Source organism: Lutjanus erythropterus, chromosome 18 (assembly GCF_056507025.1).
Source record: "Lutjanus erythropterus isolate fLutEry1 chromosome 18, fLutEry1.hap2, whole genome shotgun sequence".
Taxonomy (NCBI): Eukaryota; Metazoa; Chordata; class Actinopteri; order Lutjaniformes; family Lutjanidae; genus Lutjanus; species Lutjanus erythropterus.
This window is the reverse complement of record NC_139334.1, coordinates 19,644,517-19,781,402: the sequence shown is the minus strand read 5'-3', so window position 1 is coordinate 19,781,402 and position 136,886 is coordinate 19,644,517. Positions and strand designations below refer to the sequence as shown.

At 39.8% G+C, this 136,886-nt stretch overlaps 7 protein-coding genes and 1 long non-coding RNA gene across 9 annotated transcripts in view; 5 read left to right on the top strand and 3 right to left on the bottom strand.

The window, feature by feature from the left end:
• The window catches only part of LOC146310950 (SLIT and NTRK-like protein 3), a 24,445-nt gene extending 21,245 nt beyond the window's left edge, over window positions 1-3,200 (bottom strand). The window contains exon 1 of the mRNA XM_084742261.1: window positions 3,082-3,200. The gene's annotated coding sequence lies outside the window, so the exon portion shown is untranslated. The remainder of the gene's footprint in view (window positions 1-3,081) is intronic.
• A 13,002-nt stretch (window positions 3,201-16,202) lies between these two features.
• LOC146310949 (nardilysin-like) lies at window positions 16,203-54,676 on the top strand. Its single transcript, XM_084741959.1, has 31 exons — window positions 16,203-16,600; window positions 19,299-19,542; window positions 21,343-21,424; window positions 22,396-22,549; window positions 24,641-24,714; window positions 24,839-24,934; window positions 25,131-25,253; window positions 27,622-27,679; window positions 28,424-28,497; window positions 28,876-28,945; window positions 29,808-29,885; window positions 32,727-32,847; window positions 35,980-36,038; window positions 37,739-37,793; window positions 37,881-37,985; window positions 38,415-38,538; window positions 38,881-38,967; window positions 43,317-43,436; window positions 43,586-43,637; window positions 44,028-44,178; window positions 46,035-46,162; window positions 46,353-46,515; window positions 46,726-46,757; window positions 47,737-47,875; window positions 49,023-49,070; window positions 49,163-49,215; window positions 50,739-50,822; window positions 51,054-51,144; window positions 51,412-51,528; window positions 53,636-53,725; window positions 53,809-54,676. Exons 1-31 carry the CDS (start codon window positions 16,398-16,400, stop codon window positions 54,025-54,027), a joined length of 3,294 nt encoding a protein of 1,097 aa, XP_084598085.1. The 5' UTR covers window positions 16,203-16,397; the 3' UTR covers window positions 54,028-54,676.
• A 10,988-nt stretch (window positions 54,677-65,664) lies between these two features.
• LOC146310948 (uncharacterized) lies at window positions 65,665-77,334 on the top strand. The gene is made up of 3 exons (XR_014772262.1): window positions 65,665-66,417; window positions 68,045-68,097; window positions 77,259-77,334. It is a non-coding gene; the product is annotated as an uncharacterized LOC146310948 (long non-coding RNA).
• A 2,263-nt stretch (window positions 77,335-79,597) lies between these two features.
• On the top strand, window positions 79,598-81,704 carry LOC146310947 (protein FAM163A-like). The gene is made up of 2 exons (XM_084742770.1): window positions 79,598-79,696; window positions 80,073-81,704. The coding sequence occupies exons 1-2, from the start codon at window positions 79,604-79,606 to the stop codon at window positions 80,448-80,450; spliced, it is 471 nt and encodes a 156-aa protein (XP_084598896.1). The 5' UTR covers window positions 79,598-79,603; the 3' UTR covers window positions 80,451-81,704.
• Window positions 81,705-88,501: 6,797 nt separating this feature from the next.
• LOC146310946 (uncharacterized) lies at window positions 88,502-95,515 on the top strand. Its single transcript, XM_084742725.1, has 8 exons — window positions 88,502-89,047; window positions 90,538-90,618; window positions 91,190-91,300; window positions 92,293-92,397; window positions 92,503-92,586; window positions 92,685-92,756; window positions 93,793-94,056; window positions 95,197-95,515. Exons 1-8 carry the CDS (start codon window positions 88,937-88,939, stop codon window positions 95,431-95,433), a joined length of 1,065 nt encoding a protein of 354 aa, XP_084598851.1. The 5' UTR covers window positions 88,502-88,936; the 3' UTR covers window positions 95,434-95,515.
• Window positions 95,516-95,521: 6 nt separating this feature from the next.
• On the top strand, window positions 95,522-100,202 carry ebi3 (Epstein-Barr virus induced 3). Its single transcript, XM_084742727.1, has 6 exons — window positions 95,522-96,100; window positions 97,502-97,616; window positions 97,773-97,872; window positions 98,307-98,424; window positions 98,556-98,719; window positions 99,663-100,202. Exons 1-6 carry the CDS (start codon window positions 95,998-96,000, stop codon window positions 99,819-99,821), a joined length of 759 nt encoding a protein of 252 aa, XP_084598853.1. The 5' UTR covers window positions 95,522-95,997; the 3' UTR covers window positions 99,822-100,202.
• On the bottom strand, window positions 99,812-102,234 carry odf3l2a (outer dense fiber of sperm tails 3-like 2a). Its single transcript, XM_084742726.1, has 5 exons — window positions 102,102-102,234; window positions 101,653-101,763; window positions 101,151-101,273; window positions 100,844-100,985; window positions 99,812-100,559 (listed from the first exon to the last, which is right to left on the bottom strand). The coding sequence occupies exons 1-5, from the start codon at window positions 102,148-102,150 to the stop codon at window positions 100,214-100,216; spliced, it is 771 nt and encodes a 256-aa protein (XP_084598852.1). The 5' UTR covers window positions 102,151-102,234; the 3' UTR covers window positions 99,812-100,213.
• Window positions 102,235-108,783: 6,549 nt separating this feature from the next.
• On the bottom strand, window positions 108,784-134,657 carry crlf1a (cytokine receptor-like factor 1a). 2 transcript variants are annotated; one of them, XM_084742928.1, is made up of 9 exons: window positions 134,187-134,657; window positions 126,354-126,632; window positions 124,184-124,313; window positions 121,958-122,127; window positions 113,480-113,637; window positions 112,318-112,392; window positions 111,423-111,516; window positions 109,793-109,981; window positions 108,784-109,669 (listed from the first exon to the last, which is right to left on the bottom strand). In XM_084742928.1, exons 1-9 carry the CDS (start codon window positions 134,257-134,259, stop codon window positions 109,653-109,655), a joined length of 1,185 nt encoding a protein of 394 aa, XP_084599054.1. In that variant the 5' UTR covers window positions 134,260-134,657; the 3' UTR covers window positions 108,784-109,652. The 2 variants fall into 2 exon arrangements, with proteins under 2 accessions (XP_084599054.1, XP_084599053.1); XM_084742927.1 differs by having other exon boundaries at window positions 109,797-109,981; window positions 134,187-134,655.
• Between the last annotated feature and the right edge of the window lie 2,229 nt (window positions 134,658-136,886).

The following is a 136,886-nucleotide window of genomic DNA, read 5'->3' as shown; positions in this document are numbered from 1 at the left end:
GGCTTTTTGGACAAGTGAGGAGGGGAAAGAAAAAAAGCTCGTGATGAATATATTCATCTGTACTCTCAAATGCCCGGTGAAGCTGAAATGTCACGCATGTGTTGTTTTTAATGTATGCAATATGAATATGGGCAAATGCAAATCAGATTCATAATGCTTCTGTCTAATGAACTGCTCCATTTAATAAGATGAATGGCAATCAGACAACAGAAGGGATGAGGCACAAAATACCTCATATTATCAATCAGAGAGTATGTTAGGTTATCAACAGCCATCCAGTCCTGTCATAATCATTATTGTGATAATGACAGTGGAGTGAAAGGCATCGCTGCGAATCCAAACTCTTCAAAAATGTTCAAAAGGGGGCTGATGTGAAAGGCAGCGCGATGACGGGCAGCAACATGAACTGATGGTGATAGTGATGGTGGCGATGATGATGATGAGAATGGCACTGCAATAACAACAGAATGGAGTTGCAGTCGTCCTGGAAACACACAAAAAAAACAACAAAAACAGCTGAGATGTGAGTCTTGCATGGGGATATTTCCTCTCAAGTCTTAATGAGATCTAAATTGGATAAAGCATCTCGATCTGCTCATCCAGTGTTGAACACTGCCATGCGAAATGCAATAATGATCATCATGGTATGGTAGCTGTAATCATACAGCAATAATCTAGCATCAGCGAGTTAGACAAGGAGGCAGCAGTGAAAACATCACCGCCCAGGAGAGGAAGAGCAATCACAGAGATGATTATGATGGGGGGGGGGTGAAGGGAGAGGTGGAAATGAGAAGAGCCGGAGAAAGAGAAGGAGGAGGCAAAAATGGGAACAAGGTGAAGGAATGAAGTAAAAGGAGAGATAAAGGAAGAGTAATGGGCAGAGAGTAGGTACAAAAGGGAAAGGAAAACGGGTGAGGTGGGAGAGGAGAGAGGAGTGGGATTGCATAAGCAGTAAGAAGAAGTCAGTCAAGGCTGCCACTCAGGATGAGAGCTCACAGTGAAACAGCTGAAATCTGATATTGATTACATCAAAGCCCTCCTCTCGCCCTGCACACAATGTACGCCTGCCTCACAGAGAAGCAGCGCTGGAGCCAAGTTACCAGCCTGAGAGAGAGTGCGTATGTGTGTGTGTTGAAAACAATGTGAGAAAGGTCAAACCATATCCAAAAAGTATGCTTTTATAGCCTGCCAAGTACAGAAACAGGTAGCTGGACACGTGTAGATGAGTGTGTGCTTTCGTAACCAAAACTTGTTGGACAAATCCTACAATAAAAAGCACCATGAGAAGAAGAAAAACAAGGAAGATGCAGACAAATCCGCCCATTTCTCAAAGTGTTTTGGAGCATATACAAGGATACAAGGCAATTTATTTACAACAACGCTGTATAATGAGATTTCAACGTCGTTCACTCTGTAATTGATTGACTGGAATTCGTTGAAGAAATAAATAAAACTGTAGAACAAAATAATTTATATGGTGGTGGGCTGAGGATGAATTAAGCAGTCTGATAACCTGAAGGAAGAAGCAGCTCTTCAGTCTTGTCGTATGGCAGTCGATACTTCTGTATCTCTTGCCAGACAGTAGCAGGATGAATAGGCTGTGGCTGGGGTGCGTATTGTCTTTTAGTATCCTTCGGGGTTCAAATTAAGCAGCCTGACAACCTGAAGGAAGAAGCTGCTTGTCAGTCTGGTGGTATGACAGCAGATACTTCTGTATCTCTTGCCAGATGACAGCAGGGGGAACAGGCTGTGGCTGGGGTGGGTATTGTCCTTTAGTATCCTTCGAGCTTCACATAAACACAGTTAAGCAGTCTCACAGCCTGAAGCTGCTCATCAGTCTGGTGGTACAGCAGTGGATACTTCTCTATCTCTTGCTAGATGGCAGCAGGGTGAACAAACTGTGGCTGGGGTGGGTGTTGCCTTTTAGTATCCTTTAGGTTTCATATAAGCACAATTAAGCAGGCTCACAGCCTGAGGGAGGAAGCTGCTCATCATTCTGGTGGTACGGCAGCAGATACTTCTGTATCTCTTGACAGACAGCACCAGGGTGAACAGGCCGTGGCTGGGGTGGGTATTTTCTTTTATCCCGTTTCCTTTAGGCTTCACATAAGCACAGTCTAGGCCAACGTGCTCAAGTGGGTTTGACAAATTGGAATACAATACAGAATACAAGCCATTCACGGTCCCAGTGGGTCTTCGTTTTCGTCAAAGAAAGATGCATTCTTTATTGCCAGGGCCCCGAAGCCCCCCTGTATGGAGGAGATCAATACCGAGTCCAGATAGACCACTGGGATCCCTCCTGTTAGATTGTGCTTTGGTGGACGGCCATGTCTCCTTAATAAGAAGAAACACAGTCAACACTCGAGCCTCTTTCTCCAGTCAGCAGTCGGCATAGCTCCGCATCATTATGGTAACAAGAAAGGAAAGGGCTTAAGTGTTGACTGGTGACAGCACAGCAGAATTTAAAAGTCTGTCTGTCTCTCTGACTGTCTCCATGTCCAGGCCTGACACAGGTGTGGCTTCTTGAGTCTCTCTGACTTTTCTTTTTTTTTTTTTTTCTTTTCCTGCACACACTGACGCAAGCCAACCAGAGATGACGGTCACTGCTTATTCTTCACCATATTATTCATGTCACATAATTCCAGTGTCTACCTCTCCGTCCTCTCTGTGTCCGTCAGAGCCTCAGCAAAGCTTCACACTGGCTTTTACATGGGCCCCCTTGCTCCCACAGCACAGCACAGCACAGACCTGCACTATCAAGGCAAAGAAGCAGCAGCAGCATCACTGATGATCAAATGTATGTATCAGCCCTGGATAGCCCACAGCCCAAGCTCCAAGAAAATCAATTAACATTACAGCAGCAGCAAATTGTAATAGTTAGTAGAATTAAAGCATGACCAATTAAACAGCCTAGTCATTAACAGACCCCATTAAGACATTTACCAGGCTATGTATGAAAATCCTTGGCAGAGTAACGCAATCCAATTGCACTCCCCATTGTCTGTCTCTTTCTCCACACACACCAGCCTCTCTGATGCACACAGCGACGCTTAGCAGAGCAGGGATGCGGGTAATACTCACTCAGTCCACCGCCAAAGAATTAGGGAACGACCGAGAAAACACTTTAGAGGCTGACTGTCGACATGTCGTTCACATTCAGCCGCACTCTTCTCTCCCTCTCCTCTCCTGTAGCGGCTGAGGCGGATGGGGAGGGAGGGAGTGGGAGAGGAGGAGGAGGAGGAGGAGAGGAGGGGAGGGGGGGACGTGATAAGACTGCAATGAGGTGGAGGATAAAAACCGAGAGAGAGAGAGAGAAAGAGAAAAAAAAACCGATTGGCTTTAGGATGCAGGTCCGCTTCTTCTCCACAGTGCAGCCCGTGGGAGCTGCGGCACTGGACCGCTGCTGGACAGGAGGCAAGGCGCGGAGTTGTACCCTGCGTAGAGATGGAGAATCCTCCTCTCTTCATCTCAACACACACACACACACACACACACACACACACACACACACACACACACACACACACACACACACAACTGGGTAATTCATAGAGGAGGAGAAAAGAAGAGGGGGGACAGAGGAGGCAGAGAATTAATCATGCAATAAGGTGGCGTAAAAGCGCGCACATTGCAGGGTGGGTTCCTTCTCACCTCTTCAGCTCCTCTTCTTCCTAAACAGATTACAGGAGACACAACAGAGTCACACACAATGGGCCCCATAAACTTTCCCCTCACGTTGCCTAAAAACACCCCGACTGTTCAGCTATACCGACAATAATTTATAATCTCATTAGTTTATTCATCTCTCCTCTTGCCCTTAAGCGCCGACGGATTTCGTGAAACCGGTGTGTGTTACCATGGCGACTCGTGCCAGCTGGCTTCGTCGCGCACATACACTCACACACGCACGCAGCATCAGTCGGGAAAACTGTGGCGACTGTTGTGTTATGAGGGGAACGGCGGAGATTACAGCGAGGCCTGGACGTCAAAACACCTGTCCTGCCAAATGGAGGTGGTGGGGAGCAACAGATGCCCTGCCCTCCCACCAGCACTGAACTCAGCCTCCTACAGCGACTAATCACCGCCTATAGGTGGCCGCTGCTCCGTCAATAGGGGAGAGCAGGGGCGAAAGTAACTTTCTGGTTCTGCAGTTCTTTGCACAGTGATGCATTTATTCAGAGTAACCATATTTTATTGTGAACAAAATACAAGTCATCTACCAATACGACCATTCTGGATAAATGAGTCGGGCGCAATCAGACTGGAAACTGATGTTGCACAGTTCATTTTTGCCCTCTCTGTGGAGATGAACAGGCGCAGGATGAATATTAAGACTGAAAAACATGTTTTTACCACTAAAATCTAATCAGTTCATCATTGAGTCCAAGTGGTCATTTGTGCCAAGTTTGAAGAAAATCCCCCGAGGCGTTCTTTAGATATCGTGTTTATGAGAGTGGGACTGATGTTAGGTCACAATCACCTTGACCTTTAATCTTTGACCACCAAAATCCAAACAGTTCAACCTTGAGTCCAGTGGGACAGATCGATAGATAGATATATTTATTTGTCATTTTGGAAATTCATTGTGTGCCCTACAGCAATCGTCAGACAACAGACATCACTAATGTGACAAACAACAGCTTATGCGACAAACAACAACTTCAACAAAACCAACATCAACCCCACCAGACTAACATGACATTACTATACACCACCTGTCCTCAAAGTGCTCTACATATTGGTGCAGCATCCTCACATACAGAGGTTCAGTTTTCTTTTTGTTTCACAGTTTGTTCAGCTGCACAATACTAGATGGTACAAATGATTTCAAGGTGTTCTTGAAATATTGAATAATAAAAAAAGGGATGACCCAAAAACATACTGACTGTGGCATGAAGGCATTAGAAGATTTTTCAAGGTTTTTCCAAAACTGTGAATTACAGAGGTCATTCAGCGTACATCTGTGAAATCGAGTTCTTCAGTAGTATTCAAGATTAGAAGTGGTGCCGTTTTCAGAGCATTGTGAGCCAAAAGGTTTCTGAAAGCTTTGAGTCTGCAACAAATGACCAAAATACTTTCAAATCAATTTACCATGTTAAATGTTGCAGTTGTACGAAATTGGTCCAATGTGTGGAATCTACCTCGGCGAATAATCACCTCTTATGGACTGTCCCTCAGATAAAACAGCCTGAAATACTCATGACGAGACCTCTGTTGGTCCTCCTTGCCCTAACTGTGAGTATTTCCTGGTCCTCCTTGCCCTAACTGTTAGCATTTCTTGCAAATGTAAAGAGCAAATAAACCCATCTTTAAGCAAGGCAAAAATAAAACCATGTGTCTTTCTCAATCAACTTAACCCTTGCTAACACCAAAGATAGCCTAACATGATGAAATTAAACCTTCACTGATACTTAACTTACAGATAGATCTAACAGATGGCAAACATTGACAGTCTTCAACAAATAAACATTACCTTAAAAACACTTTTGTATATTTTTACTTTCCAGGGCAAATTGATTGATTCAGGTGGATTTTTAGCTGGTGACAAGGTGCACTTCCTGTGAACTTCAGATCACGTTTGTAACTTTCCTATTAAAAGAGAAAAGGTTAATATTGCAGCTGTCCCCCTACACTTTTGTCCCTGCTCTCCCCTACACGCACATGCGCAGCATCGGTCTGGAAAATTGTGGTGTCTGTTCTGTTATGAAGGGAACAGTGGAGATTAGAGAGAGGCCTGTGGACGTCTGCACGGCCTACATCTAAACACCTGTCTTGCCAAATGGAGGTGGTGGGCGCAACAGATGCCGCAGAGATTGAGAGAAATGACGCCCTCCCACCAGCACTGAATTCAGCCTCCTACACCGGCTAATCACCGTCTATAGGTGGCCGCTGCAACATCAATACTGCCTCTAAGTGGCGGGTATAGGCCCCTTGTGAAGCCTGCAGGGTCCCCAGTGGACGGCTGGCACGGTCTCCATCAAGGACACCACAGTGGTGGTGCCACAGTGTTGAAAACAAGCATTCAAATATCAGTCAGCCGGTTTCATGGCTATAGGAAAAGATTTAATAACAACATGTCTTCCATATTACTGAGCTGAAAGTTCAATTTTCAGTTCAATTTCACATTGATTTCAGCGTGCATTAAGGTGAATCACCTTGAGGAAATGGAGAGGTGCATCTCTCCCTCACACACACACCACACACACACACACACACACACACACACACACACACACCCATACACACTCTCCTTCCTCTCCCTCTCGCTCTCTTGCCATACCTCTCCCTACAGCAGTGGAGGGGAAAGCTCTCCCTAGAGATTCCTATCAGAAACAGTAACAGAGACGGTTCCAGTAATATCAGGAAGATGTAGATGATGGTTATAGATTTCAGGGCTCTCAGGTGCATTAGGCTGTATTACAGCTTCCCCACAAGGCTACTTAACGCTCGCTCGCAATGGAAACAGGCTGGCAGATGCAGGGCATGTATGAACAGCCACATGCATTTGTGGAGATTGCTTACACACTCACACACGTTTAAGTCACCCCGTACATGCAGGGCTGCAGTCGATGGTATGCATAACATAAATATAAATGCAATATTTTGTTTCTGTTGAAGTAAAAGATATCAGGCTTTTTTGCACACACAGAGGGTTTATTTCTCTCAAATTTTGTTTGTCAAATTCCATGATAGTAAGCACTTTTCTGATCAGGTGTGGCATATAGAGATGCTGTTTAAATAGCATGATTGTGACCAGTAGGGGATCTGAGGAGGAATGAGGAGGAAGGCCACCCCTCTTGTTAGCAAAATCACCAAAATGTATCCCTCTGGTTAACTTGATATCTCCCTTCTCATTCCCTAGTACCAGAGAGAGTACAGAGGCAGAGTGGCTGTTAAGTTGAATATGTTAGTCTAGTCTCCCTGACTCATTGTTCCTTTATCTGCCTGAGGATTTTGCAAGTTAGAATTTATGGCCCTGAACAAGGCCCTGAAATATCAGTAGCCTAGAGCAATGGTACTGTGCACTGATAAATCCATGGCACTGTCCATGGGGCTGAAGTAGAAGACAGATTTGTAACTGCGATTTTTTCTTGTGCCCTTCTGTCAGTTTTGTCTTGGATCTATAATATTCCTTAAACTATATAGCTATTGCTATACTTGCCCCGCAACTAGTGAACTGATTGGCTAAATAGTCGGCTTGCTTGGTGTGGGTGAATGAAAGAAACCATGTCCATCCCTGCAGGTAGAAAAATTATCAAATCACCTTCTGAATTAGACACAGGGGTGCCAATAAAAGACCACTCTAAAATGTGCTGTTTCACCTTGAGAAAAGACATTTATTAGGGCCTGAATATGGCTATAGCTCTTTCACTTAGGGATATGGACAGACCAAGAGGGCAAAGTCATGACCCACTCTGTCTCTGACTGACATTCTTACCCTATTCCTAACCAATCACTCCTAATGCATAAACCTAACCAACTCAACCAACAAAACCAACAAGTACTAGCCATCAGAGGCAGAATAGAGCAGGTGAAGAATGGCAAATTCACATAAGTCTATGGATGCCAATTTCTTTTCCTGGGAGGGCATAGTCATCACTAGTGCTCATTGTTGGCTTCAGTGATGGGGTTGGTTAGGTTTAAGCATGTGGAGTGATTGGTCAGGGTTAAGGTCAGAATATCAGGGTAAGACAATCAGAGGAAAAGTAGTGTGGGTTATGTCTTTGCCCTCCTGGGAAACAGTGGTATCTGTAGTCCCATGTGAAAAAGCCATAGTTCAGTGCCTAATAAATGTCTTTTTCCAAGATAAAAATGCACATTTTATGTGTCATGGCTATTTCACATAGGGCTACAGACAATTTTTTCCCCCAGGAAGGCAAAGTCATGACCTGCTTCACACTGCTTCTGATTGGCTTAACCTGATATTCTTACCCTGACCCTTACCAGTCACTTCTCAAACTTAAATCTAACCAACACAACTGATGAGTACTAGCCAATCAGAGGCAGAGTATGGTATCTGTGCCTGTGGCAAGTACTCGTGGCTTTGCAGTTGGGCTATTTAGGTTTCGACATGAGGAGTGATCGGTTAGAGTTGGGGTAAGAATATCAAGTGAAGTCAATCAGAAGCAGAGTAGTGCTGGTCTTTTTTCAAGATAAAGGCACACATTTGAGAGTGGTCTTTTATCGTGACCAGTCTGAGGTGTCATGAGTCAGGTGGAGAGCTTATCTTGGCAAAGAAGAAGCACCCAGATTCTAACAACTTTTGAACCAAATTTGAGAGAATGTTTCGTGTGCACACAAGAAGTCTGAGATCTTTTAAGTCATGAAAAAATATGGGAACAAAAACAAAAGTGTTGCATTTGTATTTTTGTTGAGTATATATAAATAAGGTTTTGGCACTGAGATATTATTTCCGGCCCTGTGATTGGTGATGCCAGATCTGTGGCAGAGGTAATGTGATCCCAGACCTGAGGCTATATCGTCTACCTCAGAGCGTAACAATGCCCCGTGACGGAGAATCTGGGAGAAAAACACCCGCTTTTCCTCACCGTAGTGTTGTCGCTGAACCGTGGAAGCTCCCTAAATTAAGAAAACAAACGGAGAGGAACTGAGAGAAGATGGTTATCAGGCACCATCAGATACCTGCGTGTCTGTTCTCTAGGGGCAGGAGCCGCTCTGAGCACATAAAGCACTTTTTTGGAGCGTTGATGGGGCCTCTAAAGTAGGAGATCTATTTATACTGGCCTAGTGCTGTCTGTGGAGCTGTCCAGTGCTGAAATGGATGGGGATTCATGCTGTTTCACTTCAGCCACTTTCTTCCTCCTCCGCTTTCTCCTTCTCCAAAGGCTTTTTCCTTCTCTCCCATCTGAATTATTTCTGTCAGATCATGCTAAGATTTCCTCTGTTTCACTCCACTTTCTTCCTTCCTTCCTTTCCTCCTCTTCTCCTTTCTTCCTTCCTCTTCTTTCTCGCTTTGATTCTCCTGTGGGCTCTTGTCAATTCAGACTACTATGCACGTCATTCCTTCTTTGTTTTCTTCTCCCTGCTCACTCCATCTTCTCCTCCAGCGTGCATGGACATGCTGCAGGAAGTGGTCATCCCAATTTATGTGGCTCTCTCAAATTAAGCTTTTGTTCACAAGATATCCACCGGGACTGGCTTGCTTGCATGCACGAAGGCACACACACTCAAGACTCGAGGACAAGCAAGACACACTGACAACAGTAAGAGTGTGGTTTGTTTCCCTCCCCTGCCAATCCACGGGGTCAGAAAATCTCCTTAAAGCTACACGTTGTTCACATACTGTTACCCCGTCCCTTAACACGTGTCGTGGTTTCTTTGGGGCCTGCGTTGCCCCCGGTCTCTAGTTACAGAGCGGGGATGAGGCAATCAGAGAGGCGGGCAAGGGCACCGTGCACTCTGTGGGAAAGAGTAGAAAGCAAGTGGAGCAGGGAAGGAGGAACAGGAAAATAACAGGGCGGTTGTGGGAGAGAGTGAAAGGGAGGCAATGAGCAGTGGGAATTTGGGGCTTTGTGAGGGCTGGCAGAGATGTGTGGTGAAGGGAGAAGAGGGAAGGAAAAGGGAGAGCAGCCAGCAGATAAAGGGGATAGTGGTCGCGGTGTCACGAGTCTCCAAATCCACAATTCGTTTTGACTTTTGAATTTAAGGTCACAATTTCAGTTTTGATTTTTCAATTTTTGCTGATGTTAAACTACAGAGACTTGATTTTTAAAGATCAAAAGATCACTGGTTTACTGCCCAATCATTTACATTTTTAAATACTTCTTCAAAAAGATAGCTATGGTGTGTCATCTTTGAAGTGTTGTTGTTTTTTTGGACATGGGCTGGATGCTGTGAATAGGCAAGATTTTGCCTTTGATTTTTAAACTTATTGATTTATGATCTAACATTGAAATTCTGACGCTCTTGGATAATATGACTTTGTATTACGGCTTGAATCTTGATATTTTTAGGACATATATGTCAGTATACACATTTCCCCTAAAATGACATCATCTAAATTCTCTAGTGTAAAGTAGGACCAGATGATGTGGAGAAAATCAAATAACACAATATTTTTTGAGGAAATACCTCAATATTGATATTGTGGGATGACTACTAGTGTTTTTAAGGAATATTTAACATTTCTACACTGAAATGTCCAAAAACACTATATATTTTGTGTTGTGTACAGACATTATCCCAAATGTTTCCAACAATGTTAAAACCCAGAGAAATATGTAATTTATTTGAGTTTATCATGCATTTATTTGAGTTTATCATGCAACTTCTGGTTGCAGATCTGTCAAAACAGTGAGGAAAACGAAACATGACTAAAACATAATACATGATCTTGTCCGTGGACATAATTTCTGCCTGAGTCACTGCAGATAAATTTCTTAAATAATGACAGGTGTTTAAGAACAACTCCTGTGATTGTGCTACTTCAGATTCGGGCCGTGTATTGGAAAGATTCTGGTGATACGATATGGATCATAATACAGTGGCTTTGATTATTTCTGCAGCTTTTGTGAAAGCTTACAGATACAGACAAGACAAGCTGTACCTCCGGTGGTCGTGGGGGAAGTTTAGCAGAGTAGCCAACAGTTTAAGCAAGACATGACCACATGACATGAGGAAGAGGTTTTACAAACCCGAAAGTACTGAATTAGTCAATTAGTTAGTGAAAATAATTCTCTGTCCACATGTCACAACGTATTTAATGGCTGCACAGGCCACTACTTTCTACAATACTTTGGCTCTTTCTCAAGATGCAATGGAAGTATGTCAGCAATGATGGTTATATAGTTTGAAACAGACGTATCTATTTTTTGTACTGTAATGTAGCCCTTAAAACCTGGAAAAAACAACATTTATGCCATATACAAATACTGAAAATGCAAGATGATATCTAGGTTCATATTACAATATCAAAATATCAATATATTGACCAGCCCTTGGGGGTAGATATAGGGGAGGAAGGAGAGAGAAGGAATGGCCGTGAGGGCAGGTGGCTCTGTCATTAGCTCCAGATTAAAGCAGAGGGCAACTCAAGAGGACTCACCTCTGATTCACACAGTAGTACTGCAGGCAAGGACAAGCCTCCCGGGAGACATGAAACATACACACACACACACACACGAGCACACATGCTAGAGAAGACACGACGGTGATTCACAGGATTACCCACAGGCTCTTGAACACACACTCAAACACATACACACACACATAGGCATATAACACCCCCTCCTCATTTAGCATAACTACACACAAGATACACCGTGACTCACGAGAACATGCCCACTCCCACACACATGCCACATACAGAGAGCCATGCAACACACACACACACACACGCTCATACACATCGTCGAGCTAATTAATCACATCTCCTGCTTTAATTAGGATTCAAATCAGTTGCTCTGGGAACCTTGCCCCCTTGAAATCTTAAGGTAAAGACTCTCACAGCCTCCAATGGTTCTACAGGAGGCTGGCGGAGGGGGACAAATTCATAATACCCACAATGATTCAGCTGGCTGCATTCTACATTGCGTTTTCACACAGACACATTTTTCTGGGCAGGCCTGAGGTGCCCGATCTGAACTTCAATTTGGGCTCAGTCATAGAGAGGGGCACAAAAGTGGAAAAAATGTGGAATTACAACGGCTCACGTTCGCAGCCACACTAATACAATACGCCGCACCCTTACCATGAAAAGGCCATGTGTGTTGCCATTAAACGGGAGGTCCGTGGTTTGCTGAGGCCTGTCCAATCGATCACTAACTCAGGCCCTGCCATTTTTGCTCTGAAAGTTTTCATGTGGCGGGGCATGTAAAGGCACTTTCACACAGTTCTAATAGGCTGCTTATGCTCACTATTACCACCAGCCTTGCAATTTCTGGCTCTGTGCTCGTATCTGCGCTGCTACGGTGCAGAACTTTGCTCTGAAAACCTCATTCATAGTGTTTTCACAAGAGCTCCATTAGAGATCAATAGGATATGTTTGTGAGGAATCAGCTTCACTTTCTGTCTGACTGCTTTGGAGCACGTCAGAGGAATCAATATGCTAACATTTCTGTTAATCAGACTGAGGAAATATTTATTCAGTGACTAATAGAGCTCTATTTTTAAGCAATGTGGAGGTTTTGGCGCTTATACTGTTGATAGACCGCCTACTCTTAGAAATAAAGGTGTGATAGGTTCCACCTGTAGCCCATTCAGGGGCTTCTGTGTAGAACCTAGCAGGGTTACACCTAGAACCATCAGTGAAAGGTTCCGCCCAGAATTAGATCTTGTTCTTGAACCAGTTCCGTAACCTTGGTGCTGTCTAGTGAACCAGCCCGTGTTTCCACCACTTTTGAGTGGAACCATTGTGATCAAGGGTGTCATCAACACAGTACAATGCACACAACCTGCAAAATATGACACACTCAATTTGGTTCTCTATTTTTTGGCACCGGCTTGTTTGGTTCTGAACCAATTTATTTTTGGTGAAAATGCTCAGAACGCTTCAAATCTAGGTGCAGGAACCAGAATGGGGACTATTTCATGTTGGTGGAAAAGGTCTATGAGAGGTTCTACACTGACACCTTTTATGGTGTAATGGTTCCACTCAGTACTGTGTCTGGGTTCTGAGGGGCCTAGTGAGAATCCTTTTATATTCCAAGGGATTCATGTAGAACCCATGCAGGGGGTTCTACCAAGAACCAAATGATATTCCAAGGGTTTCATCTAAAACCTATCAACGAAATTCTACCGAGAACCCTTTTATATTTGAAGAGTTTCATCTGTAACCCACCCAGGGGGTTCAGCCGAGAACCCTTTTATCTAGAATGCATCCAAGGTTCTACCAAGAACTCGTTTATATTCCAAGTGCTTCATCTAGAACTCATCAAGGGGGATCTACCAAGAAGTTTTTAAATTCCAATGGTGTTATCTCGAACCAACGCAAGAGGGATCTACCAAGAACCGTTTTATATTTGAAGAGTTTCATCTATAGCCCATCCAGGAGGTTCTACCAAGAACCCTTTCATATTTGAACGGTTTCCTCTATAACCCACCCAGGGCAGTTCATGTGGAACCCACCAAAGAAGATCTTTTCAAGGACTCTTTCTTCTAAAATAGTTATTTGGATGACAGGGATTCATAGTCTTACAAAGAACCCTTGATGAAAACTCTCTTCAGAAATAGTTCTTTGAAAAGCAGCTTGTTCTGGGTAGAACCCCCAGCCCCTCTAGAAGAACCATTTTGGAACTCTTAATTCTACAAGTGTACGGTGAGTTTATCTTAAAAGACGAGGATGAGACAGCTCAAAGTGTTGTGGAACCTCGGCGCCTTCATCTGTCCCCGAGTGTCTTAATATCAGCCCAGGTGAAGGCTGGACTTGATGAATTAAAGGAGGAGAGGATGCCAAGTAAAGCCATTAGGATACAGGAACTCAGGCGTGTGTCTGGCTCGCCGGTTGTCATGGTTGCGGTGTTTATCACCTCTTTCTGCCGACAGAGGCCCAGGGGCAAATCAGATTGGCTTCAGACAGAGAGACAGAGAGAGAGTTGGTGAGTGAGGGGGAGGACATATTGGCACAGCGGAGGGGTGAAATGCCAACACGCTGCAGAGGGGAGGCTGAGGAAGGGCATTGGACAAATGTCAATGTGGCTTATTCATGATAAGATTCTGGTTTTTAACCGCTTGACTGTGATTGGACGTTTGAGATACAGTACATTATTGATATTAATCTTCAGATCTATCTCTTTTGTTTAGTCTTTTGAGCTTTATTCATATTTTTTTCTCTGTTTTTATTTATTTTTTGTCTTTTTTGAAATAAGCTGTTTTTAAATCTTAAACTGGGGTATCTGCAGACTCCAGGGGTTTACTTTTTGTCATATCTCACAGGTGCTTTATTCTGTCATTCCAATTTTTCATCAATCAGTTTGTTCCTAATGGCTTCATATCATTGTTTCTGTTTTAATTAGCATTTTAAAAATACCAGTGTGTTTTGGTCCTACAGGATTCCAGTCCAAAGCACCCAAATCTGCCTGTGATGTTTTAACAGATGGAACTATTTATTGATCAAGTTCATGAAGGAGACAGATGCAGCAGACACAGATTCCCTCATGTGCTCTGTCTATTTTTGTGTTCCACAATATTAAAATTAACTAACTTTCCTAAAATAATAATAATAATTTAAATAATAATAAGACTTTTTCCTCTCAGATGACTTAATTACATAACTAATAACATTATAATAAAGTAGTAAGTTATGATGATCGTGTATTAAAGTTGTTTATTCTTGAGGTCTCCATGTATGGAGTCATCAGAGTGCCATAAAAAGGAATAAATCTGTAAAAGAATAAGAACATAAATGGAATAAAAATGAATAAATAAAAGAGTAAATTAATGTGGAAATATAAAGACAAATGACAAAACAGAATAATTATTAGCATTTTCATTTATTTACCCATTATTTGTTCATTTATCTCTGTATATATTTATTTATATTCTTCAGAGATATTTATTGATTTATTGCATGTAAAGTACTGTGTTTTTTTTATTTATATATTTAAAAACTTTAATTATTTACTTATTTGTATGTATTGTCATTTATTTTATTTTATCCTGCCCGGTAAAGCCAGTTGATTCATAGTTAAAAGATTAATATTTCAAGGATGATATAATTACTAGCAAAAACTATGGGGAAAAAAATAAGAAGAAATCATGAAAATAAAGAAATATTTTCACAATACCAAAGACTACAATAATGCCACACTCATTTATATATAATAAATGAGTAAATAAACATATTTTTTAATCTATAAATATGTACAGCAATTAACAATTTACATATTAACTTTTATTCCTTTATTTATTTTTATTTATATTTCCATATTCATTTTCTTTCTTTCTTTCTTTTTTAAAGACTTATCCTCTTTTTTATGGCACTCCAAAGACTCCATATCCACAGAGCGGTAGATAGTCCTTTTATTGTGAATATGTATGCAGGATGAGGGTTAAACCATTTTTACACCTGACTTACTTGGATATCCCAGTGGACTACGTATACATATGTAAAGAGCATTCATAAGTTCCCACATAATTGAAAGCCCTTGAAATTCTGTGGGAAAAAATGCAAATTGGTAACCCTTTAATAGGAGCTCAGCAAGCACCTAAATCTTGGACCATCTTCACGAATCAGGTGTAAAAAATTTGCCCAACCTCCCCCGTGGCCTATGCCTGCCACCTAGCGGCCCCCTAAACCAATCATCCCTGTCAGGAGCCTCGTACAGGTGCATCTGGAGACGTGAGGGGCACAATTTCCATGCAGAACAGTGGCTGTCATGTGGCTGGCTGACAGTCCAAGTTCACATCCAATTCAATTCTGACCGCTTATATTGGCTGAGGAGATTAGATAAAACGACCAATTATGACATTTACCGGCTATGACAAGTGGCCGGTTGAACACTCTCAATCTAGCAGTCATAATCATAAACAGATGGCTAGCAGCTGCTGGGTACATCCAGGTGGCTTCTTGTCGCCGCCGCTGTCCCTGTCCCTGCAGTTGTTACAATGTAACCACTCTTGACTGCACGGCGCGCACACGTGCTCCGATCGCCCCGCCTCTTCAACTCTGGCACCAATCAGCGCGCGGTATGAGAACGCACGGAACTCTCTCAGCGAATCAGAGCGCAGCTTGTTGGGGAGACACTCGGATTCACATATGCAGAGGCCCTTGTGCTGTCAGCAGGAAGAAGGTATGGATACATTCTTACTACACCGGCTTCATGAAGTACTTTAAAGTTTTGCTTCGGCTCTGCCTCGAAACAGAACATCAATAGAGCCCGCTAAAGCTCATTTTAAAGAACATTTGTCGCTGTTTGTTGACATTAAATTCTTCTTTTAGCAGATAAGAAGTCATTTAAATGCTTATCTTTCTCTGTATGTAAAGGATACTGTTTTGTTGTGGTTCCAGATGGTGTGTGTTGCAATGTTGAGTCATGAGAGGTTCAGGTTTGGGTTGGGGTCGTCTGGTTGGGTCGTATTTTAGCTGACATCTAGCTGAATAGGGCGAAACCACCAGACAGCCTGTGTGAATAGCTGTATTGTGGGCGCTGGCTGGTATGTGTGTGTGTGTGTGTGTGTGACAGTTCAGGTTCAAACCTATCATATAGGCCTCACCACAGAGAGGGTCTTGGTTAAACTGTGTTGTTTCGGTCCCCTTTGGTTTCTGCCCTCTTCGTTGTCTGTCAGGCAGGGTCTTCATCATAGCTGTGTTCAGGCTGACACAGTGCGTTGCCGTGCTGAGGAGTAAATTACCGGTGACAGCGAGCTGTCCTGTTGTTTATGGTCGCGCCTTGCTGTCAGCCCGCAGTGCCAAAGTCTCATCATCTCGGCTGCCGAGGATGCCGCAGACAAACAAATTCAGAAACGCCCCGGCGTGTGACTCCTCAGGCTCGGTCCAGGCAGAGGACGCAGCAGCTGAGCCGGTGAACAGGGAGGAGAGCCGGGCTGCAGGGGATGCAGCAGGTGGAGGAGGAGGCGGAGGGGAGGACAATGTGGGAGACAGCGAGATAATCAAGTCCCCCAGTGACCCCAAAGAGTACAGGTAAATAACACCTATGCTGCACATGCTGAATCCATATTCAAGCTTTTCAAACATTCTGCAGAGTATTTTAATTATTGCAATGTAACCCTGTTGCATGCAGTGATGAAAGAGTACTGAAAATATGTACTCAAGTACAGCGTTGGATTCTAATTTGTGTAAGAGATTACAATGTCCAAAAAATAATTATATTATAGTTACTAATCCAAGTAACTCTGAGTTATTTTTTGAACTAGATAGACTCTCCTAGGATGACGTGGACGTGCGGCAGGTCAGGTCAGGGCAGGTCACGTCAGCTGTCAGCCAAAGAGCTAAATGAAGGATGGAGGATGAGGCTGATGGAGAGAGGCATGCTTTCCACAGGTGGAACTATTGTCATTATTTTGAGTTTGTTTGGCTCCTCCAGAGAGAGCGTATGTGGTGAGAATCTAATTTTAAGGCCACACTTTGTTTCCACCACAGCCAACATCTGGACAGCTGTCAACCAGGATGAGAGGGTTACTTTAAAAATGTTTTCTAATACAATTACTCATTTAATTAAAAAAAAGCAGTAACCTAATCCAAGTATTGCAATATTTAAGTAGTGTAATTTGATTACTTTTTGTTACCTGTGGATAACCTCAATACAGTTGGTGAAATTGTTTAGTCTAACTTAACGTTTTATGATTGTTGTGAGATGTATTAATTGTTTGTCCAGATATTTCTTTCTGTGTTATGTGCAAATGCACTTTTAGATTAATAGCAATAATTATCTGCATTTAAATGTGTTTTGTCATACTTCACACTCAACTAACCTCTTCCGGTCTGAAACTTCTGTTTTTACATCACCTTACAGTCCAAAAGTATTTTTCAGTAGAAGTAGTCTTGACTGGTTGGCTAGCTGACTTGATTTCTGTCATTAGCAGTCGGTCTGACCTGCAAATGTTTCTTTAAATTAAATGTCGAGTTCTTGGATGATGGCAGCGTTTTCACAGCTGAAGGCAGAACTGCCACTGTACTCTGATGTTGTTCCTCTTTTTTTAATTTAAAGACAAAATAATGTTGAAATTTCCACCCAGTGAAGCATTTTTTCACAAAAGGTCATCATAATGAACTCTGTGTAATATTAGCTGGTTTCACTGAAACCAGAGTGGTGTGACTCAAAGACGTGTGAAGTGTTATAATGTGTGGGCACAGCACAAAGTAGTGTATCGTTCTTTGTTTTAAAATGTATTGTATTGTAATCTTGCTAATTAATCCCCATTTTTACTAAATGTAACTGTAATCACTGTCTTTTTCCTCTGTAACTGTAATGTAATACGGTTACCTTTTTTGTATCCTGATTACATATTCCCATTACATCCATTACTCCCCAAGCCTGCTAACAACAAAATCTTTCAGGGTGTAAACAGTTCACTGGATCAGCTGTTTAACCTTGGAGTGCAACAAGGTTGCCAACAATAATATAGTAATATAGCAAGTAATGTAACAAATTTATTTTTATGCCAAGTAATACGTAAAGTAATATTACTACTTTTGAAAGGAGTAATAAGTACTAAGCAACCTATTACATTTTCTTGAGTAACTTATCCAAAACTGCTCAAGTACAAGTAGCAGAAGACTAGGGTCAGTTGTAACGTTTTTTTATATTTTCCTTCATAACTTACAGACTACTGTGAGATATACTAATCATCTTTCGATGTACAAACATATATGCACTAATCAATAGTACAGTTTATATATTTCCACTAACAAAAACAATGCTATAATATTTAATTTAATGCAAAAAATCAAAGTGTTACAATTACAGTTGTGGCCATAATAAACTCTTTTATGCTAGCCAGCAGTATCTATGTTAGCATAGTTTGTATATGTTAATTTTTCCCCAGGATGCCGAAGTCAAGCTCTGTGGTGTTCATTTTCTGTATATGTCACGTATTTGTTCATGTTTTACACAGAGTTTAACCTGAGCCAGTACATAAAACAATGATAGCAATTATATAACAGTCATACAGAGTTAGTAGTATACTCCACAGTTTTTATAAATAATAATAGATTTTTTTAATGCATTGGTGGGAAAGAAAATCAGAATATTTCTTGTTAGTGCAATTAATTTTCAAGAAGTCAAAAATTACAGATGTATCAATTTCCTGCTTCCTTCAACATTTGAAGCTGCACAAAGGACAGTAAATAGAGGCTGTTAAAATGGCATTATATTTGGTAAAGAGTGCATTATGAGTTGTTTATTACTTGAAACTCAAAGTTTAGGACTTGGAACTTGAGAGCAAAGAATTGCCACTAACTTGTGACTTGCAAAACAATGACTCGGTCCAACCTCTGCTATTTTCTTCCGTGTTCAAGAGCGTGAAAGTGCTGAGAAAAATGACCCAGATCCACTAACCCAGATCCAAAAATGATATCGAGCCTCTCTCCTCCAGCTGGATCAGTACAGTATTATTGTAGTTTGATGGGACGATTTCATGCTATAAGCACACACGAGTGCCTCGGGCCTCCGTGGGGCACGCACAGAGAAATGTACTGTGAAAAAGCATAGAACAACAGAGTCTCAAAGGGTATGAGATGCAGTCTGCAAAGAGACATTTGATTTAACAGCCTGTTCAAAATAAGAAAAAACAACAACGAAAGCTGTGAAACTCAAAGAAGCAACACTCTTTCTCAAAGCTCTCTGCACCGTGTCACCTTTCGACTTTACTCCCTCCAGGTACATTGTGCTGGACAACGGGCTGCGCGCTCTGCTCATCTCGGACTACAGCGGCCCAGCGGCGTCCGAAGACGAGGACTCGGACGGGGAAGATGAAGACGAGGAGGAAGAGGAGGACGATGAATCTGAAGACGGAACGGAGGATGAGTCTGAGGACGAGGATGACGATGAGAAGAGCAGCGACGGTGACGATGAAGATGATGATAATGAGGGGAAAAAGAAGAAAGGAAATGCAGAGAAACAGGTACCACTGGGAAGTTTTTATTATAGAACTTGGTTCATTTTTTAGCAGACTAGACATGTGTTAAATGTCTCAGAAGAGGAAAAAAACTTGAGACATTTGTGCTGAAATCAGATATTCAGATATAATTTATGCAAAAGGGTTGTCAGCACAAACTGTAAACTATTTATAGTTCTATTAAATACAAACACTTTTTAACAACACCTGTACTTAGAACTTCTTTGCATTCAGCAAGCCAGTTAAGTTTATTTATACAGCACCTTTCACACATGCCAGTCATAGCCTTTCACAGTCAAAGAAATAAAATCAAATAGAATCAAATAAATAAAAGATAACTAGACAGAGAGATAGAGATAAAATATACAGAGGGAACAGACATAAGGCACAAGTTTACTTGAGCTACTTATAGTAATGAGGCAGGCAATATTCTATATTTCTCTAACCCAGTTTCCTCTGTGGGATCAATAAAGTATTTTTGATTATGATACATTCTCATTATCATTGAAAAACCTCATGAAAAGAGCAAAACAGTTATTTTCGTAGTTTAGATACTTTTATTCCCCTTCCCTGTCTGCAACCCCCCGATCCAGTCGCTCCTACAGAAGATCTAAATCTTTCAAAACCAGTCACAAATACATAATTTCATTGTTAAATAGGGTAAACAATTCTCTAAAAAGGCAGGGCGCTGTGAATGGTACTTAAGCTGAATCAAATTGTGTATTTGCGAGGGACTTTTTTCAGCAGTAGAGCTGGTTATTTAGAAAGTATTTACCACGGCAGGTTGGTGTGTATACGGGATTAACTCAAGGAATGTGTCACCAGTGCAGCATTGAAGGTCTATGACAACAGTCTTTTTATGGGATTTGTTGACAGTTTAAAAAACAGAATATCACATTATCCTTTTAAAGGGACACTTCACCCCCAGTCAAACATCTCTTCCTCTTGCTATCTATCCATCTACTGTAGATTGTCTTGGAGATATCAGCTGTTAATGTTGGGCATCAAGAACCGATTACAAATAAGAATCAATTTCAAAATGTGAATCTAAAGGAATCAATAAAAAAAATTCAGTTTTGATTCTGCCATAAATTGACCTCGCTATCTGTAACTATAGACTATAGAGCATTAGCTGTTGCTTTGCTAGGAGGTGAATAGCAAGTTGTTTGAGGCGTATAACAATCACCTCAATTCAGCGAATGCTATGCTACAAAACACTTTACAAGGACAGGATACGCTCTGTCGTTACAGTAAAATAGCCTAAGTAAGCCCCCAAATATTCAAGAAACGTTAAGGTTATCTAGCTAACGTTAGCTTAACTCAGTGTTTCCACTGGTGGCATTTATCTGTTGTGATTAGCGTTGCACACAACTCTGATGTGAAGAATGAAGGAGAATGTCTGCCTTCTCTCCAGTACAGTAAAACTAGATGGCACTCAGCTTGTTGTGCTCAAAGCAACAAAACAAAACAAACAAAAACCGGTTATTCAAGATAATCCTGAGTAACCGAGTCACGAGTTCTGGAAAGAGACATTTTTTTTGGTGATTTGAGCTCCACAAGATGAGCACCATCTGGTTCTGTTATATTGGTGAGACATTTCTACAGCTGTTATCTCCAAAACTCTGCAACTCACACCAGAACAATCTAGATAGATAAACAGCACTTCAGATAATTATTGGTATTTTTGATTTCAGGTCAAACCGTCTCTTTAAGTGCGTTCCCAGACTCAAACATGGCTTGATGTCCTCTGTGTGTGTGTGTGTGTGTGTGTGTGTGTGTGTGTGTGTGTGTGTGTGTGTGTGTCAGTCTGCAGCAGCACTGTGCGTTGGAGTGGGCAGCTTCAGCGACCCTGGCGACCTCCCCGGCCTCGCTCACTTTCTGGAACACAGTGAGTATTCAGTCAGAGGGGAGCAAGTCTTTTACTTGAAAAGGAAATTTTAGGTTTTTACTTGGTCAGGGGTTAATTCTCCCACAGACACTCAATTTATTCGTTTGTTCTCAGGGACAATGCACACTGATCACCATCACTGTAAACGTGCCTGTCTTAGCCAAAAGGGTAATTTTCAGCTGTTGTGGCAGCCTGACATTAACTATCAAGTCAAGTTGTGTCTGTTTTTTTTATGTAGCCCAAAATCACAAATCAAAAGTTTGCCTCAGAGTCTGTGCAACATGAAACACCCTTTAACCATCAGCTCTTTGTCTTTGTCTGGATTTGGGCAAGGAAAAACTCAACAACCATGTTTAATGCACTCAAGGAGTTATTTTGCTATTTTAAATTATTTAGCGTACCCTCTTTTCCTTAACATGTTTTGTCTACTTCAACTTCAGTTAATAATTTCTGACATTTCCTAAAATACCCTCCACCAAGCAACAGAGGACGGACAGGAACTTGTTGCATTAAGGGAGAGTTGTTCTCCTCTCTTCAAATGCAACATATCTTCTGAATTGCATTCCGGTCTGCTGATGATACTGTCAGCGGAGAAACGGTGGTATCTGTCTCCTCTACTGATATTATTCTTGAACATTGTTCTTAAATGGTCCGTTTGAAAAGAAAACCATGCTCATTTTTACAGACTCTGATCTAACCTGTCACCCACTGTTAGCAGCAACATTTAGAGATATCTATTGCAGCGTTATCTGAGAAAAAAAAATATGATCAAATTCTATTGTGGCTCAGCAAGAAATATAATACCACACTGTCTGTGTACAGCCAGCTGTCCACATCAAAAGAAAACCACAAAATGTAAGGCACATCACGAAGTAGCTCTTGTGGTTTTTCCTTTATATTCCTTTATTTTTCTTGATTTACAACTGGTTTTCTTCTCTTCTCCTCCCGACTGTTGTTCCATTGTGTCCCAGTGGTGTTCATGGGCAGCGAGAAGTACCCCTCAGAAAATGGCTTTGATGCTTTCCTCAAGAAGCATGGTGGGAGCGACAACGCCTCCACCGACTGCGAGAGGACCATCTTTCAGTTTGACGTCCAGAGGAAAAGCTTCAAAGAGGCTCTTGACAGGTAAGGAAGGATCAGAGGTTTCTTTCGCTTGTTTTTTTTTTTTTTTTTTTGGAGAAGTCGATCTTAAGAAGTGGACTTCTTGACAACCAGATGATTCAGATTCAGATAAACACAAAACACAGAAGACTAAAATCGAAAAGCACTTAAGACATGTTAAAGTATGTTATTTCATATCAACTCGAAGATGATAGCTCTTTGGAGACTTTGTTTTAAGATTTTGTGCTGGAAATGTTGTCCAGAGAAAACTCACTGTCCAGCCTCTGTGTTGAACATCGACCGACTGGGTCACGGCACCTTTTGTAAATCGATCAGTAAATTTGTGTGTAAACTCCTTCCAAAGTTCTTAGTAACTACTACCCACTGACAAGATGATAACTTTTGATTGGACGGTGCTCCAGATATTTCCTAGCAACGTATTGGTCCTGTCTAGAAGGGAACCCCAGAGCCGTGGTCCCAGACCTGTTGAGATCACCCAAACCATAACCAAGTCTTTTTTATTCCTGAACTTAAGCAGATCTTAACCACAGCACTGCCACATTATAAAACATAATTAGTTTGTACAACATGCACTATTAGGAAGTAACCGATACAAATCCCGCGTTTGCTGAGTTTTGCAAATCTATGGTTACTGCTTGGTGCAATTCGATCCTAGGAAATATCTGTACAATAAAAAGCTATCAGCTTCACTGTAGCATTGACAGCTAGCAGAACTTCCCGAAATTTAGGGGAGCAAATATATTAACTTAGGCAAACACAGCTTATACAGTTATATCGCTAGGCTAATGTTATTGATATTGATCTGTAACTTGAGGCAGCCTGTATTGTGTTGTTCTTCCATAACAGAATTTTGATCAACTGTCAGGTCATATCAGCTCATCAATCCAGCTAAACAGGTGCTAACTCAAGCTTCGTCAGTTGGTTCAGTCAGTTAGCTGCAGCCTGCAACAGTCTTGGTGGGAAATTAACTTTAATAATGTGAACATCTATCAGACACTGATAGATAAATGTTCAACTTCACCAGTCACTCAATACTAAATTGTCATTTTGTGTCTGAAAAATCTAGCAGCCATTTTCAAACAAATACCAGCATTTGGCTGGTGGCTGGCGCTAACGTCCCACCACCCTGGCAACAACTATGCTACACTTGGCAGTTATTGGGTGTAAATATTTAGTTAATTTTTATGGAATTATTAGTTTGTGTTGTGCACCCTCCAATAATGTAGTGATGTCTAAATCTCCACTTAATAAACACATTATAACCGAGCTAACGTTGAGTCTGAACTGAACTTACTGTACATCCACTTCAAATATTTTTTATCGTGCTTTATTCAAGTTTGATTTGGATAACTCTCAACAAACATTTGCCCCATTTGATAGCTGTGGTTTCTGTGTACTGCAGTGTGGGACCCTGTCTAAATACTATCAGCTAATATAATCAAAAATTAGGGCTGCAAGTAACTATTATTTTTAATATACATTTATGTACTGTCCATTATTTTCTCATTTAACAGGTTAGTGGTCTGGTCTGTAAAATGTAAAAAAAAATGGGTGAAATGTTGATGCTGTGTGTTGATCAGTGTTTTTCAAATCCCAAGGTGACATCCTCAAATGTGTTGTTTTGTCCACAACACAAAAATATTCAGTTAAGTGTCAAAGAGGAGTAAAGAAACCAGAAAATTATCACATTTGAGATGCTGAAATCAGAGAATTTGGATATTTTTTAAATGAAAAAATGACTCAAAATGATTAATTGGCTACCAAAATAGTTGGCAATTAATTTAATAGTTGATATAATAAAAGAGTAATTGTTGCAGCTCTAATCAAAATAAGGTATTTAAGGATGATAAAGTGAAGTGATGAAGTTCTTCTTCATGTCTCAGAATGTGGTGGGTCACAGGAGTCAGTTCAACGCCAACTCCTGATGTGTACTAACTGACTCAGACAAACAGGCTCAATCAGCCGCCCGCCATTCTGCTGTTGTCTGCAGTGTGTTTCAGTCTACATCTGATTGTCTCTGTCTGACCCGTGTCCTTTGTCTCTGGCTGCCATGTGGCCCCTGATTATAGTCTCTTTGTCCCGTCTCCCTCTCAGGTGGGCTCAGTTCTTCATCTGCCCCCTGATGATCCGAGACGCCATTGACAGGGAGGTGGAGGCCGTCGACAGCGGTAAGTCTTCTTTTCAACAGCCGCGTTGCTGAGTTCTCCTCGTGCGGCTCTTTTGCACACCATTGATCACCGTCTTTTTTTCCCTGTCGTCTCGAGTTTTTCTGACTCTCCTTCTGTCTCTCAGAGTACCAGCTGGCTAAGCCGTCGGACTCCCACAGGAAGGAGATGCTGTTTGGCAGTTTGGCCAAACCTGGACACCCTATGGGCAAGTTCTGCTGGGGTGAGTTGGTAAACACAACCGCTGGGACACATAATACACGCAGGGCCTCCTTGGGGTATGTTCAGCAATAACAAACAGGAGTGCTGAGACAGATGCCAAGTCTCCTTTTTCTTGCTGATATCCCTGCATTTGTAAACCAGTTTCTACAGTGTTTTATAGTTCTGCTGAATTGATTGTTCGCTTGTGACAACACCAGGGAATGCCCAGACGCTTAAGCAGGAGCCAAAGAAGAAGAAGATCAATGTCTATAAGCGGCTTCGTGCCTTCTGGAAGAAACACTACTCTGCCCACTACATGACTCTGGCTGTGCAGTCAAAAGGTCAGGAAAATCAATTCTATTTGTTATACATCAAGAACTAGTTGTTGAGTATTCTGACAGCAATGAAATTGATTTCTATAATATCATACAGCAACAAATGAATTGATTAATTGAAAAAACAATCTGTAGATTAATGGACAGTTAAAACAATCATTAGTCGCAGCTCTAATAAGGATTCTCTTCATCCATGTTCAGCCAACTGTGCCCAATTATTCCTGAATCAACTCAGATTGCAATATTTCTCAAAACAAAAGTCACATACAAAATATCTAACACGTTTTTTTTTTTTTCAGGGTTTCACAAAATGATTATGCAGCTAATTAACTACTGCACGAAAATAAAATGATGAAGAGTGTTGACATTTGGGCTCAGAAAAATCATCCTTTATAAAGCAGTTAGATTATTTGCCTTCAGTATTCTTCTTAAATCCTCCTGCACAACTTACCCTCTTCAACTACCCTTCAATTAAAAAATCAACTTGTGTAAAGTGATGCAAAGGTGCCATGATGATTTGTAAATTGAAATAACAAGGTGTAAATACTACAGCATTTCACTTAGAAACTCACACAACCTTTATCTACTAATAAAGAAATGAAAACTGATTAAGCTGAAATGTTTCTACTGACATGACATTTAACTAATCATCTAAGCTTGAATGGAAAAACACCACAGACTGTAAACATAATCTTGACATATTACCACCTTATAAAATAGAGAAGCTGTTAGCAAACAGTTCTTTATTTAGACATCCAGCGGATACGGAACGACAGCGGAGCCTTTTTTGTGGCCATCCAATGCTCACTCTGCTTCAAACTCTGTTTTGGTCTCCACCAGCTCCTGAAGCAACTATCTGGCTCTTTAGCTGCTAAATGCTCACCAACTCGCGACCGACTTTGTCCACCTGATGTTTGATGATGATGCAGGTGGGGTACGGTGGGGTTTTTACAGCTTTTCTGATGGAAACAAGGTATATGAGAACTGTGAGAGCGAACCAGAATAATAAAGCTGTGGGCCCATAAACCAAAACAGTGAATTGAAAAAGTAAAACTCTCTGTAGGGTTATGCAGAACTGCACAGTTGGGGCGTAATTCTCTATGGGTTTGTCACTGTGAGAGATAATTTTCACATTACATATAGTCAGTTGATCCATTGTTGATTTAGAAATAGTGATTCTAGTTGCTTTAGAGTGGAAATAGACAACTTTTTTGTCCTGAATTATCATTATGAAGTAAATGTCGATTGCACAGTGTAATGGCTGTAGAATAATGACATCATCCACATTTAGATTGGATCCCTAGAAGCCTCGTTTCACGACACAATTATGTCTGGCACCAGGTATGAATTTTCAATTCGACTCAATTTACAGACTAAATGAATGAACAAACTCACACTTTTTCTCCTAATGTTTTCGTCTAACGTTCCTCCTCCCTCTAACCTGACAGCCGCCCCTGCTTTAGGTGCTCGTTTGTGTGAAGCAACAGGCTAATATTACTCCAACTATATTATTATAATGCAACGTACATCATTAGAATAGCTTCCACAGAGCGGCACAAACAATAATACCGCTCGGGAATGCTAGGGGGAGAGTTAGCGACACCTGTGGTTAGCAGTTGTCACAGCAGGTGCACTTTAATAACTCGTCCAAATTGCACAAATATCTATTTCTGTAGGCAGAAAAACTAATCTTGACAGCACAGCCAAACAAGCCGAAAAGATCTACCGTGTCATTTTGTTTTATTAAAGAATAAATTTAATAACTGGCCTTTTTCCATTTGCAACACCTCTTTCCATTTGCGGCGCCCTTGCACTCGATTGCGATCTGATCTCATGCTGCAAGCTGGGTAGGAGTGTTTTAATCCAAGCAAAGAATGCTTGCACAAAGAAAAGCGCTCACATGCCCGAAATGTGACCTCACGTGAGACCCATCCTGACATCATGTTGATACTGCGAGGATCTGTGTGCCTACTGTAGGAGAGTGATCAGGGAGGCTTTTATCAATGGGATAAAATTAGGAACAGTGACACTGAAAGACGTGCATCTTTTTCTATGAGTCACTTGTGTGTGTAATTTGAATCCCACACAGGAAAGAGGGACTCTGCCAGTACTACTACTACTAGATAGAATTGCAGAATGAAATGCAACACATGAATGGTTATTGCAGAAAATTTCACCAGAAATAGTATCCAAATGAGTGTAAACAAAGTAAAAACATGACTGTCACCTCCTTTTACTCCTGAATAAGTTTCTTGCTTATACAGTATGCACAGGCTAACACTGACACTAAACCCAGAATTATGAGTTTCCAGTCAGAATTATTGAGACGCACTCAAACTCTAATTTATCCTCCTTCACTCGGTCTGTCCTTTAGAGAAGCTGGACACTCTGGAGGAGTGGGTGAGAGAGATCTTCAGCAAGGTGCCTAACAAGTGAGTATTGGAAGAAGAGGCTCTCAGTCACAGTGATGAGGCGCTGGTGTGATATAGATTGAGTCTGAATATCCTTTTGAGACGTTGCTCAAATGTAAATGTCAAGCCTCCCTCCGTCTCTCCCTCGGCTCTTTTTACCTCTCTTAATGGTTTTTTTTTCAACATCATACACCTGAAAGGGATCATTTCTCCCTAAAGTCGAGCCGAATTAGTGTTTTCTCGACTTCTGTTTGCCTTTAAAGTCACTGTGGCAGAGAATCAACATGCATATCGCTGTGATGTGAAAATCACATAACCTCCAGTTTGTAATGCTTTCATTTCAATTAAAGGATCACACGCTCCTGTACGGGTTGATGAAATTTCTTTCATCTGTGAGCTTATAAAATATTCTCAGGTCTCTTTAACCCCCTTTAGATGAAGTAAATTCATTTTCATCGGGCTAAAAGCACACAAAGTTAACCTTTTGGAGTTATGCCTGGCAGAACCAAGATGCTATTTTTGTACAACACAAACAGCAATTAGAGACAGTCATCTTTAACCTTCTTTCAGAAAACTTTTAGTGATCTCTTTTTTTTTTTTAATCAACTTTTCTGTCGTTTTCTTAAAAAACAAACGATATTTCATTTTCACAATTATGAAAAGGCATTATGGGGGGTGTAAGACATGTTTAGTGATTATTTAATTGATGTTAATTGATACAGTATCATCACTCTTGCTTCCCATAATTCTGTTTTTTGCCTGCAGTGATCTGCCCAAGCCAGATTTCTCAGATATGCTGGATCCCTTTGACACACCAGCCTTTAACAAGCTCTACAGAGGTACTGATTAATGTTGCTGCGCATCTCTGAATACTGAACACATCTGTTTCTGTAGAGCAGCGATTCTCATCCTCTGAATAAATCTGATGGGTTTCTTCTTATCTGTGCTTTTTTTTCTAATGCATTGCTTTATAATTTACCTCTTCATGCGTCTAAAAATGTGCTCAAAAAGAGCTGTCTAAGATGGAAGAAGTGTTTTTTTGGTTGAACTTGAGTTGAACATGTGCAAGCTAGAGAAGTGCTGCGGGGTCTTATTAGCTTTGTTTTAATAGATCACAAACTAGACAGGTTGAGGAGATACAGTACAAGCCTGCAGTGATGAGCAGAAGCCGATTAATTTCATGGTATTTCCCTGACCTTGCATCCGTGTGTTTGCAGTTGTCCCTGTCAGGAAAGTTCATGCATTGAATATCACCTGGGCCCTCCCTCCTCAGGAGAAACACTACAGGTGAGCTGCATACAGTGGGTATTAGAGTTGTCACAGTCCCATAATACCTCTTTTGATATCATGGCAAAAAAGTCCTAGGCACACGAAGTAGGATAATATATTTCTTTTTTTTTTTTTCTAATTTAATGACCTACACTCAGACCAGTGTACACCTACACCGCTGTGCTGCTGCACATTGTCTGGTTTTGCTCTGCTGCAAGCCAAACTTCAAGCAGATAATAAAAGACTGAACTGAACTGAGGTCTCGAATGAGCACTTAGAAAATTATTTATAGCTTTGGCACTTTTGACACTACAAACCCCAATTCCAAAAAGGTTGTGATGCTATGTAAAATGGAAATAAGGATTCTTTAGCCTTCTTTAGCCCGGCTTCCATGATCTCTAAAAACAAAACTTTTTTGAAACATGTTGCAGGTATTAGATTAAGAATGAGTGTATATTTGCAAAAAAAAAAACAATAGTGTAAGTCTGTTTGAACATTTAATATCTTGTTTTTTTACTGTATGAACTTTTTTGGAATTGGCGTTTGTATAATTAATGGATATTGTATCGTTTTAAACACGTTATGAGAAAAGTATCAAAGTAATCAATTCTTTTGACAACTTTAGTAGATATACAGTACATACAGGGCACGTCAATGTGGAATCAGACAAAACAAACTGTGCTGTCCCCCAGAAATTGCAGGCAATATTGCTGTTTGTCTTTTTTTTTCCATGTCCCTGTCTTCTTTCCTCGGAGTGGTGCCTCTTCATATAAACATGGAATTAGACCAGCCAAAAGATGCCATGCTTTGCCCTGATTGTGGAGAGATTGCATCAATGTTTTTTGTTTCTCCTTTTCATGTTCTTCCCTCCTCTTTTCAGAGTGAAGCCTCTCCACTACATCTCGTGGCTGATTGGCCATGAAGGCACAGGAAGCATCCTCTCAGTGCTCAGGAAGAAGTGAGTGTTATTGCCTCTGTCTGTTTGTTTTTCTGATTCGAGGGCACTCCAAAACCCAATTAAAAGGTCTTCAATTTGCCGGGTATACATGAGCTGTTTCGAGCTCCGAGCGAGCCCTGAGTGTTGGAGCCCAATCTTCAATATATACACTTTGGCAGCCCACTCGACGATGTGATTCATACAGTCTCATCCCTGGATGTGGTTGTACAAGAGCATTTCAGCCTCTTGTTGCTAAGTGGCAAAGTGATTCGCCAAACCCTCTGTAGTCCCACAGTACCAAGAGCTCATCCAATAGTCCCTTTACCATCAGCACCACTTGGAGTGTTTGATAGAATATTCCTATTTACTGTGTGCGCTGTTCTCAATTGTTGATAAATGACAACAGTGAAATTTGAGTGTACTTGGTCTCAGTTCCCAGTGGAAACAAACTGCTGAGGCAGTAGAGTGGTTGTTTTTTATTGAGTTCAGTTCAGACAATCACAATGTCAACGGCCGAGAGGCTGGTTTGAAATTGGGCCGTTGCTGTCCCCCTCAGTGAAAATGGGGAATGATTTGTCTATCTGTGCGTCCATCAAACAAACTGTTTGGAACATTACTGATCAGATGCCTTAGAGGGATTGTTCGGATTATTTGACGTGGGGTTGTATGAGGTACTTATCCATAGTGGGTGTATTAGCTACAGTCATACTCACCAACATTGAGACCTCAACAATAGGGATGAGTTTCAGAGACTTTTAAAGACTGAAAATAACAAAATAATGAGTACACTGCAACAGCATTTTTATGTTAAATACTTTTTTCCTCCCACAAAGTATTTATTGATTTTTTTCATTACGTAATAATAACAATAATATAGAATTTAACAAAGACAACACTAGAAAGAAAATACAAAGAAAGAACAACACATAAATCAAGTCAAGTTGAGTAAACAAAATATTGGGGGGAAAAAAGGAAAAGTAAAGAGCAAGAAAAGATTGTAATACAAATCATCAAAACCACATTGAATTAATAAATTATAAATGGTGAACCAAAATGTACTTATTCTATCCTCCAAACATTAACAAAAAAAAAGCTAAATTAATTCAGTAAAAAAGGTATTAGAATGTTCTATCCTCATTTCCACACTCAGATTCTAAATACGTAGAAAAAGAGCATTATTATTTTTGTCATTGATATTTTTATTGTTATTTTAAGTACATTAATTATTTAAACAGAGAGAGATAAGTTGTCATAGGGCCCTTATGTTAAATACTTTCAATTGTCAGGAAAGAATACGGAATAATTTGCCCCTCTGGCACAAACTTATATTCATCAGTTTTCTTTTGTTCATTTTTTGCCCCTGCCCCTTGAAGAGATTTGACAAAATGCATATCCGTTTCCCTTAAAGCCTTCCATAGGAAACAGGAAATTTTCTCCCCAGGACGTCTGAAATTTGCTTGATAATTTCTTTCTTCTGGTAGTCTTCTTTTCTCTCTTCGTCTCTCATGTGGGCGGGGGAGCAGCTCTCTGCCGTGTCACATGCACGCCAGAAGATGACATTTGGTGCAGCTGCGTTGATGACCGGATGGAAATGTCCATTTTTAGAGTCATAGGGATTATACATGCTGTACGGTGTTAGAAACTGGTTGTGACAGCAAAAAGGAAAAAATGGTGTAATAATGTGTCATAAATAGAGAGGAGGGTGAAAGAATTGTGACCCAGGTGAGAAACTGGAAAAGTGCAATTAAAAACAGGAGTCGCTCGGCAAAATCGGGAGGGTTGTCAGCTGTGCCTGCAGTAGATGACAGTCAGCACGCCCCCAGTTTAAAGAAGCAGAGAGGATTTTGTGTTATTGTGTGACTGCTGTGAATCCAAACTACTGTACCAAAATTACACAATAACACACAACCAAACTAACCAATCGAGGCAGCGGACCAACTCCCATGTTCTCTGAAGGGATATTACTGATTTTCCTTAAAAAGTCTGTTGGCTTTGTGGTTTTATTTGGCTTATAATGGCAGCCTGCCATCAGGAAAAGGCTGCCTGATGGCAAGTTAAAGTGGTGAAAATATTCTAAATACAGCATACACTTTAACTTTTTTCGGATGGACAGTTTTTTAAGTGGATAAAAAACTTTTTTTTGTTGCCGACCCTGTCCACAGTAGTACATTGCTTAGCTCCCTGCGCTGGGACTCCTGCTGCTTCTCCAAAGTGGGGGCGCGCTGACCTCCATCTACTGCAGTTAATCCACTGACTATGGATAAGTGCCTCATACAACTCCACTTCAAAAAACTCAAACTTACCCTTCAAAGTTTAAAGTACCATCCTTTCTGGAGGTTTTAGTGCATTTACCATACAACATAACAAGAACATGCTGCTTTATTTCATCTATTTTTTTTCCAGCACTGGTTTCAGTTCATTGCCATGCAGCATGAAAACTCTGAGAGATTTAAAAGTCACTTGGTGTCATCCATCACAATCGGCATCGTTTCTACTTGTTTGGTAATGCAGTGCAAACTTTTCAAACCAACCTTGGCCTCTCAGTGCCTCATCATACCGCTAGAACATTTCTTCATGCAGATAAAAGCAGACATGATGTTTGCTGTGACGGATCACCCAGCTCAGGAAAGTTTCAAATCTCTGCAAGTTGCTTTTTCATTTTAAAATGAATGAAAAGCTGCAGACAAGGCGGGACAAACATAAGAGAATGATGCATGTTATTGCTTCGTTCTGGGATTTTTAAAGCTGTGCTTGCTGCCTCAAAGGAACCACAAAAGCTTTGTCTGCAATCAAGAAACATGATGTGACATATTTTCTGCTTATAGCCCTGCACATATTTCAACCCTTAATGTGTTTTTATAGGTGCTGGGCCCTGGCTTTGTTTGGAGGAAACAGTGAAACAGGCTTTGACCAAAATACCACCTACTCAATCTTCTCCATCTCCATCACCCTCACTGATGAAGGCTTCCAAAACTTCTACCAGGTAAAGAATATCTCTCGCTTTCTACTCGTCTTCTCTTTATTAGTATTTTGTCCTCTGGATACATGGAAACTAGAAATGTCGCACTTTTTTTCAGTTCCAATCCGATTCCAATATCTGAACTTGGATCTGCTGATACTGATACTGTACCAATACCAGCACTCTTTTTTTTTTGATGATGATGAAGATGATGATCATTATTATTATTATTCTTATTATTATTTTGTGATTATTTGTAGTAGTAGTAGTGGTAGTAGTAGTGACATTACATGAGGCAGAAAATGAGCTCAGTCTGGAAAGTTCGTGTAGTTTGTGTAATGTAACTTGTGGTGCGCTGTGGGATGCTGGCATGTGACAGTCACATGCACAGTTCATAGGCTGAGAGATGCCACTCTTTTGCATAATTTCCCATGATGCATTGTTTGTTCAGGACGTGGTGGTTTATGTTGGTAACTGACTTTTTTGTGCTGGTTTTGTACAGTATGACTGTGTCAGTTATATTACCTGTAGCTGTAGAGTAGAAGTGACAGTCTCACTTCACTTCCAACTTTGCGCTGTTTAGTGCAAGAGTTGTTTTTACCAGTGGCCTTTGTACAAGTGGCCTTGAGGTGTTTGGATGGGAATGCGGATCGGTGTCTTGAGTCCAATACTCGATGAATGCCTCACATCAATATCAGGCCCTAATACCGACAATGGATTGGATTGGCCCAATCTCTAATGGAAACACTGCAGCTCTGACCTGAGCAGAAATCAGGCGAAAACAAGCAGCAGCTTTTCACGTTCATCTTCCGCTCATGTTTTATCATCCAAGTGATTTGTTGTCAGGTCCTGAAGACTCATCCTTTTTCTTCTGTGTTATGGCTGTATGGTGCAGACATTGAACATTCCTCATTGTCTGTTCAGCAGAGACTGGTAGCAGTGTCAGTTTGACGTACTCTGCATGGACCCAGCTGGCATCTGTGCCTTGTTTTCATTAATACAACAGGTTAACTTGAAGGAAGCAGTCTTTGTTATCAGTTGCTATGACAATGCTCGGGTTAAACAGAGAGGCAGTCGGCGATCATTCAACAGGAGGACTGTTTTCTAATCTGAAGCACTTATGTGGAAAAATGTTTCAAGTCAACAAAGTTGCATTGATACCTGCTTTTTAAACGCTGCAACGGCCTTGAGGATGTTGTTTACTGCGATGAAGAGCACTTCATCACTCATTCTTTCATTCAGAGAGGATGAACCAGGAGTTGTTTGAAATACAGGGCATTAGTTTTCTGACTTTTAGCGTAGAATGCAGTCAAGTGCGTCATTCACAGTGCACCAAAGAAATGGCACACCTTTGGTGTTTTGTTTGCTGGAGGTGTGTGGCCCACCTGAGGCTCACTCATTCACAAAATGTACTTAAAGATAAAATATGGAGGATTTGTCAGTTGCTATTAATAAGCACAACAGAAAGACAGTAGATTGTGGAATCTCATTCTCAGGATGTCAAATACAGATGTTTTGGTTTGTTAAAGCATCCTGAGCACAGCAAAATGAAGAGAAAATGAGAAGGTGCAGGAGGAGGACGGGGTCTTTGTGCATGCAGGCGCTGCCACACATTTCTTTTGTATTAGTCGATGTATTGTTTTGGGGAAAATCCTGCATATTTTGCCCTGAAGCAAAGTAAGATGATGAATGTGGCAGGTGACATATACATGTAAATGGTCCTCTTATAGTATGTATAACAATATGGGAAACCTTTCGAAAAAAGCAGAGAAACTGGATGTAGTAGTTTTGGTGGCATTTCAGTTGATCAGAGATGCTCAGCTTGCTCTGTCTTGGGGCCACTTAAGCAAAATTTCAAAATAAATAGTTAATAAACAAACATTAATCATAATGTTATTTATCAGATGAAATGAATAAACACTAAAAGTTATTTGTCTTTGAAATAATATTTTTTTAAATTTAACTGATAACTTATTAATTAAATTAACTTGGTGCAACGATTGACAGATAAAACATCATCATCAATAATTTAATAACTGCAGCTATAAGTTAGTTGTAAATGCTTCGGTAACATTTGGAAGAGTTTATACAACACGAAACAACTGGAACCTTTTGCATCATGCAATCACTGAAATGTTGGAATGATATATAAACATAAACTGCTCCCACCAGAGACATAGTGAACAATATATTAAAATGCTTTTAAAATGAAAAAGAAGAGAAGAAAATTTGTCCTCATTCCTGTGTAACTTTGTCTCCTCTTCAGATAAAAATTCCTCTACATGCATGATCATCTGATCCTCTTGCACTTTACACAGCCTGAAAGGCACATCACACAGATATGAGCCATCTCCTGGGAAAAACTGTGTGAATCGGTTTATTTAAATTGTGAATTACAAAATGGTCCGAAGGCCGCCTGGCTCCCTATCGGGGGCCAGATTTGGTCCGTGGGCCGCCATTTGAGTATCAGCACAGTAGACGCGTCACCGTCTGTTGCCTGGCGGAGATCTGCTCTCATCTGAGTGCACTCTTTTAGTTTTAATTGATTATTAATGGCTTATTTCACCTCTTGAATTGTAAAAACTAACACTTTAAAGAAGAACTCTTACTCACTTTCATGCCAAGAGTTAGATGTGAAGATTGATACCGCTCACATGTCTGTACAAAGTTGTCTTTACTTTCTGGCATGCATCTATTGCAGTCATAGCAATTATTATGTCATACTTTTCTCCCTGTATTCTTCTCTGACAAACTGATTGGTCGGGACCGAGGACCCTGTTGTTCACAGTTACTAATAATTACTACTCTTTTTTTTCATACAAGCGGAGGTGACAATTTCATTTACATGTTTGAATCTGCAAAAGGGGTGTATAAAAACTCATATTACTTTCTGTTTAGTATTTAAATAAGAACACCTTTTTCAAATGATTGTCGTAGCTTGTTCTAATGACTGTAATCAAATAACAATAGTCAACAAGATTGGCAGCCTCTACCTTGCATCGGTGTAATTGTTGTGGTTTATAAAACATGTTCATTTAACCCCCCATAATTAATGGTGAAAAAGAGGCATTTCACAGTAATTTTACCAACAGAATGAGCGTGGTAACGATTCTTTAAAGTTATAATGTCTAATTTTGTGTCTGTGATCTGTCACAGGTGACTCATCTTGTGTTCCAGTACCTGAAGATGCTGCAGACACTGGGACCACAGCAAAGGCACTATCACACACACACAAACACACACACACAGCCTCACAAAACAATATCACAGAAATATACAACCCTAATGCTAATGTTCAAACTGATTAACTTTATTGTTTTTCGTAAATATACACCCATTCTGAATGTGACGCCAGCAACATGTTCCAAAAAAGTTGGGACAGCGGCATGTTTACCACTGTGATACATCACGTTGTCTTTTAACAACACCCAGTCAGCGTTTGGGAAATGAGGTCGCTAATTTTTGAAGTTCTGAAATTCTTTCCCATCCTTGCTTGATATACGACCTTGTGCGCTCAACAGTCTGGCGTCTCCACTGTTGTATTTGTACCACACACTTTCAATTGGAGAAAAGTCTGGACTGCATGAAGGCCAGTCTTGTACCTGAACTCTTTAACTAAGAAGCCATGATGCTGTAACACCTGCAGAATGTGTCTTGGCATTGTCTTACTGAAATAAGCAGGGACGTCTCTGAAAAAGGCATCTGGATGGCAGCGTATGTTGCTCCAAAACCTGTGTGTGCCTTTCAGCGTTGACAGGGCCTTCGCAGATGTGATGTGCCCATGATGCCATGGGCGCTAACACACCTCCATACCATCACAGGTGCTGTCTTTTGACATAAGCACTGGCAACAATCTGAATGGTCGTCTTCCTCTTTTGCCCAGAGGACGTGATTTCTGAAAACGATCGGAAATGTGGACTCGTCAGATCACAGCACACTTTTCAACTTTGCATCAGTCCGTCTCAGATGAACTCAGGCCTCAGAGAAGACTGCAGAGTTTCTGGATGTTGTTGATTTATGGCTTTCTCTTTGCATGGTAGAGTCTTAGCTTGCATTTGTAGATTCTGCAACAAATGACAACGGTTTGTTCCTGGGCCAGTGTAGTATCCTTGATACGATTATGTGGGTTTTTAATGCGTTTTTTAATGGATTGCATCCTGAGGGGCCAAAGATCAATGTTGGTTTTCAGCCTTGTCCCTTATGTGCAGAGATTTATCTGGGTTCTCTGAATCTTTTTTTATGATACTGTGGATTGTAGATGGTGATTGCTCTTAAACTGTTGGACTATTTGCCCATGCAGTTTATCACAAAGTGGTGAACTACAACCCCTTCCATGTTAGTATAATGATGGGGTATTAAAGGGGCGTCCTAGAAAGGCTCAGTCATTCACTGTCACCTGTTACCAGTTAACATTTTTACCTGTCAAATGTTCCAAACAGGTGCGCATCCCAACTTTCTTGCAACATGCTGTGGGTATCAAATTCAGAATGAGAGTGTATATTTCTAAAAAAAAACAGTTGAGTGTATTAGTTTGAACATTAGATATCTTGTATTTGTTGTTATTCAGTTCACATCATTGCATTTTGTTTTTATTTATGTATTACACAATCTCCCAACTGCTGTTTGGAATAGGGGTTATACAAAAAATGCCCTTGTATTCAAACAGAGCTTTTATGTTCTGTCTGTCTGGCTTTTTGGCAAATTGTTGTGCAGGAGGTAGTTAACACTGCATTACATTTGATATTGACAGGTTAATGTCCTTGTTTGTTTGTTCATTTATAGATTTATAGCTTTATTATTTTTGTTTTTGTTATGTTCCTTAATCTGTCTTGAGGAGTGTGAGTGTTTGCAACATCTGAGCTTTTGTCTGGGATGAATAAAGGTAATATTTCAGTCTGTTTGTTCATGCATTCAGAATATATGAAGAGATTCAGAAGATTGAAGCGAACGAGTTTCACTATCAGGAGCAAGTAAGAATCCAAATATTTGTGTGCTGCTGCTGTATTAGATGCAAAGTTTTTTTTTCTCACCGCTGAGACCGATTTCCTCTGTGTCAGATTGACCCTATAGAGTACGTCGAGGACATCTGCGAGAACATGCAGCTGTTCCCTAAAGACGACTTCCTGACAGGAGATCAGCTGATGTTTGAGTTCAACCCAGAAGTAAGTAGTTCAGTAGTTCGGGGAGTGAACCAGTTCAGGGTTTTATTCTAAAAATCCTTTATTTCCTTTTTTTAGATAAAGATGTTAATGAAGCAGGTCACTGAAAGTGGAAAAATATAGACCTTTTTTTCTGTCTGATGTGATGTGTGAATGATTTTATGGCTTTATGTGCCAGAAATATATTCTTGCTAGAGTCGTCGGTGCCGCCTTTGATTGGTGGATATTATTTTGCATCAAACGTTACAGTCTAATTGTGGCTTTGCATATTTCCTGTGCAGTTTTGCTGCCTCTTATTGTGATTGACAGCTAAAATTGTTCTCACATAAACAAGTAATTTAGAACAAAGAAGAAAAAACAACCCCTTCTCTCTTTGCTGAAAAGTTCACTTTTTTTTTCCGTGCGTGTGTGTGCGCGTGCCTGTGTGTGTAGGTGATCGGTGCAGCGCTGTCCCTCCTCACCCCAGAGAAAGCCAACCTGATGCTGTTGTCACCAGAACATGAGGGCCAGTGTCCCCTCAGGGAGAAGTGGTTTGGCACACAATACAGTGTGGAGGGTGTGTTTCTTTATGTGCGTGTGTGTGTGTGTGTTTGTTTGCTGTCAGTGTAACAGCTCCTTCCATAATGTAGACATTCGGTGAATACATTGTCTTTTTCCCCTTGTGTGGTGATATTCAGCCTGATATAATGCAGGCAGCCAGCGGTAGAAATGCCAGCATTTATCTCTGTCTGATGGCGAACAATAGTGTTGGAACTACATTTAAATATTTAAAAAAAAAGACCAAAAACCAATATTTCATCTTTGTTGAAATAAAGTCTTTAGGTCACTCAGTTCAGAACATGAATCTCAACTGCAAATATTTCTTGTGTGCTGATAGATGTTTTCCCTTCAAACACAGACATCCAGCAGGAGTGGATGGAGCGGTGGACAGGAAACCTGGAGCTGAACGGTGACCTCCACCTTCCTGCTGAAAACAAGTTCATTGGTGGGTGAATGTTTTTCCACTATGGGGGACAAAACTGCTGCAAGTATCTGATGATCATAAGCAAGATTTGCTCCAGTAGTTTGTACTTTATCTGTCCAGTAAATACAGAAATCAGATATATTGACCAAACTTGCAGGAATGATGCATTTTGGTCAATGTAGTCTGTCATTTATAACACTCCTATGTTTGTCACTCATCTAATGGAAGTGTTATAAACTCAATAGAGGGGTTATTTTTCCAGAATAGTGGGATTGATTTCAGTATTATATGTGTGGGTCAGTGATTTTAGTTGACAATAAATCTGTGGTTTTTTTTATCCCTCATCCCACTAATAATATTTTTATAATAATTACAACCCCAATTACCTACTGCTTTTGAGTGAACTCACTGGTCCTTCTGTAAATTTATGGCCAGTCCAGAGAAACACTTTGCATTTTACAAGGTACAAGGTACATTCATCAATAATTAATTTTGCACAACAGGGTTTTTATAAAGATACCAATTCTCTTTTTGCTTCCCACAAAAACAAATCAATTGTTTGAATAAATAATAAGACATAGAAACAAATGTAAAAACAAACTATTTTACACTGTGGAGTGCTGAGGATGAATTTATCAGTCTCACAGCCAGAGCAAAGAAGCTGATGTTCAGTCTGGTGATAAAGCAGTGGACACTTCTGTACATCTTGCCAGACGGCAGCACAGCGGATAGGCCGTGCCTCGGATGGGTATTATTGTTTAGTATCCTTTGGGCAGGCTGTGATGTTCTGGGCAGCTTTAATGACCTGCTTAGGAGTCCTCCTGTCCTGGGTCGTGCACATCCTATACCGGTTTGTGATGTTTCCAGTCAAGGCGCTGTCTATTGCTCCTCTACAGAAGTTTACAAGAACTTGGCTCAGGGATTTTGCCTTCTTAAGTTTTCTTAAGAAACACAGCCGTTTCTGAGCCTTCTTTTACCAGGGTGGAGATGTGTGATATGCGTGACAGGCGCTCTGTGATGTTAATTCCCAGGAACCTAAAACTGTTCACCTGCTCTACCCCAGCTCCACTGATGTAGACAGGGGTGTGTGTTTTCCCTTTTTTCTCCAGAAGAAGCAAAAACAATTTTTAGACGTTTTGATTTTTTTTTTTTGCCATTGTATCATTGCACAGTTTGACAGTAAATGACTTTGCTAACCTGACAGATCATCTCTTGACATCAGTCAGCTCATACAATGAAAAAGAAAAAGTATGATTCTGTCTTTGCTGAAAGCTGAACTGACTTTATTTGCAGTGACCTACATGTATTCAGCACTGTTGTAGGTACCTCTCATAGACTGTATAAAACATGGATGTAGTCTCTGACATCATAAAGAACCATTATGAAGCGAACAGTGTAGTGGTTCTGGCTGTCACCATCTTGGCAGTGCCTCACTCCAGTTTACTCCTTGCTAAAAAAAAAAAAACAGAGTGGAGCTGTGGTGGGCCAAATGAAGCAGCTAACTAACCATCTGTGACAGCATCCACCTGTCACTCAAAGCGGGCACACCCTTAATTATGCATAACTTTAAGCCTTGATATGATCTAAACGGGTGAGTTAAATAAATATTCACACCTCTACAGTTGTCATGAATGGGGAAATCAGCAATAGAGACCAAACCGCTTTGGGTTTTTTGGTACCAGGCGGTAAACATGTTTGCTTGTGCCGTGAAGTTGAACATTTTAATATGGGGATCTGTGGGGACTGACTTTTGGAACCAGCCATAAGTGGTAATTAGAGGAACTGCAGTTTTTGGCACTTCCACGTTGGCTGAATTTTTTCAGCCCTGGAGGTTGCTGCTTGGTGCTACTACCCATTGTGCACCAACTCGGATTAATTATTGGGGAGGCAAAAATGTTGGCCTCTGTAATCTTAGATGGTGTGATGTGGTGAGGAGTAGGAATTAATATTTTTATGGTGAATGAAACATTTTCTGTCCTGGGAATAGAAGCACACTACCCTGGGAAATGAACTTCTTATTAAAGTATAATTTTGGCTACACCATCAAAACACATTGGTCATAGCCGCTTGTCTGCAGGCAAATATTGTGTGTTCAAAACCTGGCCGCTTTAGTCTATTATCTGGTATTAATAATTATTGTGGCCAAGGAATGCCATTTCAACAGTGATCATCGTTATAATGAAAGAGATATAAACTGTGCAGGCTGCATGCAACTTGACCTTCATCACAGCTGCGAGGATGAAATGCCAAGTTTATTGCCTGTAATCTGTTACTGTCTGACTGAACAGTCTCATGGAAGTGATATTTTAAAATTCTTCATATTATAAACAAATAAAATTCATTAAATCAAGTAATTTGCTGTTTTTAAAGTCAGTCTAATGAGCTGAGACAGATTCCATATTCTGTTTGCGTACAAACGCTACTGTTGTGACTCTGTTTCTAACAGAGTTGTGCGCACAGTGCCAGTCGGCCTAATAAATTAAATTATCACTCAAAATTAAAAAGCAAAACTCTAAAAAAAAAAAAAAAAAGCTCTCACCCATTTGGTGTGAGATTTTGGAGACATTCTTCACCAAAATCTCACACCAAAAAGCAAAACTCTAAAAAAAAAAAAAAAAAAGCTCTCACCCATTTGGTGTGAGATTTTGGAGACATTCTTCAGGAACTTTTGGCCGTCTTTCATAAGTGAGGGGTGCATTTTGCTTCAGCCAACTGTTGGAAATAAAACCATTGTGTGCTGTCTTCTCTGCCAGTTATTTTGGATAAAGTTTGAATCCAGTGTTCTTGAAGCTTTGGGCTTTCACTTGGAAATTTGTTGGATATTCCAAATGTCACAGCAACCTCAGTTCGATGCATTTTACTCACATTGCAGCGCACATTTCATGCATGCATCCTCTGCATCCTCGTCGTTTAATCTTTTGAAGCATTTCCACGCAGAGCTGGTGACAGACATCGTGTTGCGTTAGTCTTATTTAGATAGTAGAGCCATGATCAGAAGTGTTTTAATTCATGGTAATATGTGGTTGTTAACTAATTAATTAAAGTACTCGATGTCCTCGGGTGGTAACACACAAGACGCACGCTGTGTCTCATCATGCAAATTAAATATGAAGATGGCGTATACAATGATGCGCATGACAATGTTAGAACTGCTTTTGCCTGCTTTACCTCAGGATATGGGGGCCAGTGCACCCCGTCTTCAAATTTTTGTTGGCATAAAACCCAGTGCCCCCCGTAGATGGCACCTATGCCGCTACCTTTGTTACTGTAAAAATCTAATAGACATTCAGAGACACATTTACATAGTTTGAAACTGTTTGTGTTAATTAAATTATAGCTAAATAATTACCGTTAAATAATACTAATATTATTAAGTTATTTTAAAATGAAAAGGATCACAATCAATGCAGCAGACCTAGTGATAGAATTTTTAATTTTTTTCTTCCTTGTCAAAACCTTTTGCAAACATTACCCACAATGAAACTTGACCGCAAACAGTTTGGTCAGAGATTTGGATGTGTTATGCTAGTAGAAGCTAATGTAGCCTCTCACTGCTAACCCTCAATCAGAGATGACAACAGAGATCTGGTAATGTCACTTCTTTCTAAGTGCACACCCCAGATTTTTTCTTTTTTCAAACTTGTAGTCTTCAGCCCCAACCAATGCTGACTCAAGTGACATCACTTGAGGCAGTTATTTAGATGTTGCACAGCTCGCTCTGGAACCACAAAGGCTTTATGCACCTTCCCCCCTCCCCCCTGTGCAGCAGTAGTACTCCACAAAACCTGTACACAGACTTTGATCAGTGCAAAAATGAGAGCATTCCCCCTTTAGAAATGAAATTAAGGTGTTATGGTTTTCTCGCGGCGTAATGTATCATCGCCTGTCACAGAAACAGCTCCTGTAATAAGCCAGTAGCTGAAATGCCATCCAGAAAAACAAGCGTTTTTTATATTAACAGCCCCAAATCCTTCATCACCTTCGCCATGTTACATAAATCCAGTTACCTTTGCAGAGTACATTGAATGGAGCACCGGCGCATTAATTAAAGGTCAAGATTTTACCTCAAACCTGGCAAAGAAGGCTCCTCTGGTCCAACTCTGACCAAACTTTAGGGCCTCGTTTCTAAATTTTCCACAGCACCACATTACCAATTCTGATAAAATGTGTAGAGATAATGCGTCTTCAGTTATTGGCCCAAGGGTTACTGAATCATTTATTGGGGGAGGGCGACATCTTTTACAGTGCTGACAACTTACCTGAAAGTTTATCCCAAACTGGATATACTGAATGGTTGAAACTCACACATTATTTATGAGATTGTACCGAGCAGAATTATGATGTTTGATTGTTTATGTGCATTCGTTCAGCCACTGACTTCACCCTGAAGCCCTCTGACTGCCCAGACACCGAGTTCCCTGTCCGAATAGCCGACAGCGACAGGGGCTGCCTGTGGTACAAGAAGGACAACAAATTCAAAATCCCTAAAGGTGAAATGTGCCTGAGAGAGAGAGAAAGTGTGTGTGTGTGTGAGCCTGGACTGTCTGTGTGCATCATTTAGCATGCAAGATGTTTCCATGAAGACTTTTAATATCATTAGGGAGGTGCTGACACTCGTTTGTCCTTTTTCCTGCTGCAGCCTACATCAGATTCCACATAATCTCTCCCGTAATCCAGCAGTCTGCTAAGAAGTGAGTTCAGGCTAAGATGTGACCTTGTTAAAATGGTGTTTGTTTTAGCTGCAACACTGATTAACTTCTGTCTTTTCTGCCATCCTTCCCTCTCTTTTTTTTTTATCCTTTCTGTCCCCCGCTCCCACAACTTCATTGCTTCAACTCTACTTTTTACTACCTTCTGTCCTTCCCTACTTCCATTTCCTCTTTTACCTTGCTTTTATCCTTCACTGTTGCTCTTATTTGTCGCCTTTCTATCGTGTCTCTTTTACTGCTTTGATTATTATCATTATCTGTCTCTCTTTCCCCTGCAACCCATCCTCCTCACCACCTCTCCATTACCTCTCCCTCCCTTTATTTATTTCACTTTTCTTCCTTTCTTTTTTTTCCTGTCCTTTTCTCCTCCAGTGTGGTCTTGTTCGACCTGCTGGTCAACATCCTTGGCCACAACCTTGCGGAGCCAGCCTACGAGGCTGAAGTGGCCCAGCTGGAGTATAAACTGGTGGCCGGTGAGCACGGTCTGGTCATCAAGGTCAAAGGATTTAACCACAAACTGCCTGTGAGTGACTAAATCTGAAGAAACCACAGATATAGACACAAGTACATGCATAAAAGCACACTGATTAATAAACAGTATTTCTGGGGTTGTATGGCTCAGAGCAAAATGCTGAAATTCTGCATAAAGAACACATACAAATTTCACAAGAGTAGAGGTAAGGAGTAGTCCTGTACGATTGATTATACATTTAATAATTTAGCAGTTGTATGTTGAATAATACATACTATTTCACAGTGATATTTATCGTCAGTGTGCACCAGAGAGCCGCATATGTGTAAGATAAAGTATTCAGTAAATCAATCGATCAACCTTTCATCCAGGTTCATGCAGTTCAGAGTGCTTCACAGATGACTGATAAACCGATAACAAGACAGAACAAGCCAGACTGTAACTATAGATCAAATAGAATAAAACAAAGATAAAAATGTTTAGTTATAATAATAATAATACAGTTAGATAAAAAGCTAGACTAAAAATTTGATATACTAATCAAAGGCAAAATAAAAACATGAACTTGATAACAGCAAATAAAATGCATAGTATTAGAATAACAAAGAAAATAGAATTTAAATTTTGCAACATAAAGACAATAAAATAAGTGAATAAAGTAAATAGGATATATTTATCATTCTTAATCAAAAAAGTACAGGACTAAAGCCTTATAAAGTAAAGATGTAAAGATGTATTTTACTTATTTTAGATAAAATAAGTGTTCGATACCACTGTCTTTAAGTTTTTTTAACATCTTCATCAGTTTTATCATCATCATATCATCATAAAAGACACAGACATAATTTGACCATTATAAGTTTTACTGTACTTTTTGTGTGGATTTACCATCTGGTATTTGTCACAACCTGGCAACCAAATAGTTAATCTCGTTATTGGCTTTATAGTGATTAATAATGCGCTTAATTGCTTTCTCGCCGAAAGTCAGATGAGAAGATTGATACCACTCTCTGTCTGTCTATCTGTGTGTTAAATATTTAGCTGGAGCCAGCAGACTGTTAGCTTGGCTGAAGCATAAAAACTGAAAACAGAGGGAAACAGCTAGCCTGGTGTTATCAAAAGGTAACAAAATCTGCCTACTGGCCCCTTCTGGCTCACGTTCTCGTTTGTTTAATCCAAGCAAAAACAGAAGCTGAACAGAAGTGAGCCAAGCAGGCCGGCTGCTGGTTGTAGCTTCATATCTGTGTAGAAACGGATAGATCTGCACACCAAGTAGCTCCCGTTAAAAAGGATTTTAATTGCTAGTGACGTTTTGAGCACCAGGCTCTTTGTCAGACTTTTGATTAATTTAGAGAGTCACCATCTTAAATACCCATAATCCAATCTACAAATACATGTGACATACAGTACGTGCACCTTGTTAATACATATTTACAGGTGTGGTGTGTTGTGTTTGTAATATGGACTATGAATATTTAAGATCGTAGCCTGGTTCTCTAAACATCACCTGCAATTAAAATCCTTCTCACAGAAGTTTCTTGATCACCCATCCTATTGGACCCTGGTATGTGCGTGTCTTTTTTAAAATCATTTTTTATCATGTCTGTAGCTTCATATTTACCGTACAGACATGAGAATGGTGTCAATCGTCTCTTGGCAGGAAAGTGAGTACAATATATTTCCAAAAAATGTTGAACTGGTCCTTTAAGGTATCATTAATAAGCAGCTACTCTTACTACTTCATTTTTAAACCATGTAAAAATTGCCCAGTTATGTAGACATCAAGAAGCACAGTCTCATATTTATTCTAGACACAATCGCACACAGATGTGTTTTCATTGTCTTCATTCATGATGAAATTATGGTGATTCTGTCTGTCTGTCTCTCCACATCTCTCTTTACTGTAGCTGCTGTTCAACCTGATCATTGACCACCTGGCTGATTTCTCTGCCTCCCCTGACGTCTTCAGCATGTTCGCAGAGCAGCTCAAGAAAACCTACTTCAACATCCTCATTAAACCGGAGAAACTCGGCAAGTGAGTTGTTTACCTTCTGTCTCTTCCCCCCCCCCCCCTCTATCTCTCTGACATTTCCATCTTCCTCTCTGACTCATCTTCAGGTCTATGATGCCTTCTAGTGGTGAAATGTGTGACAGCCCTGAATGGAAAAACCTCCTGCTCATGTTGTCCTCTTTTGCCCTCACTCCCCTCCTCCCCTCTCCGTCAGGGATGTGCGTCTGCTGATCCTGGAGCACTCTCGCTGGTCCATGGTGGAGAAGTATCAGGCTCTGACGGCCGGTCTGACCAGCGCTGAGCTGATGGAGTTCAGCCAGAAATTCAGGGCTGAGCTGTACGCTGAGGGACTGGTGCAGGGCAACTTCAGCAGCGCTGTGAGTGGATGGCAGGCAGACAAGTGGATTGATTAACAATAACATTAGCTGATTAGTTGATGAATGGGTTAATGTTCATGTCTTGCACTCGCGTCAAATGATTCTGAGTGTACTTGACATTGTTCTTGTGTTTTTTTTCTGATTTCCTCGCCCCGCTCTGTGTCTCTTATCTCTACCTGTTCATTATGCTTTATTGTGTTTTCTCCACAGGAGTCAAAACAGTTCCTGCAGTATGTCACAGAGTAAGTCAGCTATCACACTGAATTCACTCCCTAATCACAACACCAATACTATACAATCAAACAGATTTGTTTGCTGCCATGCACAGTAATTAACATTAGCTTCAGTTGTTCAAGCTATAACTCTGCTTTAAAGGGATAGTCTGGATTATTTGAAGCGGGATTGTAGAAGGAACTTATCCACAGTAGATGCCGATCGGAACAGGGAGCAGGGAGAAGTACCAGTATGAAGGGTAGGCAGTGACCTGCTGTGGACGGGGGCAGCTACAAAACAGATTTTACCACTTAATAAGGCTCCACCTTAAAAAATCTGTGTCATTTTAAGTGTACACGATATTCAGCATTTTTATTCATCAACTTTACTTTGCCATCAGACAGCCTGTTCTGTCAGGAAACTGCTGTTATATCAACCAAATAGCACTCTCTCCAAATAACCAAACTCCATTGGGAAAAATTATGAAATTTTACCTCACAACAACACAGGAATTGCCGGGGTACCACTGTGTCGATTTGTTAGTTTGTTTGTGTTACTGTGTCACTTTGATTAGTCCAAATTATCCTCTTAAAACAGTTTGAGGCAGCGGTAGACCAGCAACTCCCATGTTCTTGGAGGTAAAATGACTAATTTTGCCTCTGAAGTTTGGTTGATTTGGAGAGAAAGCACTATTTGGCTCATATAACGGCAGTTTCCTGTCAGAAACACTGTCTGATGGCAAAGTAAAGTGGTGAAAATATTCTAAATATAGCGTACACTTAAACTGATACTGATTTTTTTTTTCAGTGGACCTTTTTGATGTGGCTAAAATACTTTTTGCTGCCGACTCTCTCCACAACAGTGCATTGTTTAGTTTCCGTGCTGGTGCTCCTCTGCTTATCGCTTTAACCTCTGTTCCTTCTTTCTCCCCTCCTCACCTCCCTGCCTTTTTAGTTCTGTGTCCTCCTTTTGAGTGCTCTGGCCTCTTCTTTGTTTTTCCTCCGGCAGAAAGCTGCAGTTCTCCAAGCTGGCGGAGGAGGTGCCGGTGATGTTCAGAGTGGTTGAGCTTCCTCTGAAGCAGCACATCTGTAAAGTCAAATCACTCAATAAGGGAGACGCCAACTCAGAGGTCACCGTTTACTACCAGGTACCACATCCGAAGTACATCAGCTCCACTCCCCTCCTCCCTATCATAGACCCATGTATTTTTTAGGAGGAAACAGGGAGTCTTTAGGGGAAAATAGCAGTTCAACAGTGTCACAAAGAAGAGGTGTACATCAAAAAGTGGGGCGCTTGATGATTAATTTGAGATGCAGTTCAGCACTCTGTGTCAAGCTGTTCCTATCACAAATCTGTAGTAATCATTGAAAGTTTAGAATGTACAGTTCAGTTCAATTTTATTTGTATAGTGCCAGATCATAACAAAGTTATCTCAAGGCGCTTTTGAAATAGACCAAGTCTAGACTGTAAAGGCTTAGAACATTATGATGGAAGTATGTCATGTCTCTAACTGTTGCAGCAGTTTTTTGGGTTGATACCATTTATTACACAGATTTGGTGCACCTTTAATAATTTTTACCACTCAGGAACAAATAAAAATAGTCTAAAATCCCTCCAAAATTCCACATCAAGACACCAAGAACTTGAGAAAAAAAACAGAGAATTATTCCTGCTGTGATTTGGTATCAAAAAACTTTTGACATTCGGACATTTCTGCAAGAACTGCATGTTTTTTAGATTGGCAGGGAAGCGCTTCTGTTCTCCTCTGAAACCCCCTTTGTCAATATAGCTAGGAGAGCCATGCATCCTCTGAGTGGGTCTCTAGTTTGCAGCTGTTAAGTTTCATGAGGCTTGGGGGACTAGTATCATCTGGCCTCATTGAATCCACTAGAGTCTCACTTTTCCAGTCATACACAATTTATGATATTTCAATACTGTTTAGGAACCCTAGTGTGCATGCAGAAATGTTCAAATAGGTAGAAATAAAACGTGTGTACTGCATTCAAAAATGTGTGTGATTTTTGTAGAAAACTGCATGGGATTAGCATAAAATGGGAGACTCTTGGGTACTCATGGAGCCCATTTTCATTCAGATGTCTTGAGGGAAGAGGTCCCTTTGAAAATTGCCTTGTCAGTTTATCCTATCCAAGCCAGCATATGATACCACTATCTTCAGTGTAACTGAGCCTGCAGAGTTGAAGAGGTTAACTTTTAATATATACCAATATTGCAGAGTTTAATCTGTGCACGCAATATTTCACTCTCATTTTTATTTCTCTCTTCTTGTTATCCAGTCTGGCCCTAAAGCCTTGAGGGAACACACGCTGATGGAGCTGCTGGTGGTGAGTGCTGAAGAGCTGTGTCTTCTTTTCTCCCTCCGTTCTGTCGTTCCTCCATGCTCGACTGAGTTGTTGTTGTTGTTGTTGTGTTTCAGATGCACATGGAGGAACCCTGCTTTGACTTCCTCCGGACCAAAGAGACTCTTGGGTGAGTGTGGTTACGTTTTCAATAACATGTTTTCTTTTTTGAGACGTTTTGAAAAATTAAATATGAATCACTGTAGGTTTCCATTAAACTTTTAGCAGAGAGCTTTTCAGCTTCATCTTTTACTACATTTTTCCTCACACACAGTATTAATAGTCATTCATTTACTGTAAGTTTAATTTATGTTATTTAATATTCTGATAATGAAATTACAGCTGATAAAAGCTGAGCTGATAATCTGTTATCTTATCAATATTGGCCATGAGAAGTAGGTAATTATATGTAGCGGCTGGAAAAAATCCATAATGTGCATCCGTACTATCATCACTGTGATTAACTGCCTTTATAAGTGTTTATACAAGACAAGGATACCTAATTAATATAGCACCAGGAACTAAAAAGATAAATCGTACCGTTTCATAGTTGCTTTCAACATGACATTTTTTCCTCTTATTTAAATTTTTCTTTTTGCTGAAGTTATTTTTATCCTTAGGGCTATTTAAATTTTTAATTTAAACTTATTTCACTTCCAGCTGTTCTTGTCTTCACGGAATTATTTACTTTAAAGCTATAATATTTAACATTTTCACATTAAAATGTCTAAAATACTGGACTTACGTTAAACATTTTGTTGAGTTGTGTGCTTACATTATCCAAAATTTCAAAGAGAGAGAGAAATCCGTACTTTATTTAAGGTGACGTGCGTTTCCTAGCAGTAACTGATAGTTGCTGTGACTTCCAGGAAAACATGGGATACGTCAGAGGGTGAGGAAAGACGTCTTCAAATGTGACTAAATGTAACATGTGAAACTTAATACATTACCTGGTCCGTGAACATGATTTTTCATCGGCTATGGTGTTTGTTTGTTTTTAACAATGAAAACAACAATTCCCATGATGCCATGCCACCTCATCTCATCCTCAAACTTCATCTTTTGTTGTTGTTTTAATTTGAGAGAGACCCATAGTGGCAGAACTTACATATTGCTCATTTAAATTTTAATTGCTTTATTTATTCTTAAGGTTTTATTAGTTTACTAATTTTGCTTTTTTTATCACAAGTTTGTGTTTCTTGTTGTTTAGAATCTTTTGTACAGGTTTTCATTCTTCTATATTGTAAATTAGGTCTCCGCCTCAACGGATTTTGGAGTTAAAATGAAGGTTAAATGAATATTATGTGCAAATTGAAGCTGAAGATGGAAACATGCTGATCTTGTTAAGAAACTGGAGGATTTTTGTTGGGCATGTCTGATATGCAAGTGACTACTGATTAAGCCTGTACTCAACTCCTCCAGCAGCACTGGAACGGTGTGTTTCACATTTATTCACACTTCAGTCGTCTTTCCTGTGAGATATTATCTGTTTTTATTTAAAGAGTGCACAGTAGAGAAAGTCAGGACAGGTGGGACGTTAACTTTTGACAAATCTCGTGCACTTTCTCATGTAGTTTTTTTTTTGTCTCTGTTTATCTGCTTTTCAATGCCTCTTCCTGTCTGTCTTTTTTTTTTCCATGTTCCGCTCTGCAGGTATCATGTCTACCCCACCTGCCGAAACACCTCAGGTGTTCTGGGTTTCTCCATCACCGTGGAAACACAGGCCACCAAGTTCAAGTGAGTCTGCAACACAAATGTAACCTTTCATCCGCCCAAAAGCAAGATACGATTTATCTTAACCGCTTTCCCAAAACCGAGGTATAATTTATCTTCCTGTTCACCCAAACTCAAGCTACGATTTATCTGTGTGGCCCTGGAAAGAGGAGCGAGAGGAGCTGATAAATGACTAAAGGAATCAAATAAACCCTATAGCCTGTAATATATCTCTTATGAACTTTTCTCTCTCAGTACGGAGCTGGTGGAGTTAAAGATTGAAGAGTTCTTGGCTTCATTTGGGGAGAAGCTCGATTCGCTGACTGAGGAGGCCTTTAATACTCAGGTCTGTGTGTGTTTTATTTTGTGTATTTGTGAGTTCCCCATTGTTATGGAAAAGCAGAAAAGTTAGAGCAAATGCTACATAACTAAAAAGTTTGAGAAAAGTTGCTCTTCGGTTGACTTTGGTGACTAACCATCAAAGAGCCAGACGCACAGTCACATCTGCTGTTGCACTTCAAATGTTAAAATACCGGTGGCGGTAAAAAAAAAAAAAAACAGTGTGTAGATAATAACATTGTGTACTGCATATGTGTGTGTGTGTTTTGTACAGGTGACTGCTTTAGTGAAGCTGAAGGAGTGCGAGGACACACACCTCGGGGAGGAGGTGGACAGGAACTGGGCCGAGGTGGTTACACAGCAGTTTGTGTTTGACAGGCTCAACAGAGAGGTGCGGACAACATAAATACACAAACATGGACACCTTCAGCCACCTAACCTAAATCTTGACCACTTTCCTTTGTCACATTAAAGTTCATGTAAAGGACCGAGAACTATTTAGTTCTGAATTCTGGACTTAGACTGGTAAACTGTGCACGATTTCTGATGTCAGGATTGTTTGGGTGGACCTGAAACACTGCTCAGTGATGTGCCACACTGTATAAGCTCTCAGGCCGGCTGTTCACCTCAGCTCACTTCAGTTCCAACAACCTGACCCAGAAGAAAACAAATCCAATCCTGTCGCCGTCCTCTGGCTCTGGTGTCTCAAACATGTCTGTACGTGTCCAACGAAGCTGCTTGACGAAGCGCCCGTGTTTGAGGTTGCGGCGGTGTATGACATTGAGACAGTGGAGCGGACGAGCCTCCAGCGTTTCAGAGCAAACTTCTCATTTTTTTATCATTTCATCATAATTTTAATCATTCAGATTGCGCAGTTGCACAACACATGTTTTTGTGGTGTGACTCAGAACACACATTTAGCTGCGACACACACACAACCGCTTGACCTCCGTGGCTAATGTCTAAGGAGCGGGATTAAGTCACATCATTGGAAAAAGGAACTGTCTGCCACATGTCTGTATGACAAATCGTTCATGAGTTACGGATGATGGCGATGGCGTGACTAAAGTGTCGGGGCGAGGCAAACCATTACCACTGAAAAATAAACTCTCTGTATGGTCCTTTCCATAATGTTGTCACACACTGTTCTGTTGTTTTGCTCATGACTAACTTTTGTTGAGTCTGTGAATCCATTTGGAAGTTACTCCCAGAAATGATCTCCAACCCTCCAGGCTGACAACCACTGTGTTAAACCACAGTTAATTGCAGTTTTACTCCGCACTGACATATTCTCTCGTCTCTGTTGGTTAGTTCATTTGTTGAAGTGCATACTCTGACTGCATTGTAAACATGCCCAGAGAGTGCTCCTAAAATCCTAATAATAGCAGCGTATCCCACTCGTCTTAATCAGCAAAAGCTCATTTTAAACTTTGGACTGCTTTCAACCAACTTCCGAGAAAAATATCTTAAATGTTTGACTTTATCCAGCAGCTAGAAACACCTAGTCTGTATCTCATTTGCTGGGTGTGTGTGAGCTTTTTTTTTTTTTTGCTACAAACTGCTGTCTGCTTCTGCAAACAGGTGGAAGTAGTGAAACTGAATCAAACACTTAATGAGCCATGAAACTAAAACAGTGAGCTAATTGGGCCCCCTGGTAGCTCACGTAGAGCGCGTGCACCATAGGCCGTACCGCAGTGGCCTCCAGCCCGGACCGTTTGCTGCATGTTATCCCCTCCTTCTCCCCCTTGTCTGTCTTCAGCTGTCCAATTAAATTTAAAAAAAAATTAAAAGGAAAAAAAAGAAACAAGCTTTGGTTTGGCTCGACAGTTTGCTGTCCTTTCATATGCATATAAAAACACAGCTTTCCAAAGTCAGATCAAGAACTGGTTCTGCATTGTAACAGAGACAGAGACAGTCCTTCCCATCTTAGATTATGGTGATTTAATTTACAGGTCTGCCTCCAAAAATCTTATCAATAAATTGGACGTCACCGACCATACCGCCATCCGCTTTGACACCTGTGCCCGTCTCAGCTCACATCACTGTAACCTGTCCTCTCTTGTCAACTGGCCATCACATACCTGCAGATTGATCCATTGGTATCAGTTAATTTTATAAAATCACTGGCAAACCCCCCCTGAAAATCTTGGCTCACCACTCAACATCTCCAACAGTAACTGAAATTTACGCTTTGGCAATTTCATTTACATGGTCATCGCAAAAGTCTGCACTTCCTTCGGCAGTTTCTCATTCCAGTTTCTGCTCCTAGTGACTGCATCAAGTTGCGCATGACAGTCTCTGATACTGAATTTGCTTCACCGGGATTGTTTCTTTGTTCTAGACGTATCTATGTTTAGTTGTCTTGCATAAACTTTCCTCCTGTTGCTGCCTCTTGGCTGGGACGTCGGTTGACTTATTGTGTAACGCTTTCAAAGAACGAGCACCTGTCATTCATCCCACCCAGTGTTTTCTCACCGTCAGTGTTTCCGTGTGTTCAGATCGAGGCTCTGAAGCAGATGACGAGGGCTGAGCTCGTCTCCTGGTTCAAAGAACACAGAGGAGAGAACAGCCGCAAACTGAGCGTGCATGTAAGCATTGCCTTTGAGTTATTTCGCTTTTCCTTTACCTTTGTGTTCGTGTAACACGCTGAATGTATTCCTGTCTCCTAAAGGTGGTGGGATTCGGTGCTGAAGAGCACGACAAGGAGGGTGGTGGTAAAAAAGGAAAAGAGGGAAAAGACGAGGATTTAAGTGGCTCCACCTACGGCGAGGTGTCTAAGCTCACCTTCCTTCCCGCCTCACCCAAGATGGCGAGCACCGTAGCCATCATGGACATCCCTTCTTTCACTAAAGGCCTGCCCCTCTTCCCCTACCACAAGATACTGGAATGAACTCAGCCTGCGAGACAGACAGATGGCTGCGCTTTGCCTCTCACTGAGCCACGTTCAGGGACTCTGCCTCATTAGAGATGCAGGCACTTAATATGTGGAGGTGAAGGAAGGTTGAAGCAGCTTTGGCTCCTCTCCGGACCTGGATTCTCTCTCTGAGGCTCAACTGCAGATTTTTTGTTTTACCCACACTGTGTGCATAAGCAAAAAGCCTGGAAGTGATGATAGAGTTTTCTTTTAGCTAACTGATAATCTATTCTGCTTCCTCAACACTCAATTATTTTATATCCTCAGACACCGGGAGTGTGGGAGCGCTCTATCTCTTTCTCTGTCCCACACTGACTGAAAATCTTTGAATCAAATTCTCATTTATTTGGTTCTTCAAGCTCTGCTGCTGTTACAGCTCCAAATCACTGTCTTTTTTTTCCCCCACTGTTTGTGTGGGAGCACAGACTGAGTTTAATACCATTTAAAAACACAAATCAACTGTGAAAACTGAGGAAACGCTGAGTCCTTTGAACTCCGGAGGTGTGTGTTTGAGTGGCTGTGTGCTGGGTTTGAAGCTCTGCTGTGCACTACTGTTATTAAGCCGACCTGGATCATGTCAAGGTGTGAAACTGTGAAAAGAAATAAATCAATGAGTGATGAGTGAGTGAGTGAAGCAGTGTACTGACTACAGAAAACACACTTGACCCTATGAAAGGGATAGTGTGGATTTTTTTGAAGTGGGGTTGTATGAGGCACTTGTAGTCAGCGTGTTACCTGCAGCAGCCAGACTTGAGGCCAGTCGGTCTACTGCTGTGGACAGGCTCTGTCCGTTGCTTATCTTGCCAGTAGACAGCCTTTTCCAACAGGAAACACAGTCAAATAGAACCTGAAGAAGTGCTGACGTCATGATTGCGTCGAGGTGTTTGTGTGTTGGAGGTTAACAAAAGAAAAACTGGAGGCACACAGGAATCACCTCAGAGAAGTAGGCCACATCACCGAGCTGAAATATCATCTTGGTGTGTTGCTGGGTGTCGGAAGTAGTAAACGCTTAAAACTGAACTAAAAACTGTAGTTAAACAATGGTTGAACACGAAACAAGTTTTATTATTAAGGCTGCAACAATCTGATGATTGCTTTTACCGTTAACTGATAAATAATTTGGTCTATAAATCAGAAAATAATGAAAAATGCCCAAAAAATTTCGTCTTGTCTGACAAAGTCAACAAAAAAGATATTCAGTTTCCTATCTAAGAAAAATACATAAAAAAAAATAGATTTTCAATTAATTTGAGAACTTGGAACCAGTAGATATTTATAATTTGTGCTTGAAACATAACTTTAAAAAGATAAATAGATGATAAATATTGTTTTTTCTTCTGATTGACTCAACTATTAATTGGCTGTTTCATCTAAAGTTTTGGAAGGTATCTTCATAGTGAAAGTGTGTTCAAACTAGTGAAATGTTGAGAATGAAATTCTCTTTATTTTGATTTTCAGCTCATTTTCTCTTCCAGCACATGCAAAAGGTGGAAGGGATTTACATTCACACTGTTCTGACATTTTTGACATGAGCGAGTATTGAATCCTCTGTGTGACAAACGGCGAGATCAGAGGCGTTTGCACACTGGTGACTCAGTATGGCACCGGCTCTTTAATTTCCAGAGGTTTAATTTATGTGGAAATTGTGCATTACTCACAGACTTTCCACCTTCTTCCCCCCGAGGAAAAGGTTGTTGCAGGCGATATTGTGTCGGGCCTCATGGCTAGTGACACTCGGCACTATTGAATGTAATTAAAAACTAATCCGGAGCCCAGCACAGCAGAGCGTGTTAACAGAATTGACTAATATGCCCACAGGGAGGCCTCATAATGTAGCAAAGTCTTCACCTGCAGGAGCCTCATATATAATAACTGTGCTCCCTGTACGATGGGTGACAGACCAACACTTTCTGTGTACATGCAGTGGTTTTCACATTACAGATTTTCCTGTTCAGTGAAAAAAATAAAGTTAAAAGTTGACTTTCTAGAGGAAGTTCTCATAGGACAGTGACGCTATCTCTGATCTTTTATATTATGATGCATTGTAGATTAAATTAGCAAACAGCATTGAAGTAGTTCAAATGCATCATAAATAATTGTGAAACACTGACAAGGACCATTTTTCTGTATAGTGAATACATTTTGCTGGTAATACTTACTTTTACATGAGTACGTTTTTTAAATCAGGACTTGCACTGAAGTATATTTAGTGTGGTATTAATAGTTTTTCTTAAGTAAAGGATCTGAATGTGTTTTCCACCACTAATTGTCAAGTCAAATCGGGAAAGAAAGGGCCTTACCACAAAGCGGAGAGCACACAGTTGTCTAAAATATCACATAGCTCACAATGCAATGGCAAAACAATGTGCCATTTACTTGCACGTGTACACCATCACACCACACGCACCCAGTTCAGACGGTGTGCATGTGTGCATGAATGTGGCTAAAAGTCCAAGCTACAGCGAAGATTTAGACAAAAAACATGGTGTTAATGACGTCTGTCAAGTCAGCTTGGCATGTTGGGGCTTTTAGGAGACTTGGATCACACCAGATGAGCAGTATGGAGGCATTTTATGTTTTTTTTTTTTTTGTTTGTTTGTTTGTTAGCCTCTGAGATCCAGTCGCAAAAAATTTAAATATTCAAGTAAAGTACAAATACCACAAATTAGTACTTAAATACAGCACTTGAGTGAATGTCCTTAGTTACGTTCCATCACTGGGTTTAGGATAAAGTTAGCGTCTGGTTTAGCATCACAGAAGACAACATAGGGCTTACGTTTGACGTTGGGCTCAGGATTAGTTAATTGGAAACACATCAACAAAGAAACACCGGTCTGAAAGACTAAAACATTCCATGTGTTTACACGCACTGTTTACGATCCAGTTTTTGGTTTGGTTTCTGGTTGTTTTGCACACGTAAACATCTTATCTTGGTTTCAGCCACCTGGATAAGCTGTCTGGAGTATTGTAAACACCTCATCCTGTTTTCTGAAAATTATTTGTTGGTACAGAGCAGAGTAGCTGAGGTGGTGAGAGATCAAGATACAACTGTACACAGATAATCAGAAAACTGGACACTTTTATAATCATGAATAACCAGGTTTTCCTATCTTGCATGTGAACGCCACATCCTGAATATGATCAAAAACAAGAAAGGACGCAAACTTATGGGAGCTGCAGAGTTGGGGACATTGTCACAGGTAAACGCAGGTAAAACAGTCGTAATTAATAACATTAATGCAGGCTGTGTTCCATTTAGGTGAGTCAGTTCAAGGATTGTGGTGTTGCACATGCTGGCTCACTAGAAATACCTCCTGAAACAGGTAATGGAACAGAGCCATTGTTGATGTCAGTACTTCCACCTGTGCTGTCATTCTGTAACAGCAGTCTTTCCTAAAAAACACTAAAATCATTATGTAGCTCTGTAATTCAGATTTTTTGGGTCTTAGTGGGAGATTTTGAATAAATTTGGACATGCTCTAATTTCAGAGGTCTGCTTCGGGGTGTCAGGCGTGGAGAAAATGAGAGCTGGAGATGACATTTGAATGCAGTTCTTTTACTGGGAGATATAATGTAGAGAGAGGCGTGCGTGGGGAAGTGGGAGTCATGCACAGTCAAATTAAAAGAAGAGAACTGCAGAGGACTTATAATGTGTGCTTTTTGGCATCAACAAAAATGCAAAATTTAGGGAAACATAAAAGGGAGGCACAACTAAAGAGAAGTAAAACTCTACCGGTGGGATAGATGGTGGTGTTACGCTCCTTAATGATACAATGTGGAATTCACTTGACAAGTGGTAGCAACATGCAGCACTGTTCAGTCCCACAGAGCATTTCTTGGTGGTGACAAACAGATCTAATAAGCTCTCAGTTTATTGTGATCTGAGCTGTGCCTCCCTGGTCGATCAGCTACCTTTATCTGCTCTGTGGAGAGCGCAGGATATTAAGGATATTAAGGATAGGACACTTTTCCCATAATACACCAAACCAAGGATACTGCAGCTTTGATAACTAGCTTAGATTGGACTGTGAACGTGAACTACAAGCGAAAGAAACATCTACACAGCACCTGAACTGCGTGTGCTGCAATCCAAGAACATCCCAACAGAGGAACAGCCTGCGGTTCTTTGAAGTTTTAACACTCAGCCTTCAAGAATATTTCCTGTACAGGTTTAGTGATGTCTCAATCTGGTGAGCTCTGCTGCTTTGGTGTTTATGAAAACACACTTTGACGAGTGTAAACCTGGTGTAATAGTGCCTGGCATTCAGCCTAATATCTCCAATTTAGTTACTTCAGAGTAAGAGCCTTTTTTATGCGACGTTTCCATTAGTCTCCTTCTGTAGAGGTGCTGGATATAAGAAAGACTTTATTGTGAAATAAATCAGTTTGTGTTTTCACTAGTATAACATGATTTACTGAGGCTATATTCTCCTTGTCACTGTGCCTCACTGGATTCCAGCAGACATTTTTTGCCTGTCACTGGCAATGAAAGATTTCATACTTCATCTTGAACTTGCAGTGAGACATTTAAAAACTTTTTTTTTTTTTTTTTTGAAGAAATGCTTCACATTCAGCTTTTTAGCCAAGAGTTTTCCATTTTTAAACTTAAGCACAAAATAATTTGGTACTTGTAGATTAGATTTTATTGCCTAGTCTGTCTTTACCGTAGACAGTAGAGTAAGCGGACGAAGCTTCCGGTCTTAAAAGAGAAGCCAATGCGAAAGTGCCTTAAACCCGCAGTATTTCTAATGCCCAGCAGGGGGAGACTCCACTGGCCGCAAAAAGAGGTCTGAGTGTATGGAGCCTTATGAGAAAATGACCCTACTTCTCAATTGATTTATGACCTCAGCAAACAGTTTTCTAATGGGTTTATAGTCTCAGTCACTAGTTTCAAGTCGTCTTCACTACAGCATGATGTTCATTTTGTGAATTATGTCCCCATTTAGAGTGAAATAGATGATAAATTGGGTTATGCTTTAGGGCATGGCTACTTTTATTGACAAGCCATTCTCAGTGAGTCTGTCCAGTGCAACACACAAGATCACCAATCCCAGCTCAAATTGTCAAACTAAGCATTGCTGATCAAATATGGGTCAAAATTCTATTACAGCATTGCCAATTTGTTGCTTAAAATGTTTTCAGAAACATAATTTAGTGTACTAATACGTGAGATTGCAACCAGGCCTCACAGAACTTGGTTCAAGGCAGTGTTGATCAAATATGGACCAAGATTTTGTTACTACATTGCCTAATTCTGCAAAACACATTATGGTGCACTGTTCAGTTGCAAGAAAGATTGCAGCCATCATTTCATGCTGCTTAAAGGCCATGGGACAAATCAAACATTCCCCAACGACAAAAAGAAAAACACAGATGTTCGTTTGGTGTGCCACAGCTGTCTGTCCTAGATTCTTTAGAGATGTTTGGTCAGATTTGATATGTTGAATCCATGTTTGTCCATGTTTGATGAAGTTCGGTCTGTTTTGCTGTTTACGGACAACACCCAGTATTAGCGTTAAATTCACTGGACAAGCTGTGTATTTGTCGCCGTTGTTTTCTGTGAGGTGATTTAGCTTCCTTCATTTTTGGACCTTGGAGAGAGAGGAACTCTTGGTAGAGCTTTGATCTAATTGATGTGAGATTACAGAAAAACTCTGGACTACTGGTACAATCAAACCCAAACCTCAAAGTGATCATCAGTCACTCCCCCGGAGAGACGCAGTCTCTGTAATTAGTGTTTTGACGTTGTACAAGTCGTGTAACCTTTTCAAACAGCATGTAGTGCTGCTCTGCTACAACTCGAGAGAAGATTACAAAACCAGATCTGTCTTCATTTTCCAGCTCACGACAAAGATGAAAAGCTCCCTTGTGGTGTCTTCTTAATAACCACTTCAGATATTTCTGATATTTCTTGGGTGTTTGAAGACGTCTTGCCACTTAAAAACACAACAGTACAAGGAGTGTCTCTGAATTACCGTAGATATCCTCCTCACTCTCCATTTTGAAGTCATTTTTGAAGTCAAACGTTTGACCTGTTAAGTAGAGGTCAGCTGTTTTATCTGGATTTATTTGATCTATGTGCCATGGGCAGTTACTTCTACGAACACTTTCTAAGACAACAGCCAGCACTATAAAGATCTCTATCGTCATTATGAGCACATGAGGGATAACCAATTCATCCTGTCAGGAACATGGATGTTTAAACCAAATTTTATAGCAATACATCCCATAATCTCAGCTTCATCGTGGCGCCAGAGGAATAGGAAAGGTTCTGCGTCCACGGCTCTGTGTTGCGGTGATTTTTCAAAACGGCAAGGTTGGGCACTAGATGAAAAGTTAAGCCAGAGTTATTACAATTGATCCCGTGGGGAACGTGAATGTCTGACCAGCATTACCATTCATTGAGCTAGCTAGCTAACACAGCCACAAAACAACTGTATGATCCCTTTATCTGTTTGTTAAAAAAAAAAAAGAGAATGAAAGCTCTAAAAATAATCCCCCACCCCCCTAAAAAAACTAGGAAAAGCAGTGCCCAGTTAAACATATGAGGCAGCTCATCCATCCATCCTCTGCTTGTTATCTGTGCTTTTGAGGAAAATGAGACTTTGCCTCTCCCCATTGTCTGCCTGTGCATCAGAGAGCAGCAGCGTCGCAGAACTTCTCTGGATCAGGAAGTCATAATTCAGCCTTTGGGGTATGTAAGTGTGTCACAAGTAGTATTGCCAGTAAATGAACCCAGCCTGCGCTGTCAACACTAACTGGTGGCCCTGCTAAGAAAGACTTTGTGACTTTGTCCCAGAGAGTTGTGCTCATGCTGTGTTCTACTGTCAGAAGCCATTCTTTCTCGTTCGCTCTGTGTCTCCAGCTCTTACACTGAGTACATACGCTGAGAGGAAGTGTATCGCAAATGCATGCAGACAAGCTCGCCCATGAATCAGAGAAGATTAGATTTGTTCAGCGCACACACACACACACACGCTCTCGACTTCACCCTGTGTAAACTTTCCACTGCTACACTCTGTGTCATTCCTGTTGTCATTCTAATTTCATCTGAGGAACCCTGCCAAGGCAATAATGAACTCAAGTCATGAGGCAGGAGCCATGCTGAGTGGTTGTGAGTCGTTTTGTGTGTGCGTGCATGCACGTGTGTGTCTGCGTGCAGCGGGGTAAATGAGAGGAAAGGTAAATGGAGGAAAAGCTGGTGTTAAAGAGAGGGGCTGGCCAGGTTTACGCATGTTGTTTGTGTGCTTTCTTTGTGCGTGTTTATGTGTGCCGCTGTGTCTAACGTTGTGCTGGTTTTAAATTAACCAGTGCAGTGGGGTGTATCATCTAAGCCGCTGTAATGTGTCGACTCCTTTATTCAATTTGAGCTGTAATCTTAGAGCTCCCCACTGGCCTGCCTTCATCAGCCCCCTGCTTCAAAGCTAGCTTAACTTAGCCACAGACACACAGAGGCAAAGCAATGCTAAAGACATGAGCCACTTTTCTGGATCAAGATTATGCTTAAACAAATGTAGCCAGGCTAAATCTCCTCATTATGTGGGTATTACGGTCAAGATGGATCATGTTTGCACAAGCCATTTGAGACGCTTTGCTCCGGTTGCTTTAGGGAATTAGAAAGATGAAGATAGTGTCACAAAGATTTATGCATTATTCCTTTAAGTGACGTTTCTGTTTATATTTATTTTTTTAATTTTGCACAATTAAAATAATACACAAAAATGACAAAGATAACAAATGCAGTGCAGATAGAGACAGGAAACACCGCAGATTTATTTGAAGCCTCCACCTAAATAATTTTAAAATTAACTTTTAACTTTCAACCTTCTTGTCCCCGATGGGCAACTGGTTTTGCAGCAAGATGGATACAAACAAAAAACACACAGAACACCTACATGGGTCCTTCAAAGGGGGGAGATAGAAACCGAATGTTCAGGGCTCAGAAGAACAAAAGTGGCTCTAGGTTGACCTTATAACCCTTATAACAAAATTAACATACTATAATATGACAACATAAAATAGCCGTCAGACTAATGGTAAATATATATAATAGCAACAGCAGCTGAATATAAAAAGGGATGTGTACCCCTGTTTGCCCTTTTCTCACAGTGAACTTCAGCACCATGGACAGCAGCGTGCGCTCTGTCAAACTGCTTCCTTTTGAGTCCTGTAGACCTTTTTTATGAGGTCAGTGACCCCTTATCTTTAAGAGACGCAGACCTGCATGTGGTTATTCTCGCCGGAGATTTTAGTTTCTTTTCTTACCATCAGGAAACATCTTTTCAGTGCTGTCAGTCTAACATTGTTTACTGTCTCATTTATAGCGAAATCAATCTTTCTTCATGTTGCAACATTCGCTTTACAGTTTATTTATCTGTCTTTACATTGTCATGGCATCTCATGACACCTGTCATGAACATGAAGGAGTATTTATGAATGTTTATGACTGTTTTCATTAAGTGTAATTCAACTGTGTAATTTTTAATGCAAAGCTGACATTGTTTGTTTTTGTTTTGACAACTTAACATTAACCATGACAACATATCAATTCAATTTAAAGTAGTAGATTTTGGAATGAATAATAATGAATAATTTCCTGGACTTAAACTTAGTTGGTGCCATTTGGACTTGACATAAAGATGTCATTAAATGTTATAAGGGTAGTTTAACTACATAGTAAAGTACCACAGTGATATTATGTGGTCTTGGTTAATGTGAAGTTGTCATAGCAAAGACACTATTGGCATGATTAATGTCAGTTTGTCATACTAAACATATCTCAAACAAATGACAAATGACACCCACTGACTTAAACATTCATAAAGACTCCTTCATGTTCATACAGTTATCATGACATGGCTGTGACAGTGTAATGATAGTAAAATAAAGTGTTACCAAAAATGCCCTTGATGCACAATTTTAAAAGGTATTATATAAATAATATAAATAATTTATTCATGCTTTATAGTTCAATTATATACCATTCATAAGTTCCACTTGTCTGTTGCCAGGTGGCCATAAATAAACATTAATGTGTCATAATAAATTCTCATGCGTTTTCTGCTTTCTAAGCCATCGGGCATTATGAATTATGAATCTTATTAAAGTGTAATAATTCCAGTAATACATGTAAATAAACAGAGATGTTTTGATGCCATTTTCTGTCCCAGTACCGATACCTGAAGTTTGCATATAAATACCAGTGCCTTAAAATAAATATTCTCTATATATTATTTTAGATTTTTAACAGCTGTATACTACAATCCTTATGTTAATGTGATCTGATTACTGTCATTGCTTTATGACTTGGCTCTGGTTAAAAAAAAAGTACAAAAGACATATGGAACAGTTTTGGGAAGCGGCAGGGTCCTGTTTCATGACTAATAAATTATGTAATATTAGAACGATGCATAGTCACATACTTGCCAATACCTGTTCCAACATTTTAGGCTGTATCTGCAACATTTGCAAGACTGGTCCTCTAAATCATCATTAACAGTTCATGGCTTTTATCAGCAAAAGTCATCCATGACTGTGAATCTTAAAGTTCCCCTCCACCCAGTTTTTTTTTTCTCTTGTTCCTACAGTTGGATGTTTGAGTCAAAGGCAATCTTGGTACAATATTCAACTTGCAAAAGTGTGTTGTGGAAACTTGATGCCCACATACACTGAAAATGGACTTAACAGTGAAAAAGGAAACACCTAACACACCATCTAACAGTTCAACTTATATTTATAGATTCCAGATTTTATATGTGAAGGAGAAGGAGATGATAATAATTTAACTTTTTTTTGCTAAAAGAAGCTATCAGTTACAAATTATTATTCAAAGCAGAGTAATTTATATACATGTTAAACATGTCTGGAGGGAATCTTTAATAATTCATTGATGGGCTTTCACAGTGATTCAAGTTTGCAGATGTAAATGTTAATGTAAATGCCCTGCGGCCTGTTTTCTAGAACGTCACAGATCTCATAGGAGCAGCCAGTGTTCTGCTGCTGGAGGATAAACATCAGCGAGAGATTTTCCACAACCTGGCAACCCAAAATTTAATCTCAAAATGGATCTATAAAGCAAAAGCACACGCCTTTAGAACCATTAATTAAGCTTTTAGTTACAACTTATAAAGCCTTTGTAAGGATTACAACTGTATATCATTTCTTCTACTTAATGTGCACAGCTGCAGCTGTTTTTATGAAGTCTAGTGATGTGAGCCTGTACTTGGTGTTTTGCCGTCAGTAACAAAAGAAAAAGAACAGCCTTCCCTCATTAGTACTGATATGCCCTTAAGCAAGATCCTTAACCCCCCACCGCTCCAGTGGAGCTGGTCGTGACCATCAGATCAGTGGTTGGTTGTTGAGGGCTGTTTCAGGTGTGACTCTGTAGTGTGTAGAAGAGAGCTTAATTCTCAGTCTAGATTCCCTAAATGCAAAAATGTTGCATGAAAGGGAAATCAGAGTGCTATTTCCTCCCCCATACCAGTGTTTCCATTAAAAACAGGCAATTAGGGAGAGACTTGTTTCAAGAGCCAGACACGCTAAATGAGCATTGATGCAGCGCCCCACCAGCCATCCAGCAGTCATTAACTTCCTGGACTGGGAGCTCTCAGTGAACACAGTCAGATTGGGACCGAGCACCGCCCCTGAGATGGCTTACTCAGCTAACTTACCTGCCTGCACAACTAACCGAGCTAACAGCAATTAGCAGTTGGCCACTTCTGTTTTTCAAGAGGCAACTCCGTAATTAACCTCAGTACTGCCTCAGTGTGTGTTTAGTCGTGGTCCAGCCGTGTCCACTGGGGGACCTTTTCCACTAAACAAACTCTGATTCTTGAACTGGTTCCATTCAAGATTTTGGGACCTTGGTACTACCCAGTGAACCAGCCTGGGTTTCCGCCAGTTTTGAGTAGAACCATTGCAATCAAGGATGTCATCAACAGAGGGAACATGCCCAATGAAAACCAACTTTTCTGGTCCTGAACCAGTTAATTTTTTATAAAAATGCTCAGAAGCCGCCCCCGTTCCGGCTCAAGCACCTTAATTTGAACCAGAATGGTCCATTTTGGTGGAAAAGAGTGAATAGAGTCATTAAGTTGTGTTCTTGTACAAGTTATAAAGTTGTGTTTTGTACAGTAATGTTAATCATTGAGGCCTGGCCCACATCCTATTCTATGTACCATGTAGCTTAGTCCACTGTTCAACGCCTTGAACACAATCTGCTGTCACAGATAACACTTTCCCCAAAGTGAATAAATTCTAGCCAGTGGGCTTGTAACAACAGTGTTTTGGGGAAACAGAACAAGATTTGAGGTGGTGAATATCTTGGAAAACACACTGGTGTACCATAATGTTGCCAGCTAGGTCACTAATTAATCTTAGGCTGAGCTCTGATTGGAGAAAGGATCTGTGATGTGAGTCCAGTATCCAGAGACCAAGTTGGATCAGATTGGTCCCACTTGTTTTTCATTTCATTTCGAGTTTAAACATATGCTCGGGCTTTGAACTTTGTTTATTCACTTTGTTCTGCTTTTTCCCTCATTTTTTCCTCATTTTGGTGTTTTTACCTTCAATAAGGAGGTTTTCTGTCAAGATATCAAAAACGCACAGATTTGGCGCAGGTAATGCAGGTTGGGTTCTGTTTGGGATCATTCTTTCAGGTGACGTTTAGTGAGACAGGTGGTTTATTGAAAGTTCCGGGTAAAGATTACAGTCAAGAGAGATCAAGGCTGCAGTTTTCCTTCAACAAAGGCAGTGTGCGCCTCCATCCTGAGTGCATTACTCCGCCACTTTTCATCTCAGGATGGTGACGACCCCCTTTCCACCCACATCACCACTTCCCACCCTCCCGGTGAAGTGATATCACACCGTTTACGGCTGACACTGTCGCACCCCGCCCCACCGGGACCGGCGGGCAGCGGGTGCCAAACAAACCGCCCCCCCGGGATCCGCGCTGCGCTGAGGACGCGGACGCGGCCATGCCGAGCGGTGACACTCAGCAGCCGGACCACTGCCGCCTCATCGTCTCATCATCCGTCTCCAGCGCTGCTTCACTGAGGAGGAGGAGGAGGAGGAGGAGGAGGATGCCATGAGATTTCCCACAGGCCCTCACTGGCACCTGGCTGTGCGTGAACCTGGGGGAAAGAGGGGATAACCGACCGACGGCGGAGAATGACGTGATGGTTGTGGTTGTAGAGCGAGCGCAGGGGGGCTCCGGGCGTCTTTAATGACCGGTGAGGAGAGGAAAACCACTGGACTTTATTGTGTGTGGAGCCGCGACAGAGACTGGACCGACCTCAATTATACACATTTATAAAAAAGGAACCAGTTTCTCAAAACAGGTTGCTGAGATATCCTTCAGTCTGAAAGGTAAGGCATCTGAGGCTATCCGTGCGCCACAGAGCGGCTCTGCGGATCAATTTATCCGCTTAATTGATTGAAAATTAGGCTAATCAGTGATGAAACAGCTGCTAAATTGACCTCCAGCCGCCAATTCAGTTAAAAGATTAGCTACGTGCAAATTACAGAAGTATTAATTCACGTTTTTATCCTGAGAAGAGGTCATGGGCTGTATAGTGCAGTTTGACATTACTTGCAATGATGTGCATCGAGAATTAATCACATAATCTGAAAAGTAAAGTGAGGTTTATCCTCTTATATCTGCTTATGTGAATTTAACATACAATAATCTGTTAACGTTGCATGTAGGGGTGTAACCACATTATTTTCATTATGATTAATCTGCCTACTATTTTCATGAATAATTAATCAATTGTTTATAAAATGTAGAAAGATTGTGACAAATGCTCATCACATTTTCTCAGAACCCAAAGTGATGTCTTCATATATATACTTCTTTTGTCCAAAACAAAACAAAAAAAAAGATTCTTCATTTATTAACAAAAATGACAAAGATGATGAGTAAATTCTCACATTTAAGAAGCTGGAGCCAGCAAATGTTTGACGTTTTTGCTTGAAAAATGACTGAAAATGATTAATTGATTAGCAAAATAGTCAACTAATTCTTTTTCAACTGACTAATTGATTAATTGACTAATCATTAGAGCTCTAATTGTACAGTAAGAGAAATAGAGTTTATGGTAGGGCTGCATCGAACAATTATTTTCCCTATCAGTTAATGTGATTATTTTCACAATTAATTCATTAATTGTCCTAAAAACTTGTTGTTGTTTTTTTTCCAACTAACAGCCCAAAACCTAAAGACTTCATTTACTATCATAAATGACAAAGAAAAGCCACATATCCTCATTTTTAATAAGCTGGAACCTGAAATGTTTGAAAAATAACTGAAACGATTAATCGGTTATCAAAATAGTTGTCAAATTCTTTCATTTGACTAGCCGATTAATCAACTAATCATTACAGCCCTAATTATACCAAAATAGAAGCTTCATTTTCTGTCAGAAATGAGGAAGAAAAGCAGCAAATCTTGATATTTAATGACCTGGAACCAGCAAATATTTGATGTTTTTGCTAAAAAATAATCAGTTATCAAAATAGTTAGCAACAAATTTTCTTTTGATCAACTAATCAATTAATCAACTATTCCTTGCAGCTCTAATTATAATAAAAAAGAAATAAGGAGAGTTTGTAAGCACTGGTGACCATAATCTGTACTTTATCCTGCATGATTATGGCTGCTTTAATGCAGGTTTATGTAACATAATTAATTTCTTTTTTTTCTTCTTGTGGTGTTAATTTAATTCAGGCTTATAAAATAGGTGTGAACAACAAATAAACCAGTTTCTTTCATGTAATCATCTATGAGCAGTGACTGAATGTGAACAAGGCACTGAGGAGGTGGATAAATGCAGGAGTGATGAATGACATAAGAGTGATTAATGAATTAATTTATGAAACCAGGCTTATTCACCATGGCTGCAGTGCTGACCACCTTACTGCTGGAGCTTCACTTCACAACTGATGTCATGTCTATTTTTCTTTTCTTTTTTCCCCCCCCCCACTGCTTTCCCAGGGGGCTTTGCAGCACGGTCGATGATGCTATCCCCCAGATGGTGACTTCTACAGGTAAGGAGTGTGTTTGAGCACGCTTATTATCTCTCTCTCTGTACACACACTGAGTGTTTGCCAGACTAGCACAGGTCAAAAGGGAAGCAACTATAAACCTTTTGCCACAAGCTTGTTCGTGTGGTGTCTCTGATCTCTGCTCTGCACCACAGGGATCTTGCTCTGGGCGAACTGTGTAACTGAAAATGTTCACTTGTGTTTCGACTCTTACATTTTCAACTGGGAGCTTTCTACAGCTCAATTGGGTCTCAGTAGTTTCCCTTTTTTTTAGTTTAACCTCTGCTCAGTCCACTCATCCAGTTTATTCAACCATAAATTATCCAAAATAAATAAAACTGAGGTAATTATGACCTCCAAATACCAAAGGGGACCAGAGCGAGTGTACGTGTTGGCAGTCATATGGAAAAAACGGATGACTGAGTTCCGTTTAGACTATTTGAAAATGAAATCATCCACTTTTTCCTCCTCCCCCCCTTCTCTTTTTTCTCTCACTCTTTGCGGTCTTTGTTCCCTCCTGCTCCAGCAGCAGTGGGTGTCTCTGTCCTAGATGTGGATGTGTTCCTCTCCTCACACGCTGAGATGAGTGCTTTCAGAGGCGGACGAGGCAGAAAAAGTCCCGATTTTACTACCTGGCTAAATTGCCCTGTGATGGAAAAATATTGTTAAAGGAATGATACTTGAATAATTGAAGCCCCGGGGCTTTAAAATTGCAGGGACTCGCTGTGATTTCCAGCGCAAAGTTAGAGGCCACCTCAACGAAATATTCATATCATTATTTAAGAATGGATATATCAAGGAGCCACTCAGGTGCTGCCACCCTCTCACTCCATCTCTCTGTAGGGTCTCTGCTTCCCATCTTTCCCCTGTTGTGTAATCATCTCTCAGCTTCTCTGTTTCTGCCCTTTGGAATGAATTAAAACTCAGTCACTTAATGACTGAGTGTCCCTGTCCAGTGTCCTCTTAAATTAGAGCTGAGAATGAAACACGGACGAGTTTCTGATTTCAAAATGATTTTTTTGAACTTAAATAAAATGCTGACCCTCTTGCATAATTATATTCTGTATTTTGTAACAGCAGTGACACAAGATAATATAATAAGACTTTATGATGGCACTAAGCCAGGAGACATTCCCAAGAATATATAGGATAAAAAAGAAAATGGGAATACAAACAGGCTGGAACAGTTTGTCGATTATTTGATTTGCTGACTCTTCGCTCCTCTTAACCAGCTGGTAGAGACCGCAAGCCATCAACGACTGCCAGGCTAAAGACAAGGCTGACCTGTCAGTCTGTTGCAGGTCATATTTTGGCCTTTGTCGTGACCCCGTGACATTTGTTTGGTCTCATCTTAAACCAGAGCAACTGCAGATCAATTTCATACCCAACGTTTTATGATCCACTGAAGTGAGGAATGGTATGAGCAAAATAAATCCCCACAGCTTGAATAACCTCTTTGTCTGTGTGATTACCATATCGGAGATTAGAAAATAAAAGTTGCAGACTTGAAATTTGGTTTGTTATGAACATGAGAAATCCAATATGATACTGGTTATTTGTTGTAATTAAGTTCAGTTATGGGGGAGATCTAATTCACTCTATGTCAAAAAACATTAACCTCCTGAATAGCCGTAGAGGCCATGAAGGCTCAGTTTGGCCTTATACCCCTCAAATAATTATCTGCCCTGTGGTGGTAAACAGGTCAACTGTGGGTAAACTGTAGTGCACTCTTGTAGTTTTCTCTGTTTTATATAATTGTTAATGGGCTTAAAAGGGCACTTTTCACTATTTCGAGGAGTCGATTAGGTTCACATAAAGACTGGAAACAGCAAGTCGGCTTTGTCCAAAGTTAAGAAAGTTTGGGTTTTATGTGCAGAACTATTTATTGGTCTGTCTCAGTGTTGTTAAGACTGTAGGATGTCACTGTTCCTCCTGGCCAAGAAACAGTCCAGAACTTAACCCCACATGAAACCACAATGCTGTTTTTTCACTTCACATTATGCACAGAAGAAAAAAATAAGTTTAAATTAGTGAGTTTTAAAAATGATAGTAGACGAATTTTGTGACATTTGGCTCACACTTTACCCTTATTTCTAGTCCTAATGCTAAGTTATGCTAACCAGCTGCCGGCCTCAGTTTCATACTGCACAGTTAAGAGCAGTATTAATCTTCTCATCTGACTCCCAGCAAAAATAGAATATAAGCTCATTCCCGTCAATGTGAAACTGTCCCTTTAACTTGTAGATAAAGTTGGGTTTGCTAATTAAATTTTCCTTTCAAAGCTTTTCTAATTTTCAGGCCTCACATGGGAGCAAAAGCTCTTAATTTCAAAACACTAATCATCACCACATCATCCCACGTGAAACTTCTGATGGAAGCGGTGTTTTTACCTCTCCAACTTTCGATTAGGGATGTGTTTGGCGGCGATTGTGTAAGCGCGTGTGCTGAATGTGTGTTTGTGCTTATGTGTTTCAGCGTGTCGGCATTTAGCCGACTGCGAGGATCGTTTCATTTCCCACAGAGAAAACGAATTAAAATATGACACCTCTCTCAGCTGCCTCTCATCTCCCGCTTTTCACTGTGTCAAGAGACGACAAAACTGCTAAATATAGTTCTGCGAGTGGAGGGTGAAACCTCTCCACCCCTCTCAACATTTCTAACATGATGAAGGTTGAAATTGGATGATGATGTAGCTTGAACAAAGGTGTACGCATCTCACTAATCAACTGTTTTTGAGTATGTTGTTTTGTGTTTGAATGATGGAGAGAAAGGAAAGCAAGAAAAAGTGCACTTTTTTAATCTGTTTTTTATCACCATGATAGAGCAAATACATACAAAATCACATAAAACAGTTAAACTGAGCTGTGTTTCACCTCAAGCTGTAATGAAACAAAAACTTAAATGACTCTTTTTGTTAATTGAGTTGCAAAGTAGCAGGAGCCGCTGTTTGGCACTTTGACAATATAACCACATCTCAAAGTTTTCTTTCAATGATTTCGTAAACGTTCAAGATAGAAACAGAGTAGAGCTTTAATCTGGCCTGAAAAGCTGAGCCCGAAAAAGCCCAAGCCTGACAAAATTCTGTCCGAAACCGACCTGAACCTGACCCTCATTAGCGTATTTCAGCCCAAACCCGATGACAGCCTGACATTTTTCTTAAGAAGCGTCCTTCTCTTTCTCCCCAATTTAGCTGCTGTCAGTTCCAGTGCCCCTCATGTGTAGTCATGGGAAATTTGTCATGAGCATTTTTTGTCATGTGAAAAATGCTCAAAGCCCAAATAGCTTTTCTTGTCTGACAAACAGTCCAAAACACAACGACTCTTCATTTTCTATCCTGAATGACAAAGAAAAGCAGCAGATCTGCACATTTAAGAAGTCATTATCATTATTGTTTAGAATTCATTATCAAAATAGCTGCCGATTAATTTTCTTTTGATCAACTAAGTGATTAATCGACTAAACGTTATCGATCTACTCCAAAATGTGTCTCCATGGAACTTGTCACTACTAAGTCAGCCACATTTTTTTTTATTATTTTGGGTGTTTCCTTCCAGCTGTTTCAATGTGCTCATTGAAAATGTGTGTAAAAACAGGTGAATGTAAACTTTTCCCTCTGCTATCGTCTGCTAGCTCTTCTCACTGAGCCTTTTTCTCTCTCCCTCCCTCTGTCACACGCACACAAACACTCAACAAATCACTCAGCTTTGCTTTTGCGTTTCAGTCAAAATCCCTGCAAATCTCAGGGATACACATCTCTCTTGTACAGTAAATAACTGGATCCCTCACTCACTGTCGCCGAGGCTCATTTGACAGTCTGTCTCTCTACAGGTCACCTGGGAGTCGTACACTTAATTACCGAAAGGGAGGTTGTGTGTTGTTGGAAATCAGATGCCTGCTGCCTCTTCTGAGGCTGTCTCATCCCTCTTCATCCCTGTCACTCCTCCGAGTCAGCAACTGACAGGATTTCTGACGGATCCTTTAACTCCTTTCAGAGCACAGGGCTGTTTTGTGATCCAGGGATTGTTATATGTGTGCGTTTGCTCAGATTTGTGTCTCCCAGCTGAATCAGACAGCTCTGAACCCACTGAGAGTCATATATGAATTGCGTTGGTTAAGATACTCTGACAGCGTTCGAGTTGAGTCTCCCAACCTCTGTCACTTGGCGTCTTTGTCTCTCCAGTCTGTTGGAAACTCTCTAATCTGAGGCTTTACCTCAACGCCCCCTTTCTAGCATAATTTTGGTTGCATGTTAGTCAAAATCACTTATTTTTGCTTCTAGAAGGATTCCATTGCTTTGTCTGTGTTGATATACATCATAGGAGGCATAAATGTGCTGTAGTAGCTTCAGCAGTGTAGCACAAGTCTTGTCATGCCGTGAAAGCCGGGGGAATTGAAGTGATAGAGCGGGAGGGGAGTGATGTACAGTGTGGGGAGAGAGGAGGATATGGCTAAAAGAGTGAATGGGAGGCAAAAGGAGGACTGAGCAGACACAAGATAGTGAGCTAGAGAGGGAGGAGACGGAGAAATGGGGAGCAAGAGAGACTTCACATCGCTTTTAACGACATTATCGTGGCCCGTGGTGTATATAATTTAGTACGATGACGCAATGGAAGATACTGCACCGAGCGAGCTGTCTGGCAGGGAGGCTCACATGCTCATTTCAGCACACATAGGCACACATTTCTCTCTCTCTCTGATTGTGAGATTCATGTGCGTTCAGTGTTAAATGTTTAGATTTATGATCCTAACTCAGTCTTAGAATTTATTTATTTTTTTTAAGGATTACACCCCACTGACCTTGCATTTTTTCCATTCAGATAGCTGAAAAGTAAAAGAGACACGCAAGAAAGAAACCTCTGGCTGGATTTGACTGGAGGCTAGCTGGGGAACATGTGGCACCACAGTCAGGCAGCAGTCAAAACCAGCCAACCCTAACCAGCAGTTGATTTAAAGGGAGAGTTCAGGTTTTTTGAAGTAGGTTTGTATGAGTTATGTATCCATAGTCAGCGCAGGAGATCGTGGTCCCCACTAGAGCTGCAACGATTAGTCAATTAATCATTTAATCAATCAAAAGAAATTACTATTTTAATAATCAACTATGGTTTCAGTCATGAAAAGATCAAATATTTGCTGGTTCAGGCCTCTTAAATGTGAGGATTTGCTGCTTTTCTTTGAAATTTCTGATAAATATTGAAGAGTCTGGGCTTTGAATTGTGGGTTGGATAAAAGAACTGAAGACGTCACTTTGAGGTCTGAGGAATTGCACTGAGCATTTTCAAATTTTTTTGACATTTTATAGACTAAACGACTAATTGATTCATTGTGAAAATAATGGGTAAATTAATCCACAGTGAAAATAATTGTTAGTTGCAGCCCTAGTCACCATACCTGCAGTTTTGTGATACCAGTGCAGGAAGCTAAGGAACGTACTCCTGCAGCAAAATGTATTTTCGCCACCTAAAAAACTCTCACCTAAAAAAACTACATCACACAATATTTAGAACATTTTCACTGCTTTGCATTGGCAGACTGGCTGTCTGATAGTAAGGTAAAGCAGTGGAAATATTTTAAATATAGTGTACACTTAAACTGACATTGATTTTTGTAGGTTGGCCTTTTTTTGCGTGAAAAAAAAAAATGCTGCTAACCTTAAGGGCTGTTGTCAACCAAAGAAAATCTTGGTCAATTGAAATACTACCTACTCTTCAACTAATCTAATGGTCGATGTGTTGGGAAAAAAAAACTGCACGGCATCTCTTCATTAATTAAATCAGCCACAGTGTACCGAATGACTTGTAGCCTGATCAAACCTGGCAGCCAAATCAAAAGTACACAGTGCTGCCAAGTAAATGAATTCCTTTTCTCATGTATCTATATCATTACCTTCAGGACGTGTCTTATCAAGTGAATTTAGTGTTGCATACAGACACAAACACAAAAACACAAACTGTCATACCTCGCTCACACTGCAGTATAAACCACAAAAAGTAACACAAAAAATCGGTTACTGGCATCTGATCGACTGCTCTCATTGTCTTGGCCTCAAATGATGCTTGATGTTCACACACTTTCTCTTGATTGTCCCTTAATATTACAGCTTTAGTCCAACATCGCCCCAGCCTGTGGGAGTAGCCGCATTAGCAACATGCTAACACCAAATCCGAAAGGTTAACCTGCATAATGAACACTAAAACATAAAACACAGCAAAACTTATCCACTCTAGCTAGTTTGTCCTCTGGCTGATGTAGCGATTTGTGCTGGTATACATGATGTCAGCTACTTTGGAGTCATGGATGGATTAAGAAGTGCCTCTCTGCTTATCAAACTAACACCAGCAAACTGTCCGACCAATGAGAATTTGGTCGGATAAGAGCATAATGACCAACTAACCAGAAGGTGTTAGCTGACCCTGTCCACAGCAGTAGCCTCTACATGCCTGCTGTTTCTCCACACAGCTGTGTCAACCACCATCTTCAGTAGTCAATACACTGACTATGGTTAAATACCTCATACAACCCCTTATGAAAAACTCTGAATTATACCTTTAACCTTCTGGCTGAGATTTGACAGTTACGACAATACAAGTGCCAGAGCATTTAAACCATTTCATTAGGCACTAAGACTAAAATTCACTGCAAATTACAGCCTTGGGAGGCTCAAAGCTTTTAGGAAATTACATTAATACACCAGTAATGAGAAAGAAGCTTGACATTTTTTTCAGCAATTTAATTGGGATAATTAAATGTTGTTCCTCCGCTGAGAAATATCTGGATGTTTTAGTTAATCAACTTGAACAGAAGATAAACAAAATCGCCTGGTGTTGTAATTACTATAATGGCAGTGCTTCAAATGAATAACTCAGCCATATAAATTAGTCTAAATTAATGTCAAAGTCATGCGTTTTATATACTGCTATGAAAGGTCATTCTCTCTCATTGCGTTAATATTTAGATTGTGTGTTTGGTATTTTAATGTGACTGCCAGTAGAAAGAAATCAAGGCATCTGCACACATTCTATCTTCTTACACGGAGCTAATGTGTTGCTTTCAGTCAGATAGACCTGTTCATGAGGTCTATTTGAGACCAGGCAGCACATTTGCTGTGAGCAGGGGAGAAAATTATGTGTGCGGACTCTTGATTTCTTTTCATTTATTTATTTATTTTTCCATTTTTGCTCCTGTGTGACTCTGCCAATCACAGCTATTTGTTTTTGATTATTTACCTACAATGCAGATCAAACACCGGAGGAAAGCAGACATCCAAACACTTGGCAGTGATTTGGCAGTAAGTGTCTGTGCATCTATATATTTTCTTGACTTTGTCTGTCAGATATCTCATGTCTCTTACATGCTGTCACCTTTCTCGTGAAAACATTAAATGGATAGTTCGGATTTTGTTCAAGTGGGATTGTATGAGGTACTTATTCATAGTCAGTGTATTAATTGTAGTACATCGTGATCAGCATGCCCACAGTTTGCAGACACAGCAGGAGTACCACTGTTGGAAGCCAAGCGATGTACTACTGTGGACAGAATCAGAAGCAAGATGTATTTAAGCCACCTAAAAAAACAATATCATTACAGTGTACACTATATTAGAAATACTTACTGCCCCACACTGCCATCAGCCTTTTGCAATGGAAAACTGATGTTCTATAAGCCAAATATCACTCCCCGCAGTCTTCAGACAGTTGCTGGAAATCCTTGAAAACCCTTGAATTTTGGTTTTTTTCAAGATTTGAAAAGGGCTTGGAATTTGGATAAAGTACTTGAAATTATAATTGCATTACTTTCATAATAAATAGCTACCTGACTGAATAGTTTGTTTTTTAGATGAATAAATAAAATAAGTCGGATTGTGCCTCGGCCCGGTTGCCAAGTCTACGTACAGACAGGTGACACATTTTTAAACATGGTACTTTATTGTGTAATTTGACGTCTTGTGGAATGCTATCATGAAACATAATTTAGGCTGTTTGTAACATGATAACATCTGATTTCACGTGATTAAGAATTAAAATAAAAAACAATCATTAAATATAATTTACTAGGTGCTGGAAAAATTTGAGAATGCACACTGAGGATTCGAGAAAAATGCTTGAATGTGAGTTTAGAAAACAATGCAATCAAGGAAGCGGAAGATGAGCAACTCCTGTCTTCTGTAAATTAAAATGACAATTTTTGCCAAAGGAGTCTGGTCGTTATGGAGCCGTATTTAGCTCACATAATGGTTTTCCATTGGAAAAGGCTGTCTGACAGCAAGCATAATGTGGTAAATACTGTAAATATTATATATACCTATATATGAACTTTAATGTACTATCCCTTTAAGTTGCATGTGTGTTTTGAATGGTGCAGTAAACACATCTTTACTGTGTTATCTGACTGCTGTATCAGTTTCCAGGAGCTCATATGGTGATAATTATACATGCAGCTTTGAGATGTGCTTTTGAATCAGTCACAGTGACAGGAGATTCGCGTACGAGTCAGGTTTAGTATGCTGAAACTGTACTGCACGTTTGCATACAACATACTGGCCATATGGCGAGTGTGCACAGTAGGTGCTGCTGCATTCAGTATGCTAATCCAGCGACATCCTGAGTGTCTGATTGCCATATAAAGTGGCCCTGTTGGAATTCACTCATAGTTTGCATTTGCTTTTAAAATTCATGTAGTGGCTCTAATTATGTGCAATTCATACCTATATCAGGATCTTATTGTGAGACTAGATTCCAAATGAAACAGCGGGTGTGATTCATATGCTAGTGCTGAAACAACTAGCTGATTAATTTGACATTTTTGATAATCAGTTCATAGCTTTAAGTGATTTATTATGAACAAATGGCAAAGGAACAACCAGGGAAAAGCTGTTTCCAGTTTCACAAATGTGAAGATATGCTGTTTTTCTCTGTCTCATATTGTTTTAATTGGAATACTTCTGGGTTTTTGGACTGTTGATCAAACTAAAAACGCAATTTGAAGTACATCACTTAAGGCTCTGATAATTTGTAACAGTTACCAGTCATCTATTTCAACATTTTATAGGCTAAACAATCACTTGATTAACGGAAAAAACAGATGAATCCATGATGATGCAATCATTAGCTGCAGCACTATATTTCTTTTATTTTCTCCTGACAGACGCCTCTTTTCTTCTCCTGCAGGGGTTCCAGTGAGAGGAGGATTTGAGAGTAACACTGCACAGGCCTGTCATGGTTCCCTACCTCCTCACACTCCTCCATCTCTGCATCTCCTGCTGTCTTCTAATGTAAGTACCCATCTCAGAAATTAACTGCTGTGTCAAGGGATGAAATTGTTTTTCTTCTCATCTCATAACGATTGAAAACAAGTTAATGTTAGCCACGAGGATAGACAGGAGAGTGACATATTCAAGAAGGAGTTTTTTGGGTTGAGGCTTAATTGCCGTCTTTCTTAGAGTTGGATGAGTAGATTCATGCCACTGTCAAGTCTGTGTTGAGTACAGAGTTGTAGCTGGAGGCAATTAGCTTAATTTAGCATAAAGACTGAAACAGAGGGAACTAGCCAGCCCAGCTCTGTTCAGAAAACAATAGAAGGTACCTCCAAAACTTACTAATAAACACTATGTTACCTCATGTAATCAAAAATGTAAAAAAAAAAATGTTGTTGTTTTTTTTTAATGGGAGTTATATGCTGTAAGTAGCGCTGGTTGCAAACTATTTATAATATTACTTACTTTTAACCACTGATGTCACTGTCACCTCTCCAAACTAGGGCTGCAAATTTTCTTTTCCTTAACCAGTAGTTGAAATCCCTAATAACTGATTGATCATCAACAATTTATAAAATACTAAACACTTTTTCCCCCCTCATTTTCAAGTTTTTTCTGTTTTTTGGTCATTTTTTCTCATTTTAAGTCTAAGTTTAAGTTTCAACAAATGGCTCTGCCAGACAAAACAATGTCAAATGAAGTGCAAGCACTGCTGTGTCTACTGATTAAATATCCATGAATACATGTTTAATTGGTTAAATTCTTATCCGCAATTAATTGATTAATGCTTAATCTTAATATGTTTAATCGTTAACAGCCTTTACACCAAACGTGTGCTGCCATAGCGTTTTTTTGTTTGTTTGTTGTTGTTTTTTTATATCATTGTTTTCATTGGTCCGTTTGTGATCAGATCACCTTATTGGCTACTAAAATCCAGATGAAATGTTTGGACATTAACTCAAATTGTACTCAGTACTCAACTATGGTTTTAAAAGTAACTACGCACATTACATCTTGCGATGGAAATGTAAGTATGAGTAAAAGTACAGATGTGAAAATCTACTCATAAAAGTAAAAGTACACCCCCCCCCCCCATAAAAACTTGACAAGTAATTTGAAAAAAACAAAACCAATACTTTGACACAGAATATTGAGTTAAAAATTATGTTACTGCTTCCACTAAGTCTTCCAGGATCAGAACTGCATCCACTGCAGCTCTTATTCATTGCAGCTGCCTGCTGTTCAGAAATAACAGACCACAGAAAGCTGTAACTGACCAATCACAGTTGAATATTCACAAAAGCGGTGTGATAAATTAGCTTAATTGATTGCATTAGAGTTTTATTTATACATGCTAGTACCAGCCACACGTGGGAGACTGTGGTACCCGTCAGACCCACAATTTCAATTACATTTCTAATGTGGACGGTTTTCTGACTGAATTACTGCCTGAACATCAATACAGCGTTAGACACAGGAGTGATCTCATTCTCATCCCATCATCTCAGTCACATCTCACTGTCAGAGAAGAAAACAAAGATGCAGAGAAACAGAACGTGCACACAATAAACCTACATGAATATGAGGGCTCAGTGGTTGGATGAGAATAAAAATATTGTGAGCTCGAATGAACATCTTTTGGAAAATGTGTTAAACAGCTCCCTCTACCATTTCATATTTCATGTGTGGTGATGTAATTTTGGATTCCAGGATTTTTTTTTGTTTGTTTACTTGTGTTCTGTCGTGGGACTATGTTGGAAATAAATGTTTTCACTTTGGCATGTAATCCCTTGTGTTTTTTTCACCATAAAGATCAGATGAGGTGAGTGAGTGGTGTTCATTCCACCTTTCACTTGTAGAATCTGTGTAAATGACGCTGGTCTGTAGGTTTTCAGTGTGTTTTTTTTCTTAAATCTGTGCGGCCTGAAACTACCCCAGCTGTCTGATAAAGGGCTGCACGATAAATTACAACATGTTTCATCAGTTGAGGTTACATCATGATGTTACATTAATTTACTAATTCAGCCTACATTGGTTATCTTTGCAGGCGTTATAGAAACCTTTGTTGGACGTAAGTATGCTGAATATTCTGCAGTAAATTTTAGCTTAATCTCCAACACTGCAGACATCTACATGTCTAATGAGCTCATTCTCTTTTTTTTCCCCCTCCCTCTTCTTCTTTGTCTTCAAACTCTCATCTATCTCCTGCTTTCTTCTCTGCCTGTGTCCCTCTGAAGGGTTTGATGGAGAGCTGGTCGAATGTCAGCGGGAACTATTGTTATATCCGGAGGAATTCTCGCCGGAGTGATACTGCTGTGCATCGTAGCAGTGCTCTGTTACTGTAGACTCCAGGTATCACTGTGTCTCTGTGGATGAACTGTACTTAAGTTAAAAGGAGGATCTTAAAAAGAAGAAAAGTATTTCAATATAAAGTGTTACTTAGATTAGGTCAGTCATCTGTGAATACCATGAGACATTTGTTGTAGTTTAAAAGTAGAAGAAGCTAATTTAAGATGTAAGTACAGTATATGTCGTATTTACAGTTTCCCCAATAACATCTTGCTCAACTGCTGCTGTTTTAAAGGTTTTTGTAGTTATTTTGTATTAAAATATTCCTTAAATAGCACTGATGTTCACAATACAGTATGTTTTACACTAACTACTAAGCTCCCAACAACTCTTTCTCATCTCTCCTTTCCCTGGTGTCTTCCTTGTCGACTCTCCGCAGTACTACTGCTGTAAGAAGAATGATTCTGAGGTGGACATGGGCTCCGTGGTGGGAGCGGACCCTCTCTCTCATTTTCCTTGCAACGCCTGCAACGCCCTCGCCATGGACGGCACGGCTATCAGCCCCGTCTCTCTGGATCAGCTGGACGCGGGCTCTCACCACAACCATTGCCCCACCTGTTCGCCGTACACCCTCCGCTCTGGACTCACAGACAACATGCGTAACGGAGGGGAGCGGCTGGGCTTCCACACCTACTACGAGAACCCATCTGTCTCCCTCCCGCTGTCTGGCAACCCGCAGGGCTCCAACCCTCTGAGTTACTACAATCCCACGGACATGTTTCCTCCCCCGCCACGTCCCTACAGCACCCAGGTCTGACCCGCACTCGCACGCTCACTCACACATCTAGCACACGGCCTTTTCTTCGGGACTAAATTCAGGTGATGGATTATGATACAGCACAGTTACACACACGCCCGCGTTACTGCACATGCTCACTCCTGCCACAGATTCCAGACTCATTCATCCATGGGAGTGACCCATAAACTGAGCCCACCGACAGAGCCTCTGTGCGGGTAACAAATCCTTGGACCAAGTCCTCGGGGAGGCTGCAGACAAGCAGCATGAAACAGTGTTTTATCAGCAGGGAAGTGGTACAGAACTGTAGTAGAACCTCAGTGTGCTTCACACGGGGCCAAATCACACGTGGTACTGAAATGTGTCTTCAATAACTGAATCTCAGATGTGATCCAATCTAAATTTAGATGTGAACGTACCTGGATTAACGCAGTCTTTCGAGCCACATCTAAGATTTTTTAGGGACACTTGACCATGTAGTATAGTGTGAACACAAAAGGGTCTCCTGACAGCCAAGTCATTTTAATGTGTAGGTGCTAAGGATGCAAATTTTAAGCAATTTCTGTAAGTCGTGTTAATAATAGAGAACAAATTATTCATAAGCAGCTTCTGATATAAGAAAAATGCATATTTTTCCCATGAAAGCTAATTTTCAATGATTAATGTGCACAGATATTTAAATCATAAGAAACTTCTTTACAAAATAATTTCCTGAATAATTTCCTAGCAGGTTTTCAGGGTTTAATTGTGTAATTTAGTACTAATCATAGGGAAAAATAGGAATGTCGTTTAAAGAAAAAAAAAAGATTATTAATTATTATTGCTAACTTTACTCTCCAGATTAAGTATGTTCATTTGTGTGCTTGCCTGTTCACATATTTTGTACGTTCAGCTGATCTGCCAGCACTAACTCTCTGGGTTCCCCTAGCAATTAATTAGGATTAATAAATTGGACTTGTAATTGAACACAGTCTTTATTTTTCCTATAATTGGCACCAAATTACATAGATCCTTTAGGAATCTCAGTGGAAGGTATTTGTGAATTACAGACCCATAAAATAAAGCAATTTTCCTTCTCCTGCTCCACCTGCTGTTATTCGCAAATTACACTAATAGAATTACAAAATTATGGGACCTGAATTAGATTAGATTAGACATGCAGGGCACTTAAACACAAAGTTCAGCTCATTATCTGTCAAAACACTGAATCCTACAGATGTCTATATCAAGAAGACAAACAGATTAGGCTACCAGGAGTTCTCAGTAATTGATTAATTATTGGTGGTTCTAATATCTCAGACTTCTCAACCACTTATGGATTAATTGATTGTATTTGTGAAACACCTTTTATGAGATTTTTAAGTCCATGCCCAAGGCAAGTTCAGAGGAGTTATGGGAATCCTCTTCTCAGTCTATACGGCCAGGGACATGTCTGGGATTGGTAATGGTTTCTATGAAAGCCATGTCTATAATGCATTATAAGCACAGTCAAAAGGCATTATAATGCATTAATAAGACTTTAGAAATGTTTACAATCATGCATGACAACCTATAACAAGGTTCGTAAAGTATTATAAGAGGTAAACAGGTATTTAAAGTTCACCATTCATAATGCTTTATAACTCCATTCCAACAGTGCTTTACAGAAGGATCTGTGTAACTACTATAACCAGTTATGAAGGCACAGAGAGATCTGCCCTAATGCATCATAACAGATTGTAAATTCAAGGTTTCTGAAATGGAATGATGTCTTAAAAACATCATACAATTGCTAATAACCGGTCATTTTACTTAAAGCTCACAAAGTCTTGCTATAGCATATTATTGAGGTTTATAAGACATTATTCCATATGCAATATAGAATTTATAACCTATTGTGATAAGCTAGAGCAGTTTTCCATGTCTTTGTAACTGGCTAAAGTTATGGTAGTTATAATGTGCTGTGTAACCCAGGACTCAGACTCTTCAGTAACATTTTCTATGAAGATCACATATGTAGTGCATTATGGTGGCATTCATAGTGATTTATAATGCATTCATAATGCTCAACTACACTCATAAACATGCATAATCTTTTCTGATGCGCTAAATCAAGATGTTACTAAAAGTGATAAGATATAATAATAAGTTCATGTGTCCTGTGGATGCTCTTAACTAGTTATAAAGTAGAGGTTGACTCAAGGGGCTTATAATGTGCTATAATAGTCCATGTGGGATCATAAGTTATCATTGTATGTGTGAACTAAACTGAAGTACATAGTGTTTGAATGAATTAATTAAATGAATTATTATAGATGCATCAGTGTTGTCACTCTGGCATGAAAATAAAAAAAGTGTTATGAATACTCTACGTCCACCACTTATAATACTTTACAAACCTTGTTAAACAGTTAGAGGTTTTCATGCATCATAAACATTGAAGAGTTTTATTAAGCCTTATAAATTATTATAACATCTTATGAATTTCAGAGTTTCCCAAACTTTTTCTGGCACTGAAAACTGAAACCTGAAAAAAGTACCACCCACCCCAGTCATTAACAATAACTGAGGAGTAAACAACTGTTACCATGATAGCATTAGCAAACACCTAATTGTTTATTTCCCCTACATAAATCATAATTCATTTGACTTTGTTTCAGTCTATATTTTTTCCCTTGGTAGCTTCCCTAGAAGCTCTATGCCCCCCAGTTTGAGAACTACTGTCATAATGCGACATAGACATGACCCTCATAGAAAATGTTACCCTGAGGTTTTTTGTCCAGCGCCAGCCGTAGATTTCTGCATACCATGAAATGAAATAAGAGCTTGGAGGCACCATCTAAAGAATGATTGTGATCGCAGGTGTTAGCTGCAGTCTGTCATATCTTCAGTCTGGATATATCTGGTTACATGACACAGAGTCTGAAAAGGACCACCACCTCTTTAGTTTCTGTTATTCTCTGCTGCATTGTTCCCCTCCCCCCTTCCTGTGCTGCTGTTGACTGAAAGGTAGCTTGAGAAACCCCCTCCCCCCAATCCCCTCCAGCTTAACTGTACATGAGGGCTAACCGTTTTTCTATTAGGTGTTTGCCAACTATAGAAACTACTAATGGAGCTTAATAGTTTCTTTTTATGTCAAATGAAAGACATGAAGAGTGGAGGAGTATTCGCGCATCTTTAATCATTTTCTGTGCCGCAATTATTTGATGGAGTCTAGTTTGCATCTGCTAGAGAAGTGTGAATTTAGTTTGCTTGTATTTTCACTTGTAATGAAGCAAGATGACTAAGAGGAAATTGGTTCTGCTGTGTCTTCCATATAAGCTGATGTGTTTAACATTTTCATGATTACAGATTGAGATGGATGAAAAGATAGAAAGCATCTTACAGGCAGAAGATACTTTGGATCATGTACCATACTTTGTTGATCTTGAAGCTTAAGTTTCGTATCTTATAAGCCATTATATCCGCTATACAGTACAGTAACAAGATGCAGTGTTATTCCACAGTATATGCCTGAATCTATATATTTTTAAGGAGTATTGTAGTTTTTGTGAGGGATGTCAGGGTTTAAGTGTATTTTACTGAGTTTGTGCCAAATGTGAGTTTTCCATCCTCTTCAACTGTCCTTCCATCTTGACTTTCTCTGTATTTCTGACACTTAAAGTACAGAAATGTAAGTGCTAAGGAGAACCACATGTGGTTCTTCAGCTTGACCCCTCTTTTTGGTTCCTGGTAGAACATCTTGTAAAGGTTCCAGTTGGAGCCCCTCTCAGAGGGCGCTATCGAGAACCCAGCATATAAAGGGTTACCCATCTCTGTATGGTTCCACCCAGAGCCCTCTGTGGGTGTTCTATTCAGAACCTTTCCACTTTCTATGGGTGCTAACAGGAACCCACTCAGGAGGTTCTAGTGAGAACCTTTTTCAATTCCAAGGGTTTCATCTAGAACCCACACAGGGGGTTCTGCGGAGAACCCTTTTATTTTCAAAGGGTTTCATCTAGAAGCCACCCAGGGTATTCAACCAAGAACCCTTTTATATTGCAAAGGTTTAATCTACAATCCACACAAGGTGTTCTACCAAGAACCCTTCTATATTCCAAGGGTTTCATCTAGAACCCACCCAGGAGCTTCTAGTAAGAACCATTTTCTATTCTAAGGGTTATGTCACCCAAGACGATCTAAATATAATTTATAAGGGTTTGACTTAAAACCCTCTTGTCTATTGGAAGAAAAATCATCTTGTATTATAGAGATGAGGCAAAAAATGATTGAATCACATATATTGTATATATGTGGTGGTCATCCATCATTTTAATAGAGAGCTGAAGTCATGCCCCCTCCAGTTTGCCCCATGGGACCTCACTTCAGAAAAAATACTGGAAGGGAAGTGACCTCAGCTCTCTATTATGATTGTCTAAATTGAGAAGACATGATTTAACACCCAGGGCCCTTTCTTACGCTGATCTAAAGCGCAAGTGGAGAGCGCGAGGCACAGTGGATTTATATTATTTAAGGTGTGTCCACCTTAAACCCACCCACCTGAGCCAGATTGAGGTGCAGCTTCAACCTGTGCGTAAAATTACACACAGGTTTTCCACCCAGCATCAGGCTGTGATAGAAGAACACTTAGCATTTTCTCCCCCAGTCGGACCGGTCAAATGGTCAGATATAATGATATAAGATCATAATTGTTTAATCCATGTTTTTCTGGATCTCAGTAAACACACAGACACAAACAGTGCAGCTGCTCCAGCTGTCATGTTACTGATCTATTACAGACGATCTGACAGCTGTGATCCCATCTCGTTCGCAATTTGCAGGTCTGTTGAGATTAACTGGGCTTTATAATTATAATAATAATTCCTGATTCCTTATTAGTGAGAATAATTGTACACACACACACACACACACACACACACACACACACACACACACACACACACACACACACACACACACACACATGTGAGTGGATGCTGTTTGACATTAATGAAAGGTGGTGATTGTGGAGGATGTGTGTGTAACGGCTTTGCGCCGGGTGTAAGATCGGGCCCCTAGTCTTTCTACAATCCTTGAAAAAGTCTTTCTTCCAATAGGGGCTCTTAATCTTCAAAAGAACCTCTTCTTCAAAAAAGAGCTCCTCAGAAGCAAATGGTTCTGGGTGGAATCTCAGCCCTTTTGGAACCTTTATTTCTAAGAGTGAAAAGAGGAGAACGCAATGAGAAGAGAATGGAAATGTACATTTTGGAACTGGGAATTCACTTTGAAATTGTCCTCAAATTTAGCTGAAACATGAAAAAATATAATGATATTTAGTAAAACAGATGAAAGATTATAAGTTAAAAGATATATAGAAGATATTTATTCAGTATATTCTCACACCACACTGTTTCCACTGAGCTGTGAGCTCCTAACTATCCTCACCTCACATCCCATTGTTGTTGAGAAGTGTGTGCTGAATTATGTCTGTAAAATACTTTTTTTTTTAAATTAATTTAGATGTCCACTCAGCATTGGTGTTCACTGCCACATAGCCAATATACTCATTCAACAAATGTGGTCCCCATGGTTTGGTGAAAGGAGTTTAGTTTTTGTGTTCACCAGTTCTGTGATGACCAGATTGTTGCACCACAAGGAGCACCTTTGCTGTATCAGACCTGTTATTTTTTAGGTTCCCTTTTTCTTGTTCTGACTGTTGAAAACTGTATTTTTCAGAGACTTCTGTATGAAACTAGAGTATGTTTTGGTAAATCCTGATACAGTGAGAAGAATCCACCAAGTTTCACAAAATGTTCCTTTTTTTTTAGGAGGAATAAATGTTTATATCCGCATGGACTGTTTTTGGTTGGTCTTCACTTAACAATGACTCAGACAGTAGATGCACTGGATGTTGAAATCACAGTTTCTTGTAAAGAAAAAAAAAAAGGAAAAGCACCGAAATAGAGTTGGAAGTGTTGAAATAACCACAGAGTGACATGAATTGAAATCAAAGATGGAAGTGGAAAATAGTGACACATAACGTCAAATAAAGGCAAGTGAAACTCAGAAAGAGGTGAAACTGATCTGTCATCAGCAAAAAGTACACAGTAAAATACTGCTATAGATTTTATTCATAAACATACATTTTTTTGCAATAATCCATCAAAACACACAAAACACTCCAAAATGACACCAAGGCACAAATAAAAATGCCCATATAGAGCAAAAGATATAGATATATTAAACCTGAATTAAGAAAAATCTACACAGAATGATGCCAATAAAGGTACAAAGAAAAGTAATCTGCAGTAAGTTTTCATATTGGGCCATTATCAGACAACTTATGCCAATGGTGCTGTAATGTTACACACACTAGGCAAGTTTAGGTAATTTTGTAAAGAGTCAAAACAAATAAACTTGCTAATTATTCAGATGTACTTGAGAAAAACATGTTCGCAGTGTTTTTATTACTATGAAAACAGTTCTTACTTATCATAACTGTAAAACAGACACATACACAGTAACAAAATGACTGAACTGAATTGACTGAACTCTGTGCAGGACGTTCATTCAACTCATCATTTCCAGTCAAAAGACTTAAAGTTAGAAGAACCGTTAAGAAGTTCTGAGAGTGAACGCTAGAAATTTTAAGTTTAACTGACAAAATGAGCAAAATTAGTTTATTTAGGTGAAGTTAATAAGAAAACATTAGTTGATTACGCTACAGTTTTTTTCAGTTGCTAACAAGCATCAGTCAATACTGAAGCCACTCACACGACCAAAGCGCTTTGTACATGTCTCAAAATAAACTCGTTCAACCAGAATACTGTCAACAATTCTCTCTCAGAAAGCATACAATGTCACTCTCAACCCACTGACCCCAAAAAAAACTAACAACAGGGAGCATTACATAAAGGGTGAACTTTTATTGTTGAAGTTTGAATGATTTTTCACAGGAATCAGTATTTTATTACAGAATAACACGTTCATTTTATTGACCGCACTTAAGTTTATATAAGAAGAATGAAGCAAAAATTTGCCTCAAGGTCTTACTGTATTTTTTTTTCTATATCTTTGAATATAATCATTTACTTGTGAAGAATAAAACTTTGAAGCACTAACAAATTTTTAAAATTTCAGGGATACGGTAATACTGCACTTGGCCACAATATTCTGCCAGGTTTCTTTCTGTATATTCCAATATGGTTATTGCAGAAATGCATAACATTTGGCATCATTTGAAAGTGTTTTTAACAGTTTTGAAACCAGCGTGTCAGCCATTGAAAAATGTGCCTCAAATAGCACAGTGTTTTGCAGGTGGTGGAGTAGAAAATGACAAAAGAGCTGATGATTTTTGTATGAAAGCAATGAAAAATTACTTATAGTTTGGTCCATGTAAATGTCTGTTTTGCTGACTGGGGAGGGAGTTTTGGCAATGTGACACCAGCTTTGACCAATACATGTTGACAATTTGAAAAAGAAACCTCTGTAATTTTTTTTTTTTTTACAGAGAAGACTAAAACATTGAAACCAGCGATTTCAGGATTAAAGGGGAAAATAAAGAGAGACTTTCCTTGTGACGTGAAAGTGAGACTGAGAATAGGAGGGGAATAAGTGGGTATTATTTTACGGTCGGAGGCGGTGATTCCTCTGTCATTCTGCATTCATGCTTTTGGTATTCTTTCACTTTTCCTGCTGGACCCGTTTCCTCTCCTGTCAGGCCACTCAGCCCAGTACAATAATAGTCTGACGGGCTTGTGTCACACTAACACCCTGGGGTGAAATATCACAAATACCACATCCTTTACTCCTTCTTCGCAGTCTGGCAGGTTCACACAGCATCTGCGCCAGCTGGGTTAAGAGTGTGAACAAAAGGAAAAGAAAAAAGTGGATGAAAAGTAAAGTTAAAATGATTTTAAAAAAAAAAAACTATTGAAGGAGCTCATTATCACCAAATGAATCAGAATAAAGCAGCTGACTTTAGAGGTGGGGATCAAACACAGCTGTTGTTTTTATGAGAGGGCAGACAGGTGAGGTGATAAGACAGGTGAGGACTGTAGTGGGTGTGTCTAAGCCTGTCGTTCTTTCACACATACTCTCTCAGGTCTCATAAACCCTGTTGAACCTGTTACTGCCCATTTACCTGTAACACACTCCTTCTCCTGACACAGTGTGTAGAGTAAGTGGCTCTGACAACTTATTATTAAGTTTTCAAGTGTAGCTACACTTCACCTGTTGGAGTATCTTTGTTTTTCACCTTTGGACCATAAAGCACAGTTTGCTTGCGTCTGGACGATTTGGACTTTGTCCTCATATTTCCTGTTCATACCCACGTGCTCAACTGACTCCTTCGCAAGTGAAAACAAGACGACTACATCTCTTTGAGCTCACTTTACATCTCTGATTTAATCAAGAGATACCGATGGTGAATCCCAACGCTCCTGGCGGATTTTCTTGATTTTCCTAATTTGAAATTTGAAGCTCCAACCTTCAAAAGTAGGTGTTGTTTGTGAGCGTTAGCAGCTCCCTGGGCTGCATATTTGGGCAAAATGATGGAGGAGGTCTCTGTTATGATGGCATATGATGCCCAAATCATGGAGCAGATGAGCGAAGAGGAGATCCTAGCGTGTCTGGTGGATGAATCAGAACCTAAATTCACGGTAAGACTCACTGCTGCTCAGTTACATCAGATTATACTTAATTTACAGTCACTTTAAGAGCACAGCAGAATGATTCAAAACTGTTACATGATTCTAGTATTGGTAAGGGTGATTAATACTTATCAGTAAAGCCAGGGAGGGTACATGTATGCAAGTGGGGCCTGCATTATGGAGCGCAGAAACAGGACCTATATTCACAGTAGGCCGAACTGCTGCATGGATGCATTTAATTACATCAGTGACTATACATTCACTTCTAGAGCACCACAGGTAGATCCAAAACCTTTGCATGACTGTAGTGTTGGTAAGGGTGATATGAGGTTACAACTTTTTCCAACAAGCAATCTAGGATTAACTTGAAAAGACTAAAACTAAAAATTTCACTGGCAGATACAAAAGTTCTTCACTTATTAACATGTAAAGCATTGTTAAAGAAAAACAGAAAGACTAATATTGAAGCAAAATAAACTAAGAATAATATGAGGCGTGATTATCAGTAAAGTCATTGGTGAAGGTGCGTGTTTGCATGAGAGGCCCACGTTACGGAGCACATGAGTGAAGAGGAGCTCCTGGACTGTCTGGTGGATGAAACAGAACCTACAATCACAGTAAGACTCACTGCTGCATGGATGCATTCAGTTACATCAGACTATACTTAGTGTACATTCATCACATATAGACTATTGCATGTATTGCATTAAAAATACCTGATTTCTGATTTCTGGAAGAGCCCCCAGTTTGTCACAGCCTAGCGCTGACAAAAGAGAGAGACACACACAGGCTGAAGGCAAATAATAAGACTTGAACAAAGAAGATTAATAGTGACACAAAATAAAGTAAGAAAATGCCCACATCGTATGCATTAAGTCACATCAGACTTTACTTAGTGTGCATTCACTTTTCACTATTGCACCATAGACCGAAAAGCATTGCATAATTCTAGTATTTGTAAGGGTAATTTAACTATTTTTTCCCAACCACAATCTTGGAATTGCTTGAAAAGACCAAAAATGACTCATTTCCACTTGCAGATACAAAACTTTTTGCGGTTACTAGCGTATGAAGCATTGCTAAAGTCACTGTTAGAGTGACTGAGCCACAAAAACAGAAATGAAATGGAACTTCCCACGCTGCCAGAGTAACATGCATGAAAAATATGTTATTCGAGATAGGAAGAAATGAATTCTGATTGCTCATTTTAGATATTTACGATATGTAAATTGTCATTTCAGGCTTTAAAAGGAATCCTCCCTTCCATTATTATTCCCTCTTGTATCCTAAATTATCATCCCCTCATGTGCTCAGCTCTATCTTATCTCATTCTTTATCCCTATCTGCATCTCTTATGGGGGCCTGTTCTTGATTTGTCACACCCATATGGCATCTGGTGCCAGATCTGTTTGGGGGAGATTGCTTTCCTCAGCTCAGTCAAATGTGTCAGATTTTTTTTTTTTTTAAATATTACTGTATTTTCCCCTCTTTCCCCTCAGGTCCCAACAAAGAAAGCTAAACTGGGAGAAAGCCTGCTGCAAATAATGGATGATGAAGAAGACCCCTTGGACAAATACCTGGTCAGAAATCTCTCACCTCCTACAAGTTCAAGTGCACTTTATGTCTTCAAACCTTAACCTCAACTTTATCCCACCTGCACTGCATCTTTGATACCATCAATTATATTTCTAAAAGCTACAGTTTACACCAGGAACTATTGTATCAGTTCTCGGCACAGTGCCTTTACACATGCATGGCAAAGACGAGCATGATGTTTTCCTAAACCTAACCACATAGTTTTGTTGTCTGACCCTAATCTCTCACAGTGGAGCGCTGTATTTTAACCCATTCACCCACCAAAATGTCCTCTCTGCAGTGACTTTGTTGCTCTTAATAGCCAAACTAGAGCCAAGTGAAACGAGCAGAATAGCTGCCCACAAAATTTTAGTCCACACAAATGTTCAGGGTTGTCAAAATTACATGGAAATTTTATGTTCACTTCACTCCGGAGACTTTTCTTTTATATTGTTTGAAGAAAATGTGTGATGGAAATGTGCTGTGTGTTACTAATACATTTGAAGGTAAGTCATGGTTGTTTGATTTCACAATAATGAAAACACTGACCCTGATGGATTTCTCCGTGTTTTGCAGAGGGAGAACCGTCGGCTTCAGCAGGCCAGCCTCCGTCTGGAGCAGGAGAACGACAACCTTGCACACAGACTGATCGCCAGCAAGGTCGCCCTGAGGAATGCTCTGGACAAGGTGCGTTTAGCCGCTGCCCTTCACAAAAAGGGTGAAAGGCTTTAATTTAAAAAATGCAAACTCACCCGCTGAAGGTCTCAGAAACGCTCAAATCTGGAGGGGCCTCTCAGGAGACGGCCAAACTGTAACCTTAATAAAATTTTTCCAGCATTAGAATACAAATTCAGCCTGCAGTTCTGCATGAGTTCAAATTGTCAAATACTTATTGCTAGACTTTGACTTAAATCCTAACTGACTTAATATTTACCTCATATTACAGCTAGTTGAATGGTGGGGTGCACATAATCATAAAAAGAGTGCTTAAAAAGTCCTTAAAGTAGTTGGATTGTGAAAAAACATGCAGTGACGCTGTTGCAAGGCAGCGATGGTTTAAAGGTTTTAGTGGTTTAAATACACCACCAGATTGGAAGGGTGCGTTTGGTGAGTCGTGTCACACATGTTCGCGGTGCAGCATTTTTTTTCATGAAATGACATCAACATAACTTAAATACAGAAATATTTTGGTGTAGAGAGGATCAAATGACTGCTGTTTCATGTGTACTAATTTAATTGTGTGTTTAATTTGTTGTCCAAGATTATACAATACAGTAATCTGTGTTTAATTCATATTTAAAAATGTCTGCACAGCATTCTGGACCTTGTTTACCCAATGTTTTGTGTTTTCTGAGGTCATGTCGGTGGGGCATAGTTGTATGTATCAGACAAAATATCCACACACTGTACTAGAAGCTGCTAGCAATTTTAATTGAACTATGTTTCTGTCTGAGTTTTTTGTCAGGCATTGTCAAACTACGTCAGGATTTCTGTTCGATCCAAATGTTGCTCAATTAAAATCGCTGAGAGCTATCAGTACAGTGTGAGGATCTTTTGTCTGATTTTTGCCTCCAAGTTTGCTTTTTTTGATCCAGGACCTGTAAAAATCTTTTGGGCGCTCGTGCCCTACAGCTTCGTTGTCCATAGCTGCATGTGTGACACAAAAATGTTCATTTCAGGCAGAGGACAGAGTGGACGAACTCACGAAAGACCTTCTGCAGACCAGACATCGACTGCAGGCCACAGAAGACGAGAAGAGAGGGAAAGAGGAGGAAGCTGCGATGGTAAGATTCTTTACATGTCTGACGACTTTATGTCACCTCTCAGGCATTATAGGTTCAATGTAATCGCTGACATGCATGGGTGAGGGATTTCTTATCTTCTTAAAGTTAAAGGAAGTTCTTCGGAGAGAGCTGGAGAAGGCTGAGGAGGAGGTCAGAAGGTCGTCGGGTATCATCGCAGACTACAAACAGGTACGGATAATTACTCTATCCTTCATGAGGGATATTTTATTAATGAGGAGTTGAAGTGAGGCTTAATGATGTTGATATGATGTCTTTCTCCCGCTCAGATCTGCTCTCAGCTGACAGACCGTCTGGAGAGGCAGCAGGCCGCCCACAGAGAAGAGTTAGATTCACTCAAGGTGGAGCTTTACTGTCATCCTCCCTTTTTCTATCTCTCATTTTACTGCTGTCACGCTAAAACACGCTGTAGGAAATTATTTTAAACCCTGTCTAAAAAATCTGTTCACCCATTTCGAAAACAGTTAAAGTCTCAGTTGCTCTACTGTGTCATTAGGGTTCATTCATAAGAGCAGGTGTCAGTGGTTTTTAATTCCTGGATGTCGTATTTGTGTCAGAAAAGTCCTCATTCTGTATAGTCTTCAAAATTTGCCTGTTTAAGTGATAGTTTGCATCATTAATGTAGGGTTGCATGAGGTACTTTTCAATAGTGTGTTCACTACAGTAGATGGCGGTCTGCATACCCGCAGTTTGGAGAAGCAGAGAGGAGCCCCAGCATGGAAAATAAGCAATGAACTGCTATGGATGGGGCTAGCAACAAAAGGTCCACCTACAAAAAAATCAAGTGTACACTATATTTGGAATATTGTCACCACTTTACTTTGCCATCAGATAGCCTTCTCTGATGGGAAACTGCCGTTATAGAAGCCAAATATCACTCTCTCCAAACCAACCAAACTCCATAGACAAAATCAGTCATTTTATCTCACAGAACACAGGAGTTGCTGGCCGGACGCTGCCTCGATCTGTTACTTTGTTTGTGTTATTGTGTGAATTTGGTGAGTCCGAACTATGTTTTTAAAGCACAATACCGCAAACAAACTAACAGATCGAGGCAGCGGTCTACCAGCAACTCCTGTATTCTGCAAGATAAAATTTCTGGTTTCACTGATGGAGTTTGGTTGGTTTAGGAGAGAGTGATATTTGGTTTATATAACGGCAGTTTCCCATCAGAAAAGGTTGTCTGATGGCAAGGTAAACAGGTGAAAATATTCTGACCCCATTCACAGGAGTACATTTGTTAGCTTCTGTGCTGGTGCTCTTCTCTGCCTCTCCAAACTGGGTGTGTGCCAGCTGACATCTACTGTAACTAATACAATGACTATCAACAAGTGCTATCACTGCTATCCCTTTAACTCTCATTCTCAACCTTTGCAGACTGCAGTGAAGGCTTGCGCACGCTGTCAACACATCATAGAATCAGGTGAACGATCCGCCACGGATCGGGACTCAGCAGAGACCGAGACCGACAGCGACGAGACGACTGAGCCAGGCCGGAGAGAGGACAGCAAAAGTCACAGAAAGGCAGAGCAGAGGAGGGACGACCAGGAGAAGGAGTCCCTCAAGGCCCAGATCGGGGAGCTGGAACGGCAGTTGGCCCAGACCAAACTCCAGATGGTGGAGGCAAACTGCAAAATACAGGTACGCATATTCTGACAAACAAATTTTAGGAATTGAAACATGCAATATCTAGGACAAATTACCACAGCGAACAATACAATGTCACTTACAAGAATGGAAATGAAACTCAGACACCCACACCGAGAACACTTGTGGGTACTTCCCTGGGAATATATTCATTGTCTGACCGTAGAAGAAATGTATTATTTCAATTACCTGCAAGGAGAGATTAATTTTGGCTTCATTGAAGTCAGCAACAGAGAAAGTTTTTGGCTAATAGAACCCATCAATGTGAAGCATGCTCATTAAATGTAGGCCCATGTGAAGATTGGAAATAGGACAGGATTCCCTGGAGTCTAGACGCTGGTGGTGAAAGAACAGCATCCAAGGACTGATTAGCTTAAGCACATTATTCATTCTGGTGCTAAATTTAAGTGCTGGAAAAATAAATTGTACTAAAATTGTGTTTCACTGCTTTGAAATGTTATTCTTCTTCTTGAAGTATTTCATTGTATTTGAAATAAGTATATCAATAAGTGTTCATTATTATATTTCTTTCCATGCTACACTAAAAAAAACCCAAAACATAATAGTGTCTAATTAGTACATTATTTAAAAGCAGGCTGTGGGCAGTCTAAATAAAAGCACAGTTACAGTGGATTTCCAAATGTAGTACGCTGAATGACTCACTTTTATCATACTTTAAAAGATGTATTGGCAACACTTTATTGGATAGACTCTGCGTAGGACCGTCATGGCACCATCATGATGATGTCAGGTGTCAAAAAAGTAGTTAAACTCGGCGGTACAATTACAGGCTCCAAACACACCGAACCGTCCTGTCACCATGGCGAAGCAGTCCAGCACTTAAGTGACAAAATCGTCGATGACCGCAGCCATCTCTTAAATACTGTGCAAAGAAAAACATCCACAGAAAAGCATTTGTCCCTGCAGCTTCTACTCTGTAAATGTATTTTGGATACATTTCCTGTCTGGATGTCATATGTTGCGTTTTAATGTTGTGTGTGCACATGCAAGCTAAGTTTGGCCTTTTACATGAGAAAAGTAGACAATAAATTATTTTTCTATTTCTATCTCCGTGGTGAATTTTCACATTTTCCTTCTTCGTTTCTTACACGCGCCTGTGTTGTTCCCATACAGGAGCTGGAGCACCAGAGAGGAATCCTGGCTAACGATCTCCAGGAGGCGAAAAACAGCTGGATCAGCAAGGCCTTCACCTCCCTGCGGACCTCCAGCGGTGGAGGGCTTCACGGCATCAGCATACAAAGAGATGGAGCTCGAACGCTGGGCTGGAACCTCCACGGTAGCTCCTTCTCTTCTGCGTGGAGCTCCAAGAAACTGTCGTGGCCTCACAGAGACAATCGAGAAAATGTCTGAGAGCTTGGACTCTGACACAATATAAGGATCGGATTATTAATTCATAATGTTATTTATAGTATGTATTCAGTACTGTAGCTGTAATTTCACTCTCTTATCTGTTCACACTGATGAAGTACTTCTTATATTTATAAACTAAATCCCATTACCATGTAAGTTTTTGTATGCAATTCTTTTATTTGTAAACAATTTAAATACATTATTAAAGCAAAAATATGACAAACTTTTTTGTGTGACAAGAAAACCTGAGTCATTAACAGAGATGTGACGTAAATTTTTTTTTCTGCAGGTTTCTCACACATCGACTTCCCCTTTCACTCTGACCACACTGTACCTCTTAAATTGTTGCTCTGCTGCCGTTCAGACATGCAGAAACAGAAGAGAAGCTGTCAGCAGACTGTTAAGCAGCGTGTTATCTCTGAACTTTGACATGCGGAATAGAGCAAAAGGAACAATAAGATAGAACAGTCGATATCTTGAATAAGTGACGGGTTCGCGGCAACGTTTGCAAAGTTAGTCAGACAAACTACACCCCGTGAATAATTTCTCCTGCCTGAAGCACTGATGGCTGCAATGATTGACAGCGTGTTTGTTGCTGTAACACTTCTAATGTGTGTTCTTGGAGGCCAAGCACTCGACCTGCTGAGGGCGACTTCAACATCAGGGAGTGAGTATCACAACTGAGTGGAAATATGAAAAAGACAGAAAACACAATTATTCTTTTGGAGTAATTTTACTTTTTTTCTACCACATCACAAAGGCTCTGCCGTTGTTTTTAAGGCTTTTCATTGACTGTCCTTGTGTTTATCTTCCAGTGTCTAGAAATGTCTGTTTTTTTCTTTTTCTTTTTTTTTTTTACATCTTGCTTGAAAATATCTCTAGAAGTAAATAATGATTATGTCATTAGTGATGCTGCTGTTACACCTCCATTTAGATGTTTTTCTACCTGCACTGAGCAGTCGTAGAGTCATTTGTCGGCACTGTGCCGTTATTTTATCCTTTTTTTTTAAGATATTTTATTTTATGTTCTATAGATAAGTGACAGGCGATACATAATTAAGCACGCTTCCACCAGCGCGATGGTTATAATGAGAAACTTTCTGGAAGTGTGAGACTTAGTATCTCAAAATAGCATCTTAGGATTGCAAAATGATCAATTAGTATTTTAGAATAATGACAAACTTTGTCAAAATATTGACATAGTATCTAAGTCACTACTTTGAAATGCCTATTCATTATTTTGAGAAGGTTTTCTGTTATTTTAAGATAAATCATTATATTAAGAAATTTTCTCATTCTTCTCATTATGTTAAGATACTTAGTCATTACTTTTAAATACTAAGTTATTATTTTGAAGTACTAAGTCTTTTTTAAGAAGGTCTTTCATTATTTTAGATAAGAAAGTCATTATTCTGAGAGATTTTCTCATTACTTTGAGCTACTGTGTCTTTACTTTAAGATACTAAATCATGACTTTGAGTAACTCATTATTTTGAGAAAGTTTCTCATAATTTTGAAAAATTGTTTCATTATTTTAGATAATTGAGTCATTACTTTGAGAATTTATTTCACACCTTTTCATTCTTTTAAGATAATTAATCGTTTTTAAATACTAAGTTATTATTTTGGCCTGGCACTAACTCATCTTGACAAAGCTTCTCATTATTTTGAGAAGTATTTTATTTTTGGGAAAGTTTTTCATTATTTTAGATAAATATTATTACTTAGATAAAGTCATTCAGTCAATTCAGTGAGTCGATTTGAGAAATTTCTACCATTATTTTAAGATACTTAGTCATTATTTTGAAATACCAAGTCATTATTTTGAGTAACTCATTATATTGAGAGGGTTTTTCCTCAAAGATACTTAGCCATTATTTTTAAATATTGAGGAAATGTTCCCATTATTTTGAGTAACTCATTATTTGGAGACAGTTTCTCATTATTATGACTTGCGGGATCCTTTTTTTAATCACACTGGGGGAAAACACATGTGCAGAACTACAAATAGCTCCTGTATTTTATGCTCTGCTCATGTTCGTTCATCAAGTGTAATTTCTTCTCTCAGATCCTCCCGCCACTCCCTCGGTACATTGCTGGTGTCCGAGCTATCCAAACGTGACCCTTTGCTCCTGGCCTGAACCTTCTCAGACCCCACCGGCACATTACGTCGCCACTTACAGGTAAAACTGAGCAAAATAACAACTGTCCTCCTCCTCCTCCTCCTCCTCCTCCTCTTCCTCCTGAGTCCTGACCCCAAACCACTGACACCTTTTAGTAAAACAGACTCCTGTTGTCATTAAGTGTCATTAAGGAGCTTGTTTTTATTTGTTTGCCAGTGAGAGACACAGTCAGCAGGTCATCATGCAGTGTGACCTCATCCCACCTGGCTCTTCATCCTTATCTCTAATTCCAGCATCATCATCCTCATCTGAACGGGTAACAGCTTTATTTACCGTTACAGCAGATACACCTCTCAGTGCTGTTTACTCTTTACTGTATACTGTAATCTACTGTATCTGCAGCTGAAGAGGTGCTTTCCAGAACTCACTCAAAATTATTTTAGTCAAAAACGAAAGTGACCACACAGCAACCATGATTATTGCTGAAATTGTGATTAAATGAGTCAGGATTTTATGCTGTGATGTTGATCGGATTGGCTGAATTTTGGAAAATCCCTTATTCAAATGTCCTGTGAGTGCTGTAATAAAACACGAACCAGTTTAGTTTCAAGTTTGTCTTGTGAGTCTGAAGTAAACAGTAAGATATGAGAAATAAGCTGATTAGAGCGGTAATCCCCCTCAGCATCCCAAGCACAAGTACAGATGATATATATATTATGTAGCATATTAATTTGTGTTGTTTGTTTTTAGGTCTGGCACTGCCTCCTGCCCAACCTGAAGCTTCTCACTGACTATATTGTCAATATCACAGCAGTTTATCCTGGTGGAAGCAGCTCCCATCTATCAAGCTTCATGCTGGAGGACGTAGGTGAGAACTGAAACCAGTTTAAATATAAAGACACCAAATGTATGGTGTGATTGAAATTCAGTATTCAAATACAGTTTACATTGATATGTTAATGTAGTGTGTACGGTTTCTTTGCATGTCTGTGGCTGTAGTGAAACCAAATCCTCCAGTAAACGTCCGGGTTTCCCCTCTCGGTATCCGAAACTTGATGGTGCAGTGGTCTCATCCCCCCGCTTGGGCTAACCTGCACATCCTCCCCCTGAAATACCATATCCTGTACCAGTGGGAAAACCGGGGCATCCCAAAGTCTGTCAATGTAAGTAATAATCTTCATCAGAAACACAAAGTGCACCGATGTGATTTTAAAAACTCTACATTTAACACAAACCATGTGTGAAGTCTAAAATTACCTAAAGTTTTACAGGCAACCTGAAAAATGTTTCAGGAAGTCCTGTCATCTGTGGAAATCCTCTTTTCAACTAAATTACGTTGGAATATTGGTGTTTTTTAAAAAAAATTACATTTGAGTCAGCAGCTTTGGTTTGGTGTTAAATTTAAACACATGCAATAACACATCAACAAGAACAAGTGAAAAGAAGGTTTTGCCAGGTTCATTTTTCTCATTTTTTAAATTCTGAACAGCAAAATAGGATGCAGGTGACTTAAATAGTGCTGTAGTACTCATTTCAGCCACAAGAGACTGAAGTGCACCAATACCCCATTTTTAAAAAACAGGACTAAAAGCATTTATGTTCATGTTTTCTTTCATGAAAATGAAATGATAAGAATCTGCTGTTATTTTTTCTAATTAAATTTCTATCTGAAAGAACTTTTTTTTTCTCACCTGTTCTTAAGTTATAAACACAGGAGAGAAAACATTTTAGATCAGACTTTAAAAAAGGGTCACCAGATTTTTGTAAATAAATGATACACTGGGCTCAAGTGTTAAAGGGTTATTTCAACATATTGACTTATGTTAAGTAGTGAGCTTTAGAGGTACTGGTAAGGAGTTTTATTTTACCTTTAAACTGAGCCAGGCTAGCCAGCTGTTTCCCTGACTAATTGCAATAGCATCGCAGAGTGGTATAAATCTTCTCATCTACTGTAATTCTCATCAGGAATAACCATATTTATCAAAATGTCAAACTGTCGTATAAATCAGTTCGTTCCAATTGAATCATTTGCATTTTTGCTGTTAAATCAATCTGGATGATTAAAGAAAAAAAAAAAAAACATATATCCTGCATTTTCTCCTCCAGCTGGGTCCATTTGAGAACACCAAGGTTGAGCTGAAGGGGCTGACACCAGGAAGGCCCTACATGTTCCAGGTGTGTGCCAAGGAGCTGCTGGGTCTGGGCAAGTGCAGCGACTGGAGCTCACCTGTAAACATCACCATCCCGAGAGTGAAACTGTTTTAGAGACTTTCTGTTTTATTTAACCGACTCATGTTAAGCTAGCAGTGAAGTCAAACTGCACACGTCTTCAAGTCTTATGTGCACAAGCAATGCAATCTATAATTATTGATATTTAATTTTATTTATAAAGGAATAAATGGACATTATCTGTACAGTGTACAACCACTATTTCCACTGACACTTTTTTTGTAATACTGTTGGTTTGTGTTGCCCTTTGAAGCAGCTGTAAGACACTGTGATATCAAAGTGTTGTTAAAGATTATTTTTTTACATCAACAGTTTATGACATGTTTTGACCCCTTTTAATAGGAATTTGCTGTCTTTTGTATCATTGTGTGGCAGCTCCACATTTGTGCGAAAAACGGAATAAAAACAAGGCATTTATATTGAATTTGTCAGTCAATTACATCCACCACGAGGGGGGTGACAAACTCAGAGTGTCTGACACCCATAGTGCAGGATGGTGGTTTGGGGAGGTGTAAATAAAACTTCTCCGGGCTGTATGTGCCAGGGCCGGGAATTACAGAGGAATAATTCGGCCTCTTAGTCCGGCTCTGCATGGAGAAGGAGGGCTGGCGTTGGCGGTAAACGTCCGGGTTGATGCTGTTGTATTTCGCCGGTCCGGGGCTCATGGAGAGGTCTTCGGAGGGAGCGCCAACCTTCCCCCGGCCTGAGAAGCTGTAGCTGGCACTGGAGGGTTTATTAGGAACCTGGCAACCCAGGAGGTTAGGAAGATTGTAGCTGGAGGGAGGGAAACAACACATAACACCTTTAAAATCAAATCACAAATATATACTTATTTAATTTCTTAAAGAGCTTAAAGACATCCTAAAAAAGATGCTCACTGTCGTTTTCAGCGAATGTTACTCGGACAGGAATAAATAGTTAATTTGTTAATGTTGCTAATGTTAGTCATCAGGAGGGGACATGTCGTCTCACTGAAGTGACACAGGTAAAATTAGACCTCTATGTCACAGAGAAAGAAGCAGCACTGTCCTGTAATCTGTCTGTCCTGCTGTCTTCACCTGTTGGGTGCCGGTACGGCGTCCACAGAGCGGTATCTGGTGCGGCTGCCGATGGTGTAGGATGGTGGTCTTTGGTGAGCGCCGAGAGGTGGAGCCTTCTCTGGGCTGTAGGCCCCCGGCCCCGGAGTCTGGAACACCTCACCTATAAACATGACCAGATATTGGACACACTGCCTCAAAGCTGAAACTATTAGTTCGAACTGTCACCTCTTGAGGCATGAAGTGGTATTACAAGACAGGACAGGCCGAGGTGAGCTGGTTAGCATGCTAACTTCAGTAGATATATCTTTGTTTTCCTTTTTCTCACCTCTGGGCCCCGTACGCCTTCCTCTGCCCAGAATGGAATAGGAGGGGGTTTCCATCCGGCCAAACCGAGTCACCTTGGAGTCAATGTGGTACCTTGGTCCTGGACTGGAGTCCACAGAGACCACTACAGAAGACATGATGAACAAACAATCGTCCAAAGACACCCTTCGGCTGAGTTGCACTCACAAGGATTAATTTCTAAACATAATAAAATCATGGTTTTATTTTAAATTATGTTGCACCAAGCTATCTTGAAATTAAGATTAGATTTAAACCTCAGTTTAGTTACTCTAAATATAACTAATGTTTTGTTAACTTTTTAGCTAGCTAGCATACAATTTATTCATTCATTCATTGTCCTTAACTGCTTATCCTTGAAGGATCATGGGGGGCTAGAGCCACCCCAGCTGACACTGGGCGAGAGGCGGGGCGCACCCCAAACCTAGTTTTACTAAACTCTCCTTGTAAAAGGAAACCGAGTCTTAAGTTAAGTCTCAACTCACTGGCACTGCTCATGCGGCTGTGGAAGGAGTAGGCCGGACTGCTGGGCTTGGTGAAGTCATGGTTGATGTATCCAACTGTAGGGGGCAGAGCGTAGCGTCCGGGGCCCGGGCCTGACAGTGAGACAGTGAGGAGAAGGAGGAGGACAGTGATGAAAACGATGCAACAGATTCAGCTTCGAGCAGCAGTATAGTACACCCGCCGCTCTCTTCTGGCTCGGGCTGTGTAGGTCTCTGATGAGTTCCATATGGAGCTCTTTGACTTATTTTCTATGGTTATGCATCTTAATGTTCTTCCCCTGCTTGTTTGGGAATGGATTCTAAACAAAAGTAGAAATCTCAAACAAGTGTGGAGCAATGGGTGCATAATTTCAGAGGAAAAACAGTTCAGCTGTAATATACCCCATGTGGATCCACACACACACACATATACATACACACATTAAACTGACCTCTTTCTCGAGCAGAGATTATCGGCCGTTTCCTCGCCACCTCCTGCATACTCTGCCGGCCTCTTTGTTCCCTCTTCTTCTTCTGCCCTCTTCCTCTTTGGGACCACTGTCACTTCACACACTTCCTTTTTTTCTGTCTGTCGTGTGGCTCTCTCCAGGTGATCCGCGGCCTCCTTGGCTGAATTATATATGACCATGAGGTGAGGAAACCCTATCTTGACCAAGGCCTTGGGTACGCCCCAACCTGCTCTCCACCTATTTTTCCCTAGAGGTCTCCTTAGGACAAAACATGTCCATAAGCAGGGCCAAAAAGTCAACTGTGTCAGGGCCAGAAACAGGATAACAAGCGATTGGCTTGATTACGTCTTTTGAAAGTCAAATAAAACATAAAATCAGCACTGAAGATGTATTTGTACAGCTAATCATGCAGGGAAAGTATTTTGTTAAAGCACTGCAGCCATAATCATGTCACTAACTTGTAATGTAGTTCATTCGTCACCCTATTCCGAGGTTTTAGGTTACTACAGCTGAGCTGCCTCAGTCTCAACCACAGTATGTATGCTGTAACTAATAGCATCTCAGTGCACATTAAAAATGAAAGAACTCGCTCTGATCTTCTGTTGCAAGTTGATATTTGACAACCTCAGCATTGCAACATTGCTGTAATGAAAACCGAGTGGCGAGTATTAGAATTAGTCCAGCTTTTTGTTACTGAGTAAATATATTTCAGATCAGTGGGAGCCAAGATCTCTGAATGATTTGTTGTCAAAGTAGCTGGTCCATTTAGAGAGGTGATGAACAGCATGCCAAATGGCTTTTTCCAGGAAGGGCAACAAAAGAACAAGCTTTTAAATACTGAAAATTCCCCACAGATGTTTCTGCCTTTACTCTTCTATTGGCTGATAAATCAGGTGAAAGATAAAAGCTAAAAATTGACAGCACTCAGCGCTGAAAAGTATCCACTGGAGATTTACTCAACTACTATAAGTACAATTTTCTTTTTCATAGCCTACTACTTCACATTTCAAGAGATATATGTTACATGATGCACATTGCAAATATTGTGCATACTTCATACTGTGAACTTTTGCTCATCCCTGGTCAATTTTTTGTACATTCCTGCACAAACTGCACAAAGGCCATATTACAGAAACTTTCTCACTCACAGATCCTTTCTTACCTGTTTGGTTTAAGCTCTGGTTGGAGGCGTAGATGCCCCCTGTAACACAGTCAGATAAGATGCAGTAGCCCCTGTGATTCTGAGGAAATACATGGACCAGGACAACGATTCTCAAAATCTGGCCCCTGATACAGTGCCGAGTGGACCTCTAAGAATTTTCTAATTCATGATGAAATGAAAATAATAATAGTTTTTTCAGTAAGGGGGGACAGATAGGTAGTGTTACTTTGGATATAAATGTATTTTATACTCTTCTCTGTCCATAGTAGGAGCAGCTTATGTCCATAGTTATGAATATTCATGTCAATATTTTATTATTTTTCTGTATTGTATATTTAATTTAAAAGAATATATTATATATCTTTGTATTATTATTGTTCTGTCTTTTATTACATGCTTGTTTTCTGTTACTTGCCTCACTTCTCTATCTGCAGTTAATGATAGTGTTGAGTAATGGTAGTTAACAGTAGTGTATTATTGTCAGCTTTCTAAGTTTCTAAGTTATATTTACTGTTCTCATTTTATGCACCAGTATACTAAAGAAAAATTCCTTGCGTGTGAAAACCTACGTGGTGTTAAACCTCGATTCTCATTCTTATTTACACTTCTAAACCACAACATGTCAGGGACAGTTTTTTACATTTCCTCAGATGGTTTCATTTAAACAACAGGGACTGTACAAAAATTACCAGAGTGGGGAAAGGGACTGAATCTTATAGGCTATTTCGTTTTAGAAGAAACTGACCCTCCTCAGTTTTGCTAACTGGCTTAGAAAAAAACCTGCCATAAAAATATACAGCAGTTTGTAATTTTAAATCAAGAGCTTCTAAATAAACAGTCACGGCTGTCAAGCCAAAGTTGACATCCATTGCTTTCTCCAATAAATAGTCAGGTTATTTTTTTAAATTATTTTATTTAATGTATGACCTGTGAACAAGTAGGTAGTCTTAGTTTTTGCTTTTTTTTTTTTTTTTGTATTATTTTGCATTATTATATGTTGTCAATTTGAACTTTTTGTAAAATATATGTGCATTATGTTTGAGAGCAAAGCAAGAACACAGCAACAAAAAGCAAAAAAGCAACAAACAAACCCTGTACATCCTCGGTACAGTCATATTTAAATTAAGTACATGGGCAGCTTGACAAAAGTAAATATACAAAACTATATATATTAAAAGAAAAACAAGAAAATAATAAGTGGAAAAAGGAATACAAAGCAAGGTGCTTCACATTAGACACAATACTGAACACACCTCCTCCACTGTCATTATAAATCATTTTGTTATTTTCTGTCTCTCAAGATTTAGTGTGTTTGCCATTTCTCACAGCAACAAATCGTACCTGGGTAGAGTCCAGTTTCCACACCCTCAAGATGAACTTTTATGAAGTCACCACTCAAAATAAAAACAAAACAGCAATTTTTTTTATACTTATTGGCAAAACATGCAGAGCAAGTTGCTCCAAGAATGGTTGTGAGTGGATCAGGTTCCCAATGATTCACAAAAGCTTCTGAAAAACATAGAAAGATTTCCAATGTTTGGTTTTCTTTTTTCTTTCTTTTCTTTTCTTCTTTTTTTTTTTTTTTTTTTTTTAAAAAAACAAAACAAATTAGTTTGAACATTTTTTTCCAAGCAGCTTTGGTCAGCTAAACAAGATTTCTCGTTAGGGTTGTTTTGTTGTAGTTCAGCTTGTTGAATGTGAAGTAATTGATTTTGATTGCAGGGCATTTACATGTAATGGAGTATTTTATTGTTGTATCAGTAGTCCAGAGTAACAGGTGTGGAAAAAAAAAATGATTACAACTTCTCAAATTATTGTAATTAAGTCATTTTAGGGTGGTACTTTTACTTCTATGGGTTTGTAATTTTACTAGAACTTAAGTGTGCATTTCCCAATGTAATGTAATCTACTTAGTTACTTTTAAAGTTACAAATGAGTGCTGAGTACAGTTTTAATTAATATCCAAGTCTTTCACCTGCATTTTTGTAGCCAATAGGCAATATTCAATCACATAGGAGTCAATGAAAACCATGAATGCTCTGAGTAGTTTTTGAGAGGAATACGCTGTACTTTTACTTAAGTACTGCATGTTTTAACACCTGTAGTTTTTACTTGTAGTTCAATAATATTTCAGTAATGCAACAATACTTGTACTTGAGTACAGATTTTCAGAACTTCTTCCACCACTGGTATCTTAATGAGCAGACAGGTCAGCAGATACACCAACATATACATTTTAATAAAAATGAACATAAAATACGAGCCTATATAGTTGAAAAACTTCTATTTAATCAATAAAAAGCTGCATCCGTCCATCTGAGAACATAATGAAAATAAAAAAACAAACCTTACTTGAAAAACTTTTGGGGTTTTGAAAGTTTTGAGATAAAGATATGGGTGTGCAGCCATAAAAGATGGAGAAAACTCCACCACGTTCCACAGTATACTTCGCTGACTGTTAGCTTAGCACGCAGGCAGCATCTGAAAACTGTCAACTGTGGCAGAAAGACCCGGAGGAGAACTGACTTTTACAAATTGTTATATTTTGAAAATACAAGGATGTTTGCATTCCAGTTTGAGAATCTCAGGGACAAATTTGCTGTCTTGCCGTCTGGTTCTATTAATTCTGTCCGAGAACGCAGAGGTAACTAAAACCTTCAGAGCAGAGCCATGACCAAGTTAAAACCCACGCTGGTTAAATATTAAGCACCAGTGACTCTAAGTGGTCACAGGCTCAGTAATAAGACTCTGCTGCTGTGTCACCAGCAGGGATGAACTACAGGAAACACAACCACTGTCTTATGTTCCCCCTGATACACAGCGAGACAATGCAGCCAGCGGTGAGAGATGTGTTCAGAGACGTCGCTCAATGTCGTGGGAGTGGATGAGCCACAGCCTGGATTCATTAGAGAAAGTGTTTGTCAAAGATGTCAGATTTTTTTTTTTTTATTGCTCTGTCAAAAGTTATGTTTTCATTTCTGACTGTTTGTCTTCAGGAGCTCAATCACAGATTTAGGCCATGGACCAGAGCAGAACTAATTAGATTTAGATGCAGATAGCGCCACCATGTGCTCAGCGTTATTTTTTTGGCTTCAGAATGCTGAACCGTAAAGACTTTATTGGTCACACCAATTGTCATCTACAAACATTTTCTGCCACTGAGAATGTTTTGCAAGGAATTTCAATAACAAACCCTTTTCCATTATTCTTTGGTTGATAAAATATTTTGATATAAATCACCATGATTATTACATTTGGTAACTGTAACCAGACTTAAATGGCATGTGTAAGTGATTAATTTGAATTTGATTAATCTGACCCACCTGACATTTTCTTATTTTGCACATATTTCCCTAAATTAAAGTTGGATGTTTTAGATACATGAGAAAGGACTTCTGGCACAACTTCACCTACAAGATGCAATATTGTTATGATGAAAAAAGTCTCAAAATAAAAAGTCTTTACACGATAAGTGTTGCTGGAGTTTTGACCTACACCAGAAAACTGAGCATGTTTACTTCGCACTGTGTGGACTTTGAAGATGAAGATCTGGATCCAGCTGCAGGTTTAAAACTTCAAAACATTTTGAAATGTTAAAGTACAAACAGGGATGCTGCCATGGTGTCCCAAGTTCAAGACCTCAGCTGCGTGTCATGCTTTCTCTTTCCTCCTGTTGCCTGTCGTCTCTCATAAAGGTAAACTGACTGCAATATTAATGTAGTGTGTACCAAAATCAATATTCTACTCAGGTGCAATATCAATATCTCCCATGTGCAATCATGTAAATGTCTCTGTTTCTTGTTTATATTGTTCTTATTGTTTCATTTTTCTCTTGTTTATATTTTGTTTGCTCATATATTATTTTTTTTTTTTTATTGATGCTTCTTGCTATTCTGTTATCACAGAAAACTTCAGATTTCCAGACTGTGGGATTAATAAATGATAATCTTAAATCTTGACAAAATGTCCCGATAAATAAATAAAATAACTGATTTAGAGGATTGTGTAGCCTTGGTGGAGTGAGGAACTCCTCTGAGTACATTCTAGTTTAGTCTAGTCTGTTCAAAACGCCACAGAGCAACAGAAACAACCCGGCTAAGTGACCTGTCAGACAATAACCATCAATGAACAAAAAAAATCAAGTCACTGATGTTGAAACTTGTACTTCTTGGCTGTAAAACATTATTATTTTACTTACATTATACTGTTGATCACAGTGAACTGCACTTTTGCCTTTGTGGCTAAATGTCAGATCTCATATTAACACCTGGGTTAATTAAGAAAACTGAAGGCTGCAAATTTCTGACCAGATATTATTTCCCCTGTGGGGACAAACTGGCAGCACCATTCTAGTTTATTTTTAGGATGAAATAATGAGGAAAATTTTGTAACACTTTCTTTGAAAGCCACATAGTGTGTTAGGGGGCATTCATACTCTATAATAAGGTATTCATAATGCTTTATGACTATACTCAAACATATAATGCTTCCTGATGCACTACATCAGCATTATAGATGTTACTTATAATGAATTATGAGTTCAACTGTCTTCTGGATGCTTTTGACTAGTTATAAACAAGAGGTTGACAGAGGGGACTTAAAATACATTATGACTACCTTTGTATCTATAATAATGCATGCTTCATCAGAAAGTTTCATTGCTGGTGGTGAGTAAAGTGTAATGCATTTTCACACATTTATAGAAGAATCTATGCTGCATCATAGTGTGTGTTTGTGTTGTGTGTCAGTGAAGAGGGTTTCTAATGAGTGGCTCTATTACAGAGGCTGCATACTGTTGTTTATGGTTTCTTATTACATGGCTTTGTTAAATACTCGATTCTGATTGGTCAATAATAGTTTTCTAAGGTCTGTTATTTCTGAATAGCAGACCACTACTATGTAACTAAGGCTGTTGCTGTGGACACAGTTTTTATATTTTATATTTTATCAATAGAATAATTTTTAAATCAGTATTTTTTTGTCAAATTATTGGTCTTTTGGTAAATAACTGTGTAAAAAGTGGGTCATTATTGTGAAATAAACAGCCTGTTTGGGTTTATTGCTCACTGTATATTATCCCTTGTTTAGAATACCCCGACTCATTGCTTTCATTTAATAGTGAAAATAAAGCTTGACAAAATGTATTTTGTCTTCTCTTACTTCAAATAAGATTCCATCTCTAAAGCCAACATATAACTTGTAATTATCTGCATTTTAATCATTTCTGATGCATCATAAATTCTATTAAATACATGACAATGCATTAAACTTTACTAACCACCAAGAATTTATAACATGTTCTTTTTGTCCATATAAATTACTGGGTGGAAATATTTAAGTCCAGACAATCTGACCAAAATCCGTGCAGGAAATGTGTTGTGCAGCAGGTGATATGCCATGGAGCAACAGGAGAAAATTAATATAAAAGATAAAAAGAGGATCAGAGGTGTGTTCATCATTGTGTCTGCTTTGTGTTCACACAACTCATTTCCAAACCTGGTGTTTCTGACAACATTTTTATGGAACAACATTGGAGATTGATAATAAACAACTTCAGTCACTGATATTTCTTTTACTAACTAAACATAACTTAAGAAATAAAACATAACTTTATACAGTTTTAAATATGCTGGTACAATTCAGTACAAAAATAAAGGCAGTGAAACGTCTCCATACACAAACACCATCAGTCACATACTGTCGTTCAGAAACACACGAACGCTGGCTGAACCAGTTTGGCACATTATCCACTTATATAACAAAGCATGAATTAGAAATACTGAGTGATAATTTGTTACTTTTTCTTTTTACAGTGAAAGATTTGATTTGTGTCCATGGACGCTGAACCACCACTAGATGGTGCTTTGGATCCACAGGAGAAACCCAAGAAAGGTCACAGAATACTTTTTGGATGCTCGGGCAACGCTTTAGTTTGTTTGAATCTTGTTTTGATCACCTTTGTGCACATTTTGAGCAGGTACATGTCGAACGTCTCTACTGATGCCCGAGTTATTCATGCTACAACGTCCTTTGAGAAAGCAGTATAGTCCACACGGTCTCTTTCTAATGATGATACCAGGATGTCTGTGGCGACCTTCTCAGTCCCTCCCAGTTGCACCAGTTGCAAAAAAAACAGTGCCCATGTCGACTGGAAAAGATGAAGAAAAGAAGAAAATCCCTCGGTTTCGTCTCATTGGATGTCCTCTCATGGCCACAGGTGGTGTTTGCACAAGATGTCCAGAGCAAAATATCTTAAAAGTCCCATATAAGGATACAATCTCTCTTTCTCTCTCACACACACATAGACAAAAACACACTCACTCAGTTCTTTTCTTGACTTTTCTGCCTGAAAAGGCAGCCTGTGCTAGGATTTATCCCCTTGGAGAACCTAAATTAAAAGACAAAATCTGTTACAAATCAGCTTATATGAAACAGACTTTTCTATTTTGAGTGTGTATCTGCATGCATGTTTGTGATTAGATTTGTGTGTCCCTGCATTAGTGATGCTTACCTACCTGGTTGCGAGCTTTGTGGGATTTCTGCATCAGCACCCTCCACTGGTCATAAAGCTTCATGGACATGCTGCTGCAGCCGTAGGCGTGTTTCCGCACCCAGCCGAAGAACTGCTTCAGCTCCCTGCGCAGGGTGGAGTTGGAGTCCCCACTCGACTTGGAGTCACAGGAGCCCGACATCAACCGCTCTGCATGATGGGAAGAGGAGGAGGGAGAGAAAGAGACTGGAGTTAGAGTGGCTTTGGTGTTTCGTAATGAAACATCTTGCAGAACAGCAGTGGCGGAAGAAATGCTCAGATCCTTTATTGTGATTTTGCAGTTCGGTCCTGTCCATCCTACGAAAGGGATCTTTCTTTGGCTTGAGATTTCTTCTACTTTTTTCCCTGGTTAAGAGGTTTTTGGGGGGAGTATTTCCTTGTCAGAGGGTGTTGCACCCTGTACAGATTATAGAGCCCCTCGAGGGCATATTGTGATTTGTGGAATTGGGATATTTAGATAACATTTTACTTGACTTGATTTGGAGTAAATTAAACAAATAAACAGTACTTGTTCTGCAGTAAAATATCCCCTGTGACTGATATATTATGATATATACGATATTATTATGTTAACAATGATGCATCAAAGTGTAAGTGGCATTTTACTGCTTTAGCTGTCAAGGTGGAACTAGTTTTAGGTTCCCAACCCTGGAGGTCGGGCCCCACTGAAGGGGCACAACATAAATTTGAGGGTTTGCGAGATGATTAATAGGGTACGACAGGAGAAATAAAGTTCTGTTATACATTTTTTGCAAAATATTGCATAATATGGCCTCTTTGGTCCTTTAAAAAAAAAAATTAAATGAAACCATCTGAGAAGCTTACAGGGGAAATCTCTCTCCTTACAACTTATTGACAACTGAAACATGACAAAGGGCCCAAAGACATTGCTTCTTTGTAAGGCTGACGGTTCAAAACTGTTGAGAAATGCGAGTTTAATCTTATATAATGTAAGACTGACTGAATCTTTAGACATGTATTGACAAAAAATTACAATATTTAATATTTTTAATTTGTAATTTATAGTAATGATATTAACCCCAACATCTGCAGCTCACCTCAGCTTTACAAAGCTTTATATTGAGTTTAAGCTCATTGTCAGCAACTTTCCTGCTGTGGTTTACTCTTGGTAAAACCCCACTGTACAGTACCTGCTCAGCATCAGATCAGATTTTATCAGGTCTTCGAAAAGCCCTTTGTGTGGCGACTAAAACATTACAGTCTGGTTTGATTTGTAATGTTTTGCTTGGCAATGATTAGATTTGGTTTGGCTGTGTTTTCTGATTTGATTTAACTTGATTTGATTTGATTTATACAATGCATTTGTCCTAACTCAAATTGCCAATATAATAGAAAATAAGCTGGAAGAGGAGCAAAAACAGGGTAAAAGTACACCATTGCCTTCTTCTGTGAGGCTGCCAGTTTCCAGCAGTGCCAGAGAACAGTGGGGCGTGCGGTACACCATGATACAAAACAAACTTTAGTGGCACAAATTGCCTCTTAAAATGGACCAAAATGCTCTCAACAACCAAGATCAAGAGGAAAAAAATGGTTTCTGAGTAGGTTTAATCCTGTGAGTGTGTGTGCTCACCACTGTGGGGTGTGGATGCGGCCGTAGGATGGCTCCACTCACTCCAGATCCCAGCTTTCCGAGAGCCGTAGATGCCCACAGGGTTACAGCGAACCTGAAGAAAATACAATATTATTAACATTATGGAATATTAAAGCGATAGATAAGATTTTCTGAAGTGGGGTTGTATGAGCTACTTATCCATATTCAGTGTACTACATATAAGGTAATGCCACGACCACCAATGCCATTTTTACACCAAAATAGTGCGTACATGCAGGATTTTAAACCCACTAAAAACAGGCGATTGATTCCTTTACCGGTAAATGAGTTGCCCTTCTGTTTATTTTTTCTTCTGTTAGTTTTTTTTTTTTTATGTGTCGCTGGAAAGCTGAGATTCAACTCATGCCTGTGCAGGAGAACGGGGAGGAAGATGTTTTTAAAAGTCTCTGCGTGTTCAGTACTTTTGTAACTTCTAACTGAATCTCTGTGGTTTGAAGTTTAATTTCTTCCCAGTGTTGCTGTTTGTACTTTCAGGTATCTGCTTTTTATTGTTTCATGTTCGCTTTTAGCTGCACAAGAGTCGTGTTAAGTTGCTGCTGAATAAAAACCCAACAAAACATCAAAGAGCTTTTAATGTGAAGAATTTATGATGCAGCTTAACTTCACTCAAGAGTCGGGACAAGCAGAACTGCACGTGATGCTGTCATGTGGTTTGGGAAAAAGATCAGTTGTAATTTAAACAAACTGAAAGGGAAAATCCTGAGTTCAAGAGGTTAAGTTTGACTTATGTCTGACTTCAGGCAAGTCATGTGACTCAAGTCCTCCACCTCTGGTTAAAACACTGACTATTTCAAGTACCCCATACAATCACCTTTCAGTACACTTACTCTTCAACAACCACACGATATCATACCTGAACAAAATACACTGTTCCAGGTCTCAGTCCAGCCAGTCTACAAGAAGTCTGATTCCCAACGTCGTCCATCACCTGCATGAGAAAAACAAAAGCAAAAAAACAGAAGAGTTGAGCGCTGGAGGTCCGACCGCAGTATTAAATATCAATGGGCAAAGACTAAAACACAGGGCAGAGTCAAGATGTAGAAAACACAACCGCAAACCATGCACAGACCTAAACATGCATGCACACCACATTGTTTTGTGGCTCCTGATCAGCATGTTTATGAAAATATTTTCATGTAATCGTGCCTGCTGGGTAAAATCTGCTGCCTATTACTTATTACAGGGCTGCATATGCTGAGAAACGCACACAGGAGTGTGAGCAGGTACAAATATTCAGACAGACAAATAGATAGAAGGGAAGAAACGCCCACACACTGCAGTTAATAATGTTGTCTAATAGTCCCCACTTTCTCTCTGGCATCCAGTCTGTAAACACTTGTTAAGAGCGACTACAACAGAAAACAGAACATGGAAATTACAGGCATCAGAGGGCTAATGATGTGACGTGGGGCAGCCAAATCGCTGAGCGTCTTTACAGCCATATTGAAGAGATTAACAGCTGAGATGTATCCCTCCATTCCTCTGCATGACCTCATGATTAGGGCCGGTTCAGAGGGAAATGGTGTTTTTGTTTTCACCACCAAACCCTTAAAGCCACTCGGATTTAAGTCTCCTCTCTCCTCCTTTCGAAGCAGTCTCCTCTCTCCACTCCCCCTTCTTTTCTTTTTCCACTTTGCGAGCAAAGACTTGCTTATATTACATCTGTGTAATTCCCCCTTAATTACTGGAGAATCTTCACCCATACCCAGAGGACTCAAATGAATTCTGGGAAGCACCATCTGCACGGCTGAAGGTTTTACACTGTATTTTTCATTCATTAAAAGTTTGAACCGAGGTATACACAGTGGCGCTGGCCTGTGTTTTTTCTCCTGATCAAAACCTGACTTCTCCTCCTGGCAGACGAGGCCTCAATCAGACTAGATTACAGGTGATTACAGCATTAGGATGAGAAACAGCTGGGAAGGCGCTGCGCTGATATATCTGTTCGTGTGGAAGAGACAAAGGGAGCAGATTTATGTCCTTATTATAACTGTGTGTCCCTCCTTGTCCTTTACCTTCCAGTCTTGGCTGTCCTCCAGTCTGTAGCGGATCTGGTATTTGGCCTGAAACAGGAAGTCTTTGAGAGCGGGCGGGGCCTCCCAGCGAACACTCAGCTGATCCTCCAACTGGCCGACACGACTGACTGTCACACCTGACGGAGGGTCCGTGGTCACTGGAGGAGGAAAAAATGGAGGAGGTTATTAAGTAAGACAATTTTATTAAGAGAATCAGCTGTTTCAAATATGAATATTTAGTTTTCCCAGTATTCTGTGACAGTAAATCTAATATCTTTGGGTTGACTGTTCTACATCAACCCAATGTCTTCGAAATTGCATTTTTTCATATTTTCTAATATTTTTGAGACAAAAAAAAATTAGCAATTAATCACCACAATAATTGTTAGTTGCAGCCCTCATCCCATCACATCCACCTCTAATAAGTGCAGCCAAATGTGTCTGTAATGAAGCCCAACATCCCAAAAATCACTTCTGCAGCATGAGGACATTAAGCACTGTGACATCAGTGACATTAGAGCTGCGGTAAGGATCATTTGGTTTATCGAATTATCCACTGATTATTTTCATGATTAAGTTTCTAAACTAATAATGAAAATAGTGTAAAATGCCAGTTATAATTTCAGTGACGTCATTGTTTGAGAGAAAGTGAAGTCAAGGGAGTGACTTCACTGGTTGCAAAAAGAAGTCTGGTTGCATGGACGTCTATGAGAAAATGACCTACTTCTTACTTGATTTATGTAAACTGTAAACACTTTCTTAATGCGTTTATGGTCCCGATCACAAGTTTCAAGTCTTCTTCTATACAGCATGACGTTCATTTTGTTTATTATGCTCCCATTTGGAGTTAAATAAACAATGCTTTAGGGCATGGCTTCCTTGTTGTTCACAAGTCAGGATAGACATGTAGCAATGTCTATCATTCCCAGTTGCCATAATGCAGAACTCAAGGCTTCAAAACAATTTTCCACATATCAGGTGTGCCTTCACGATGACTTCACTACTTATTATACAGTCTGTGTCTAAAACTGAAAGACATTCAGATCAGATAGAAAAGAAAACATCAAATCCTCACATTTGAGAAGCTGAACCCAGCAAATGTTTGGCATTTTTGCTTAAAAAATGTCTAAATCCTGGTTTGTTTTTTGTGGATTGAATAATTGATTAAGACATGCTTTGTGTTTGTGTTCTGGCTGTGCTGTATTCCCAGATTGCGCCTCTCATTTGGGACTTCTACAGTGATTATTACATTCAGCTACTACCTGCATCACAAGCTGCTTGTGACGTGCAAGAAAAACATGACCGTTTAATTCATTCATTCATTATTAATTATCCGCTTCTCCTTGAATGGTCGCAGGCGATGGAGCGTTTCCCAGCAGACACGGGGCGAGAGGTGGGGTACACCTTGGACGCGTCGTTAGTTCATCACAGAGACAGACAACCATTCATGCTCACATTCACACCTACGGGCAATTTGCATGTCTTTGCACTGTGGGAGGAGGCCGGAGCAAACTGCACACAGAAAGGCCCCGTCCCAGCCACAAAGTCCCCAGACCCTCAGCCGGCTGGGGGGTCTCCAACTCAGAACCTTCTTGCAGCGAGGCAACGCTAACCACCGATGGCTTAAATGTGTAAGGAAATATGTAGCAGGTAGTGTCCAGATATTATTAGAGCTTTTCATTTAAAAACAGCTGCCTGCTGCTGCTGGAAATGAGGTTGTTGTTGCAGGCCAGCAAACCAAGACAATGAGCTGAAAGACACCAAAATGTTCCATGGAGCTGAGGGGAAATGCAGAGTTAAGTGATAATTTTCTGTTGGTCACTTTGACTAAGTCTGCTTACATTGCATATAGTCATTTGATCCCTTATTAATACAAAAATATTGACTATAGCAGCTTTAAATGTTTCAGAAATGCAGTGTATGTGTTGCAACACAACCAGGTGGTTTTCTGTTTATTTTTGAGAAAAAAGTGGTTTGTCTGTGTGACAATAATGTCATAATCAGGGCAAAATCCCAAACGTACGAACAATGATTTCATAAGAGGCACAAACCGGAGGATTTTTGAATTTATTGCCTCTTTTAACAAGTATATTTCTATGCTAAGAACTTAATGATAAACTTCTGGTGGACAGATGGCCCAGATTATCATTTTTAGCCAAAAATTCATAGCTTGGGGGCTTCTTTCTACATTTTGGAGTTATGTTTGCAGGGTCAAGAAATCCATTCAATTCCAATTCAAAGCTGTAGGAGTGATGTCTTTATGTGCAACAGCACATTGAAGGATTGTTCAGCGTTGGCGGAGGTTTGTGGTCTCTCAGTGCCTTCTAGTTTCTGAAGAGTTGAGGCCTTTTCATCTGCCAACGATTATCTTTTCGACAAACAAACATATGGTGACAGACCATTATTTTAACTTTCCTTGCGTTTTGTTTTGGGCTTTTGAGATCGTTTCAATATCAACTACAGTTCCTTTTTATAATGTCATCCCCTACCAATAAACAAACAAGACGACCCAGGGGAAGGAAGAAGATGGGAAAGATTCGGCGGAGGGAAGAAGTGGGAGTTGACACGAGAGTTTTGGAGGATTTGTTTCTGGTTGCCAGAGAGTCTCTCTGAACTAAAATATATTAGTTCAGACGTGTCAGTTCGTACTCATGGGTGATTTTAAAACCAACTGGGGCCACGCACAGTCGTCCGTTTAAGAAAAATATTTATTTTTAACACAAAAGAGGAGAGAAAAACTGGGAAAAATAAAGTTTTAAAGCTTTGGGAAAATATCCCAGTACAGTGGACACACTAACTGTCTAAACCATAACAAGTAGGAGATACGCAATTGGCTAGAAAAACACACACAATTAACTGGAATAATGGATGCACTTGAACATTTTGTTTTCCTCCGTTCCATGTTTATATGGGGCTTTAAAGTTAAGTGTTTTTTTAAAATTCTAATTATCTTGGCTTAAGTATTGAACAAATAATTTCAAAGTAAGATAAAAGCTGATCCCCATATTTTGCAACAAAGATAAGTTATGAGTTGCTTTTTTTAATTATCTCAGTATGACAGAGTTGTTTTCTCAAAATAACAGGAGTAATCTTTTTTTTTAACCCCCCTAGTTTTCCACTTACGGTTTTATTTACTCACTTAAATCTCTCTAAACAGTCGTCTTACTGTCCATATGTCAGATGAGATGAGACAGGAGTTGATAAAAATGCAGATATGTTATCAGATATTCCTGCAATTGCAGCAGTTAAGCTTTACAACAAGAACAGAACATGTCCTGAACTTTATTTGCCCTGTGTTTCACCTGTCAGGCTATAGAGACGCTCTTGCCCTCCCTTCTGATTAATTGATGTTTTGCTGTAGCCTGACAGCAGGACTGCTGGCAAGACTACGGTCTGGGATGATCGATTTTTTTGAGTAAAAAATAAATAAATAAATGATAATAATAATAATAATAATAATAATAATAATAATAATATATACATATACATATATACATATATATATAAGTCAACAAGATGCTTTAATGCTACTCTGTCATGTGCAATATTACTTTTTCTATTTTAGTTTACTTATTTTATTTAATTTTCTTACTTTTGTAACATTCCCTTCAGCAACGGTGTTAGTATTTAATCATTATACACTTTATATTTATTGCTCTGTTGTTTTTATTCTTACACGCTTGTATTTTTTTAGCAATCTCTGACACACAGGCACAGGCACTCTTTATAACAAAGAGCCATATACATTATTTAACATTAACTATGAGGTATGCATTTCTCTTTTTTTTAAAAAAAAATGTCTACCATTAATTTGGACAGTCTGTTGGCATGTTTCATAATAATATACGTTTGATATAAATGGCCGTCACATCATTCCATTTTCCATTGTTATTTTGAGCTAAGCAAGATACTCTATCACGTCATTCTTGTTTTTTCAAGACAATCGCTCCTTCATCACAAGAAAACCCAAGATATCCTGAGATAACAAGAAAATGAACTCGTTTAAAATGATGGCAACCCCAGCTGCTCTTGACTTTCAAAGACGAAGAAGAAAACTGTTTAAAGTGAAAACAGAAAACTCGACTTCAACTCCCACCCTCTGGCGTTTCCAAGTGGTATTATTGTTTGTGCCGCTGTCAATACAACACCGGCACACAACATCTGATTGCTTATTTCCTCAAAAGCTCCATGGTGAAGTGATGAACACCACTTCAGAAGTAAGAGAGAAGAAAGAAGTATGTCTACTGAGGAAGTAAAATTAAAGCTAATGTACTAATGTACACTGTATAATATTAAGAGATGTTCCTGTACCATTTTTTTCTTCCCAATAATGATTCTGCAAGCTGAACTTTGTGTATTGGCTGATACTGAGTACCAAAAACATATGTGACATGATTGCCTAGCTCAGTTTCAGCTCTAAAGCATGAATAAATAAATAAATACAAATAAATACAGAGAATCAGTGCCATAGAACATAACTTTGCTATCCTGGGGGAAAAAATGGCATACTGGACACTGCAGGGAAGTAGCAGAGACCTGTTTTTGAGGTTAATAAATTACGTGGATTGGTGCATAGACTTGTGGACTTGCCGATACCCAACGCCACCGTTTTAGGAAGAATCAGAGACATTTTCTGATATTGGTATCAGAACAACCCTAATAGTAAAAACATAGTTTGAGTAATGTTAGCTTATTTATTCACATTAATATATGACATATTTCCAATTTAAATGGTACTTGTAACAAAGAGTAAAGTTATTTATCCTCTGATAAGAGCAAATGTGTTGTCCCTACCCATTACACGCATTCGATAATAAAAGTCAATGAGACTTGACAAATGAATCATGGTTAACATATGTCGTGTCATTCCTCAGCACATCCTCATCTCAGAGTCAGACGCGAATACAAGTTGCCTCTAGTCTCTCGGTTCAGAGGGTTCCCCCGTGACTGAGGAATGCAGAGAAAACTGTAGGTGTTTCCGCCTCGCCTTCAGAACTGATTAGACATGACCGTAGACGCGAGTGAGTCACAGCAGCTCGGTGCAGGCGTGGTTGCCGTGTTTTATGACCTGCTACTGTTTTGGAAACTTTGAAAGAAAAGAATGGCCGGGCAACCTGAGCGAAACAAAACTCACGCACAAGTCCAGAAACCGCCTACGCTCTGCCTGCGTCTCTGTTTCTATATTGTTAGCAGGTCCTGCCCTGCCCTCGGGGTGTGTAAACAGGTGTGTGTGTGCATACATTAGGGAACGGAAAGGGATTACAGTTTGATGGACGCTTGTTTCCTCGCCAGTGATGAAACTCTATATGGTTTTCTCTGCGTACAGTTCCCAAACAGCGTTAGGAGCGTGTTAGGAGTGAGCCAGGTGAAGAGCTCCGAGCTAATCAGGTTGTATTATTTCAGGTCCAAGTCTTAAAGCCTCAAAGCCCAAACTCCTCGAGCCTCGGGGGTCTGTAGCCGGCTCGGAGACGGGATTAGGTTCGAGGATCAGTGTGGAACATTCCAACACGACATAAAAGGGGGTTAGTGAGTGTTTTCTCTGTGTGTGTGTGTGCGTGTGTGTGTCCAGTGAGCATGAGTAAAGAGAAAATGAGCTCATCAAAAGAGAGGGCGTTTCCATTCGTCACACACCTACGCTTGTCCAGGTGCTTGCATGCGCTTGTGTGGAGGTGTGAGTGTGAGTTTTTCGGGGGATAATGAGAAAAGAGAAGAATTTGGTCTTGTTGCATGCTCCGTTTGCTTAAATCGTGCTAAGCCACGCAAGGAACCACATAACAAAGCTTTAAAAGGGAACAGCGCTCAATTCCTATCAGCATGAAGCTGGATGACTTCTCGTGGGCAACTTTCTTCAAAAGCCAGAGGCCACAGAAGTCAAGCCAATGTCCTGTCTGTAGGAATGAAAGAGATGGATTTAGAAAGTTAATTGATGCTCTTCTTTGACATTTATAGGATGCCCGTTTGAGGCTCAAGCTGAAATCGTTTAAGGTTGCCAACCTATGGGTCACACGATAAATCTGAAGGGTCATGAGATTATAAATAATGGTAGGAATGAACCGTCTAACTTGTGGTTTCCCCATCATTTCCCCTTTAAGGGTATTAAATCATTTTCCAAATGGTTTGAAAGTATCGCATACATTCTGCATAATCTTGTTCCAGCTCTTCATAGTATCTACAATCCCGATTCGAAAATAAGTCAGGATGGTATCTTAAATGTTAGCAAAAACAGTATGCAATTATATGCAGGATATTTAACATTCAAACTGATAAATGTTATTGTTTTTTGTAAATACACACTCATTCTGAATTTGATACCTGCAACACGTTAAAAAAGCAGTTGAGAGAGGCAGAAAAAAAGATGGGAATTTGTGCAAAAAACACCTGCCTGAACATTTAAAAGGTAAACAGATCAGTCACAGGTGAGAGGTATGTATCAACAAAAGGTCGCACTCAGAGATAATATCATTTCACAAGCTTTTACTTAGTCATCTGGAAGGAAAAACGCTTAGTCCTGCCAGACGTGTGAAAGCTTGTGAAATGCACAGGATGGTCAGGGCACAAAGACGGTATTGAAGGGACATCCTCAAAAAGCTCAGTCATTCACAAGCATGCATGAGGTGAGGTTCACGTTGCTCAACACAAAACTGTAAGAAATTAAGGGATTTCATCATCCATTCATAATATCATTAAATGATTCAGAGGACCCAGAGAAATCTCTGCACGTAAGGAGCACGACTGGAAATCAGGCCCCAGAGAAAAGTGTGCCGTGGCCTGACGAGTCCACATTTTTTGGAAATCATGGACGGCGTGACCCCTGGGCTAAAAGGGTAGAAGGACAGAGAAAAGGACCCTCCAGACTGTAACCAGTGCCAACTTCAAAAGCCAGCATCTGTGTAAATGTTCAGGCTAACTGTCTGTGAAGATGCTGCCCTCCAGACAACGTCTTTTTCCAGAGACGTCCCTGCTTATTTCAGCAAGACAATGCCAAGACACATTCTGCACGTGTTGCAACAGTTTGGCTTCGTAGTTAATGAGTTCAGGTACTAGACTGGCCTTTCAGCAGTCCAGACCTGCCTCATCATATCAAGCACAAATGAGGAATAATGAGTCGTTCAAAACTTAAACGGTCTTCAGTTCTCACACGCTTACTGAGTGTTAAAACGTGTTATAGGCATCAAATTCAGAATTAGTGTTGATCAGTTGATCAGTTTGAACATCAAATATCTTGTCTTTGTACTGTATTCAACTGAATATAGGTTGAATATAAGTATTTGCAAATCATTTTTAATTTAAGTTTTACACAACGCGCTGACTTTCTTGGAATTTGGGTTGTATACGATGTTCGTACTGAGAGGAAGATTCAAAACCATGTGTTAATATTTTAGGTTTATTGTGCATCATTTTATACACTCACATACACAGATAGAATTTAAAACAAAGTTCCAACTAAATAAAGCAAATCTGCTGCACAAAATGACATTTCTTTTATAAAAAAGACTGAAAACAGTTGACCACCCGTGGCTCTGTGAAAACTTGAAGTCATTGCAGTCGGCCAAGAAAACATCAGGCACATAACCCCCCCTACAACCACAAACTGTTATTGTTAAACCAAAGTTTTTTATATGGATTAAACAAGCCCTTTAGAGGTGCTGGAAGGCATATTTTTATGTTTTGGTTGGTTGTTGGTTGTCTGGTTGTTAACCCCTGATTACAGTCTTAATGCTAAGCTAAGATAATCACCATCGGTGCACGCTGCACCGCAACAACTCACCACTGTGTTCTCCAAGTGAGGAGAGAGAATATTCAAATTTTGCTAAATAAGTTTTTAAGCACTAGATTTTTTCTTTTTAATTAAAATAGATGGATTTCATACAGATGTTATTTAGTAAGTATATAGTCTATCACATTTTTTATTATTCTTCTTTAATTGGAAAAATCATGTGAATTAGTTACTCATGTTGATAAGTGCTCCCTTCTTCTTTTTCTTTTCATTAACTCGGTGTGATTTTGAACTGTTGTTTGATTCTGTTTACTGTCCAGTTTCTTTCTTTCCTATGTATATTCTTTTTTCTTTACCTCTCCTGATGTCTTTATTTATTTTGATGTTTTTTTCCACTTTTGATACCAGTGTTTCCTTGTTTAACAGTTTTTCAGAGTGGAGGGCAACGGAGGAATTTCATTGCATTTGTTTCTAACTGTGCATATGACAACATAAACTTGGACTTGATTGTTTAATATTATGTGGAACCCAAGACTAGTAACCACTTTGATTGAAAATCCCACACCGATTGAACTGCCCACAGTTTGTAGACATGCGTAACCTGTGATGAAGGGTCGCAGGCATCTTTGTTTAAGAGACTGGTGTCCACTGTCCCAGATCATCGCCTGAGGGCTCATTGACACCAGGATCTAAGCTTTACAAAAAAAAAAAAACCAGCAGCTCAAGAAAACAGGTCAAAGTTCACTTCTTCTCACACTCACCCACGTCTAGGATGTCGAGGGTGATGACATCAGAGGTAGCCTGGCCTAGCTGGTTGGAGGCCTCCACCCAGATCTCGTAAGGCGTGAAGAGGTGCAGGTCCCGAGTGATGCTGCAGGAGTAAGGCTGCGAGTGAGTGTAGTCCTCACACTCCTTCTCCTTCCCATACCATCTGGGGGGGAAAACAGAATATACTGAAGTTACTCTTGACAGCATCAATATCCTTAAATAATATAGAATTAATTTTATAATGTGTTACTGGTAAAGAGTTTATCCGGTACTTGTGTCTTTATTAAGTTGTTATTTATGTGAATCTAACTGCAGGGAGAAATATTCATGCCTATGGGCACTGCGTGTCAAGTGGTTTCCCTTTTATAAATTGTTGATTTAAGTATTGAAAAATGTGAAAAGAGCTTACAATCCATCTGCAACTCATCTAGACGATGTATCACTCCCAGCTGATTTTTTTCCTAATACTCATGAAATTTTACTTTCATAAAGGGTTTCACCCTCTGGAAACCACTGATGTTTTTTTTTGTTTTTTTTTACACAAAATAAGGTCTGCCAAAGAGATAAGGTATTTTGTCCCGTGTCCAGCTCAGCTTTATCTGGTTTCTGGGGCTTTTTTAGAGCCGTTTCAGAACCATAAAAAAATCTCATGAAATGTTGATTCTGAGTGGGAACATGCACAGTAAAATAAGTAAGTTGGATGTTAAACCCATCTGAACCCAAAGCTGGCTCTGCCTTGGTTTTCGCTCCCTTCATTTACAGGCTTAGTCACTACATGTCTCTAATTTGCTGTAATTTTTCTCTTCACCCAGTTAACCAATCATTAATGTGACCAGATTTGCTGGTTTGTCTGGGACTGTACTGGCTTCAAACTGGGTGTCCTGACAAATATCTGTAAAACACTAAAACGCTCCAGTTTTCAACATTCACAACCCGATTTCCACCACAATTAACATAATAATTATAATATTATACTTGTCCCACTCATTATTATCTAACCAAACATAAAAACAATGTACTGCACGTCTAAATTCAACCCTGACATGAAGCTTTCTCCTTCCTTTGTAAATTCCATGGCAACAAAAATGCTGCATTCATGGTGCCCATGGTGTTGAAAGGTGCACTCGGTAGATGTGCCGATTGTCCCCCATCCTGATGAAAACACCTGTGGTGTGTGCATAAGTGCATAAATATGTGTGTGCGTGTATGTGCATGTGCATGTGTGTGGGCATGCAGTAAGCTATCCTTACGGGGCCCCGGTTAGGGGTTTGAAAAATAAGGTCACCCTACCAATAATAGCTTAGCATGACAGGCTTGTCAGACTTTTTCTCCACATAATGAGTGACACTCCTATCTAAAACCAGAACACAAGCTAAAATAATGTAGCGTAGTATAATCAAATACTGTGGTTATGTGCTCTGTCACAATCATTAGCATGCCCAGCCAGCTAGCTTTCTAATTACAGTAGTAACCAAGTGTTACTTCCAATTAAGGAGCACATCATTAGGGGTTTTTACAGACTGTACTTCTTAGCCCCAGGCTAAGAAAGTTTTCACACTGGCATTCCAATCCTGGCACATTCCAAAGTGGGCTAGCTCCAATTTTTACCTAAGGCTTGCTGGTAATTCACCGGAGCAGGGTTAGCCTCGAGTTTGTTATCCCCTGAAAATCAACTAAACAGGAGGCTAAAAGGTGCCAGTGTGAAACAGGGCTGAAGGCTGTTAAAGACGAGTCATGCGTCAGTCTAGAATGTAAACATGAATTGTTCCAACAGACTTTTAACCCGGGGCGAGCAGCACTGCAGCATGAATCGTATAGCCCTGGGCTTAAGTTAACCCTGGGTTAACAATAGGGTTGCAACCTTTAAATGTGGAAAAATGAGGGACGCCTCGGCAGCGGCCCCACGCCCAGCGAACGAAAAGAAAATTCAACTTCAATCCTTTTTTTTTATCAGTTGCTTCGCCAGTTTTTGTTAATGACTGAAATGTTTGGGAACCACTGGCAGTTGGTCGGTCTTTTAATTGAGAAAATATTTTATTTCTCATGTTGGGTTCTGACTACATGATAGTTTGTCTGTTAAGATGATCACTGTGTCAGACAAGAGACATGACAGACGACACGTTGGTGCCTGACCAAAAACACAAAAGCTTACGTTAGAGAATTGACTGGATTGAATGTAGCTGTAGTGTGTGTGTGTGTGTGTGTGTGTGTGTGTATACCTGAGTTTGTACTTGAGTGTGTACTGTGTGCTGATGTTAGTCTCTCCTTTTCCTCCTGGAGCCCAGCTGCAAGTCAGGTCTTTGGTGTTCCTGGACCAGCAGGTCAGATTGACCGGCTTCTCTGGAGGCACTAGGACAGACAGACGGACGGACAGAGTGAGGGACATGGGTGAAGTGACAGGAGAGTAGAACAGAGAGAAAATACAGAAACAAGGTGGAGAAAGAAGATGGAGGGTCATTGAAGTGTAATTCACCCACTAGTGATGTTCCTCTAAAATTGGTGTGTTTTTTTTTTTTTCTTAATTGGTGTGTGTGTGAGTGTCTGTGTGTGTGTGTGTGCGTGTGTGTGTGTGTGTGTGTGTGTGTGTGTGTGTGTGTGTGTGCGCCGTCTGATTTGGTCAGACTCGGGATCCCTGCCAACATTCCTGGTCTCTCAGAACACAGGGTGCTCTACCCCGGTGTCGCACAGAGATTATGATCCTGACGGCATCTCCTCGTGTGTGTGTGTGTCTGAGAAAATGAAAGCGCGTGTTTCTTCACGGTGAAGTATTTGTGACTCCTAAATAGTTCAAGTTTACCTCCAAGTAAAGTGGTTTAGATAATCTGGCTTGTTTACAACCTGCCTGATCATGTGACTGCCCAGAGGAAAGAAAAAGTTCAAAATAAGATTTTGTCTTTGTCTAGCCTTAGTCTTTGTCTCCTATACATGAATGAGCTCGATTTAAGACCAACGTGAGACTTTTGATCATTTTATTATACTTCTTAAATTCAGCCCTTGAGAAACAACCTTTGTCTCATCTCAGCTAATTGAGCCCAACTGAAGATCTTAAAATGTTCTTTTTTTTTTCTCACTGCACTGCTATTAAATGTGTCTTAAATAATCAGCTCTTGAGATAACAGTGAGATCTCAAAGAAAACTCTGTTGGCTTAAATGAGATTAAGTGATCAAATTAAAGTCTTGCTGCTCGATACATGAGGAGAAATCTCTGAGACACCTTTTGTGTTGCTCCTTTTTTATCCTAACAGGAGATGAGACTTCAGTAAGCTTAAAATAAGAATCTCATTTATTTCTCACAAGACAAAGAAAAGATGATCGTGAGAAACATTTTCACATTTTCCTCAGGGCACTTCTGTTTCTTGCTCCGTCAAACTGTGCTGTACTGATGTTGCTCTTCTCCTTATTAAATTAAACGAAAACTACAATTGCAAAACAAAAGTTGTAATGAACATAATTATCAATGAAGGCTTAGTTTTAGTTTTCAAGGTAGAAAACAGTGGTGCAGGAATTAGTACAAAAAAGTCTCTGCTGGCAAACAGTAACAAGAAGACTACAGGAAGACTTTCAGTTTTAATGCTAAGTTAGAAATCCTTGTATGTGTTCACATACTTTGCCAATTAAACTGAATATTTTTAGCTTGTGGGGGAAAAAAAAGACATTTCAGGACGTCATCTTGGGGTTTGGGAACTGTAATCAACATTTTTCAAGTTTTATGGACCAAACAACTAATTAATTAATCGTGAAGACAATCGATAGATTTAACGATAAAGTCTCCTCATCTATTTCTCAGACAGAAAGCAAATTTCCCAAAAAGTTCAAACTATTTCTTGAAGGTAAGGAATGCCCCTGGAGAAAATAATGTTATGTTAAGTTTATTTTAAGGCACCACATTAACAAAATCACTCAATCAAGTCTGCTGTGGAAATAAAATAAAGTATTTGTGAGCTAAGCAGTGCATTATGTAAATGCTGGTCCTCATAAGTATAGAAGTACAAACATGTGTCTGTCTCATGACCCATGCCCTGTGAGTGATAGTGCGAGTAATGGACCACACAGGTGGTCAAAGCGTCACACAGTGACACACAGACTCACAGAGGCCTCTCACTGGCCTGAAGGCAGGAATACTAAACATAAAATACAGCCACGACTGTGTAGGGACACTTAAAAATCTGCCCACTACTTCCTCTCTGTTTCCCTTCATTCCCTTTTCACTCCTCCTCTCACCTCTTTGTTGTGCAACAGTTGTGAAGTAGAGAGACAAATGCAGACATGTCCACCACCCTGAAGGAATGGTGGCCAAATAAATACGTAAGTAACATGAGAAAATAAGGACTTTTACACGAACGAAACCAAGCTGAAAAATCATATAACTGCTGATAAACTTCTACTTACTGCCAACATAGAGGCAGGAGCCCGCCAGGATGTGTCCCTTGTGGTTGTGACAGACCAGGTTGTCGCCCGACGTTTGCCTGGAGGCGTTGAGTCCGGCCAGCGTCACGCTGAGGTTGGTCGGGCTCAGCACTCTGTACAGGGAGCTGGGCAGCTGTTGACCGTTGAGCGTCCAGAACAGGGAGCTGGCGTGGACGCCGAGGTCGGAGTGGACCCAGCAGCTGGCGGTCAGGTTGGACCCCATGCGAAGGACGGGGTCCTGCGGGTAGATTACTGCTACATCTGGAGGAGGGCGGGAGGAGATGAGCACTGATGAGCTCCTGCCACTTATAACGCTATTCAGCGGGTGAAATCAGCTGTATAATGTCCTCTGTGGAACCTAACTCCGACGATGTCATAGTGATGTCATCAGGGCTATGAGTTTAGGATTGAAACTTCAAATATTGGACATAAAGTCTGCACTACAAATTGAAGAAGTTGAGTTTGAAAAATGAGGGCATTTACAAGGCATAAAGGGTCCAGTAAAAGATGCTTTACAGTTGCATTGTGGGATACGTAGAATCCAGTGTTTTTGGCCCAGATACTAGGGAGTAAAAGTCAAGACATCTTGGCCTCTGCTGCTTCAGTTTGGACCATTCCTCTGTTATATCCGGTTAAAGCCCAGCGTTTTGGCAGTCTCAAACTAAATTGCTGGAAAACCGCTTTCTGGAAGATTTAGCATCAAAATTACTGCATTCGTGGGATAAAATTTTGCCTAATTCAGGAGGCAAACAATAAGAGCAAAGTGAGCAAACATGTCATTTAAAGAATACTGCATTTTTTGTAAGTTTAGTGTATTACTATAAAAACGTGAAAGGCAGCTAACTCTGAAATCTCAGACGATGGAGCAACACTGAATGCATCAACAGGCAGAAAACAGTTTTTCTGCTTTTTTTCTTTTATGCTTCTATAATCATGCTGTACTGCAGTAAAATGTGTGCAAAGTAGGGTTTCAAATTTTGTGCATTTCAATCAATTATTCATGAACAATTACTAAGAAACAAAGCACTTTTTTGCCATGAAAGCATTCAATCTTCAATGTCAAAGTTGTTTCGTTGAGCTAAAGAGAGTCGTGCAATGCTCATTTTCAGAACCTGTTAAATCTTGGTGCAGATCTGAATCACGAGGTGGGTGCACAAATAATTTTTCACTTTTGTTAACATTGCAAGAAAGGGCATTTGGCCATGGCAAAATAAATGCCGTGCATCTTAAAATCCAGTAGCATTTGTGGCAATACGATGACTCCACATCACAATCCACATTCACGGGTGCCAGTAATCCTCTGGGGCAGCAGACGCAGGTAGTTGCGCAAAATTTACTCAGAAAGCGGTCGTCATGGTGCACATGGGGACAGCGGCTTGATCAGTGAACTAAAAAAAATGTTTCACTTTACACTTCACAAGAACAACCAACAACATTGATTGTGAAGTTTCGTGCTTGCAGATGTGAATATCATAGAAGACTGAACTATTGGTCTTGGCGGAGCTCTACACTCCCAGAGTGCCCTTCTAGTTTCTGCTGGTTTTCATCCGCTCTTGCCAGTTTTTGTTTCTCTCACTTGGCCGACAGTAATTGTCTTTCTGCTGTTATTTTTCTACGGTTTTAGGTTTTTAATCCTATAAAACAGTTTGTAAACTGTACAGTTAAGTTTCAAAATAAATAAATGGTTCTGCTATTTATCATTGATTATCATATTTTACAGCTGAATATTAAAGAAACTATCAAACAAATTTCAAAACAAATTGTATGTAGAGACACTCATTTATCTGAGGGAAATTCTCCAAATCTATGATTCAATTTGACTTTCAATTTTAAGGTCATGATTCGATTCGATTATGGACTTAAACGTATTGTTTTTAGCACTGACTGCAGTGCCATTATTAGATTTTAGTCTTGATTTGTAAAAAAACAACAGATCATTGGTTTTATGTGATGACAAGTTCCGTTTACACACTCAAATTCTTCTTCAAAAATATAGAAACGTGTAGCTGCAGACTACTGCTAAACTGCACTGTGTGTTTTTTCTTCAGACACGCTGAATGCACACAAGTCAGCAGGGACGGAGAGAAAAAAAAACATACTGCAGGAATTGCTCATACTGGTTTCGATAGTTTCAATTTAGAATAGAGTTGTTTTCAGGTCTCTCCTGCACAAGACCTGCTGTCAGTAGGTGAATAAAGCACCAGAAGAAGAAGAGAAGAAATGCAGAGAGCGCGCTTCTCCAGATTGGAGAGTTTATAAAAAATAAAGGTTGCCCACTTAAGTTGACAGCTCTATGAGAAAACATGAAAAGTAAGAGGATTTCTAAGGAGAAACATCAGAGCAGTGAGTGAGAGCGTCAACACTTTGTCGGACCACTACAAATCCGTGCCCGGAGCGACGTCTCTTCGGCTGACAGACATTGTGTGGTCCTTTACGGAGAAGCCGCCTTTGAACAAGTTAAATCAACTGTAATTCCACTCCAGTATTCATATCACAACCCCCGACTGCAGCTTTGACACAACACTTCCACACATTTATGCACACACATGATCCCAAACAAACACAAGCACAGAGGCCGGTTGACTTTGTCACCGGATACAGCGGTGGACTAAAAAGGGGGGTCGTGATTAGCCGATGATCTGCTGATCCAGCTGAATAACAATCAGTGTTTATGTATTCCGGGCGCTGAGGACAGGACATTGCCCTGGAGCGGGCGTGAAGCCCCCCGTGTTAACACCCCGTCTTCTACAGTTCAAACACCGCAGTGAGACACAATTACTGCTGTTTATTGTCTCTGCTTGACACGCTCACTGGAGGAAATGACTTGTAAAATGTTATTTGTTTGGAGAGGCTGAGGCTGCTTGAAGGCTAGTGATGGCTCAATACCACTTTTTCATGTCAGATACCAGAAACTTGAGTATCTTCAGATTATCTTCAACCCAATACCATCTTTTTTTTTTAATAATACAACTATATGGATGCACTTTGCTCAAGCTCGTCATCTAAAAACCATCATGCTCAAACTGTTATGCAAATATTTTGCTGTCATGAGAGAAGAAATTCACAGCCAACAGCACGACTCAGTTACATAACACACAAGTTTTTTCACACAGAACTTTCTGCAGCATTTTTGATCGGTCAGCACCATTCAAACAGTCAAAATTACTTAAATAAATTGCATATATTGCACTCGGATGTCTTGTTTTGTTTCCTTGAATTTAAAGGACCAGTGTGTAGGATTTAGTGACATCTAAGGGTGGAAATCTCATGGCACCGCATGACTCTATTGGATTCAGATTTGGAGGGCTATGATATGATGATAAAATGATCCATTATTATTATATTATTTCTATGCATTAGTTATTTTTTCTCACTGTGTGACTACTTTCTACTTATAAAACATAGCACAGTTGTGCACAGTGTGGCTCTTGTTCAGATCCATTTTCCCTTCAGCTTCACAGAAGCCAAAATGGTTCCACACACTGGCTTTTAAGCCGGGGGTGCTGGTCGGATTGCGTCCATCTGCAGCTTCTACTTTAAAATATAAACATGACACACATGTTTACACCTATTATGTTTTACCATTCAACTGGTTCTGCTATAAGGAATGTAAAGCCCAGAATTTAAATTTGTGATTACTGACTTTTTTCTGCATTGATTTATAATCTTTCAAGTGAGAATTGTGATGCATCTAAGATTCGATTTTTTTTCCCCACCCACCTAGTGGCACGTAGTGGCCTCACTCTCCTCTTCCAAGCGTGTAGGAGAAGCTACAGTGGTCATGAAAAACACAAAAGGCCGTATCCAGAGCCAGTGATGATTTGTCCTTTCTGGGATACTCTAGACGCGTGGTGGTGCAACATTGCGGAGTTTACGTTCTCGTAAATCTTAGATACTTGACCTTTAAAATGACGCCACACAGCTGACTTTCTGGTAGGTCTCACTCACGTTCCTGCTGCTCATCTGTGTTGCTCCTGATACACATCTCTGTACAGCATGTCACTCAGAATTTAATCAAGCATTTACACGATAGTTTATGCTAATGGGTCGTATTGGATTAAACCTTTTTACCCGGCAATATCTAATCCAGTGATCTTGCCCAGTAGCGGACCCCACATCCCTACAGGAAGCACAGCTCTGATTGGGAGCAGGAGGTGAGTTTAACCCTGTGTAGGGCTGCACAATAAATCAAAATATTATCGAAACAGCAATATGACTACGTGACTGCTGTTGAGATGCTCTGGACTACAACTCTTGTTCTCCAGATATAAGAAAACATGTCACATCACCATGATTTTAGTAGTTTTTTGCAGTGAAAATGACAATCGTGACGCAAAAAGGATCATTCCGACTAATCCTGAATTGCAACCGCAATATCTGTCAGAATAATCACATTTTGATTGGGTTTTTTTGCCTTATTGCGAAGCCCTAACCCTGCATCAGGATGGATGGAGTTACTGGACAAGTTAAAGGAAAGTAAAGGGATTTTTTTATATATATATAGGAGCTCTCCAATGACATGACAAGTCTGAAAACATTTTTCTTTTTGCTGCCAGTCTTCAAAGCTATGTGACATCCCCTTTTGTTTTCTGAAGATCTATTTACTCTCCACTCATCGCAGTTCAAAGAAAGCCTATAGGCAACTTTCTGTCTGCTGTACAATAGACGTACATGTGGAACATTTTGAGGGGCCGGTGTGGACGAGCCAAGTAGAAGAAGTCACGCAACATTTAGTGACAATGAGCCATGCAACGCCATCTGAGACGAGATCGAGGAGACAACGGCGGATGTTTTCTGGTGCAATTTTTTTTTATATAGATTTACATTCTAGGTATTTCAGTGATGCTCCTATCTGGAGGGAGGAGGGATTATCTTGTCTAACAGGGCAAGCGCAGGCAGGAAGAAAAGGAAATGTAGGATACGAGAAGTTAATTTCAGGTTAAAAAGCTAGTTTTTAAGGATTTTGTGAGTTTTAGAGTGAAACGTTTGGTGTTAAACGCTCATATCCACCATAAATACCTCTTTATACACTAACAGGACATATAAACACAAACTTTATGGGATTATGAGCTGCACTAAAAACTAATTATATGTTGGTAAGAAAATTCCACATTTAAACTGTTTTATTTCAGTGGCATCTGCAAACCACAGCACAGTGAGCGAAGGGGAAGCACCCTCCATCATTACAGTGAATAAAACAGTAATGACCTATTAGGCCCTGTAATAAACAGCAGGGCAGCTCGTGATCAAGGCCCATTGTCTTCTTTAAGCCCCTGAAAGTATACTTTCTTTTATTAGCGCCTTTCAGACTGGATGAATAACAGGAGATCCTCTCCCTCCTGCCAGTGAGCTCACCATAAAAACTAATCCAGCCACTTAACGGGGGAAGCGGACATAACTTTGATTTATTTACGTTACTGTGCATTAAGCTGCCGGTTAACATTCTCCAAAACCCGAGCAAATGATGTCACTGTTTTGTTGCGGTCCGTAAAGCCCCCTTGCTGCCCTCCATGTGTTAAACGAATTATGGCCTGACTTGTTGAAATTCAGCCTCCTGGGAGATAAGTTCTCTCTGCAGGGATACGACCGATAGACTTCAGCAGGAGCACATCAATAACACGAGGTGTCAGGTGGACACAAAGTGGCATTTGTCCTTTTTTTTTTTTTAATGTGTCCAGAAATCCAGTCGATCCAAAGCACGTCAGCTCTGATTATATAAAGCAGCTTACGAGACAGTCTGTTGAGATATTTTGCACTAGAAACATATTTCAAACACAGTTTTCCCCCAGGATAGATCACTGTGAATCTTATGTTCCTATATGGGATTTACATAATCTTATGTTGATTTATTCTTCCTATGGAAACCCTGTATCTCTGGTATTTTGTAATGGAGTTAAATAGGGTTTCTGCAGGTTTCAACAAGTTAAATTAAAGACTTTTAAAGACCTTTTTAAGACCATTACAAATGGAATTTAAGACATTTTCCATGTCCATGCTGGCAAAAAAAGGTTGCTGCATTATTGGTCCAAAGGTGATTACAGTATAATCAATAGCCTACAATTTTTTTTTTCCCAAAAGGACAATTAAAAACAAGACTGAAGTTGAATTAAACTTAATAACAGTAAAGTTAAAATCATAATTAAAATATTAAGACCTGTCAAAATCATATTTAAAACATTTTCAAGACTAATATTAAGATTATTGGATTTTAGACTTTTTAAGGTTCAGTCAGGCCTTGCAGGTTTTATGTAATGTTTGTACTATTACCCTTAGAAAGTAGTAATTTTATCATTATCACATCACTATCATATTTAGGGATGTCATGATACCAAAAATTCAAGATAAAATGAAAAATAATATCAAATAACAAATCTGATGTGTGCAGCATTTTTTGTTCATATAAAATTGCTTTTTCCTTTTAACTTAAACAGCTTCTGCTTTCCTTCTTTAATAAAATAAAAGCAACCATGAAATGTGCAAAACTATTTAATTATGAGGTTGTATGAAAATATTGATAAACTTGAGTATTGAAACTGTATGTTTTGTGATACTGTATTGATTCACTGTAACATAAGACCATGAAACATGAAGACGTGTGTGGCACTTGTTCCTTTTGTGTTGTATTTAAACCCGAGTGCTATAAAAGTTTCACTGTCTTGAGAGCATAAAACATTAAAGTTGTTGTCAGGTTTTATGCATGTGATTTTGTGTTCTTTATACTATGACAGATTTCCTAAAATGTGATTAAAAAATAGTAAAATACAGTATCACAGTACAGGCATATAGCAAATTGTAACCCCTGTACTGTGATACGTATTGTATCACTTGAGTCTTTCCAGTACTCAGCCCTGTTGAATTATGGATGTTCAGTTGCAAAAAAAACCAACAACAAAATGCTTCAGTCAGTTGCGGTCCCTTTTATAAAATAAATAAAATAAGAATAAGAAAATAAAATAATTAACTATGTCATATCACAGTACAGGCATAGATACTGTCACAGTCTGATATGATATTGAGAGTCTTTTTTTTGCATTATTGTGATATCTGATATATTGTTACATCCCTAATAATATTCCTGTCAAAGCTTAGTGTGTCTGTAATGTTTTGCATTAATCAACACACTTTTTTTTTATTCCTACGGACTTGTAGTTTTTCTTTAATATTTGTGCTGTTATCACTTCCTAAAATACAACTTGTACAAATTTTATCCCACATGATATCATTATAATATTCTTAGCAGGGCTTGTAGTGTTTCTGTAATGTTTGCATGGGCTAATACGCTTCTAAAATTGCATTACTTATCCTACATTGATATCTGTATAATATTACAATTATATCCTTATTAGAGATGGTAGTTTATCTATTATGTTTGTATTGACTAATGCCATTCAAAGCAGGTATTTTTAATCTACATAGATATCACTTTAATATTCATATTACATCTTTATCAAGGCTTGTAGTTTATCTGTACTGTCTGTACTGACTAATACTCCACAAACAGTAACTGTATCCCTTATGATGTGGTTATAGCAGTCTTATCAGGGCTTGTAGTGTTTCTGTAATGTTTTGCATTGACTAATACTTCTCTGAAGTGTGTTGCACTGTTATGTAAATCCATGTTTGCAGCTGTATTATCTTTAAAATCCTGCATACCAGAGCAGGACAGTGTCGCACTTGTTTACAGTAAGAGCTTTGGGTGACACATGGATTCAACTGGACCATAAACGCAGCCTATAGCCTGCACACAAACCCAAACCCTGGCTCCCCCAGTCAAGAGCACGACTTTGCGCATCGATGGACATCTGTGCAACTTACGTGTGGACAAGGACAGCACGCCGGGAGTGTGCAGCATGAGGAAAATCCAGCAGAAATCCAAGACGGCTTTCATTTTCCTCCACAGTCGGTTTGATTTCTGTCCTGATCCCTCGTCCCTCGTGTTGTTGTGATGTCGCCTTTCTCTTTTTTTCGATCCTGGAGAGAAATTACGCACGGAGGAAAGAGGAAAAACAGCCCGAAAAACAGCTGAATGCTCCGGATTTTATTAAGAAGACAACTCAGAGGAGTGAAGGAGGGCTAGAAAAAGTGTGACCCGCTGGAAAAAGTCCCCCTCTGAAGAGCCATGAAGACAACTCGTCCTCAGCACACGGCTAAAAGAGTGAGTATACCGCGTCCTGTGTGTGTCTTTTCCCTTCTTAATGCTTCCTGCAGCTTAATCAGACACAAGTTCATACTTTTTAAGCCCCTCCTCTCTCTGTCTTCCCACACAGTCGCCCAGTCATTTCCCCCTCTTTCCGTCCTTTCACTGCTCCTTCTTCTTTTTTTCTACCTCTCCCCCTTCTTCAGTGATGGGTAGGGGAGTCAGGGCCATTCACTTTCACTGAATCACTCTGTCTCTGTTTCTTTCCATGCCTCAGGTCTCTGCTTTACACTTTTTCACCATAGGAGGCTGTTGAGTCACTGAGAGGTTTCTAAATCCTAAACTGTCTTTTTCTTTTTTTTATCTCTTTGTCTGTGGACAGTGTGACACTGACCATCTTGTTCAGACACAAAAAACCTCTTTGTACCCACTTGAGTTATGATGTTTTTCCTCTTTGAACTGTCAGGTTTGACTCAGACATGATAAACTTTGACAGAACTGTATTGTGATGACAGCACTACAGCCCTAATATCCCCTCATTCTTGTTAAGGCTGTCACAGTATCAGATTTTCACTGCAGGATATTATCAAGAAATTTTAAAGAAAGAAGTTGCATGTCAAATATATGGTTGGATATTTATCTTTGTTTACTTTGTTGTCTTTTTTGGCAAATGAATTACATTCCAAATATGAGTGGATGGAGGTGGAGAGAGTCTGTCACTGGACTGATGAACAATATTTGTCCATCGCTATAGCTGACGGTCATCGACCACTGAGACCTCTACCATCATAACATCATGATTTAAAAGCCCTCTGTATTTGAGGTAGTGTGTCCCCTCAGAGTTGCCATAGGGTTGTTACCTAATTTCACTTTTTTAATGTGAGAGAGAAATTAAAAAGAAGTTATTTCAGCTTTTTCTTGCATGACGCCTCCATGTCTTGCTTATTATTTTCTCTTTAAACATGACTAAGTTACGGACATGTGGTGCTGAGACGAAGACCCCTTTAGACCCACCAACGACGTCATCGTCCATCGCAATGTTTCACTGTGGACATCATCATATGTCAGTTTGGTAGATGTCGCCCAGCCCTAGGAACTGTAACTGCACAAAAAGTGCAATTACATTTAACAGGTGGTAAAAAGGCGACCAGATGAACTCATGAACAAAGAGCCACAAGAGCACACAGTGTGTTTAAGAGCTCATATGTGTATTAACATATTGATATTTCATTTTTTAAATATCACGGTCATCGTTGATACCGATATATTGTGACACCCCTTAATTGTTATACAGTTAAATAATCCCTAAGATCCCTAATTAAAGTTTTGGTTCGATGGAATCTGGTGGCCCCTCTGTTGACCGTAGGCATCACTTCTCTCTTGTAAGGATGGAGAGTGCACTTTTAAACAAATGAAATTATTGGTGATTCAAAAAATAGTCACAGCAGCGCCTCTTCAGTTACCTGAAGGACAGTTTACAGACATTAAAGCAAGACACAGAAACTTTATGAGAATGCATTAACACTTTCTTTCTCTTCTTACAAACGAAAAGGTCAGTACAGTAATAAAATGCATTCTTGCTCTATTCACTACACTGAGTTTAGTTTTGCCATCACTTGTTGAGCCAGTATTATTACTTCTGCGTCTGTGACCCCATGATGGTCTGCTAGAGTCTCCGTGATGTAAATTTCATCATCAGAGGACATGTGTAGTGTCTGTGTGGACATCTGCAGGCCTTCAATGTCTTGTGACTGTATGGACTTGTCCATCAGCTTGAACGTATCTGTGTCTTCGGGGTCCTGAGATCCCAAGTAGAGCTGCGACGATTAATTGATTATGAATTGGTTATGAAATTAATCGCAAATATTTTGATAATCAATTAATCGGTTCGAGTAATTTTTTAGAAGTCCAAATTCTCTGATTCCAGCTTCTTAAATGTGAACAATTTCTTGTTTCTTTGCTTCTCTATGACAGTAAACTGGATATTTTTGAACTGTGGACAAAACAAGACATTTGAGGACGTCACCTTGGACTTTGGGAAACACTGATTGAACATTTTTCTCAATTTTTTGACATTTTATAGGTTAACAACTATTAGTCGATTAGTCGAGAAAATAGTCCCAGGGGGGCTGCGAACAGTTTCAGGCGAAAATGCTGCATTAGTTATTGTCAAAAGGGGATCACGCAGAATAGCCTAAATGTGTGTGATTTGGTTAAAAGACATACAGAGAATTTGACTCTTTTCCCCCACTTTCCCAGAGTCAGAAACTAATAAATGCCTTTGGACAGAACATTGTTATGCATTTTTAGTCTTAAGTTATGTGAAACAGCAATGTTAGGATATCTTGGCTCAGTTGTTGAATGTCTCAGGCAGTGGT

Coding starts and splice junctions, on each gene's coding strand:
- LOC146310947 (XM_084742770.1), top strand. CDS start 79,604: ATGTCAGCGGGAACTATTGTTATATCCGGAGGAATTCTCGCCGGAGTG. Junction 79,697..80,072: donor TCTGTTACTGTAGACTCCAG/GTATCACTGTGT, acceptor GACTCTCCGCAG/TACTACTGCTGTAAGAAGAA.
- crlf1a (XM_084742927.1), bottom strand. CDS start 134,259: ATGAAAGCCGTCTTGGATTTCTGCTGGATTTTCCTCATGCTGCACACT. Junction 113,638..121,957: donor CCTCGACATCCTAGACGTGG/GTGAGTGTGAGA, acceptor TTCCTCCTCCAG/TGACCACGGACCCTCCGTCA. Junction 109,982..111,422: donor CGCATCCACACCCCACAGTG/GTGAGCACACAC, acceptor CCCATCATGCAG/AGCGGTTGATGTCGGGCTCC.
- LOC146310949 (XM_084741959.1), top strand. CDS start 16,398: ATGCCGCAGACAAACAAATTCAGAAACGCCCCGGCGTGTGACTCCTCA. Junction 24,715..24,838: donor GGTGGAGGCCGTCGACAGCG/GTAAGTCTTCTT, acceptor TCTGTCTCTCAG/AGTACCAGCTGGCTAAGCCG. Junction 46,516..46,725: donor AGGGCAACTTCAGCAGCGCT/GTGAGTGGATGG, acceptor TTTTCTCCACAG/GAGTCAAAACAGTTCCTGCA.
- odf3l2a (XM_084742726.1), bottom strand. CDS start 102,150: ATGCAGGAGGTGGCGAGGAAACGGCCGATAATCTCTGCTCGAGAAAGA. Junction 101,274..101,652: donor CAGCCGCATGAGCAGTGCCA/GTGAGTTGAGAC, acceptor TGTCTTCTGTAG/TGGTCTCTGTGGACTCCAGT. Junction 100,986..101,150: donor AAGGCGTACGGGGCCCAGAG/GTGAGAAAAAGG, acceptor TCATGTTTATAG/GTGAGGTGTTCCAGACTCCG.
- ebi3 (XM_084742727.1), top strand. CDS start 95,998: ATGGCTGCAATGATTGACAGCGTGTTTGTTGCTGTAACACTTCTAATG. Junction 97,617..97,772: donor CATTACGTCGCCACTTACAG/GTAAAACTGAGC, acceptor TTTGTTTGCCAG/TGAGAGACACAGTCAGCAGG. Junction 98,720..99,662: donor GCATCCCAAAGTCTGTCAAT/GTAAGTAATAAT, acceptor TTTCTCCTCCAG/CTGGGTCCATTTGAGAACAC.
- LOC146310946 (XM_084742725.1), top strand. CDS start 88,937: ATGATGGAGGAGGTCTCTGTTATGATGGCATATGATGCCCAAATCATG. Junction 89,048..90,537: donor AATCAGAACCTAAATTCACG/GTAAGACTCACT, acceptor CTTTCCCCTCAG/GTCCCAACAAAGAAAGCTAA. Junction 94,057..95,196: donor AGGCAAACTGCAAAATACAG/GTACGCATATTC, acceptor GTTCCCATACAG/GAGCTGGAGCACCAGAGAGG.